This window comes from Dermacentor andersoni, chromosome 6 (assembly GCF_023375885.2).
Source record: "Dermacentor andersoni chromosome 6, qqDerAnde1_hic_scaffold, whole genome shotgun sequence".
In the NCBI taxonomy this organism is placed as follows: domain Eukaryota; kingdom Metazoa; phylum Arthropoda; class Arachnida; order Ixodida; family Ixodidae; genus Dermacentor; species Dermacentor andersoni.
The window spans coordinates 72371360-72492545 of record NC_092819.1 but is presented as its reverse complement, the minus strand read 5'-3'; the positions used below and the strand labels follow the sequence as shown (position 1 = coordinate 72492545).

Here is a 121186-nt window from a genome sequence, read left to right as displayed (position 1 = left end):
CAAGTCGTTTTCACCTCTTTCTTTTTATTTTTCCTCGTGCCCGTGCCCCACATTACCCGTGCCACGCGAGCTCCTCCAAACCTCTTTTTTGTAGGTGTCTGTGCGCAGCACAGCTTTCCAGACGATGCGACCACAATATTTGAAACAGGAATTTCAACACTCCTGTCGTGAGATGTGCTTAGGACGTATTTCCAGAGGGTGCCAATGCTGCACTGGCCGCTAGATTACGTGACCGCTTCACTAGCTCAAGCTACAGAAACAACGAGGAAGCCGGCGACAGGCAATGTTTTTATTGTTTTTCCCAGCTTCAAGCGAACTCTAGGCACATTTTCATCTTTCAGTAGCGGGTTTATTATGGGCGTGTATGAGCAAAACTAGAAGCGCTTTATACCACAGCTTCCAGAAGGTTACTTGAATTTCTTGCCATTGACTCCACATTTCAAGCAGCTCAGTAAGCGTCGTGGGGTCAACCTCGATCGCTTTTAAATTGGCAAGGATAGTGAGCCTCCAACCATGTAAGAAATGAGCGGGAGTTGACATTTCTGGTTGATCCGCTGAAGCATAAGGATATGTTCAGGAGCGGCTGTTTATGGTGGCATCGATTTCCGTTAAAACAGTGGATACCTGCTTGTAATGGATGAACGATGTGCCAAGGACCTTTCTGCTTTCTGATACTCTCCTTGACAGATCGAACCACGCACTCTAAGAACACCCCCCCCCCCAGGAGCGCATTCTGTCTAAAAGTCCTACGAGAGACCACACAAACAAAAATAGTCTCGAAGTGAAATTCCCCGTAAGAGTTCATTAACGCACGAAGCTCTTGCGAAGCACGCCTACAACAAAGCATTGCGAGAGTAAACAACACGAGGGTAGCGGCAGCGAGAAGTGAATAAGCGAAAAGCTTCTAGAAAGCCTTCAGTGCAAGCACGTGTATCAAGCTCCAGATGTGTGGCTCGTACTATGGCACACGTAAGGGTGAGAACATGGGCTTTCACAACAGGTTTACCGTTAACACATATGAGCCCCGCAAAATCCGCTCCTACTGTGACAAAAGACTGAGAAATTTGCACTTGCTCCGTGCGCATTGCTGCAAATGGGAGACAGGCGGGTTTTCCGCGTCAACGAGCGCACCACGAGCACTTCGCGATCACTTTCTTCACATGCTTGTTGGCAGCCACAATCCAGAACTTTTTTTCCCGTAGCTTTGCCTATGCAACTGTAATTGCAGCATGGAAGAAACGCTAGTGGACACAGTGCGCGATCAGTTGCTTCTCTCAATGTTCGCTAGGCAGCGTTACAGGGTTCTTGAGGCGAAGCTGAGTACATGCGTTCTGTAGTCGTGTTCTTATGGGTAGAAATTCGTCATCCTCCCCAAGAAATGGGTGGAAGTGTTTCCTCCGCGATGATGTTTCAATGGTGCGCGCAGCTTTCAATGACGCCATTTCTGTTGAGAAAGCTTGGTTTTGGGTGTAAAAGAGCCTGTGTAGAAGGGCACGGGCAATTTTTTTCACCGAGTAGCAAATTTTTCTTCAGACCTCTTGGTCATCTGGAATTATCGGCAAACCATTTGGATAGAGGCAGTCACCAGAAGGACGCGAATGCAGGATTAATATCTTTTCAAGTAGAGCAGTGCAAGGTAGGGCTGTCTTGACGCATGTAGCGCGACGATATTGGGCACACATTGCTTCATCACAAGTTGCGGGCACTTCCCTACAGCTATAGCCTGAGGCCATTCGGTCCGCGTCACAAGCCATTTAATGAAAGGTGCTTGGTTCATTCCAGGCTGACAGCACCAAACGTAATGGTGAATTCCTTTACCCCAAAAAGAGCACAGCGTCGTCGTCGGGTTTGAACATGCCTTGAGACAGACACACAATGCGTGAGCTCGTCTTCGGGTTTTTTTCTTCCTCATCGTACCCATGCACCGCATTCCCCGTGGCACACGAGCTTCTCCGAATCTCTTCCTCGTTGGCGCCTGTGCACACAGCCATTAAATAGTTAAAGCAGGCATACCAACAAGCCCCTACAACGGTGCCCTGCGTTAAGAGAGAAATACACTCACAGGTAAGCGCAACGAGGGTCGGCTCTGCAACACTGTTGTTCAGAAAACGCCACGGCAAAGTTGTATGCGGGGGCACCCGTGTCGATGGAATTTATATTGGCCAGGATGGCGGCTTGCGACACACCATCGAATGTTTTGCTAAAATCAAGCCCTAAGACGACGCTAGGGGCCTGCGCACAGCAGGGGTCCAGGATATCATTCTGCAATTGGAGCACAATGTCCTGCATAGACAGGTGGTGCCTGAAGCCAAACGATATGTCGGGAAATAGGTTATTGTCTTCCGCGTGGGTACTAAGGCAATTAAGGACCACGTGTTCCATGTACTTTCCAAGTCAACAGGTCAGATTCATTAGGTGAAGGTTTGCCTGCCATCGAGGTGAAAGTCACGCGAGTGTGCTTCCATTTGTTATGCAGGGCGTCTGATGAGAAATATTGATTCATCAGATTAATAATGGCTGCAAATAAAGGCGGCAAAAATCTCATATCATCCGACAAAATCCTCTGGTTTCTACAGCAGTTATCATGATGGCACATAATTTAGGAGCGGAAGTAAAAAAAAAGTTCTTTCAGGAAGAAATTATAATGCGAATAATTCTGCGAATATCAAATTTTACGATGAGAGCCGGCGCAAGTTTTATCAAGCATCAAAATAAATGCGAAGTATGCACTACGATTATGAATGAATGGATATGTGTTGTTTAGTTGCGCAAGGGCCAGTTATGGCCAAAGAGCGCCATGCCAGTGTTACCGATTTGCAGTGGAGTGACGAGTTCTTATGAAGTTGATGTGACGTAGCTGTAATGGGGCCTATAAATAATCTCTGTAAAGTGCGAAAAGTCTAGGTGTATTAAGATGATGGCGATGACTAATGACGTGTACCATGAGCCTTAACGTGCGCTGCCAAAAAATGATATTGGCACGCAGTAGTGACGGTGAATACAGATTTAAAACTGTGAATTACGAAACTGACATTATATTGGGCGAACTTGTGCGCACAAAAGTAAATTACTCGCAAAGTACAGTAATAGCGGCGAACACGATCGGCTATCGTCGAAATCAGACCCACCGGTCAAGCGCGTCGGCTGTTATACAAGAGCCATCGAAGGTTCCAGAGCAATCGCTGGTGCCCATGTGTCTTTCCGAAAGTTGCACACAATTCGCGCTGCACATGGAATCATATAACACAAGCTTCGATGACCACAGAACCATCGATAACATTTGAGAAACTTCTGACACATGCCGGCGAGTCCCGCGCAGAGCGATAACATTCGTTAGATGGTGAAAAGCGTTAGACGCGAATAGTCGACGCGTCAATATGGTATGAGAATATATGGAAATTGGCTATAGCCCTACTGCCTCACCAGAGCCCTCGAAACACAAGGGCATGGAGACATGTGCTCTACAGCACAACTTTCGCAGTTCCAACCTCTGAAGAGAGGAAGCGCTGCGAATGTATGGGACTAATGACATGTAAGACATATTTCTGGAAACCTAGCACTCTTTGTATCAAAAAACGGTTCTGGACCGAGAAACCTGACAGGATAAAGAGGGGTGTGCTGCCAGTATGCTAGGGGAAAATGTCTCTTTCTCTCACGTTCGGCCTCCCGACACACCAGGAGCACATGGAGGACGCTGAACCTCTCCCCGCATCTACCATAAGTTGGAGGTTCATTTGCCGAAAGTAGAAAGTTATCGGTGCCAAATTTGTGGCCTATTCTGAGACGACAGAATCTGACGTCTGTTCAGTGAGAATTTGCTGCGGAGGGCAAGAAACCTAACGGTTATTTGGTCACGTACAGCTTATTGCATGTTCCCGCGTTTCACATGCATTTCCAGTGGTGTCGCAGTTTCTTGGGTAAGAAAGGCCTGAGATCTGTGACAGGGATAGCAGCGGTAAGATTAACAGCTTGCGATGCAATTCACGTAGTCACATGGTCTGCCAGAACATTACCCGCGATGCGCCTATGGCCAGGAAGCAAGCGTATAATGGCATGCTGGTTAAATATATACGTTATAACAGGACAGAATAAAGCTCAATGAGTACGGGATTTTTATGCTTACAGAGTGACATGAAGGCCTTCACGACACTTAGGGAGTCTGTATATATAACGGCTTTTTGGCGTTGTAATTTCTTTTGTATGTTTCAAAGCCGACAATAATGCATAGGCCTCAGCCGTAAAGGTACTTGTTTCCGGGTGTAGAACATTCGATTCCGACAAGGATGGTCCCATGGCTGTGTAGGACACCCTGCCATGTGACTTCGATGCGTCTGTGTAGATATCTGTGCAGGACTGCTTGTTTTATAGTTCTAGGAAATGCATTCGCACTTCGAGCTCTGGAGCGTGCTTTATTACTTTTAAAAAAGATAAATCACATTTCATGAGCTGCCACTCACAAGGCGGTATCAGCTTAGCTGGAGGTATTAAGCGATATTTGAGGAGTGGAACATCCATTTCAACGATAAGCTGTCTCACACGCAGTGAAAAAGGCAGTCTCAGAGGGGGACGATTACTAAAGAGTGTAGCACATGTCATATCATTAACAGTATTAGCACACGGGTGTTCATGATTAGCGTGAACCTTATGAAAATATGTTAGGGTGATGTATGTTATCTGCAGATGGATGACCACTTATTTGATTTTGCGTATAAACTTTTCATAGGACTTGATCTGAAAGCGCCAATGATCAGGCGGATACCTAGATGGTGGACAGGATCTGTCTTGTTTAGCGCGCTCGGGGTGGCAAAGTGATAAATCACGGCACCTTCCACTCCTGATCGAATGAGGCTCTTGTAAAAAATTTCAGGAAGTTGATTGTTTTTAAGCATTTCACCTTGAGGTGTTTTATGTACGGGATAAAAGTTCGTTTACAGTCAAGAACCATACCTAAAGATTCGTGCTCTTTATTCACATGTATTTATTCCTCATACATTTAAATAGGGATCTGCAATGAGCCTTTTTTTTGAGAAATGCGCACAAGAACTTTTGTCAGCGTTCACTTTAAAACCGTTGTTGTCTGCCAACTTGGATACTTTCTTCAAGTCCTGTTTTACTAGTCTCTCAGACACTGCAAGGTTGCAGGATTTGAAACCGATTTGTGTGTTCTCTTCGTATACGGAATGAAAAAAAAATTGCTGGCGCTAATAACGCACGAAGCGTGTTTATCTTAGCGATAAAGAGCGTGCAGCTAAGCATGCTTCCTTGGAGTACGCCAGTTTCTTGTACAAATTGTCACAATAGGTCCCCGATCTCCCCACGGACGACACGATTAGACAAATAGCTTTCTACTATGTTAAGCATATTTCCACGGATTGCCTTTCCCGGGAAGTCTCGCACGATCCCGTAATACCACGTTGTCTCATGCGCCTTTTTCATATCGAGGAATATTGATAAGAAAAGCTGTTTATCTACAAATGTATCGCGGATCTTCGCCTCAATGCGCACACGATGATCAGTTGTGGACTGCCCTTCTCAAAAGCCACACGATAGGGATCAAGGATATTGTTCAGTTCAAAAAAATGGTTGAATCGGCGATTAATCATTTTTTGTCAAAAAGCTTACTCAGGCAGCTTGCGAGAGCTATCGCGCAATAATTTGCCACCAAGGAAGGTATTTACCTAGCTTCAAAACAGGAATAAAAACAGTTTCCTTCATGGGAATGTAGAGGTATCCAGCAGCCCAGATAGAGTTCAAAAGTCGCAGATGTGTCATCTCTCATTTGGTGTGTAGGTTTTTAATCATGTCATACATAATTCTGTCAGCTTCCGGTGCAGAGCTTTTACATGCGTTCAAGGCAGCTCTGAGTCGACAATAATGAAAGGACAGTGAGGGACATGCGAGGGACTTGCGATGGAGTCATGTTGTGTTATTAGGGTTAGTGTTACTGGGAAGTGGTCACTACCAAATGAATTTTTGATTACATACAATTCTAAATCAAGTAATAGAGAGGGAGGGCGGATCTACAGGTATATTACAGAATATAAATTAAGATAAAGCTTGTAATACGCTGGTTCCTTCTCAATAAAGAGGCAGGCACTGGAGGTGAGAAGAAAATGTTAAATGAACCGACCTCTCATGCCGCATCGCGAGTCTCCGCACATCGTGTTGTGCGCGTTAAGGTCTCCCGCGAGTATGTAGGGATCAGGAAGTTGCTCAATGAAATTATAGAAATGAATTTTTCTGAGATGATAGTTAGGGATTATGTATATAGAACACACGATGACCAATTTCTTAAAAATGACTGCAAGAAATTATACTGCCTCGAGGGACGTCTGAAGACTTGACGGCAAATATTGCTACACAGCCGGAGGCGTTAGCCTGGATATAGCCTTTTCGGAAGATGGAGTAATTGCGAAGAAAGTTAGTGTTTGTAGGTTTCAAATGCATCTCGAACATCCAGTAACTTTGGTTTATGTTTGGGCAAGAGTTCTCTAATATCGTTCGAGGTTATGAAGAAGTCCTCTAATATTCCATTGTATTGTTTGTGTCTCCTGTGATAAATGTGTTTTGTTCTGTGTGTTTAAGAGACGAAGATTAGCTTATGGCTCCGTTCTAGGCGCCGTGACGCGAGAGAGAGAGAGAGAGAGGAAAGCACTTTATTTTCACCCGTAGGAGAGTATGGGTGGTCGGTGTGAGACGCAGCTTCCCCTTTAACCGTCTACCTCCCCCCTAGACGTCGGCCGGAATCAGCTGGCTTCCCGTGGTGGCCTGGGCTTGACCAAACACTTGTTTTTGAGCTGGTTCTTCCTGGCTATGGAGGGAGGATTTGCATGACTGTTTGTTCCCATCTAGACCGTTTAGAGCTGGGCAAGCCCAGGGCATGTGATTTAGGGACGCTATGCCTTTTCAGTTTTTGCATTTGGAAGAGTGTGCCTCACAATGCCATTTGTCTAGGATATACGGGTTTGGGAAGGTACCCGTCTGCAGTTTTCACCAGATTAGTTCGTCTTTCTTTGTGAGAGATCTATGGGGGGGGAGGGGGGGAGGGTTCTCCTGCCCATTCTATAGTGTTCTAGAATTTCTCGGTATGTGGTTAAGTCTCCATTTTTGGACAGGGAGTAGTCTGCCTGCGCTGGGGGCCGGTGTGTGAGTCCTCGGGCGACCTCGTTGGCGACCTCTTTCCTTGTGAGGCCACTATGGGTGGGCGTCCACATTATTCTAATTAGGTAGTTGGCTTCGTTCTCCTTGCCTCCTTGCAGAATTTTGCCGGCCTCTTTGGACACGTTATCAGTGTCATAGGCTTTGATTGCAGTTTCAGAATCGGTGAGTATTATTCGGGTGTATGGGTTTGGGATTGCCAGGGCAATCACCGCCATCTCTGCCTGGCCTGGCGAAGAGTGTCTTACGCTACAACTCGAGATTAGCTCGCCTTTGTCGCTCACTACTACTGCAGCGTAGTGCCCTTCTGGGCACTCTGCTGCATCGGTGTACACTACCCCTTGTTTGGGAGGAGGGAGCTTGGGAGGGTTTGGACTCTGCCTCTCGTGCGTTCCTCGTTGCGTACGGGGTGCATGTTTCTTGGGATGGGGGTTATTCTTAACCTGTTGGCAATTTCTATGGGGATGACGGTTATCCCCTCTCGCGATTCTGGGCACTGGTAGCCCAGTTTCCTAAGGATGCATCTGCCCATTTTACTGCCAGTTAGTCTGACATATTGTGCCGTAAGTTTCGCGTCGCACATTTCCTCTAAGGTGTTTGACACTCCTAGTTTTACGATCGTCTCGGTTGATGTGCACCGTGCTAAACCTTGGGCGGTTTTCACATCTTTCCTGATGAGAATGTCTACCTTGACTCTTTCTGCTTTAGTTGTCTTTAAGTGCGGTATAGCGCAGGTGATTCGGCTAACGATGAAAGAGTGGACAAGCCTAAGTAAGTTCGCCTCCTTCATCCCCGCGTTTTTGTTTGTTATACCATTGAGAAGCCTGCAAGTTTGGTTGGTCGTGGCTTCTAGTCTGTTTATCGTTTGGGTGTTATTCCCATTTTCTTGTATCCACATACCCAGTATGCTGAACTTGTCCACTCTTGGGACCGGGGTGTTGTTGACCAGGAATTGCATGTTGACCTGCTGCTTGCTCATGATTAGCATCTCCGATTTTTGCGGTGAGCATTTTAGCCCTATGGGTCACAGATAGCTTTCCGTTTCCCCAGATTGCCCTTTGTAGGGTTTCTATTTGGTCATCGCTCCCGTCTCTGCCGACCCAAAGGGTGAGGTCGTCAGTGTAGAGAGTGTGGCAGAGGCCCTCTAGCTTTCTGAGAGTTTCTGGCAGCCCGATCAGTGCAATGTTAAAAAGGCTAGGCGATAGCACCGATCCCTGCGATGTTCCCTTGTTGACTAGCTTAATGTGTTCCCTTATTGTGTCCCCGATTTCTATGTTCACATATCGGTCCGTAAGGAAGCTATTGATATACTTGTATAGCTTTCTTCCTACATTTAGGTGATGGAGGTGTGACAGGATCGCTTGGTGCTTGACGTTGTCAAACGCTTTGCTGGCGTCTAGTTCCACTATCACTCTGGAGTCACTAGTCTTCCTTTCCAATACTTGTTCGTTGAGTTGTGGCATGACGTCGTTTGTGGGTAGTTGTTGTCTGATTCCAACCATGCCGTCTAGGCAGAGTTCCTTACTTTCCAAGTATCCGTTGAGCCTGTTCGGTATGACGCGTTCCATCAGCTTGCCTACAGAGAAGGTTAACGGTATTGGCCTCAGGTTTTCTAGTTTGAGTTCTTTCCCTGGTTTGGGGATGAGGACTAGATTTGCTTTCTTCCACTCCCTAGGTATGTCCCCCCGATCGCAAGACTTTTGCATGAATGCGGTTAGTTGCTGGAGGGAGTTTTCATGGAGGTTTCAAAGCATATTGTTGTTGACTTCATCTGGGCCAGCCGTGGTTTTTCCTCTGAGCTTGTTTAAGGAAGCTTGGACCTCTCTTATTGGGATTGGTTGGACTAGCTCCTTGTTGTTTTCGCTGCTATAGTGGGGTAATGTTTCGGTGTTTGTTTCCCCTATGTACCTCTCTTTTATCTGGTTGATCATATCCTCCTCCGACCCCTGCAAATTGTGTGTTTGTCTTTGCATTTTTCTCCTGGTCTCAGCTTTGGTGTTGTCTGTGTCCAGGAGGTGTCTCAATAGTTTCCAGGTGGTCACGGAGCTTAATTGCTCGTCTAGTCTATAGCAGATGTCATTCCAGTGTTGTCCGTTTACTGTTTGGGCATTGCTCTCAATTTCCTTGCTGAGAGCTGCTCTTCTCCTTCTCAGGTTACGGTTGCCGCTTTTTTTGTCTCAGTTGTCTCATGTGGCTATCAACCCAGTCTTGTTCCTCATCTCATTCTATTTCCTGCTCAGCCTCTTTGCACGCCTGCTTGCTGCGACTGGTCCATTAAGCTATGTCGGCGATCTCCCCGCAACTCCCTCCGTTGTCGCGGAAGGAATGCCAATTGATGTATTTGAGTGTTTCCCTCTGACGTTTGATTTTGACCCCGTTTGGGACGACGATCTCTACGATTCTGTGATCACTGCCTGGATTCTCTCTCGTGTTGTGTCATCTAGTGTAAACGTCCGCTCCGATCAAGGCCAGGTCGGGGGTGGTGTCGTATGACACGCTGTTCCCCTGCCTTGTCGGTGCGAGTGGATTGTTCAGGAGTGCTAAATGGCACTATATCATGGCGTCCCATAATTCCCTCCCCTTTATCTGGGACTGGCTTTAGCCCCATGCTTGCTATGGCGTATTAAAATCCCCTAATATTACAAGACGCTTCTCCCTTGTGCCAGTGCTTGCGCTTTGGCAAAGAGCTCACTGAAGCTACAGCCTTTCCTTAGGTTAGGAGAGCTGTGGACGTTCAGGACTAGCAGGCTGCGTTCTTTCCTTCTTTGCGGTTTAATCTGCGTTAACACGAAGTCAATCTGCGTGCATCCTACCTCATGCTGCATAACGGTAGTATTTCTCTTCACCAGGACAGCAGTCTGAGTGTTTGGCGACGGGCCTGGGGACATTTTGTATCCGCTCAGTTTATCGTTTTTTTCCACACTATTGCATCGCAATGATGTCGCGACCATCGCGTCTCGAAAGGCAGGCTTGGAGAACGTTTCCTTTTTTTTTGTGAAGCACCTACAGTTCCAATGTCATATTTTGAGTGTCAGAGCTCAAGCCTGCAGGAAGAGCAAGCTGACGCAATCGCAAGCGAGACAAGGTCGTTATTGTCACCGGCCTCAAAGAACTTTGAGAAGCTCTTATGTGTAGACAGAGAGTCACTGGCAGCGGAGCAAAAGAAGGATGACAGCTTAGTTAAATTCTACCACACAGCTAAAGAAGGCATTGCTAGGCACAACGCGACGATACAAGAGAGAGGAGGATTGTTGTATCGGCACTACAAAGATCAGAATAGTAGGATTCTAGATCAATTAGTCGTACCTACTAAGTACAGGGAGGACCTTTTCAGTCTCTGTCATGGAAATGGGTGGTCCGGCCACCTAGGCATAAATAAATCAAAGGAAAGATTGCTTATGGAATATTACTGGCCTGGCTGTTTCAAAGACGTAGAAAACTTTGCAAGATAATGCGACGCCTGCCAGCGCTCGGGTCAACCAGGAGAGACATTTAAAGCTCCACTAAAGATAGTGCCCTTAATAACAAAACCTTTCAGACGACTTGTGATAGACACGGTAGTGCCTCTACCAAAAACAAAATCGGGTTACAGGTATTTGTTTACAATGCTGTGCCCGGCTACAAAGTTTCTAGAAGCAATCCCTCTGAAAGAGCTCAGCTCCACCAAAGTAGTAGACGCACTTTTGACAGTGGTTGCACGAGTAGGGTTTCCAGCCGAAATTCAGGCGGATCAAGGGTCAGTATTCACAAGCGCACTGACTTCCACATTCTTGCAAAAGTGCTGGGTAAACTTAACACACAGTTCCATCTATCACCCTCAGTCAACAGTGCAGTGAGGTGGCATTCAGTGCTTAAGCGAAGGAGGACTGGAGCACAAGGAAGGACTGGGTGAAGCAGTCCTTCCCTTCATCAACGTCCTCAGCGTGGATAAGTTGGATGAAGGCATGGGCCAGCTACCTTCTAATTCATGCCGGACTCGAATCTTGACAACGGGTTACCAGCAATTGGATTGAGCCCCTAATCCTAACAGCCGGCTCACTGCACGTGAGCTGGGCAGCCGCTGGAAGCCGTTGTGTCACTTCCCCCTGTCGCGTCACATCGGTATAAGTGTTGTTTGGCAGGTAGGATACCCGCTGCTTGCCTCCTTGAAACATATTTTCCTTTTAATTGTTACATTTTCCATTTCCTTTTTCCAGGATGGGCAGGTATGCAGCGTGCTCCCCATCACAGTTTATACAGTGGAGAGAGTTTTCACAAGATTCAGAAGTGTGCCCCTGAGCGCTGCATTTCGAACAAGTTTGGCGGCCTCGAGAGGTCTGTGAACTGTCTCCGAAACGCGGGCATTTTAAATACCGGAGGGGATTTGGCATGTAGGGCCTTTCATGAAGCTTAACCTACCTGGCCTCGATGGACTCGGGCCCAGAACACGGCAGCCGAAAGTAAGTATCAAATGCTTGGTCTAGATTTCCTTTTCACGCCTCATTTTAATTATTTTGAGATTGATAACATTCTGCTCTTTGAGCCCTCGAAGAGTTGAAACTAAATCCGTTCGAGCAAATCGTCCGAGACAATGCCGCTGGTAGTGCTCATAGTATTGTGTAAGGGTAATGTTACTAGGATCTCCCCATATTATACTAATGTCGGCAGTTTCTCATATTGCTTCTGATCGCGGAGCTCCTAGAGGAGTTCACCCCTTGCCATCCTTTATGCCTTGTAACCTGGTCCAAGAGTCTCAGTTAGCGTCATAGAAACTAGAAAAGGGGAGATTGTTGGCAATTGTTGATCAGGTTTTTCAGAGGGAATGAGGAATGACGTGCAATCGTGGGAAGTTTGGTATTTGAAGTCCAAAGAACTGCAACACATTTTCAGGGCGCCCACTTTTTCGAGGGTGATCACCGAGTTGAGGTAACGAACTAGCCATAAGGGTACGTGGAGACTTGTGCAGCAACGTCTACCACCCATCGTGCAGTTATACAAGGGGACGCTGCAGGACCCGTGAAACAGGTTCTGCAAACGCCAGCTGTACGTTACTACTATAACCGTATATGACATAACCTAGGTAGACTTTTACACAGTGTTAACCATCGCTGCCAAGAAAATCGGAAGTAATTCAGAAGGGAGGAGATGACAGGGAAAACTAAAAGTGAGAGAGAAAGACGAAGATTGGAGAGAAGGATTGGAAAAAGCAACTACCGATTTCCCTCGGATGGGTCAGTCCAGAAGTGCCGTCTACGTCTAGGCCTAGGCCTAGACGTAGAGTTTAGGCCAAATGGGTGTGCTGCCTCCGCCGAGGGCCTTAAAGGTCCAAACACTCAGCATCCGCTAAACCCCCAGAATTCTCTTTTCCCGGGACACGGCTACCCCGCGCACTGTTAAATGTGGGAGGGTCCAACCCTCCTGCGCTCAGGTACGTGGTGTCGCCACACACCAAAGACCGGCTCACGCAGGTGCCCCTGCTGGGTGCATTATTAATAAAGAGTATACATCGACTGCTAATGTAGTTCGCGAAATAATTTCTTATAGGCATCGCAAGAACAGCTCTTTCCAAAGTCATATATAGGTGCATTTCATCGGTAAGAAATCTAAGTTAATTTTCGATAGAGTGCAGCAAAGCTTATATTCCTATTGCTTTTTTTTTAATTTTGTGATATGATGGTTAATTACCGTTCTCGCTCGAGTGCACAATATATCGAACACAGTCAGGTGCAGGCAAGCACGTTGAGTGCGTCACCTTTGTGCTTTTTTTTTTCCTTGGTCGTAAATTTAGGTGTGGTCAAAATCAGTTGAAAACAAATACTTAATACGAAAATTAAAGTTGAAACTGAAATAAGCTGAAAGTGAAATAAAGCGCCCTCACCCTATTGCGGGGACAGCCTGGAACAAGATTTGTTAAAATATTTGCTATCTAGAGAGAGAGATAGATAGCAAAGAGAAGAAACTCAGGGGGGTGGACCAGACGAGCGTCCGGTTTGCTACCCTACACTGGGGGAAGGGAAAGGGGGAACAGAAATGAAAGCGGGATAGAGGGAACACTGTCTGTGTACGCAGCAAAGTGCTTGGAAATCAGTCAAGTCAAAGCAAGTGCTCCGTCGATACATTAGGCTGCCGTCAATCTTGGTGGTTCATAGCTGGTGATGCACGTTGAAGTTACCAGTGCAGACCAAAGATCCGGTGGACGTCAGCAGTACGTTGCAGTGCGTGGCAGTATATTTTTAAGCTAAACCCCAACCGTTCTAACTTCAGTGTGAATATAATGATGCGTGTGAGCCATGATGCTTACTCAAGATTTGCAAGTACTGAATTGGGAGGATCCAGCACTTGAATTGTACTTGGCGCTGATGGAGTGTGTAGGTTATTTAAGAGCATTTCAAGGGTATTCATCAGAGACCGGAGCATCATAACGATTTGCCGGTCTTTGGGCAATTTGTCAGGAATCCACGCTGTTCGCTCTACAGCCGTGCGCAGCTGTATCACTTGACGGGGCTCCGGCTCCAGCTGTGGCATCGGCTGTACCACCGACTGGGGCATCGGCGGCGGCATCAGCTATGGCTTCGGTTGTGACTTCCGCTGTTCTGGCTTTGGCTGTTGCTTTAGTAGTGAGGGCCAAGTTGTATTGGTCTCCGCCATGGCCTAGTCAGATTTTAATTGAATTGCCCCAGGCCTAGGGGGCAGAGGAGGAGGTGTTGTCGGATGGGGCGTACTCTTGATAGAGGTTCCAGCGTTCTTTGAAATCCCGCGGCGTCGGGAGCATCGCTTTCTAACGGCCGCAACAGCTTCTCGACGAGACGAATGGTCTCTCGCCATCTGCTTCAAGATCGCATTTTCCTTCTTCATTTTAGTGCAGTCCTTCGAGGAAGCATCATGGGAACCAAGGCAATTGGTATATTTGAGAACCGTGGCTGCACAAGAGTCTGCAGCGTGGGGCTCGCTGCAGCGTGAGCAAACTCTCGTGTTCTCGCACACGGCACTCACGTGTCCCAGCCTCATACAATTGCGGCATTGCAGTGGCCTTGGGATGAATGCTCGCACAAGGTGTCTAAAGTGGCCCACCTTGACGTGCGAAGGGAGAGTCTCGCCCTTGAATATAATTTTCACACAGCGGGATGTGCCGAGGCGATACAGATGTGTTATGGTGACGCCATCAACGGCAGGCTTCCCTAGAACCGGCAAGTCGGCGCTGGAGATGGAGACGTCCACGTCGTAGATGACACCAGTAGTTGAACCACTGTCCTGGGGCATGTACGAGCGAAGCTTAACGCCACCTACTTCTGTAACGTTAGTCAAATTTCTGAGCGCAGTCTCATGTGTGACGTCGATAGCCAACATATTTTTTCGTGTGTTGACTCTAACGTCTGCTATCTGATTTGGCGCCACCGCTTCAAGTTGCACCGATACGGACTGTCTGCAGAGTCGCCTCAGGTTGTCGGTAGCGAGTTCTGGTACAAATAGAATCGTACTGAGTGCGGTATTGTGAGTTGGTACTACCGTTGGCGGGCTCGAAGACATGGATGCCCTGGTGGTGTGTCTTCGTTTCGCCTTAAGGCTCCGCACAAGCTCGAAGGCGTCATCAGAGAATTCCTCACTGCTGAGCGAGTAGAGGCCGGTGTCATCGCCGTCGGTGTCGCTCTGGAGACCGGTCCGCTTCCTAGACGCAGCCGCAGCTGAAGTCGCTATTCCCGGCAGAGGCACGGGGACGTCAACTTAAATCCGCTCTACGAACCATGCCGGCTCTCCAAAGATGTACGCAGAAATAAGGAAAAAAAACAGCTGAGCTAGAGAAATAGCGTTCTGGCTCGTAGACACTTCGTCTTCGTCCCTATTTCTATCTTGAACTTTCATCTATCTATCTAAAACTTTCCGCATTTGTCACGAGGTTCCCAAGTAGGCGTTTTGTGTTTACCAGTTAAGAAAGATTGCACATGGTTCAAAGAAAAGTAAGCAACCACATTTGCCTCACTTATGAATGGCACTAACTACTCTGACCAATTACTAGCCACCTGCCTAACTGAGCGTCAACTTAAAATTAATTCATTGTTCTTATCTTTAATCAGTTTATTCCCGCTGCACACATAATGTAAATGAAATGAACTAGCGTAGATTTTTAGTGCTTAAGTGCACCCCTTGCCACGTTGCTCATCATCTCTACAGCTGGTTTTCAAAATCTACTTCGTTACTTTTCCATTGCATTCTTGTGAGCACATCAGCAGCGACGCTGACATGTCTCTTGATCCGCACTTTGGAACGAACTGTGGTGTCGTGACGCACGAAGAACAGGCTCGTAAATTATCATACCGAGGTCGGCAGTCTCACAATGACAATGAGAAGGACGAAGTTTAATCGAGTCGAAGATGCCTGCTTTGACGTCGTTGTACTCGTGTACAACCACGTCAAATCGACCTTATATCCGCCGAAGATCAGAGTATTATGTAGGGCAAAGCGTGGAAGCTACGCAATGTAAAGCTCCAGATGATCGAATGACGTTGTCGTTTTCCCTGTCGTCAAAATTCTTGGCTCCTTTACAAGCTTTTCGTCATTGTTTCTTTCGTTAACATTCCATTTTTTCCACCATATAATGTTTTGAAGGCGTCGTTAGTTGTCAGTTACGACTACATTATCACGCCGCCATCAATTTCGACGTATTCGCCAGCCGTTGCGCATACTGATGTGTTAAAACAAATAGCCTACACAATCAGCGAATCCTGGACCAGTGCAGCAAGACTCGCCGACATCTGAACGCTCATCAAGTGCGTTGCTGGCGCAACCGTTAGCGATAGCGCTGAGCGCAGCTGAGTAGCGTTTGCGGAGGGCAACGCCCGTACATCTACGTGGCATTCGCCGCAAAGCAACGAACGAATGTTGTGGCACATCCTCAAGGACGAAGTTGTATATAATTTCATGGAGCTGCTGAGAGAGAGGTAAGCAGACAACCAAGTACAAATTAAATGGGGTGGCCGAAAATGTAATGGGGTGCTAGAAATTCGAAAACGACTGAAGCAAGGATGTCCTCAGTCTCCATTGTTGTCCACACCTAATGTTAAGGACATAGAAAAACTACTGGAAAACTGTGAATTAGTGTTCAATTGGTGCAAAAGAAGTTCTCTGGACTGACGCATGTGGACAACAAAGGGCTACTAGCGGACAAAGCAAGAGTCACAGAAAGTTGCGAATATGTGTGGCAAGGCCGCGACAAACCTAGGCCTCAAAATCTTAGCACAGATAAGTCCTGAATTTTAATATTTAATTAAGAGACGAGTAATTATGTGATATCCATTCAACAGCAGGTTATACCCATAATCAAGCAATATATATACTTCGGTGTATGCATAAACTTAAGAAAGACTTACTCAAGCTCACACCAAGAAAATATGATCTAAAGGGGAAGTGGAATGCAGCCGTAATGAAAGATAGAATACTTTAGGGCCAGAATAAAATTGAGGTCGGGTGTGGAATATTGAAAGGAGTCATGATGTCAGCGCTACCGTTTTTAAATCTCATTCTATGTTTAAAAAGCATAAATTGTCGGTAATAAAGTTAACCAAAGATCGGCATCCCGGTTGGCTTTCGGAGCCCTCGGTGAAACCACGAATGAGTCAGTGCAAGGTGACATGGGATGGGCCACATTTGAAGTCAGATAAGCGCAAAGTAAAATTTGTTTTAAAGAAAGAGCCGGCAACATGAGTTTAAAAAATTGGAGGACGCTTAAGCTTCGCCTTCAAGAGTGGAACGCGACAGCGTTCCCGTCGACGCGCCAAGGGGTGTAAGACAATGCGCTACGGCGCAGCGATCACATACGAGGCGCCCCGCATCGGACTTTGCACCCACCAATCACGCGGTGAGCGTCGAGCAACACAGCGTTCGGCGCGGCAACGAAACGTGCGCCTGAGCAAGCGGAACGAACCAAAGAACTCGGCGTCTTGGAACGTCTCGGAAAGTCGGCACGGACAACCGGGCGGCGACGCGCCTCCCACCGGTCCCCGCACAGCCCCAATGCGCGCGTGGCGTGCCACCTGTCGCGGCAGCGCCATACAGTGAGAGGAGGGGGTCTTCTGTGTTTGCCGCAAGATAGCTCTGCGTGTGCGGAAAGCGCCGAAGAAATGCACCGGAAACGTACTTCGCTACGCGTTTAACTGCGACTTCTGTAATTTACATGCTCATAATTACCAATATACACAGCAGTATAACTTTCTACGGCACGTTTGTAAGTCAACACCACATTCACTAGAGGCGATTTTGTCCGACTGTGAACGATCGAGCTCATGGCTGAGCGGTAGCGTCTCCGCCTCACACTCCGGAGACCCTGGTTGAATTCCCACCCAGCCCATCTTGCAAGTTGTTTTTATTTATGAATTGCCTTCCGGGATTTCTCGCTCACGGCCAACGCCACCGACACCAACAACACCGGCTTTTCTGCGCCACGAGCTCCTTAACCTGTCGCTTTAATAAATGGGCTGCTTAAGTTCGCAAGTACCTCTACCTGAAAAGCATGGGCACAGTATGGAGGAACTGGTCAATAAAACTAACAACCCAGTACAGCGTAACTGAAAGTGTAAGCAGACAACCGCAAGTCATCAAAAAGAAAGTAAGCGAAACAAACATGGGTGAATTGGATGTAATAAACAGAAAGAAAGCTCTTGGCAAATTTAGAAGCATGGGAATAAATAAATTAAACGTGAAAACCTGTACGATAACACAATCGATTCGTTTAATGTACAGTAATATTGTTACGGCGCAACCCACATTGGCGCCAGTTAGAAGACGAATTCACGTGCAAAGATCGAATTGGTCTCGACAGCCATCTTTTTTATGTATCACTGCCTTTCTTGTAAACATTGTACATGCATCTTTACAAATGACTTTCGCAGCGTAACAAATTGGTGCAGGTGTGGGGTACCCACGAGCGAGAATAAGGGAGCTCGCCCGTGGTCATCACTCGGACTGGACAGCATGATGTACGAAAAGAGACGTGAAACGGCCTAGCCCACACAAACGCCTACAACACTAACGGTTGTGCTGGCTCAGCAACGGGATCCAGGAACGTTCTGCACCACCGACCACCTGGACGTGAAATATTGGATCACCACGTATAAGCGTGTAAGTACCCACAACAAACGGGATCCCACAATTATGTTGGCTAACTTTTTGTTCCACCTACAAGGCATGACGAAGGTGTGCTGTGACAGCCACGCGGAAGAGCTTAAAGAGTGGGACACGTGCAAGCAGAAACTGGCAGACTTGTACGGTAGTCCCGGCGGGCGAAAGAGCGCCGCTAACAGACAACTAGCGATCCGCACCGAAACGTCCACAGAATCATACGTATCTGATATTCAGGACGCCCTGGCTGCGAGCCATAAGGCTGACAGCAATAAGGCTGAGTCAGACGAGGTTGGCCATGCGTTGAAGGGGATCGCTGGCGATGGTTTCAACCTGCTGTTAGTGAAACCGCACAGTACATCATAAAAGAGTGTCAACGCTTTGAGCAAGAGCCAGAGCTGCCGCATTGCAGCACCTTTCGCAATATGCCGACCACAGCTTCGACATCCTGTTTTGACCTCTCGTGGCGACAAGCATGATATACAGCGAGCATCATAATCAGACCACCTGACACAGATAGTGCGGCGTGCACTTGAAGAGATGCCTCCTGCAGCCATTTTTTCGTGCCGCAGTAGCCGAACAAACGACCTGCGGTTCCATTTCGGCTGGCGACGTCCGTGAAGAACTAGCTAATCCTGGAGTTTTGTTCTGCGTGTGCGTTGCCGCTTCACAGCTGTATCATGCTCCTTGGGCCTCCACTGGTCAGCGGTATCCTGCACACTACCGACACGCAACAGAATGGCGACCCCCAGACAATCGGCCAATTGTTTTGCCTGCCAACATATCGGTCACGTTAGTCACAACTGGAAGAGCCGTACCATCTGCTACCTTCTACGGCCGCCATTCCTCATTATTATCAGCCTGAACAGAGCGAGCTTCGTTACCAGCCTCCATTTTGACCGCAACAGCCAAAATATGACACTCGTGCTCCTTGGAACAGTCCCTCATGATTATACCGACGTCACCAGTTCCATCTGCCACTAGCTCGTCGACTATCGTCCCAACGGCCACGGGTTCCTCACCCACCCTCCCTGATTCAGTTCCGACGGCCATCTCCTGAAAATAAAAAGGGATGCAGCTCCCGGAGGTGACACTACATTGACAACTCCTCCACGAAACCATCTGATCACTGAGCAAAACCAGCCGACCACATAGTACTCGATGCCGGTTGTAGTCGGTGGCGTCGATGCCCCAGCACTCATTGGTACGGCCGCGCTCATATCCGTTATGGGTGGCAAATTGCGCTGACGCCTCAACCAAGTTCTCACACCCGTTGCATCTTGCACCGTCCGTGTCCCTGACGGAGGAGCGCCTACCATGCTTGGTATTTCTACTGATCTCATTGGCATCCCGAGGCGCCTAACCACTGCTTTTTGTTTTCCCGTTCCGGAACATAGTCCTTACGATGTTATAGGCAACATAGACTCTTTGTGATCCCATTCAGGCTACTTTCACTGCGCGTCTAGTTGCATTCAGCTTGAACCGCCCCTCGGCTGACATAGTCCACCAGTCACACAAGCATGGTTATACGCTTCCGTAGACATCCGCCTGTCGCCTCAAGCCATGTGATTCTCATGTCGTTTGCATCTGCTCGTGGTGGCGTCTATGTGCTATGTGCCAACAATACCACACTGCTTCAAAGGAATCTGGCCAATCCCAATACCGTGGACACTGTTACAGGCAATCTGATTTCGCTCCCTCTACGTAATTTTATCTGCTCGTTTCAAATTGTTCCCAGCGACATGTCTTTGGGCGAAGTCTTTCCTGTCAAAGATTGTGACATATCGGCGTTTGATATCCTTCAAACTCGACAGGAACCTCCGATTCACCGACTCTAGTCACAGACTATGATAGCCAGATGATTTCAGCTGACCTCCTTCCTGCATATGCTGTTGATATCTGCCGTCTATCAAAAACTTAGCGGGAATTTTTTTTAACGTCACGACCGCGCTTTTCATGAGACATTGGCGGCCAGCCATTGTATATATACGGGACAGAACAATTCAATACGGCACCGGCAATACCGTGTTCCACATGCTGAATGACAAGCGATACAACGAGAAGTCGATAAGATGTTGCCTAAAGGCGTTATGGAGCCATCTTTCAGTCCATGGACGTCCCCTGCTGTCCTTGTCAAGAAGACGGACGGTAGTTGGCACTTTTCTGTCAATTACTGGCACCTAAACAAAATCACGCACAAGGATGTCTACCCCTGCCGCCCATTCATGACGCTTTGGATTGCTTTCAGCGAGCTAAGTGCTTTCCGTCCAAAGATCTTCGATCAGGCTAGTGGAAAATCTGGGTAGATGACATGAAGCGTAAGAAAACTGTCTCCGTAACACTTGATGGCCTCTATCAATTCAAGATTATGCTGTTCGGTCTTTGTAGTGCCCATCAACCTTCGAAAGAGTGATGTACTCCTTACTTGGGGGCTATAAGGTGTTCACATTTTTGTGTTATCTAGACGATGTCATATTCTTTTCACCAACTTTCATGAGTCATCTGAAGCGTCTATCGGCTATGCTTGCTGTTTTCCGACAGCCCGGCCAGCAGTTGAACTGATCCATGTGCCCCTTTGGACGTGGTCTAATTACAGTTCATGGTCATCTCGTCAATGCCGTTGGCGTTCAGCGCGACGCATGCACGATTCGCACTGTCCAGAACTTTCTTTTACCGTCTTCCACCACAGGCATCAGTTTTGCCGGACTATGGTCATATTTATGTCGTTCCATCAAGCGTTTCGCCAACACCACTCGCCCACTCACCGACTTACATAAGAAGGACGTTGTTTTCACATGAGGCCTTGCTCAAATCAAAGCCTTCTAAACCCTCGTAAGCTTAAAATGGCTTCCCCATTATTTGTTCATTACGATCGATATGCCGCCATTGATCTTCAGACAGATACCAGTGGCGATAGGACTGTGCCTGTACTAGTTTAGTGGCAGTCTGACGCACAGCGCATAATTGCATACGCCACCTGTCTCCTCTCACACGCGGGAGCAATTTTTCAACTACAGAACAGGAATTCCTGGAGTAATTTTGCGATAAGGCTTCATTTTCGGAGGAACTGGGCTTCTCAAATTGGGGTGAACAACAGAGGTAATCTCACGTGCGACCACGAGGCAATTATTGGGAGTGACAGGCTCTCTTTATTTACAATGAGCGAGCGCGAACGCTTCAGAATGCCTTTAAAAGGAAACGTGTTTTTTCTGATAAGCGAAGTTGCAAGATCTGCACCGTGTGTCCCAATTCACGTTCTTTCTCACGTGCCAGTAGCGATGTTCTTAAGTAATACATAAAACTCTGATCTGACGTTCTTCTACAATTCAGTGATTGAATTGCGGAACCCGAGCATTTAACTACATAAAATCATCTTTATGAAACCATAAAGCAACCATTGGAATGGAGAACATGTGCTTCCATAAACTTCTAATGCCCAACAAAGGCCCTCCGCTAGGAGCGGTCGTCTGACGACTCCTCTTTATTATGCGAATGAACTGGCTAGCAAAGAAGCTGGAGAAACTCTCAGAGCTCCAATTGGCACCATTTGCCGATGACAACACCCTACGGGTTAATAAAGGCTCCTTAGGGAATAAGGAGAACATCTTGCAAGAAGTGATTAATATTTTGAACTAGTTGCCAAAGTGAATGACATGGAATGTGCCCTGGATAAATGAGAGTCGATTCGCATCCATTGACTGGATAATAAAAATAAACCAGCCATGCAAATATGTATAGGTGCTCAAGTGCTGCCGGAGAGACACACGATCAGAATTTTCGGCTTATGACTTCAAAGCAACTGGAGTGGTAGTTGCAGAATGAAAACTTTTAAATCTAGTATGAAAAATGTACCCCGAATGATTTATACAGTAACACGGAAGGGCCAGAGGCTCTGTTAAGATGAATATATATGGTTGGTACAAGATTTCATCCTAAGTAGAGTCACATATGGACTGCTATATCAGGAGCTGGCTCCTACGGAAATTCAAGATATTGACGTAATCATACGAGGAACATGCAAAGTGGTCCTTTGTATAGCGACGAATGAACAAAAGGAGAAGGCCCAAGCACTAGGTATGTATAACACTTTTGAAGAGCTGAAGGCAGCGACGATTCTATCGCAAAAGGTACAACATTGCCCGACAAAGGTAGGCTGAGTGACCCAAGTTGTCTTGGTGTACCCCATCAGATAACAATACTGCTTGGAGCACGCAACTACAATCGCTGGTAAAACACACAGCGCATAACCATCTGCCCCACTCCGCGGATCATGATAAAATTTCACCACCGTGCAAGAAAACAAGTTACAGCTCAATAGCTTCAAAAACGATTTGCTCATAGTCAAGAGGTGGTCTACACCGACGCAGCCAAATCAAGCGAGATCTGACTATTAGTAGCCCTTCGACGCATCAAACATACCACTGAAGCTGCAGTACTCTCGGTTAAAAAATACCTGCCTTTAACGGCGGAAACAGCGGCTATTGCGCTAGCTATTAGAGACAAAGAGGCAGGAAACACCACTGTCTTAATCCTGTCTGATTTGCAAGAGCCCTGTAGAATGTTTCTACATGGTAGACTATCGAAAGGTTTGACAAGAATACTCATTGACAAGCTGAAGCGACCATGTCATAATAAGATGCCTAGGCCTGGCACGTACCCAAGAGGGGCCCAGGGGGGGTCCGCCCCACCCCTCGAAATTAAGCGGCATACCCCCTTCGCCCCCGCCCACGCCACCACTCCTAACACACATTCCTGAAGCGCTGCTAAATCAAACTTGAGACTTGACAGCTATTCGGTGGTCAACATTTTGCTGCCTTTGTTGTATGAATGGCTGTAGTTATAGGCATCTCCTGGAGTGTTAAAGCCAGTTTTCTCATTGATTCGGCACCCACGCTATTAACTCAAGATACGTTCCGTTGTCACCATCTCTTGCAACGGTCACGCGCATTGCTGTAGCTTTTTTCGGCTAATCCAATGACCAGGAAAGAGATTTAGTTCATAGTCAGCTGGTCTGAATTCGGCCTGGAAAAACGCCAGTTGCGCTTAACTTTTACTTTTGGTTAATTATTTCCTCGAGTAACGGCTCGCCGTGACGCTGGCAGATCCTCGGATCCAGATACTCATGAAACGGGTTATATAAGGTGGAAAATAAAATAGTGCGAAACTGCGTCCATCACCAAACGCTGCTACAACCGTGAAATCCATCAGTAATATGAATGTCACCCATTACCTCGTCTGGTTTTTCTCTAATTGTAGATCACTTTGCGGGCGAAATTGGCAACTCTAAACTAGAGTCGAAAGGGGTTGAGAAATCGAGCGGCCTACTAAGAGAGGAAGCCGAGGCAACCGCCAAACAGGAACGAAAAGCTATAATCCAGAAATGTAACCGTCGTTTGTGAAAATATAGATGGATCAACACCTTTTTATTTAAAGGGAGGCAAAGAAAATGCCGCCGGAGTGGAGAATGATTTCGTGTGTTTTGAATGACGCTTCTACAGTTACCAGTCGAGCCGCCAGACATAGCATTTTCTCTTCTGTGTTTATGTGGGTCTTTTTGTAACCTTCCGTGGTGGGCGCGATACGTTTACAACCGTAGCGCCCTGCACTCTACGCGGTAGTACTGGAGTGGCGGCCACGCATCGTTACGAACTTCCCAAATAACAACACGAGTCGTTTTTGGCATTGGGTAGAGCAGTAAACGAGGAATCCAATGAACTGTGATGGTTCCATAACTATATATTTACGTATAATTCTTCCAGAGCTAACTCAAGAAAGCTACCAGAAATCTTTATCTTACACTTTCGCTTGTTGACTTCTTCTTGGCAGTGTTCTTTCTGCATTCCTTCCCTGCGCGAGTCCATTTGACGTGGTTCCTTGATTGTCAAGTAAAGTATAGGTGTATCTGACAGGCCTACCTGTGAAATACACCCTATTTCATTTCGCTCTTGCGGGTTTACGCGTCTTTATGGGGAACAGCGGACATTATTTACATTTGTGCTAGTAAAGGTACCCCCCTCATTTTCATAGAAAGGTGACCTTCCCCGTTTGCATAGAATGTAGACCTTGGGTTGGGCCCTCCCCCCCCCCCCCCGAGCAATAATGCTGAGTACCTGCCTGGCCCAGGCCTTCAGGGTATCTCGGATAATGAGCAAGCGCACACTTATCTCGTGCTTTAATGAACCAAGTAAATAACGACGAGGATCAGGAACACGAACCACACGCTGTTCGCATTATACTAGAGCATGAACGTAAGACACGACGACGGTTTGCACCATCGCATAAACTGCTGAAACAGCAAGAGGCACGTGACCTTAGACAACTGCAGATGAATATACAGCACCATTTGGGTAGGTTCGATCTCATAAATCCGAATGAATATACAAAGGAATGTATGTGGTTCCAGTCTAGGCCGACGCTACGGCATAGTATCGAAATTCCAAAATAACCAGTTGGAGGCACAATCCCCCCTCTTATACGCTCAGCCGTGCTCGTCCGAGCTGACCTGAAGACCCAAACGGGCTTACTAGATCAAGCTGGGAAAGCAGCGGTAGCTACCAGAGACCTGGAATGCAGGACCCACCCTTGACAGTCTGCCCTAATGATATTTATTCGATTCAATTATTTATCCATCCATTCATTCATGTTTCCACTAGCTACACTAGTCTGCATATCCTATTCTCGTCGAGCTGGCACAATTTCTGCACTTGAGCACCGAGCGAATATGTATACTTCGCAGCAGTACATTACAGTTTTCACAATGTGACTCCTCAGCGCCGAATGGTGCATGCCACTCAAACTGTCAAGCCAATGTTCTTCACTTGCGACAAAGATACTGTACTTTTGCCAAAGCGTCTTATACGCAAAATTCTCAGCAATTTTCACCGCACACAGTTGATAAGAATTGGCATAACACGTCTCCACGGATTCATTAACAGGCGCCCGCGTTTTTGTTCTGCCCCGGAAGCGATGAATCTAACGTGGAAGGCACTGTACAATGGCAGTTTTGCAGAGCCGCGTATTCAGCACAACAGTTCCGTCAGGCGGTGCACGAAAGGACTGCATTAACGTTTACTTTCATATCTGCTTCATCATAACGACCCAAGCTTAGACAGGAAGAGGTTACTGAAGTAACGTGTGCATTTACGGCAACGTCGCGCTTTATATGCTTGCAATGCAATTCTGGGGCGCACTTGCAGGCTGGGAGACCTATATAGATTTGCCGGCCTGTTTAAACGGAACGTTTCAATTCTTCACTACACTTACTACGTACTCTCTTTTTTATTTCAAAACCATGTCCCAAAGCCTGATTGAGGTTCCTTTCTTTTTGGGGTCGATGTTCTTTAGCGATTTTTCTCTTCATGTATAAATTTGCACTAGTACATAAAAAAAAGGAAACGCGTAAACTATTGCAGAATCCTACGCAGTGGTTGCAACTGTTCATTTAACCCACCATGGTGACGTAGTGACTTTGGCGTTGCGCCGCTAAGCCCGAACGCGTGCTATCCAATCCTAGCCACTGCGGACAGGTCTTGATGGAGGGCCATTGCGAAATGCCCGTGATTCGTATATTAGGCGCACGCAAAGGACACCAGGTGGTCAAAATTGTTCCGGAGTTCTTGCACTACGGTGTGTCTCATAATCATATCGCATTTTTGCACGTAAAAATTGTTTTACGTGTAAATGTATTTGATTTTAAATTTATTTTATATTTAACTATTCCTCCAACGACTGCTACAAAGTCCGTTATTTTATTTGAAATGCCTGCCACTCCTCCAGTACATTGCTGTAGAGGCAATTGCATGTATTTCTTAAATCAAGTTACGCTTTGATTGGTGCCAAAGAAGCGTAGAACATCTCGACATTTCTTTTTCAATACTTTTTGCAGTAGCACGTAAGAAAACATTTTTGATGTGTAGCCACAGTGACGAACGAGTAACACTGCGAGGATAAATGAATGCAGAATATTTCAGTTTATTTGTCGCACTTGTGCTCACACAGCAAAGCAAACTTAAAGAAGACAACGATTTGCGACAGCAACTGTCGCCCAATCTGATCTCACGCCTGAGTTGCAGACCGGGAGCTTTAACATAACTCGGGACGCGTTATTAAGCGATCGCTGATGCACACATGGATTCTAAAATTTGCAGCATTAAGTGCATCAAATATGCACTCTCATTAACCACTCATGCCTTGTTATCGAATCGACGACCCTGTTCAGAATTTCACAGCGAAGTTTGTTCTCAGCGCTTAGGGCCAAAGCATAACACAGTAATGCGCGTCACTATAATTGCGTCATTAACTATGTTAGCTTCATTACTGCTAGCATGGTCTAGACAGCCATGAAAATCTCGGAATTTCCGGAAACCTATTTTCAGCGATGTTGCACTCCAGTACACCAACACACTATTGTGTCATTGGATTGTATTTTCGAATAATCCAATTTGTATTTTTTTCATGACAATAGGAAACATTGTAAGTGAGATTTTTATATACAAACCGAGGTTACGCACTGTTTTCTACCGAACATGCTGTCAGTGTCAAATTCTGATAAGGAGAAATAGCGTTCTTTGAGAGAACTTGAAATATATAAGCCAAATAAGCACGCATCGAAACAAAATAGGAAAGTAAGCCTTTATTTGGGAAACTAAAAACTGATCATTCCTTATGATCTCTTCCTATAGCTACTTCTGCTTCAATTATTGTAGCGATGTTTGTACTCAGAATGACCTTTGTAATTACGCGCTTCATTGAAATTTCTTACACCAATATTAAACTCAAGACGATCGTCAGTTCAATTTTGAACTTGCTTCTTCTCACATGTACTTCGAAGTGTCTTCTATCTGTACAATATGAACAAAATGCACTTTCAGAATTTAAACACGAAGAAAATAATTGTTAAACTGTGGCTCTGTAACGTACAACTATTCAAATGTGATTTTATTCCAATTTCTTGACGTCAAATTTAGGTAACCGCCGACGAAAGAATTGGGCGGCGACTCGCAGCGTTGTATTAACGACCTTATCAAGCGCTTTCTCCGTGTAGAGGAGCTTACCTTTATTTGCTTTTAAAGCAAATAGGATGGCCTACTTTGAAAAGCGTTTTTTTTATTTAATTGGCCGATGAGAGACGAGGAAAACGTAAAAATGGATTCATTCGTTGGGGCGGAGCTAGCGCTGTGAAAGCAGATGGCAGGGCGTGGAGGGTGGTGCCGGAGCTTGGGATTCACCCACCTGCCCTTTCTTAGCTTGCGCTGGCAGCTCTAAAATCCAAGCGGCGCACAGCGAAAGGTTAAAAGTGCCGCTAAAACGAATTCTCACCGAGGAAATGTTGCCATGGCGGTGTTAAACACCTGCCAAAATGACTCTAACTGCCACGTGTTATTTTATTATTATTATTATACGCGAAGAAAACCATTCTACCTGACAGCTCCGAGTTTCCAGGGCCAGAGCGATCGTTGGACAGACGTCTTATATTCCTTTTCGAACAGGCCGATCGCTGGCTATTCCAAAACGGTTTAGTTTGTTCGGCACATAATGAGTCTTTAATGCTTACACGTGGCATTGTCAGTTTTCGCGGTTTTGTGACGTCGCATTTCAGAAAGGCGAAGTGGACGTAGCCAGAAAGTTTTCACCAATAACGCCGGGCTAATGGAAAAAAAGACGTTGAATTACAAATGAATATTTTTCTCCTGTTTGGTCTAACCATGCCTCATCAGTGTGCACACCTCATATCAGACGGGGAGTTTTAATGGCTCCGTGACGTCGTGTGACAGACAGAAAGAGAGGCGAAGTGGGAGAAGCCCGTAAATTATTTGATCAATCGTGGAGGACCGCTTGGAAAACTGGAATAGACACAGTTTGGAGTAGCCTTATGTTATAGCGCCACTGTTCTGGCAAGGTGACGTATAATAACAATATCTTCATTGGGTGTTTTAGAAGGAACATTGGATTAATGTTTCTTGCAATTTTCATCAGATAATTGGGCTTAGGCTCGAAGGCTCACAACTATTGCACATAATGAGATGAATACTGTATCAGAGTCTTTTAGCCGAACATGCACTACGCTGGGATTTTTCACAAGCTCAAGAATGTAAGTAATGCGCTTTTTTTACATGAAGAACAATGATATCGAAGCAACACTAAAAGAATTTTCCCTCATCCACGAAGTGCACCTATATTTCGTGTGAGCGTACTTTCTGTCATTTCGCCCATCATTGTCTCTCACATTGTTCTCCTGTTTATAGAATTGTTTGTTCTCATTGCTCTTCCGATTCTGACTTCACTTAGGGATGGTAGTGGGCATGATGGGAAGCTCGTCTTGCTACCAGTCAAGCTGAATGTCTTTGGGTGGCCCCTTGGCACGTCTACCCCGAATGTATTAACTTGCGCGTTCGGCCGGGGTTTACATCTAGCGACTTCGGAAACGGTACACTCACGCTGTTTTAGACGGCACTTCCAATGACTCTCGCTCTTCTAGCTGGCCATTCATATGAAAGATCATGAAAAGGACCCGCTGCGTTCATACTACATAACAGAAATTAAGCACCGACTCTGGGCCGTCCAGCAGGTCCACGACGCCGCCAGGAAACTCAACCTCCTGGTTCCGTCGTGGGAGACGCCCACTCCATGAGAGCCCAAAGCTCTCGTGTCCTGCAGGACCTGAATAAAGTTGATTTCCTTCCTTCCTTCCGACGTTCTTTTTTTTTTTCAAGCGCTGATACAGAAAGATTACGTGGCACTGCGAGCGCTGAAGCGAGCCGCTCCGCGCCGCCCTACGCTCGCGACTTCGCACCGCACCACCTGTGCTGATGTCATCCGCAGCGCCGCTCAACTATTCTTGTCTATGTCATCAATCATCCGCCGCGAGATCTGTGCCGTTGGCCTCATCCTTGGTGCTGGGCCAACGTGTGTCGCCGAGCTCTGTATACCCGCATCGCGAATCAATATACATTCACGCGTAAAAAGCCGCAGAATACACCTCAGAATTATAGTCGACGGTGATGCATTAGTACTTTGTCCTTATTGGGACAAACCTAATGCCGCCGGACGAACGTTTTTTGCGTGAGACGTGTCCTGCAGCGGGACTACTTTTTCGTGCTTCCCTGAGAGCATTAAGATGCGCTTCCATAAGAACACCACGAGGCCTTCCCAAGAACACCAGCAAGCCTGCGCGTGGCATCTCAAATGCATGACGTGCTGGTGCGCGCGAACGCTCAGAAACGCGTCATGCGGCAACCAGCATTCTCTCTCGCGGTTCAATCTGAACACATTGCGCCATGTAGTGGCGCTAACAAGATGTTCCGGTGTGGCTTCTGAGACAAAAACTTCTGCACACCGGTGTCTGCGAGGCCTGATCATTCTTCCCTCGCTTGGTGCACGCTCAGTGGTAAATACTCAGTTACCCAAGTTGACGAAAGGTTCACAGAAAGCGCCACATACCCAGTGCATTTTTGTCGCAGCCTCCTAATGTATCGAGTTGCCATCCTTCAGAAAGCCTTGTGACGTGGGTTTGATTCAGCTCAACATCGAAAACATTTAGGGCATATTTTTGGCCATTGTAGAGTGGCACAAGTCCACCTGCAGACAGTTAGCAAACTAAGTTGGCTTCAAATAAGTTCTTTGAAGAGCGGCAAAACAACGACTGGCACATACCCGTGATCCAAGCTGGCATCGAAGAGTTTCGTTGGACCAGCATCGACCGAATGGCACATAGCCAGTGCTCAAAGTTGGCGTCAAGAAGTTTCTTCGAACATAGGGACCTGCCTAGCCCTGCATATTCATACGCATCAGAGGCTGCGTTTGCCAACTGTTTCATAGCATCGCCAATTCAATGCAACAAGTATCTTATCCAAAGTCTGTCAAGCGTAGAACTTCTAGTAGTAAAGGAAGCGATATCCTTCCAGTTATTCGCCTAGCTTCACTTAATTTTTCTCCTCTGTTTTACTTCCTGCATACCTGGAACGCACCTTAGTTTATTAACGTTCGACATCACGTAAAGAAATGTACATTTGTCGCTTCAAGTTAAAATTGTTTAGACGCGCCACAAACAAGGTAGTGTTCCATTTTTTCATATAACAGCTACTCTGTGGATATCCAGGCAGTACAACTTTCTGAAAGTCTAATGCTAACTGCAGCAACTAATACAGGTAAACCAAGGGAGGCACAGCTAATGAATTTTGAGTGAAAACTGTGCAGCTGAATGGCCTGAACAACTTCAGTCATGATTGATTAACCCCTCATGCACCTGAAAACGCCACATTTTAATTCGAATTTTGTTCCACAGGGTACACGGGAACGCAAAGCACAGGAAACAAGCAAGCATAAATAATCAATGTAGCTGGCACCTGCGCCTGCTGCGCCCAACCCGCCCGTCAGAAGACAATTCATTCCCGGCTCCGCCGAATGAACGCACCTCCGGTCTTAACTTCTCCACACCCGGTCTAATAGAAGGCTGTAGTCGATTGCATTTAGTAGTCACAACACCTCCGCGTGAGACTCGAAGACGCCCTGGCATTACGTGTACCAAGTCGTCCACGTAATGTTCCTGAAGACGGTCAACGCCCTAGCGAACTTGAAAACATTTCTTAGTCGCTCTCCACTTTATTGTTGCGGTTTATTTTTTCCCCTGACGTTTTGTTTCTAGATACTTAGGGCCATGACTAGTAACTGTCGTTGTCGATTTGGCAAGAAGGCAGCGAGTACCAAGTGGACAATTCCGGAACACACCCAGTGGGCATAAGTTGCCCCCTACTCTAGAAGAGAACAGCCAACACACACACACACACACACACACACACACACACACACACACACACACACACACACACACACACACACACACACACACACACACACACACGCACACACACACACACACACACACACACACACATATATATATATATATATATATATATATATATATATATATATATATATATATATATATATATATATATATATATATATATATGGAGAGAGAGAGAGAGACAGAGAGAGAGAGAGATATTGTGTGCGTGTGTATGCATTTACACATATATATTGTTACCGAAGGATGAAAGAGAGGAAGAAGATCGCGGGACGCTGGCTGCTGCGTGCTATTGGTGGTCAGAAATCTTATCTAGGGTGACTCACATTGTATATATATTGTAAATACATTCTTCTATACTCCCAACATCCCGTAACCACGGGGTACCACGCCTGCAAACAGAGCTCCGCAGTGGACGCGCATCACCGTCCGCGCCATGACCGACACTGAGCACTCGGGATCAACGTCGTTCCCGCCTCCCACGTCACCGTCGTATACTACGTCGCTGTCACCTTCGGTTGTCGTTGTGCAAGCCAGGGATCCTGGAACTTTCTGCGGGACCGATGGCGCCGATGATGAAGAGTGTGTGGCCACGTACGAACGCGTTAGTGGAATCAACAGATGGGACCCAACGCTTCTGCTAGCTAACCTGTTGTTCTACCTAAGAGGCACGGCAAAGATGTGGTACGAAAACCACGAAGAGTAGCTAACCCGCTGGGAACAATGCAAAGAGAAATTGACAGAGTTGTGTGGCAAAGCTGCCGGCCGTAAAATTGCCTCGAAGCACGAACTGGCGTTTCGCGCCTAATCCCCCACGGAGTCCTATGTCTCGTACATCCAGGACGTGCTGGCACTTTGTCGTAAAGCCGATCACGACATGACAGAAGCTGAGAAGGTCGGGCACGCGCTCAAGGGCATTGCTGACGACGCGTTAATTCTGCTCATGTGCAAAGAGTCTCGACAATTCGAGCAGGCCAAAAGCCGACGCGTCTTATAACCATTCGCCCGACTTCCCAATACTGCCGCAACATCGACGTGTGAAGATCAACCCACGCAGCAGCATATGTCGCCATCAGAGGACGTGGTGCGAATCGTTAGACGTGAACTAGATGCCATGGCGCCCGCAGCTGTCTGTTCGCGTAGCCCTGATGCTACCACATTTTCAGTTCCCCTGGTAGAAGCCATCGCTCACCAGGAACTTTAAAACATTCATTTACATTCTGTCTGTGCTGTCGCCAATCGCAGTGCTAACGAACGCCCTCCGACTATTTTCGCTTTACCCCGACGCTACTCTCCACGTTATTGCAACCCGACTGAGTGGAAAACTGCGGATGACCAGCCGATATTTTTCACCTGTCGCCGCGTTGGTCATGTCGCCCGATACAGTCCCAACTCGCGGCCCTCAAAATCTCGCACGCCGACCAGTCTTAGCCGTTTGATGGAAATGCCAGCAATGTTTCTCCCACCACGTAGTCTAACAGGGCCGACAAATCTGCTGGGAACACGGAGTATAGTCGCTCACCATCACCGTGCAGACGCCAGTCTCGACCAACGCAAGCACGTCCCCCATCTTGCTTTCGCCGCAGCCACGTCGCCTTTAATCCTCTGCGGCCGTTGGCCGCGCCCTTTCAGAAAACTAAGAAATGCAGCCCTCAAAGGAGTTTGAAGTTTGAAGTTTATTTTCTTTCTTCATTACAGAAAGAGGAAACAAAAGCTAAAGGCCATTTGGCCTGACAGGGGCTCTTGCTCCTAAGCGCGTTCGGCTTACATGATGATCCAATGTACCAAAGAAGAAAATATAACAAGAAACAAGCAAGTACGATGTAGAAAATACAAATAAACAAGATAATGTGTGCGTTATACAATGACTATGTGAAAAAGACATTTACGCTTCAATTTTTGTTTGTGCATTCACATTACAGCGCAGATTAAGAAATACATATATAGTGCATAAAAAAATTTAGTGCGATAGCATTTTATGTATAAATAATTTGACTGTGTATGAGAAGGTTTTTTATAGATTGCTTAAAATTGGGCGCACAGAAATCAATTTTTTGCTCAACGATGTTTAGTAGCCTTGGTATTTGATAGTTTATATCCTGACGTCCGTAGTTAGTACGCGTGAGTGGTATTTTCTTGATTTGATAACGTAATTGGTATCGAGGAGAAGTGGGTATGCTGACAACATGGAGCCTGTGTTTTTCTTTATATGTAAGAGTAATCTATAATAAAATACTTGATTTGCTCGGATCAGTAAATGTTTTCCGAAGTGATTGTGTGTGGGTAAGTCACGCGGCGTACCATGGTTGTTTTCACAAATTCGGACTACTCGTTTTTGCAAGCTTAATAACTTATCATAGTGTTTTGCTGTAGTTGTTCCCCAGATCAAGACACAATAAGTTAGCTTCGAGTAAAAAAGTGCGCAGTATATTGCTTTCTTTAGCCATAAAGGTTCTAGATCACCTATTTTATACATACAGCCTACTACTTTGCTAAAATCATTGCTAAGCTTATTGACATGATTCTCCCAGGAGAGGTTCCCTTGGAACCATACTTCTAAAAACTTTTTCGTTGTTACTTGTTCTAGCCTCTTTGCATGAAATAGAATAGTTATATTAACAGGCAATGACTTGTTTATCGGTTTAAATATTATATGTTTGGTTTTGTTGACATTCAATTTTAGTTTGTTGATGTACAGCCATTCAGATAATAAATTTAAATAATCATTTATTTCTTTTTGTATGCATTGCAAGGAAGAATTTTCACAGAACAGATTAATATCGTCTGCGTACATGATGATATTGGGTGAGGAAGAAATGTTAGGAAGGTCATTGAAATAAAGATTAAATAATATAGGGCCAAGTATGGATCCCTGTTGCTGTACCACGTATACCGTATTCATAAAGCTTGCACAGAAGTATAAGATGATTTACACTGTCAAACGCCTTACGCAGGTCCATAGATAAGCCTACCGTGTATAGACGGTTTTCCGTATTGTGCAGTATTTGATGTTCTATATTTAGGACCGCATCCTCACATGATTTATTTTTTTTGAATTCATACTGCGCCGTACTAATAATAGCATATTTTCTTAAGAAACCCTCTAGTCGAGTGTTTAGAACAGTTTCACAAAGTTTTGAAAAAAGTGGTAGTATTGATATAGGTCGGAAGTTGTTTACACTATGGTCAGCACCACCTTTATGAACTGGGCAGAGTCTGGCTATCTTAAGCTTGCTAGGAAAAATTCCGGACTCAAGCATTTTATTAATAATATGAGCTAACACATTAGAGATGATGTCAGAACATATTTTATAGGAGATGCCATGATACCATCGAAACCTGCAGCACTGCTTGATCTAAAGTTTTTGATCACGCTTTCTACTTCGCTTGGTGTCACCGGAAATGACATTAAAGAATTTTGCAGAGACGGTTTCACAACAGTATGCCCTATCTCTTCTGGATCTGCTGCAGAAATGTTGCTGCAGCATTGAACAAAGTGAGTGTTTAGGATTAAGACGGCTTCTTCACCTGCAAGAGTGCCATTAACCGAAACTATTTGTAGGTCTCGAGGGCTAGCCTTTCCTCCTGATATTTTCTTAATTTCCAGTCAAACTTTTCTTGGATTGGTATGTATGTGCGAGAACACCTTCTCATAATATTTTTCTTTTGCGTTTTTTATTTCTGAATTTACTTGGTTGCGGTACTAACTCATTCATGTCTCTTGTTCTAAGGAATGTATGGTACATCTTATTTTGACTTTTGATTTTTGTAAAAAGCACTACATCTATCCATGGCTTTCTAATTTTATGGGGTCGTTTTGTAGCACTATGTTGGGGGAAGGCTATGTCGTAGCAAGTGATTAGTTTATCGAAACACGAATTGTACGCCTTATTTGGGTCACTTTCAGTTAATTCAGATTCCCAGTTTTTTTCCCGAATAAGAGAGCGAAAATAGGCTAGCGTCGTTGTATCTATGAGACGGTAGGAATATACAGGCGCAGTATGCTTGTATTTCTGCGAACAAGGCAGAAAACAAAAAATTGGAAGATGATCGCTTATATCAGAGGACATGACCCCAGCAATCACAGTGGAATCATGTACATTAGCGATACAGACATCTAATAAGGTTTGGCTGTGTGCTGTAACTCGTGTTGGCAAGGTTATAATATTCGAGCATGCGTAAGACGGAGGTGCTGCATTGCCGACTACCGCAGCAACTCCTCTCTCTGTGCCCACAAGAAGTGCAATTGACGTTAAAATAGACGGCGTACCTCTCCAAGCAATCGTCGACACTGGAGTACACGTCTCTGTGATGAGTGCTAGCCTACGTAGACGCTTAAAGCAGGTCCTCACCCCAGCAGCTGCCCGAGTGCTTCGTGCGGCCGACGGCGGCGTAGTGGTTGTTCTTGGAATGTGTACTGCGCGTTCAAGTATAGCTGGCCGCTCTACTTCTGTTCTCTTTGCTGTGATCGACAACTGCCCTCACGATGTTATCCTTGAATTGGACTTTTTATTCATGCATTCTGCTCTCATCGACTGCGCGACCGGCGTTTTTCAGTTAGAACTGCCTCAACTCGCCGATGCTCCAAGCACCGTCTCACCGCACTTGTGCTCGCTTCACGATGTGCGTCAGTCACACGAGGCGGTTACTTGCGTCACTTCGACCGCCCAGCCACCGGTTCCTGAAGGTGACTGTGTGCGTCGCCCCATCATTGACGTGCTTTTTAACCGGAATGTAGCTGTTCCGCATACGCTGACTACGGTTACTAATAACGACGTCGTTCTGCCGCTTCTGAACTTCAGCCTGTGCCCTCAAGTGATTCCGGCCGGCATGTCCTCGGACAGCCTTTGTAGTGGATCCGAATTTGACACTGAGGGTCTGTATGCCGACAGTGTTTTATTAGTGTCAATTGCAGCTCACACCTCTGGTTTCTTAACGGATGACTTCGCGAAAATGATTGCGCCTGACCTCACCTCTGCACAGGCCACGGACAGACGTCACCTGCTTGCATCGTATAGTGACATCTTTGATTTCGGGTACAGGCCTTTAGGACAAACGTCTGTTGTTCACCACCGTGTAAAGAGTGGAGACACGAATCCTATTCGTCAGCGTCCCTATCGCTTATCGCATGCTGAAAGTCAGATCATCCAATCAGAAGTGGACAAAATGCTCCGCAAAGAGGTCATCGGGCCATCAGTAAGCCCTTGGGTTTCGCCGGTCGTCCATGTAAAAAAAAAAAAAAGAGGTGTTTCCTGGCATTTTTGCGTCCACTACCGCGACTTAAACAAGATCACGCGAAAAGACGTCTACCCACTACCACGCATCGATGACGCCTTGAACTGCTTGCACGGAGCTAAATACTTCTCGTCCATCGATCTTCGATCCGGCTACTGTTGATGAAATGGCTACTAGTTGATGAAATGGACCGCGAGAAGACAGCCTTCATCACGCCGAATGGCTTGTATCAGTTCAAAGTTATGCCCTTTTGCCTATGCAATGCTCTTGCGTCATTTAAGCGTAGACGTACACGGGTGAACTGCCTGAAATACAAGGAATTATCTACGAGAATATGCCTATGGTTACTGTCACATATAAAGGTGTTCTCAAGTTTATTTCCAATCGGAACAACAAATCTGCTGGCGGCCCTGAAGGCATTCCGTCACAGGTATTAAAATCCTGCTCACAAGCTATTGCGTATTTTTAGTAGCTCTGTTTATTAAATCGTTAAATACCATTTCATTACCCGCAGAATGGAAGGTAGCCCACATCGTTCTTATTCATAAAAACGGTCCCAAAGGTGTACTAGAAAACTACAGGCCTATTTTTCTAACATGTGTATGTCGTTAAACAATAGAACACATATACAGTGCTGTGATGGAACACCTTCAAAGCAATAATTTCTTTTCGAATGTTCAACATGGCTTCATGCTTGGCTTGTCATGTACGACTCAACTGGTAAAGTTCTCCCATGATCTCTTTTATTCTTTTGACCTTGGATTTCATGTAGACTGCATATTTTTGGATTTGCGGAAAGCTTTTGACATTGTTTCTCATACATTGCTTTTACATAAATTACTTTGTATCGGTATACACCCTGCAATAGTAGATTGGATTAGAAATTGCCTATCTGCGCGAACACAGCATGTTTTAATAAACGGCACTAAATCAACACCTGCCACGGTAACGTCTGACGTGCCCGAAGGGTCTGTTTTGGGGCCTTTGTTATTTTTTAGTCTTTATATATGACATTGTCTACAATTTAGAATGCAAAGTAAGGTTATATGCTGATGATTGTGCCATATACAGGAATGCAGAAAATTATTGTGATGTTAGTAATTTGCAGAATGATCTAAACAAAATTCATGCTTCGTGCATTAAGTGGGACATGTCTTTGAACAGTGCTAAATATGAACTTGTGTCGTTCACCCGTAAACGCTTTCCTGTGAAATCAGTGTATAAATTGGGCGGACTACTTTTTGAAAAATTCCAACACTAGAAATACCTCGGGGTCTATCTTTCAGAAAATTTAATATGGAACAGACACTGAATACTTAACCTTAAAATCATTTTGCATGCTAAACCTTGTTAGACGTAATTTTTACAAAGCCCCTCAGATACTAAAATAACTGCTTTACATAACAAATGGTCGTCCGGTACTCTAATACGCTTGCCAGGTGTGGGACCCTTAAAGCTCTAAACTTATAGAAAAGCTTGAACGCGTCCAAAACCGCGCCGCAAGATTTGTTTCTGGTAATTGTAACTTCCGTAGCAGTATTACATTAGTTAAAGAGGACCTTGGTTGTAAAACACTAGCACACCGCCGATTAACTGCAAAATGAGAACTTTTTTTCCGAATTTAAACTGATCTCACAGGAATAAATAAGAACTTGTACATTTTTCCTCCCCACTTTATCTCTAAACGATGTGATCACGAGCTCAAAGTTGTTGAAATGCGCTGTCGTACGGTTGTCTAGCGTAATTCATTTTTCCACTTGCTTCCGCATACTGGAATAGGCTTCCCAAAAGCACCGGTGAACGTAAAACGTGTTCAGAGTTTCAGTCTTCATTGTCGCGCAGTCCGCCGTAGTATAATATTATCTCGTTTACTTTATATCATTTGGCTGGCATTGCGCTTCATGCGATAGTCTACCCTTTCCATTTCTGTGTTGCAATTTTGCACCGCAGTTCACTGAAGACCGCTTTGCCGTCGAGATGACTCATCGATGTTAAGTATTTTGTTACTCTCAGCGCCTGAACATAGCTTTTTAAAGTTTTCGTCACATCTTTATTTTCTTCCAATTGCCCCCTCCCCCTGCAATAATGCCCTTGTGGTGCTGCAGGTACATGTATAAATAAATAAAAAAAAATGATGGACTCTCTTCTGCGAGCCTACAAATGGGCTACTGGTATTTGGTACCTTGACGATGCTATTGTTTTTTCTCCCACGTTCGGCAGCCCGCTTACCCGACTCTCTGCAATTCTTGCGGTCTTCCAAAAAGCCGGCCTTCAACTGAACTCCACGAAGTGTCAATTCGGGCACCGTCAGATTACCGTGTGGGGACACCTCGTTGACGCAACCGGTGTCTAAGCAGATCCGGAAAAACTTCGCGCCGTACGCAGTATCCCTGTGCCACGTTCTGCTTGTGACGTGCGTTGCTCCGTCGGCCTGTGTTCTTACTTTCACCGTTTCGTCAAAAGCTTTGCCGACGTTGCTTGGCCTTTGACAAATCTTCTAAAACAGTACACGCCATTATCATGGGGCCCGCAGCAGGCTGACGCGTTCGCCGCTATCATCGGGTTTCTGACCCGATATTTGGCCACTTTGATCCATCTGCCCCGACCGAAGTCCACACTGACGAAAGTGGCCATGGAATTGCCGCTGTTCTCGCCCAGCAACAGAATAGTAGGGAGTGCCTGATAGCTTACGCCAGCCGCCTGCTGTCACCTGCCGAGAGAAATAACTCCATCACCGAGAGGGAGTGCTTGGCTTTAGCTTGGGATGTCGCCAAGTTCTGGCCATATTTGTACGGCCGCACGTTTTCGGTCGTCACGGACCATAACGCACTCTGCTGGCTGTCTTCCCTCTGGGACCTCACTGGACGGCTCGGTCGTTGGGCTCTGCGGCTCCTGGAATTTTCATTCAGTGTTCATTACAAGACTGGACGCCTCCACAAAGACGCTGACTGCCTCTCTCGTCACCCCGTGGATCCCCCTGATCCTGCTGCGCCTGATCCGGTGACCTGCGTGATGTCTTGAACGGACATGACCGACATGAACGCTGAACAACTACGCGACGAATCCTCACAGTCCATCATCGCCGGAGTGCAATCTGGCAGCACTAACGCCACGTTCCGCATGTTCCTTCTGCACGAAGAGGTATTCTTTCTTCCATCGGATCCACAGGTGGTCCATGAGCTTCTGGCGGTATCGCAACTTCTTGCTGAGGTCACGTCGCGCAGCCTGTGCACTTCGAGCTTCGTCATCACTGTTGGTTGGCTCTGGTGAGGCAAGAAATGAGCTCCCGACCAGAAAATGAGCAGGACATAGTGGAGAGGGCTCTCTAGCGTCCGTATACGTATAGGTTAGGGGTCTTGAATTTTTAACCGCCGATACCTCCAGCAGTACAATCTCAGTTTGTTCGCTGTTGAGCTTGCTCTTTCCCAGCCCATTGCGTAAAGATGACTGATCTGATAAGTCTCTCCCGCCAGCCTCACCACCAAGGCGCACCTGGCATAATAAGTTTCCATTCTATGCCTTGCTGGTGAAGCAGCGCACTGACACGAACACAGTGAAGACAAACAGGAAAAGACGACACTCCTGCTTGTCTTCACTTTGTCCATGTCAGTGCGCTGCTTCACCAGCAAGGTATGATGACCACTCACCGACTAGCCCAACTTTCCACTTTACTGAACTCCGTTCTATGCGATGCTTCAAAAGCAAAGATACAAATGGAGAGATCTTCATGGTGTTCCAAATGTCCCATAGGTATCGCGATGATCTCTTAAATGCGAGAGCATTATCGGAGTATAGTGTTGCGGGCACTCCTCTACGAGCCAAAAACCTACGGAATGCTAGTAAGCAGGAGCTTGTAGAGATTCCACTCGTCAATTCAAGGTGAACAGCTTTCGTGGTCGCACATGTGAACAACAGAATATAATCTTTGTATGTAACTCCATCAGTCTCATGTGGCTTTACATATAGTGGGCCTGCAAAGTCTAATCCCACAACTTCAAACTGCCGTGATGTGAGAAGCCTGTCTTCAGTCATTGGCGCAAATTGCACCTTTACAGGTTTGCCGTTCTATTTTTTGCAAAGAAAGCAAGCATTGATGATCCCTAAACTTCTTGTCGAGCGCGTCAAACCCAGTAACGCTGTCGAACCTGCATCATAGTGCTTACCACACCGCATGTAAAATTCTGCAGTGAGCCTCAGTAACAACTAAGGCCATGAAGGGATGCCTTTGCTGTAGGATAACCGGGTGCTTTTCGTAATATGTAGCGTTCATTCTTTCAAGTCGGCCACCAAGTCGAAGCTGCCCACTGTGATCAAGATAAGGGTGGAGATCGCGCAGTACGGAGTGTTCCTGGACAGTCTCTAAGCCGAAGGTGTTCAATGTCCTTCATGAATACACTGAGCTGGACACGACAGATCCAGAACATTTCAGCCTTGTTTAGCTCCTTTGTCGAAGTAGTTCCACCGAGCGACGTTTGAATACGACGACATCGATCCATAAATCGAAATACCCAGGCGGTGACGCGCAGGAGCTTCTGTAGGCTGCCAAACTTCCTTAAGTCAATCGGGGCGTCCACTATTATCGGCGCTTGAAGAAGTACATGTTGCGTGCCACACTCTGACTCTTCGTAGATCGGTGTGCTCATGTCCGAGCCTGTAGGCCAGGTTGAGATTGGCTGGGATAACCATTTAGGTCCCCTCCACCAGCTGCGACATATACGTAGAATCTTTAAACATACTCCCCTAGTCAATAAATTAGACGGGTTGTCTTCTCTTGGACAGTAACGCCATAGCAGTGGGTGAGCAATTGCTGCGATTTCAGTCACTCTGTGCTTTAAAAACTTACCCCACTTGTTATGGTGACCCCGGATCAAGCTCAGTGGGATCGTTGTCTGTCCACATGACGTAGGGAAAATGCGTTGAATCCCGCGATGAGCGGATGCATTTTAATAATCTGGCTCCTACTACCGCAGCCATAAGCTCGAGCTTCGGCAGTGTTAAAATCTTGGTAGGTGCTACTCGAGACTTCGCTACTATTAGTGATGTAGCTGTATTTCCGCCGTCATCAACTGTTCACAAATAGGCACATGCTTCATAAGCCTTCAGGCTGGCGTCGACGAATATATGCAGCTCGGCCTTCTCGACCACTCCATATAGCTGGATCCAAGCTGGATTGCGTCTGCGCACCATGCTGTCCACGTCGTCTTGATCTCCTCTGGTAACTGGGCATCCCAAGACTGGCCTAAAACCCACAATCGTTGAAACAAAAGCTTTGCAGTGACGGTGAAAGGCGAGAGAATAACAAGAGGGTCGAAAATTCGGGAAGCAGCCTTGAGAAGTGTACGTATTGTGTCCGCCTGCGCAGAGGCTAAGTATTCAGCTATAGATTTGGAAGAAAATTTGAAGTATTCAGTTTCGGTATCCCATTGCATTCCCAAAACTGCAGTTCATTCCCTTGATGTACCTTCCACTTGCTCCTTCTGGTTGTCGAAAATGTTCTGTAGTTGCTGGTTATTGGTCTTCCATTTTCTGAGAGTCAAGCCTGCATCTCGCAAAATAAACTTCGATCGGTCATAGATGCTCAGACCATCTTCAAATGTCTCGGCACCCACCAGTAAACCGTCTACATAAAAGGACTTTTTCAAAATAGAAGCAAGCGCTTGGTCCTCACAAGTGCTGTCCAAGTGGTAATGAACACTCGCCATGAGCAAGAAAGGGCTTGATGTTGATTGAAACGGTACCCGGGTCATGCGCCATTCGATAATGATACTGTTTTGGGTGACCGGAATGCCATCAAACCAGAGAAACTGGAATGCATCTCGGTTGGTCTCCTGTATCTCAACTTGTAAGAATGCCTTCTCGATATCCGTGTTGATGGCGACCGGAAACCACCGAAAGCAAAGCAGTACTTGTAGTAACTCTGGGGTGAGGTTCACCCCTTTATCCAGGCAGTCGTTGAGTGATGGAAAGCCTTGAGCGTGTGACGATGCGTCAAACACGACCCGGAGCTTGGTGGACAGCCATTCCTCTCGTATAACTTGCCGATGTGGCATATAATAGGTGGCCCGATCGATAGGAATACTCTTAGGTACCACTTCAGCTTGTCCTAGCTCCAGGTATTGTCGGATTACTGCGTTGTATCGCTCCAATAACCCTTCATTCATTGATAGCCTTTCTGCCAGTTTTTGTAGACGTGCGAGCGTGGTATCACGGCTGCTACCAAGTAGTTCTTTCTGATCTTTCCAAGGCAACGCCACGGTGTATCTGCCATTTTTCTTAGGAATTGTTCCTCGGAACCGTGCAATGGACTCAGAAAACGGAGGTTCGCCAGAATCTGTAATGTCCATTGCTTCGAGCTGCCAGAACGACTGTAGAATCTGCGAGGTTGTGTCATCGTCAGTAATCGTTTCTACTCGCACAACGCAGACCATAACGTTAGCGTCGCAGTCAAGAAAGACTTTTTGGCGATTCAGTCTTTGCAGTGTGTATTCGAATGCCGTGTTTATTGCGACCAGTCCTGGAATTTCTATGCTCCTTGCAACTTCTCCCGTCATGATTTCCCAAAGATGGTCAGCTCCAAACAACAAGTTGAGGCCGTTCTCAGTATCTGCTTCAAGAAAATTCTTGTCGGCAGCATGAAAATTCTGTAGAATATCTATCAGCATTGAAGAGAAACTGAGAGTGGGTACTTTTAGTGCAGTCAGACAGCGGATATTTAGTTGTGCGGCATCATACAGCTGCCTCAGGCCGCGTACGTCGCTTCTGGACTTTACATGAGGTAGATAGCGAAGCGCTGTCAACTTGTTGATTGGAGCTGACTATCTTTGGGAAATCATGACGGGAGAAGTGGCAAGGAGCATAGAAATTCCGGGACTGGTCGCAATCAATACGGCATTCGGATGGACACTGCTAGGACGGAATCGCCAGAGGTAGTATCTTTCTTTCTGTAGTTCGGGTCACACATACTCGAGGCGTGTCTTCCATGACAAGCTGAGCACTTGAGTTTGACATTGGAAGACCATGCCTGGTGACCTCATCATGTACATATATAACAGCGGTTATCCTTAGCTAGCTTCTTTTTTGTGAAAACAAGAGATAGGTTGGCGTCGCAGGCGCGTGTACCGCGCCTCTTAGATCGACAGAAGAAACACTCATTCCAGCTGTATGATGCACTGTGCAGTATGGAAGCGGTGCTGCTCCCTCGGGTTCTCTCAGCACGGTCATCGAGAGATCGTTGTGAGGATGCGTTGCACTGCTCTCGGCTTTCTAACTCAACACGTGTAAACATGAGCAGCTCTTTTAACTCCGCTTCCGATGTTGCAGCTGCCATTGCTGGTTCCGAGAGGTTCGTATCAGGCCCATGTTGACGTAAAGTCTCACTTGGCTTTTCTCGCGTATATGCAAGAACGACCTCGTATGGCAATCTCTTCTGTGAATATCTATCAGCATTGCAGAGAAACTAAGAGTGGGTACTTTTAGGGCAGTCAGACATCGGATATTTAGTTGCGCGGCATCATACAGCTGCCTGAGGCCGCGTACGTCGCTTCGGGACTTTACATGAGGTAGATGGCGAAGCGCTGTCAGGTGGTGCTGCACTATCCTTTGACGATCGCCAAAACGTTCTTTGAGAAGTTCTACCGCATCTGAGTAGCAAGTTTCAGAAGTCGGTAAACCGGCAATGGCCGCTGCCGCTTCCCCGGCAAGATAATGCCGTAAATATAAAAACTTCGTCGTCCTCGATATAGCGTTGTTGAGATGAACAGTCTGCTCGAACTGCTTCCAGAAAGGTGCCCATTTGTGAATGTCGCCTTTAAATGTTGGCATATCAAGATTCGGTAGCCTTGGGCCAATTCTGGGCATAGCGTCAGAAACTATCGGGGTTGCATTCTGAGGAGCACACTCCGCTGTACTGTCCACGCGTGCCAAAGCGTCGATCTTGCACCGAATCTCGGCAAGCATGCTGATAGCTTGTTCGTTATATTCTACAGCAGTTACGTATTCTCCATCGAGCTCATCGTCGGCAATGTGCTCTTCGAGTGCATCATTAAGTTTAGAGAGCTAGTTGCTAGCAGATAAACGGTTAAAAATACCTGAAAGCTTGAGCTTGTCCACGGTAGGATTTGTAAGTAGCAACTGTGCTTCCTGCAGAATCTTCGTATTCTGTGCTCGTCGAGCCGACCACTTGGTCTTGAGGCGATCCATCCGATTAGCTCTTGATGTCTGGTCTCAATGCCGATCATGAACGATGCGTTAACGAGTCATTCCGCGCCGCTCGCAGTGCGAAGCGGTGGAGTAGAAGGCCCTTGGAGACATGCGATGAAGGTAACGAGTCCGCACTGAGCTTTTCGGCACCAAAATTGTATAAAACTAACGAGACGCGAAGAAACCAGATGAAGAGCTACTCATTGTTCCAACTTCTCTTTCTCTCTGCAGGGCCCGCCTGCTCCGTTTATTCGTCTTTTTCTACAAGTGTTATTCAAAACTATAACGTCAGAAAGACTGAAGAAGCCCTAAAAAAGGGACACAGCCTGAATTCAGTGAGAAACTAACTTGGCATAGGACAAACCAAGATGTTTGCACTGAAAGATAAGTAGCCTAATATCATGAGCAATATATTATATAACCTATTCGTATTATACTTAGCTGTACAATACCCAAATGAGTTACGATACCTCCATTAGAAACAGTAATGACAGGATACAGAAACTCATCCTATAACTAGCAATGAGGTCACAAGGGCCTTGCAAGACATGAAATGAGGAAGAGCGGCAGGAGAAGATAGAAAGGCAGTCGATATAATCAAAAATGGATGGGACAGAATGCTTGAAAAACTGATGGCTCTTTATACGAAATGTATATCGACTGCAAGGGTCCCAGAAAACTGGAAGAAAGCAAACAATATACTAATGCACAGAAAGGGAGACGATAAAGAATTGAAAAATTAAGGTCCATTAGCTTACTCCCAGTATTATATAAAGTATTTACCAAAATACTCCTCCAATTCAATATGGGCAACACTGGACTTTATTCAACGAAGAGAACAGGCTGACTTCAGGAAGGGATACTCTACAATGGATCACATCCATGTCATTATTCAGGTTACCGAGAAATCTGCATAATACAATAAGCTTTCTATATATGGCTTTCATAGATTACGAAAAGGGATTTTATTCAGTAGAGATAACAGCAGTCATAGAGGCATTACGTAATCAAGGAGTACACAACACTTATGTAAATACATTGGAAAATATCTACAGAGGTTCTACAGCTACCTTAATTCTACACAAGAAAAGCAGGGAGATACCTATAAAGAAAGGGGACAGACAGGGCAACACAATATCTTCAACTACTCATTAAGTGCTTGGAAGAAGTATGCAAGTTATTAAACTGAGTAGCCTTATTATAAAATATAAAGACGCCAAATAAACGGGCACACACAAGAAAAGAGAATGGGGCAGGGCGCCACTCGCAACTGAGAAGGCTTAGGCGTTAGGATCGACGGTGAATGCCTCAGTAACTTTGCGGTGGCCGATGACATTGTTCTGTTCAGCAACAATGCAGACGAGTTACAACAAATGATTGAGGACCTTAACAGAGAGAGCGTGAGTGTGGAGTTGAAGATGAATATGCAGAAGACAAAGATAATGATGAATAGCCGGGCAGAGGAACAAGAGTTCAGGATCGCCAGTCAGCCTCTGAAGTCTGAAGGAGTACGTTTACCTAGGTCAATCAATCGCAGCGAACCCTGATCATGATAAAAAATTTCATAGAAGAATAAAAATAGATTGGATCGCATACGGCAGACATTGTCAGCTCCTGTCTGGAAGCTTGCCATCATAATTGAAAAGGAAGCTGTACAATCAGCGCATTTTACCAGCCCTGACATAAGGGGCAGAGACTTGGAGACTGCCAAAGAGGCTGGGGAACACGTTAAGAAGCGCGCAAAGAGCGATATAATGAAGATTGCAAGGCGTAACGTTAAGAGACAGAAAGAGAGCGGTTTGGATCAGAGAGGGAACGGGTATAAACGATATTCTAATTCACATGAAGAGAAAAAATGGAGCTGGGCAGGTCATGCAATGCGCCGCTTAAATAACCGCTGGACCATTAGGGTTACAGAATGGGTACCAAGAGAAGGGAAACGCAGTCGAGGACGGCAGACGACTAGGTGGAGCGATGAAATGAGGAAATTCGCTGGCGCTAATTGGAATCGGTTGGTGCAGGACAGGGGTATTTGGAGATCGCAGGGAGTAGCCTTCCTCCTGCAGTTGACATAAAACAACAAGCTGTTAACTATATATATATATATATATATATATATATATATATATATATATATATATATATATATATATATATATACATATATATGGAGGTCAAAGTGCTGGAGTGCCATCCCACAATGCCATCTGTGCGACCTGCCCGAGAATGCGGAACCCGCAGCGTTCGCATGGCTGCGTTGGCTGACTGTCGTTAAGTGAAACCACTCCTGGCTGCCCTTGTAGGCATATGCGACTTGAGTTAAATTCTACTTATCTTTTAAAGGAGCTCTGAACAACTCCTCGGGCTTGGTGTAAAAAAGCACAGTCTGCGGTTGGTATACGCGGCTGTGAACTCTTCAGCCAAATTTTTGGAGTCGTGCGCGGGGCGGGAATGTTGTGAGCAGAGCGCAGAGTAACCTTTCTCTCAAACGCTCTCTTTTCAGCTGAAGCCTGCTCCTGACTCTTTTCTGGATGCTTTCTTTAGTAATTTATCAGATTCCCTAGTACAGCTGCTGTTGGCCACTAGGGGACATCAATCAAGTAGGGTGTTTGGATTAGTGCGCTTTTTCTCGCTGTGACTGGGTATATTTAATTATGCAGTTTATTAAAAACAAGCTGAAGTAAACGATAATCTCCTTTCGAATTTCGATAACAATTACGTACTTCCAGAACAAGCGGACTATCCTGTGCTTAGGCTCAGTCGCGGCCGCCCGCGCAGGAATGAAACTATGGCCACCCTGCTTATATATGTCGTAGACGTCAGGTTTCGCTAATTTTGACTAGTTTTCACCACTAAACTAGCCTAATAGCACGCGAAACATAAGGGGAGACCACATGGACGCTTGCCAGCGCACGCTCACTCCTGGCCACTTTTTGTTAGACGCCTTGACAGACTTCCCTTCCTAATGAGTTATTGCTAGCGCTTCAAAATGAGCACGTTGGATGTGGTTACTGTACGTCAGTCAAGCTGGTGAAGGAGTAGCACAGGCCGAGTGGAACATATAAGCGCGAGGGTGCACTCTAGCCCTGTCGTGCACAAACCAAGCGCGGCACTTGCATGCAGCTGTGGTCTGCTACGTAGTGTAGATGCGGCAGCCACCGCGAGGTTCCGCGACGAGTCCACTGGCTGTACTGGCTGAGCACACTGTGGCTCGCTGAGGACAGCCGCGTTTGGTGCGTCATAGATGCCAAAATAGGAAACAGGTGCGTCTACGTGAACATTCAAAATCACATTTGAACTGCGCGCCACGGTGACGTTCAGAAGGCGAAGGGTTGGGGGCACACCCCGCTCCGCCGTAGCCTTCCCGGTGTAAGTAAATCATTAAAGGGAGAGGGGAATCACCGCGAAGAGTATGTTTGATTGGCATTAATTCCGCTCCTGCTGAATGCATTGAAGAACATTTTCCAACAAAGCATTTTTGAGACTTTATAATTTCAAATGCATTTCTCGGCTCTAATAAATAAACGAATAAATAAATGAACAAATAAATAAAAGTGGGCCAGGGTCCTTTTAAAACACCTTTCTCTGCCTTCCTGGGAAAAGCCGTTTGCAACTCCTCTATAAGGTATAGTGTTTCCATAGTGGTAGCCCATGCTGCATTAGTCAATTACAGCGGTGCACATACAATTGACCTAGTAACAAAGCGCCAAAACATTGCTTGGCAGCACCACGGCCTAATAGCACGACAGCTGCGTAGCAGCACTGACTTCTTTGTCTGGGTATGTAGTTCATTCGAATGCTTTATGTGACCTGATGGTCGCGTTAGTGCTTCTTTTGCGTATTGTTCGAGGGTTGGGAGTAAGGTGTGCGTGTGGGGGGGGGGTTAAAGTTGAAATGAATAGATTAAATGAAAAAAAGAGCCCCAGGGGGTTAAATTTGATCCAGAGTGCACCAATATGGTGTTCCTCCTAACTCACTCTGCAATTTAGAAATCTTAAACGGCATAAGCGACGTCTGTACTTAATTTTCTAACGCAGTTATTTCGGCCCTCCTTAGGGATCAATGCTGCTTGCAATAAAGAATCACCGCGCAATTCTGTATAGAGCAGTCTAGGCAAGATACGGCACTGACCGTGTTTCATATCTTCATTCGCGATGGAGGTCTTGGTTGATGTAATATATTATGGTACGATGGTTCTCATCCAACTACCCGCCGCTGTCGATGCACACACAACGAAAAGGGCGAAGATATCCCCCCAAAATGTATCATCGCGTTGTTTGACTTTGCCGTTACCAGGGGAAGTAATAAACCGTGATTTACACTGTATAGCTCACGTGTTCGGTGGTGTTTGCGTGCAGCGCTGGGCGGGAACCTTGCGGCCATGTTCAGCTGCAGCTTCTCCAGCTACCTGAACTGACTGACAGTGCTGGGATGGGTGCACGCGGGGGAGCCCATCTGCGTGGGTCCGCTGCAGATGTACTACCAAGGGGGCGAGATGGCCAACGTTGCCTGCGTGCTCGTCGGTGTCGTCGTGCCCGGCCAGACACTGTTCGTCGTGCTTGCCAGGGTTCTGCGATTTGGAAGGATCTCCATGACTATTACCTTCTTCATAGGCTGCATTCGCGCGTCACTCGCGCAGGTGCGTCTTGTAAGATGGTGTGCGTGCAAGTATTGGACGCCTTTGTATTTACAGATCGTTTCTCTTCGCAAAGTGCCATTGACACGCGTACTTGACCATCTTTTTCAAGTGACCGCTTTTCACCGTCTAGCAAATGTTAACGCTCAGCCCGGGAGGCACCCGCATGTATTAGAAGTTTCTCGAATGTTATCGATGTTTCTACCCGTTTTCTGTTGTTCCGAAGCCTTTGTAATCTCATTGCTTGTGCGACGCGAGTTGTGTAGAATTTTCTGGCAGACACGCGGGCATCAGCGTTTACTCTGGAATCTTCGAGGACTCATACATAAAAGCCGGCGCAATTGACCAGCATATTAGATTTCAACGGTCACCGACTGTGTTCGCCGCAATAGTTGTGCTTAAGTGTAGCCTGTTTTGTGGCAACAGGTTTGCCCAATAAAAGTTGGTTTCGTTATTCACAGTATTACTAGTGTATTCTTTGCCGTCACTACTACGACGACCCCAATGTCAGCCCCAGCGTCCCCCACAGTGTCCAAGAGCCTCGGAAGCCACCGATCTTCACTGGATGACAATTGAAGACCCGAAAACCTGGCTTCAGAGCTGGACATTCGAGAATCGCGACATTCAACAATTCAAACTGCGAGGAAAAGCTGCACCATGTTTATTTCTCATTGAAGGACTCCGCTCAGACATGGTTTGAGAATAGGGAGTCAACCTTAACGTCATGGGACCTGTTCCGCAGCAGCGTTCTGCGGGCCTTTACGATCGGTCCTACAGGAAGAGCTGCAGAAGTTGTGCCCAAGGCTGCAGCCCCAGGTGGCCTGGTTTGCTGACATAGTTAACGAAGAGTTTCAGTGGTCAGTAGAGGTACCAGAAGTCCCGGCATCGCCGCAACCCTAATCGGAAGCGATGACCTATGCCGTCGTCGCCCGCCGTAAGGGTCCCCCTCCGCGACCGCGCCAAAGCACTGTAACACCATAACACCATAAGGCACGTCGATCGCATACTACGAGGAAATTATGGAAACCAGCAATGCTTTTGTCCACTCCGATTCTGCCGCATCTACCTCAACAACCCCAGTTCCCGAACCAGACTTCGATGCAAATTTCGGTCTCCCCATAAATAAGCAGCAATAGCTCAGAAGTCTTCTCCAAAGATACAAAGACTGCTTTTAAAGCGAAAGTTTCACTTGCCGCGAACTTGCGATTTCTCCGTGGCGGTGCTCTGAGGAGGCACATGACGTCACAACGCGCGCCTCTCCGCGGATATTACTATCTCTCTCGCTCCCTAGTCACTACTGCGCATGTGCCGATAGTCGCACCTAGCCACAGGTGTACCGCCGCTGCGCAGCGCCACGCCTTTCAGCCGCCGCCGTTTGGTACGACGTCACACCGCATTCCTCGTCGTTGCGCTCGCCTCCTCTTGTTTCGCCAGCTGTGTCGCATGCCTGATAACATGTCGGAGGATTGAAAAGGAGAGCTTGCGTTCGCCGCAACCACAGTTGAAGCGGCAGCATGGACGGCGACAATTCTGATAAGCAGGAGGAGGCCTGGAATCGATATTGGAACGAAATGAAGAGGAAACGAATCGCCCAGGAAACAGGCGAACAGCGCGCCAAACGACTGGCTAAACGCCGCAACAAAGCTAGAGCAGACTAACCCGGACTTCCAATCAAGATTAACCAAGGCTAACCATGCTGTGCCTCAGCTTTCGCCACGCATATCCTGGCATAGCCACTGCCAATTTTCGACGTCGTCGAGAATGCGACAAACACCAGTTGCAAAGCATTGCATTGAAACCTAAGAGTGCGCTCGACATCTCCACCAGAGCACTTGCCGAGTTTCGATGCGAGAACGTGTAGCTATAAGGCAAGTCAACGAATTGCAACGTGACATCATTCAGCCGCCCGAAAGCCCGTGGGCGTCTCCCGTTGTCTTGGTAAAGAAAAAGAACGGAAGCCTGCCTTTCTGCGTCGATTATAGTCGACTGAATGGGATAACGAAGAAGAACGTATACCACCTCCCACGGATAGACGACGCGTTAAATCGGCTCTGCAACGCTAAATACTTTTCGTCGATGGATCTCAAGACTGGCTACTGTCAAATAGAAGTCGACGAGAGGGATCGAGAAAAGACCGCCATCATCACGCCAGAGGGCCTCTATGAGTTCAAGGTCAAGCTATTCAGACTGTGCTCGCCGCCTGCAATGTTGCAGTGCGTGATGGGAACGGTGTTATCAGCGTCAAAGTAGCAGGCCTGTCTTGTTTACTTGGATGACGTTGTCGTGTTCGCCGGAAATTTCAACGATCACCTTAGGTGGCTTGCAACAGTACTAGAAGCCATCAAGTCATCAGGGCTCACTCTGGAGCCACAAAAGTGCAGATTCGCTTACGATGACCTTCAGTTCCTGGGCCACGTCATCAGCAAATCTGGAGTCCCCCCGACCCGCAGAAGAAAGCCGCCATCGCAAAGCTCCAGCAGCCCATCGACAAGAAGGCAGTGCATCAATTCCTTTGCATGTGTGCCTACTACAGGCGCTTTGTCAAGCACTTTTCGCGCATCACTGAATCGTTGACACAGCTAACTAAATGTGATGTCGAGTTCAAGCGGGGAAACGCCACAGGCCGACGCATTTCAAGAATTTAAACGACGCACACAGTCGCCACCGGTACTTGCGCACTTCGACAAGGACTCCGACACAGAAATCCACATTGACGCCAGTAGCCAAGGCATCGGTGCCGTCCTAGTCCAGAGGAAAGACGGACTTGAACGGGTGATAGCTTACGCTAGCTGGTCACTGTCAAAAGCGGAAGGCAATTATTCTACATCCGAAAAGGAATGCCTCGCCATCCTTTGGGTTAAAGCGAAATTCCGCCCATACCTCTATGTCAGGCCATTCAAGGTCGTCAGCGACCGTCACGCGTTTTGTTCGCTAGCGCACTTAAAGGACCCTTCAGGACATCTGACGCGGTAAAGCATCAGACTACAAGAATATGACATCACTGTAATCTACAAGTCAGGTCAAAAACACTGCCTGACTGCCTGTCTCGCGCTCCCGAGTACCCACCGGTCCAAGATGGCCAAGACGAGGGCACCTTTTTACCTATTGGACCATCAACGTCCTACAGATGTACAGAAGAAATCCGAAAGGGGGCATTCGAATGTCCCGAGGACATATATGAGAAACCTGTGGATTATTCTTGGATGTACATGGGACCATCCCATGCACGCGAATTGCCCTCCATAGAAATGTCCCACGAACGCCACAAGGGGATATCCGGATGTCCAAGAGATGTTTAAACATGGATCATTTTTATTGCCTAATCCCGACTTAGTTCTGTAGACATTTTTGTTAGGGTGTAAGACGCTTCTGGGACATAATTTGTTACCAATCATCCAAAGAACGTTTGTGGGAGATATAGTTGTGGACTTAGGATATACACAAGCCGCCCATATTGATTATGAATTACCATAATTGGGACTTTCCTCAGAATGTTCCATAGCAGTGCAGCAAGCCTGCTGCATTTTACATATCATTAACAAAGTAAACTTCGCCTGGTTTTGTGTTGGCTAGTGGGGCAAGGTTGAAAATGAACTGCATGGCTCTTGAAGATTCATCCCAGCGGTCCAATAAGGAGACCAAACATTTTTGTCATGCGAAAGAAGAAGTACCAAGAGAGAGGTAACAAATACAACCCACCGCATCTCAAAGCACGCTCAAAGGCTGCAGTGCAGCTAAGTACTTTGCACATGATTTTCCTGCTACACTAAACTAATACATTACATGCAACTTCATTAAAATGCATTAATTCAAAACAAAAAGACATCTTAGCTATACATATTTGAGATAAAAGGAACAAAGCTACAGAACTAAGTTCTGTAGTCTGCTGAATCATTTGACAATCTCATTAAAAGTACAGCATTTATTTCAATAAAACAGTTGCAGGAATATCATGAGTTCAACTCTCAAATGCACTCGGCAGTTTTCAGTAAAGCCCAGCAATGCAAACAACTAAAGCTCAACGCGACTGGAGCTTCTGGGGCGTTGCAAAAAACGTTTCCCTCTGCGTCCACTCCCCTACTTGTAATGCGGCATACGCGGCGACTGTGCCCACGCGATGCCTCATGCTACGTCACACAGACTGCAGCACGAGTCTTTCGAGGGATGGCACTTGCCTCCAATGCTAACTGTGCGGCCGTGGCCATCTGTCGGCCGTCGTGACGTTGCAGATGCTGTTAATGTCGCACCATCGTAATTCTGTTTTTTACTTCCGTCAATGCAGGTTGTGGTATTGCTGTACCTGGCACGCCTGGTGGTGTACCGTCTCTGGGGCTGGAATATTGACCCTCATAACGCGGCTGTCCCGTTCCTGACTGGCTGTGGTGACTTCCTGGGCACAGGGTTCCTGACGCTTGCCTACGCGGTGCTCCATTACATGGGCGACGAATCCGCCGTTCAGGAAGAAGAGCTACGTTCCCTCAGCCAAGCGTCTGCTCTTCTCACACCGCAGCCGTCCTCGTCTTCCCTAAGCTACGGCAACGCCACCATGGCCTAAACAATGTCCTGGAATGAGGGCGAGGTGCCGGAGAACGAAAACCTTTATCGCCAAAAATGGGATCTCAACGTTACTCGAACGCTTTGTACGGTGTTCACGGATTAACATTTTTGTATTTTGCGCCTATAATATCTATGCCGTTCTCCCTTAATCTTCATTGAGTAAATGACAAACGAGTATTAAAGGCACACAGAAAAATACGTTCTTGAAGATATTATGAAGACATCCTTGTCAAGAAGATCGTCTTGCTGAATTTGAATCACATGAAAATACAGTATGTGTCTGAATGACTTCCGCACCTTTACGACTCAAACCTAAATGTCGAAATACTATTAATCTAGAAAGCATTCATTTTCATTCTTTCACGAGCTAATACAATTTGACAGCAGTGTGATATTTAACAATCTCAACCTTAGGATAACAGTAGCCTTCTTAAATACACGGAAGCAAATTTCTAGCTATTGTAAAACTACCATATATTAGGCCATCAGTTTTTGCGAATCTTGGCCATCAGGCCACGATAGAAGTGTGAACAATTATTTAAGAAGCTGGTAGTATTACATCTTTAGAAAGCACAGCTACGACATTAGCCAACAGTATTGAGTAAAGTATTAATACCTTGAAAAATGTGACTCCCGTAAGAAAAAGTTGCGATGAGTATTAGAACAGGAACTACTCCTTCGCCTGAGCAGGAATTGGCCTCTCTAGTGCAGCATTCGGCCACTCCGTCCCTGATGATTCCTACAATTAACCCATGACCCCCTGCCTCCAGTAGCTAAGGATCACCTGACAAAGGTGGCGCTCAGACCTGTAACGATGCAGAAAGTGCTAAGAATCTCTGGACCCGGACAGACCACCAATGGAAAGTGACCCTGGCAACCGTAAATATCTGAACGCTGTCGAGTGAGGCTAGCTTAACAGGTCTTCTTGAGAAACTATCAGAGATTGTTTCGGATATCATTGGCCTTAGTCAGATTAGACGAAGTGGTGAGGCTTATACAGTGCTGGCAAACGGCCGTGTCCACTGCTATAGAGGTCTCCCAGATAAGAAGCAATGCGAGGTAGGATTCGTAATCCATAAGGACAAAGCGGGCAATATTGACGAATTCTACAGCATTAATAAGAGTGTAGCAGTATTCGTAATCAAACATAATAAGAGGTATAGATTAAAGGTAGTACAAGCCCACGCTCCAACATCCGGTCACCATAATGAAGCAGTAGATCAGTTTTATGAAGATGTTGAATTAGCGATGAGAAAAGTTCAAGTGACTTCAATGCAAAAGTAGATAAAAGGCAGGTTACAGAAGTACCAATTAGCAACTATGGCGTCGATTCCAGGAGCACTAGAGGAGAGATGCTGGGAGAATTCGCAGAAAGGACTGACATGCGAATAATGAACACCTTTTCAGGAAACGTAGCAAAAGAAAGTGGACCTCAAAAAGCCCTAATGGTGAAACAAGAAACGAAATTGATTTCATACTCTCCGTCGATCCCAGTATAGTGCAGGATGTAAAAGTGTTAGGTGAAGTAAAGTGTACCCGCCGTGGTTGCTCAGTGGCTATGGTGTTAGGCTGCTGAGCACGAGGTCGCGGAATTGAATCCCGGCCACGGCTGCCGCATTTCTATGGGGGCGAAAAGCGAAAACACCTGTGTACTTAGATTTAGGTGCACGTTAAAGAACCCCAGGCGGTCGAAATTTCCGGAGTCCCCCACTACGGCGTGCCTCATAATCAGAAAGTGGTTTTGGCACGTAAAACTCTATAATCTAATCAAGGTAAAGCGCAGTGACGATAGGTTACTGAGAGCTAGGATTCACCTCAATTTAAAGAGAGAAGGAGTATAATTGCTCAAGAAGAAACAGGCCAACCTAGAGGCAGTAAGGGTAAAAGCAGACAAACTCAGACTGGTACTTGCGAAGAAATATGCAGCCTCATCACACAGAGATGAAGATGACATAGAGGCAACGAAGGAAACTATCTAGGCAGGCTACAGAGGTAGTAATAGAAGTGCCAGGCAAGGCACCAAGGGTACCAGTAGGCAAACTCGCCCAAGTAACGAAGGATCTAATAAAGAAACGACAAATAACGAAAGTGTTCAACTAAAGAGATAAGATAAAATACGCGGTACGGTCAAAGCTGATCAACAAGAAAATAAGCGATATTCGAAATTATAACGTGACAAAGACTGAAGAAGCCGCAAAAAATTGACGCAGCCTGAAATCAGTGAGAAAGAAGCTTGGCATAGGACAAACCAAGATCTATTAAGTGAAAGATAAGCAGAGTATTATCATCAGCAATCTCGAAGGAATAATAAAAGAAGCGGAAAAATTCTTTACTGTCCTGTACAGTACCCAGAGGACTCAGAAGTACTCCATTTGAAACAATAAGGAACAGGATACAGAAACTCCTCCTATAACTAGAGATGAGGTCAGAACAGCCTTGCAATACATAAAACGGGGAAAAGTGGCGGGAGAAGATGGAATAACAGCCAATTTATTCAAAGATGGAGGAGACCTAGTTCTAGAAGAAACTGGCGACTCTCTATACGAAATGTCTATTGTCTGCAAGGGTCCCAGAAAAGTGGAAGAATGCAAACATTATACTACTTCGCAAAAAGTGAGATGTTAAAGAATTGAAAAATTATAGGCTCATTAGCTGACTCGGAGTATTAAATAAAATATTTACCAAAATAATCTCCAATAGAATAAAGGCAACACTGGATTTTAGTCAAGCAAGGGAGCAGTCTGGCTTCAGGAAGGGATACTCTACAATGAATCACATCTATGTTATTAATCAGGTTATCGGGAAATCCGCAGAGTACAATAAACCTCTCTATATGGCTTTCATCGATTACGACGAAGCATTTCATTCAGTAGAGATACCAGTAGTTATAGAGGTATTGCGTAATCAAGGAGTACAGACCGCTTCCGTACCCTGGAAAATACCTTGGAAATACCCTGGAAAATATCTACAGAGATTCTACAGCCAACTTGATTCTACCCAAGAAACATAGGAAGATGCCTATAAAGAAAGGGGTCGGACTATGAGACACAATCTCTCCAATGCTATTCCCTGTGTTCTTGGAAGAAGTATTGAAGCTATTAAACTGGGAAAGTTTAGCAGTAAGAATCGACGGCGAATACCTCAACAATCTTCGGTTTGCCGATGACATTGTTCTATTCAGGAACACTCCATGCGAGTTACAACAAATGATTGAGGACCTTAGCAGGGAGAGTAAGAGTGTGGTTGAAGATTAATATCCATAATACAAAGATAATGATAAATAACCGGGCAAGGGAAAAACAGTTCAGGATCGCAACCTAGGTCGTTTACCTAGAACGTTTACCGAGGTCGACTAATCACAGGGGACCCTGACCATAAGAAGAAAATTCACAGAAGAATAAAAATAGGTTGGATCGCATACGACAGACATCGTGAGCTCCTGACTTGAAGCTTGCCGATATCATTGAAAAGGAAGGTATGCAATCAGTGCATTTTACCGGTGCTGACATATGGGACAGAGACTTGGAGAAAAAGAGAGAGAGAGCAAGGACAGGAAAGGCAGGGAGAGCCACCAAACGGGCACCGGTCTTCTACCCTACATAGGGGTGGTTGAAAGGGGAATAGAAAGAGAAAGAAAGGAAGAGAGTAAGCACTGAGTACGTGTAGGAGGGACACCATACACAAGGGCACTATAAACGGTCTCTTAAACCGGTGCACTTCAAGTACTGCACTAGTGCACGAATCGCTTTTCGAGCCAGTGACGGGTGTGGCCACGCTCCAAGTATCTTCGACTTCTCTCTGCCCGCAGAGAGAGGCGTAGTACATCTTAGCGAGTGCAGGTACAGAATAGGTGCTTGATGGTTTCCTCGCACCGACAGGAGTCCCACAACGGGCTCCCGGCCATTCCCAAACGATAGGAGTAGGAGTTCGTGAACGCCACTCCCAGCCACAGGCGGCACAGCAAGGTTCTTTCGCCGCGGTAAAGGCTAGATGGCAGTTGTAGCCGTAGCGTGGAGTCCAGTTTATGTAATCGGCAATTGAAGGCACTTGAAATTCAGAGATCTTGTGACTTTTTGGGTGCAAGTAGGCGAGGTTCCCTGGTCGCGTGCGACCTCGCCAAAGGTGTTGGACGCGTCTCGGTAGCTTCGTAGGCAGACCGGGCAGACTTGTCAGCAAGGTTGTTGCCAGCGATGCCACAGTGAGCAGGAATCCATTGAAAGATTATGTTGTGCCCTTTTTCCAGAGCATGGTGGTGCACTTCCCTGATGTCAGATATCATCTGTTCGTAAGTTCTGTGATGTAACGCAGACATGATACTGTGTAAAGCTGCTTTAGAATCACGAACTACAACCCATTTCTGTGTTGGCTCTTCGGTGGCGTACTTCCTAGCGGGTTAGAGAGCTGCAAGTTCTGCCGACGTAGATGTAGTCATGTGTGACAATTTGAATATAACTGTAGCCTGCTGACCTGGAACGACGAACAAGGCAGTTGATCTGGTGGGAGAGGTAGAACCATCGGTATATATATGTATGTGATCGTGATACGTCCGGTGTAGTAACAGGAGCGTAAGTTGCTTCAGAGCGGGCGATGGAAAATTGGCCTTCTTTGTAATGCCAGGAATAGCAAAATTCGCTTGAGGCTATCGCAGGCACCGCAGGGGAGATGAAGGCGCTAGCTGACGACAGGGCGCGGCAGGACACCTTTACCGTGTGTCGCACCCTTTATCGGTCGAAGAAGACTGTCGTTCACAGAGTGCCGCACGGAACTACTGAAACAGAGCATAAATAGGTGTAATTCGAAGGTGACTACAATCACGTATCTGAAAGTTTCTCAAGTGTATTTTTATGCTGACTGCACAAAGTTTTCGGATAGACTGCCTATTTCATCGAACGAGCCAATCGGATGATGTACGAACGTACGCACGCTCGCGCTTTTCGGCTTGGGAGCCAAGAGTAAACGCCTGGAGCGTTGCCACGTGCTTGAGACGCCACCCAAGCTTTAGAAAGCGAAAGTTTACCTCAAGAGTGGTCTACATTGTTTTATGAAGTTCTAGTTCTGTTACAGTTGTGCCACCCAATTTATGTGTCCGTTGCAGTAATTTAACTTAAGCACACAAAAATGCGCAGTGTTCCTTTTCGGCATCGGCAAAGCTGGAGCCACCACAAACATGTTCTTCCCCATACAGCACGAACGCGACCTCGTAGGCGAGTAGTCGAAACGGACACATGCATGTTCCCACGAAAAGACGAATCGAGCGCTGGTGCCGAGGAAGAACTGGTCGCCCGAGAGTTTCAGTTGTAGATGCCGCAGGGATAGAACGCAAACTAAAGTCCTTAGATAAAAAAATACTTATCAAGGGAACCTAACCCAAATTTCAATGAATGGTGCGTAATGTTAGAACATCGTATGAGGAACACGAGTGTAACGCTACTGCTTCGCCTTCGAGCAAAATATCAATTTATTTTAGAATAAACACGCGTGCTTTGAGTGAACCCGCAAGAAAGCGAAGAAGAGTGCACGAGCAGCAAGCGCCAACTCGAGAACGCGCACTAGAAGAAGAAGACAGCTCCTCCGTTCAGTTGCAGGGAACAATTCTCAGCCAAACAAACGCCGGCGCCGTAGCACGAAGCGCCCGAAGTCAAGACAGCCTGTGCTGCTGCTCTAAAACTGTAAGAAATACCGTTTCATTTTGGTACCAGTAATATCAATATACTTAGTATGAAGCCGCTTTTGAGCACAGAGCCATGACAGGTATAACCGGTATTCTATTCATATCTCCACTTGGCAATACTCCTCGACGTCAGAAAGTGGATAACGTTTTTTCGCGCCTGTGTCTGTTATCAGGGTAGCCAGTGAAATTTCCGTGCAGAATTTGTTAGTGCAGTTACCTCCAGTTGGCCGTCTAATATCCCGTTTCCTAACTGTCAGTAGAATAGAAACGTGTCCCCAGACAAGTTATGCCGGCAGCTTGCAGAAATTTTCTAGGCTTGCGCACACGTCCTCACTTCTGTCGCACCGCGAGAGGAGTGAGCACTTCCCGAAGCCGTCAGTGTGCATAAGCTATCATTGTTTACTATACTTTGTCGGCAACTTACGACACATCGAAATGGCGACGGGCACACCAAAGCTGGAACGCAGAATGATTCGTCGGTCGAAATTTAGCCGAGTCTTCAGCCCACGCACAGCCCTCGTCCATGTTTTAATCTCCCCACTAGCCTTTTGGCGGAGATATTGCACTGCCTTTTCTGCCATGACATCAGCTGCTCTTGCTAAAGCCTTCGCTTGCCTGTACTATGTTTATTTTTGCATGCTAAGTGATATCCAACAGGGCCAAACAACACTAGCGCTCTGTAGTACACTTCTTGCTGGCTTGTCGGTTAATACTGTACTACGGACCACAAAAACTATGGCCATTTAGCGCAAATCGACCTAAAAAATAAGGGAAGTAGGGACAAGATGAGATGAGGAGGAGGAATAAACATTTATTGATAAGGCAAAACAATGCAAGGGAGCGGTGCAGGATGGATCGTTATTCCAAGACTCCAGTGGCCACAGCGACCCGCCCAGCTCGGGGCCTCCTTGGGAGCTCTGGGAGCTCTGGGACTATGGAACTATGGCACTATGGGAGCTCTGGGAGGCCAACCTCGCTCTTGCTCACCTCGACAAGATGAGAGCCTTTAGCTTTTAATATCGTCTATAGGTTCCATAGATGGGATCGCTTCATTTTTGTTGCACAGTCTCCGGGATCAGCAGCTTGCTATTATGCCGGTGTGACGCCGTTACTTGTGATCGTGATGGGAGCCGAACCTGGATCGCATTTCTTGATCGCGATCAGCAATCATGACTGCTACGAGGCCCAACGATCCGGATTAAATTTCGATGACACACGAGCAGCAGTGGTCGTTAGGAGACTGAAGCACGTATCAAATTTGTCTAATATGCTGCAAAATTTGATGTATAAGACTCCTTTTCGTAAAGAAAATATTTACTTTGTCATTAGGTGTAAGCACATTACCGTGCACTGATCGTCTCCAACTTTCAGATCTACATGGTCTATAGCACCGTGGTCGTCAATCTGTGATCGCGATCAAGAGGGGCCCTCACGATGCATGTATCGCAATTTACTACATCGGGATCGAGCAAGATCGTGATCGAAATTGATCGTATAGCAGCATTTGATCCTGATCGAGCTCAATTGGGATCGGCTCCATCACGATCAAAGGTGTCCGTGTGACGCAGACATCACTATCTTGCTCAGCGACAAACCAACAAGCATACTCAGCCCAGCTCACAAAGGAAAGCGAAGAAAGTTTCGCTGTCAGAAAGGCATTTATGCGTTTGAAACGGTCTATTTCATGAATCGAGGGTATATATATATATATATATATATATATATATATATATATATATATATATATATATATATATATATATATATAATGTTATTATTACTATTGTAATAAATTACGTGGTACACATGGTACATGTGCCGCGCCGCATACGGATACCACTCCCTCGGTCCCTTTTTTTATTCCACGACAATTATGTTGCTAGCGCTTCTGGTAAAAGTGGCGAAATGTCGACGTTTCTTTTTACGTTGCTCTTGGTAAATTAGCAGAGAATCTCCTCCGGGCCCCGGCTGACGGACGTATTCTTGGGCGAAAAGTAACAACCGCGATGATGACATCCTGCCGCAGTGCCAGCGCTCCTGCGGTGTCATGACATCACTCGAGGGCGGCCCTCGTACACGTGGTGACGACAACCTCGGCTCGACGGGGTCGGTCAGCGACGACGGACATCCGCCACTCTTTCCTCCGTCATCGTCGACGACTCCGGAGAGACGCGCGTCCGAGCTGCACCCGCCCCTGTCGGTAGACGCGTGCGTCGGCGCTGCCCTCATTGGAAGCCCCAGCTTGACCGCCGCCGTGGTGGCTGGAAGCGCCATGGACCCGTTGATGAGCGCTCACCTGACCTCGACGGCGATGCAGGTGTTCGTGCCCTTTATCCTGGCCGGCATCGGCTCCACCATCGCTGGCATCCTGCTCGACGTGGTCAAGGTCCGAGTTATTATTAATGCTCTTACAAATGCGATAGTGTTTCTTTCGCCTATTGTACAAACTCGATATGCCGCATGGTTGCTGAATTATTACACTCGCGGACAACTTTCTGTGGCAGTGAGGGGAAAGATACGAAGGCAAAGCGCGCACATGTGATAGCGCTTCTGAAAAGAGTGCGGCGTTTTAATCGACGTAAATTTAGGCTGGCGAACAGAAAACATAAACATCTTATTAGTAACAGGTAAATAAGACAGAATACAACCCCGAGTGTAAAAGCTTACTTATTTTGCGGCTTTTGCATTCCGCATCGGGCAAACTCGAAACCTTTCCACGTGGAACTGCGTCGATTCGGCGTCTCTTTTGAGCAACTAAAAGCACTGTCAACGCTGCCAGACTACTTGGCGCCGTAACACATGTTCAGCAGCAACGCGCCCGTAGCGTTCCCCTCAATTCCACAGAATGTTGTTCGCGAGTATAGAACCAGTGGTGCATAGTTAAAAACGCGCAGCGCGCTCACGGACGCCCCATACGTCGCTCGCTCCCTCGTGTCGCATTAACAACTTGAGCTATCTGGAGGAATCCCTGCAGGAGCCAAAATTATTTATATAAAAAGTAGGGACTGCAGCGTGCTCTCGGTGGTAAGAGCTTCTTCCCCTTTCACCGAGTGAGAGTCAGAGAAAAAAAAAACCTTCCAAAATGTATACGCGTCTGAGAAAAAGCATTCGTCCAATATAAAACAACCTGTGCGAGGTAGCTCTCATACTTTTAGACAGTCCTAGAGCTCTCACTTTCTGCAGTCAGTGAGCTTCCTGAGACTTCGGTAATGCTTTTCTGTATACGTTGAAATTCCATGGCTATCCCCAGGCATTTTCAAACGCTTCACCATGTTCCACGATTACATGACTTTGAAGTGTTTTAACATCCACTATAGATATCACGGAGTACAATTTATACTGGCTTTTCGAAAACATAAGCATGCGGGAACAGCCACTTGCAAACGCTTTACGTGCCTTCGCTGCATCAATTTTTCTAAAATTTCAGTGATGTCGCATAGGATAGTTCAGATTGACAAACATGTATGTGCGTATGTGTGTGTATATACACCGGGTGTTTCAGCGAACACTTTCAAAATTTTTAAAGGTTGACTGTAGCAGATTGCTCCATTCTAGTTTATGAGCCGGTCTACTCGACGCGGCGGACACTACTTGCGCACAACATTTAAACGCAAAATTGCCATATAACAAGAATTTACTAATTACATTCTAAGCTAATTAACTGATGACCCATATTTCAGTTTACAAATTGTAGCCGTGCAGTTCACAAGGCGGATTCACCTGGAACGAATTCTCAGTATGACACGAGTTTCGAGATATTCCCAAGCATTGCGGAAGAATGCATTGGCGTTCCAGTTACTTGAGTGTTTCAATGTATAAAACGACGTTTCTTTCACAAATTAGGGAGCTGACGCTGTCCACTGATATCAATATTATTAAAATGAAAAGGTTATATCAATGTGGCGGTAATGTCATCAATGCCGTGAAAAGTAATTTTCAGGCGCGAATTTCAGGTACCAATACACATTTAGGACTTCTGTGAATTGTGTTACAATTGTCAGCAACCGTTACTTGCATTCCCGGGATGTCCCTTATTTTCATTCGTTTGAACGGATTATTCAGTTGTGTTACTCAATCACCCATCATTACCAATAAGTTTAGCTGGTGAACTTCACTATCTAGGAATAGACTGGCGGGCATTCTCTACTATGTGCGGTAGAAGATGAAATACACGCAAAAAATTTTGTCACATAATTTATTTGTTTAAATTGGCTCTGATAACTTCCTTAGCTAAACGTGGAAGTTCTGTTCTTGATTTAGTTCTTACTGAAAAACTTAGAAAATATGTGCGTTCATTTGTTTTAATGTATTTGTTAGCACACTGTCTTCCCCTTCGAAGTTACGCTTGTGGCGGAAAAGCAACAAAAGCAAACTAATAAAACTACGACTACAATTGGGCAGATGTTTAGCAGCTTCTTTCTGACCTGTCATCCTTCCCAGGTAAATTTTTAGCCTACTTTCGTTATCGCATCACTAACAGCAATTGGCGCATCGTTCAAGAGAGGCTTATGCGACTAAAACATGAGTACGGTCCCAAATACATAAACGCGTCATCAACCCCTGACACATGGTTCAGATCCTGCGTAAAGCGATGACTAAACAAGCAGAAACGCTTGTACTCGAATGCAACGACTGTGTTGGCTACTGGAAGCATTGTAAGAGGGCTGTAGCAGACGACATACTCTAGTTAGTACTCGCGCCGACGTCAAGCGAACGGGGCTCGCAGCGCCCCTGTAGGTCGCACTTGGCAGTAATGGCACATAGCCTTGCGACCGGGTCTTCTTCCACCGGACTCCACCTCCGAATCTTAATTGTACAGGGCAGAGGCGACTGAAAGGCTGGCGTGCAAACAGAGAGAGACAAGTAGAACGCCAAGGATAACACAAATGTCTGCGTTAAACTGAAAGGCAAAAGGCCTAAATGCGCAAGCCCAGCAGAAGGCAACGTCATTCCGTCATAGGACACGCACGAGCACTCGCAAAAGTTAACTGTTTAGGCATGACAATGTTGTACGAGAAAATCATGGGCCAACTTCAATACCTGCTACAGCTATTGCTGATGGCTATGCCAAGCCTCAACCATAAGGCATGCGATATGTCACACTAGCCACTTTGCAACCAACTTGTTCAGATTTCAGTTGTTCTGTGCAGGAATGGCCAGTGTATGTCAGAATACACCAGATATTTGTGCTCATTCCACCGTTGCTGGGACTCAACGGGAACCTGGAGCAGACTCTGGTCGCCAGGCTCAGCACTCAGGTGCGATGGGTCTTCATCTTTTGCACCTGTATTGATGAATTATCTGTAATTGTATTTGGCTTCTGTATGCACTTTACCTAATGGCACTTTTTTTTTCCTATGTACATTCCTTGTTCCATCACGATCATACTTCGAACACGATATCAGTTAGACTGAAGCAGTATGTCCTGAATACATGCTTTCTCTCCAACAACTAAGTCGCCTGTGAAATTTAAGTATAATAAATTATTTTTTATTTATATGCAGACTGGCTAAGCTACCAATACCAAGTCCGTGAGAAGCGCGCACTTAGCTGGTAGAAAATGTAGTAATTTAAGTTGTTATATTTATAGAGAAAGCCTGCGCACATAAAAGAACGAGTTCATTGTTTAAAATAAGTCTTGATGTTAACTTCCTTTGTTCGCACAACGCTGCTGAGTTGAGTCGCGGAAAATAGCGTGAATACCAGGACAAGGCGCGAAGAAGGCGCAGAGAAAATCGACAGTGTATTGCGAATGCCTTTTTGTAATTTCCAGGGCTGCTTTCTTTAGTGGAGTGGGAAAACAGATTTCCTTAAACAGTGTCTTGAATTCGGGGAGAAAGCTACGCGTGTTGTATTTGTGCCGTTGACTTCCATAGCGCGATTTTCTGTTTTCACTCTGACAAGTGAACTTGTCAAATGTCATAGTCTAATTTGGGTCGTGAAATATGTGGTCCTGTTTGACAAATGGATCAATTATTTGTATAAATACAAGATAGTGACAGATGCACACAAGAAGTGATCGTGAGCACTACTGCAGAATAATAATAAATGATGTTTTGCTACTTTTCACTAATGCGAATTTAAGCAACATTTTAATAGCAGGCAGTCCCTATGACACGCAGTGATCTTGTGTTTAACATATTATTGGACGCCATAATCTTAAGAAAATTAGGGATAAGGCTCTTCCCATTTAACGATTGTCCAGCTTATGATAAAATTCGCAGGGAAAAGAAAACATGTATTAGGGGCATTTCGTTACTTAACAAAGACGGTCATAACTCGTGTCATTAGTCGCTCAAAATAGAGGAAAGAGCAGATTCACACGGTAATTGAAAACATTTTTTTCAGCATCTGTACAGAAATTGAAAACTTTTTCCTAGTGTTAATAATATGTATGCTTAGGTGCAACTCGCTACAACTACACGTTCCAATATAGATAGCCGAAAAGGGCCGCGATCCTACATTCAGTGGCTACCTTGTCTGCTGCTGAGTAAGTGGTTGATGGTTCGATGTCGGATTGAGGCGGCCTTCGGGGGAGAACGCAACTCCGCCCGTGTACTCAGGGTAAGGTTCGTGTTAAGCAAGTGCAAGTGGTTGAAATTAATCAGGAGTCCACAGCTGCGGCATCTCAAAAACGCGTCAGTAGATTTGGGGCCTAGCATCCCACAGTTTTTTTTATTTAGCAGAAAGATATCTTAAAGTACAGTTTAGGAATTTTGAGGTATTATATGCCTGAAAATAGATTTTATGAACTAGTCCCTATGAACTTTGGGAGGTCACCGTGCTGTTCCCTAAATTGCACCTGGACCTTGCCATGCGCCAGTTTCAACTTGTTACCGGCAGGAGTATATTTTTAATATTCTACGCCATGTTTGTTACTTTAAACAATCGCCCTTAAAAGACGTATGTGCTTATGCCAAGAAAACCTTGCATTTGTCGCAACTGGCTGTTGTAAATATATGTACGGCCGCGAGGCACATTCAAACACACACAAAGCAGCATAAATATTATAAACAGCCTTTAATTTTCTTGCAGGCAAATTTGGGCAATCTCAGCAGGGTTCGCGAACAACTACCCATGATATTTGCAAATATCGCCCTTTTACAGGTAAGGTCCCTGAATTCACTCATTGCATTTGTGTTATATTATTTGAGAGCATTATGGAAAAACTACAATGACGATAATCGAATTGAGCATATGAGTCCTTATCTACAGGTATAAATGGGTTGTACCAACCCATTTCTTCAACCTAGCCTACGCTACCGTGATTCTTTCCCAGCCTGATTGTCAGGTTGTTTCTGGCAGAGAACTCAAGGCAGCATCAAGGCGCCCGATCGAGGCGAAGGCAAGGAAGGGGAGTTTAGAAAGTCAAGCATACAGATAAACCACAGAATCACTATAATTTCTTTCTTGCTGCATTGAAGTTTTGATATAATTAGCCGTGCAAATGCTTCCTCGCAGACATCTGTTTTATCATGTACTTAGTTAAATTACCCGCACTTCTCAAATGCCAGCCACTATATGCGAATTGTTTTTTTTTATAGGTCCTTTCGTTTGAAATCTATATAGATGTATTAGGTTTCTTTTTAAATCTAGGGTAACATAATCAAGAAATTGTTTTGGGGTCAACAACTGAATAATTTGCTCTCAGAATTTTTAGCCTTCGTTTTCTTGTAATGATATGTGTAATGTATATAAAAGCTTTGTGTTTCTTCATTGATGACGCATTACGTAGTTGCACTAGCTGAAAACCTTTCTTATTATCCAACCTGACACTTGCCTTCCCCTCGCTAACGGGCATGGCTCAATGATTGTCAAAACCAGTGAATTTGTACCACAGGAATACCACGACACTTTAGGAGGAGGGAAGAAAACTAGACCATTTTGAACAACAGCAATCCACTATTTCAAGCTCACCAAATATTCCAACTTGAACTCTTCCCATACAGCCTGCAAACACTTTGCAGCTTTTCTCCTGCAACCTTACTCAATACGTTTGTTTTTCTGTCTCCGCGGCTGGACCGTAAAGTTAACTTTGACGCTTCCCTCACTTACGCTGCGTCGCAAAATATCTCGCCTGTGCTTTTTTCACAAGCTTTAATATATATTATCTGCCTTACTAAAAAGCTTCTCCCCAAGTCCATACTTCGCATCACCTCTTCATGTTTTGAGTATACAGTGCCAGAGTTGCTGAATTGACACTTTGAGCTGGTTCTTTTTTACTTGTAACCAAAACAGACGGCAATTATCTGCTGTAATACTTTGTAATTGAGCCCTACCTACAGGCCGCCATTGGAATCTGAACCTGGCAACGTTTAGCGTTAGATCGTTATCTAGCGAGGCGAGTCTAGCAGTGTTATTGGTGGAATTAGAGGGTAGTAAATGGGATATAATAGGGCTGAGTGAGGTTAGGAGGACAAAAGAAGCATATACAGTGCTAAAAAGCGGGCACGTCCTGTGCTACCGGGGCTTAGCGGAGAGATGAGAACTAGGAGTCGGATTCCTGATTAATAAGGATATAGCTGGTAACAAACATGAATTCTATAGCATTAACGAGAGGGTGGCATGTCTTGTTGTGAAACTTAATAAAAGGTACAAATTGGAGGTCGTACAGCTCTACTCCACTACATCCAGTCATGATGCCCAGGAAGTCGAAAGCTTCTATGAGGACGTGGAATCGGCGATGCGTAAAGTCAAAACAAAATACACTATACTGATGGGCGACTTCAATGCCAAGGTACGCAAGAACCGAGCTGGAGACAAGTCAGTGGGGGAGTATGGCATAGGCTCTAGGAATAGCAGGGGATTATTATTAGTAGAGTTTGTACAACAGAATAATATGCGGATAATGAATTCCTTATTCCGGAAACGGGATAGCCGAAAGTGGACGTGGAGGAGCCCGAATGGCGAGACTAGAAATGAAATAGACTTCATACTCTGCGCTAACCCTGGCATCATACAAGATGTGGACGTGCTCGGCAAGGTGCGCTACAGTGACCATAGGATGGTAAGAATTCGAATTAGCCTAGACGAGGGGGGAACGGAAGAAACTGGTACATAAGAAGCCAATCAATGAGTAAGCGGTAAGAGGGAAACTAGATGAATTCCGGATCAAGCTACAGAACAGGTATTCAGCTTTGACCCAGGAAGAGCACCTTAGTGTTGAAGCAATGAACGACAATCTTATGGGCATCATTAAAGAGTGCGCAATATAAGTCGGTGGTAACTCCGTTAGACAGGATACCAGTAAGCTATCGCAGGAGACGAAAGATCTGATCAAGAAACGCCAATGTATGAAAGCCTCTAACCCTACAGCAAGAATAGAGCTAGCAGAACTTTCTAAGTTATTCAACAAGCGTAAGACTGCTGACCTAAGGAACTATAATATGGATATAATGGAACATGCTCTCAGGAATGGAGGAAGCCTAAAAGCAGTGAAGAAGAAACTAGGAATAGGCAGGAATCAGGTGTACGCTTTAAGAGACAAAGGCGGCAATATCAATACTAATATGGATGAGATAGTTCAAGTGGCTGAGGAGTTCTATAGAGATTTATACAGTACCAGTGGCAGCCATGACGATAATGGAAGAGAGAATATTCTAGAGGAATTTCAAATCCCACAAGTAACGCCGGAAGGAGTAAAGAAAGCCTTGGGAGCTATGCAAAGGGGGAAGGCAGCTGGGGAGGATCAGGTAGCAGCACATTTCTTGAAGGATGGTGGGCAGATGGTTCTAGAAAAACTGGCCACCCTGTATACGCAATGCCTCATGACTTCGAGCGTTCCCGAATCTTGGAAGAACGCTAACATAATCCTAATCCACAAGAAAGAGGACGCCAACGACTTGGAAAGTTATACACCAATCAGCTTACTGTCCGTTGCCTACAAACTATTTAATAGGGTAATCGCAAATAGAATCACGAACACCTTAGACTTCTCTCAACCAAAGGACCAAGCAGGATTCCGTAAAGGCTACTCAACAATAGACCATATATACACTATCAATCAGATGATAGAGAAATGTGCGGAATATAACCAACCCTAGCTTTCATAGCTTTCATTGATTACGAGAAAGCGTTTGATTCACTCGAAACCTCAGCAGTCTTGGAATCATTACGAAATCAGGGTGTAGACGAGCCGTATGTAAAAATACTGAAAGATATCTATAGCGGCTCCACAGCCACCATAGTCCTCCATGAAGAAAGCAACAAAATCCCAATAAAGAAAGGCGTCAGGCAGGGAGATACGATCTCTGCAATGCCATTCACAGCGTATTTACAGGAGGTATTCAGAGACCTGGAGTGGCAGGAATTGGGGATAAGAGTTAATGGAGAATACCTTAGTAACTTGCGATTCGCTGATGATATTGCCTTGCTTAGTTACTCAAGGGACCAATTGGAATGCATGCTCACTGAACTGGAGAGGCAGAGCAGAAGGGTGGGTCTAAAATTAATCTGCAGAAAACTAAAGTAATGTTTAACAGTCTCGGAAGAGAACAGCAGTTTACGATAGGTAGCGAGGCACTCGAAGGGGTAAGGGAATACATCTACTTAGGGCAGGTAGTGACCGCGGATCCGGATCATACTAAAACCGGACTTAAATAATCAGAAGAATGGGCTGGGGTGCGTTTGGCAGGCATTCTCAGATCATGAACAGCAGGTTGCCATTATCCCGCAAGAGAAAAGTGTATAACAGCTGTGTCTTGCCAGTACTCACGTACGGGCGGAAACATGGAGGCTTACGAAAAGGGTTCTACTTAAATTGAGGACGACGCAACGGGCTATGGAAAGAAGAATTATGTGTGTAACGTTAAGGGATAAGAAAAGAGCAGATTGGGTGAGGGAACAAACACCAATTCATGACATCATAGTTGAAATGAAGAAAAAGAAATGGGCATGGGTAGGACATGTAATGAGGAGGGAAGATAACCGATGGTCATTAAGGGTTACGGACTGGATTCGAAGGGAAGGGCGATGGTACAGTTGTTGACTGCGATGGTAGAGGAGGATCGGCTGAATTGTCGTCTACTGCAATAGATGCTACCGAGTGATCCTCGAATGAGGAAAGCTGGGCCAGAGACATCTCGCGGGGCAGCACTTGTGTCGTCAAGCCAAAATTGACCGCTGGCAGGCAGACGCAATTCGCCGTAATAGACAAAACGGTATGAGGTACTGTGATCCCGTGTGTAAGTAGGACGTCTTGCATAGGATCCGTGATGTAGTGACCGTCGGGCACTGGTGGGGATGACACTGAGTCAACGTAAGTCAGTGCCGCAGATGGCAAGCGAACGAAGTCGGCGGAAGTCAGGCGACTGGGATGTGATTCAGCGGGATCCAGAACAGGCAGGTCAAGGCGGAGAGTACTGGCGGAACAACCGATGAGAGCAGAATGTGCGGAGAGGAAGTCTAAGCCGAGGATGATGTCGCGGGGACAGTGGGCAATGACTGTGAATAGCACGATAGTGGAGCGATCGGCGAAGGAGACGCGGAGGGCACACATAGCAATTACGGGGGCTGTTGCGCCATCGGCGACACGGACAACAGGCGTCGTGGCGGGCGTGGTTATTTTCTATAGGCGGTTACGAAGGTCAGCGCTCATTACCGACAAATGCGCCTCAGTGTCTATAAGAGCAGAAACAGAAACACCGTCCACTTGCACGTCAAGAAGGTTCAGAGGAGTGGGCAATGTCAGTAGAGGATTTCGCGGCGAAGGGAGCAATGCAGCGTCACCTCGAGGCGTTGCATCGTCTAGTTTTCCGGCGGGGAGCGGCGTCCGAAGGGAGTCGGCTAAAAGGAGCGATGGGGCTGGGGAGAGCGAGATTGTCGTCGTTGGGGCGAAGGTGAACGAGAATAGGGGCGGTTCGGCGCAGGAGAATCAGTGGCGGCATTATCGGAGCGTGCGGCATAGGGACGAGAAGGGCCAACTGAGGGGCGAATGTAGGTAGTATAAGTAGACCGCGTCTGGGAACTCCAGCGACTGGGACAGTGCCGAGAAATGTGCCCGATTCGATGGCTCCGTGACGAGGTACAGCGAACGTCCACCTCCACCAGATATGTTACGTAGGAAGACGCCGACAAAAAGCTATATACAAGTGTATTTAGAAGGGAATACGCCGCACTTGGCCACGAGGCATACAGCCCGCTCTAGCCTCCCAACGTCGTCGTCTTTTCACTGCTCGCCTCTTCGTGATTGGAAATACTGTTCCGTAGCACTGTTTTTATTTTTTGCTTGATGGCGCTGCGCCTTTAATGAACCCTTCCTCGTTTGAACTTGGATTGGGTTATTAGATTACGGGGTTTTACGTACCGAAGCCTCGATCTGGTTATGAGCCACACGGTAGTATGGGGGACTCCGAAAATTTGGACCACCAGGGGTGTTTAAGGTGCACTTAAATCTAAGTGCACATCGTGCTTTCGCATTTCGCCCCTATCAAAATGCGGTTGCCGTGGCCGGGATTGGGTCCCGCGTCCTCGTGCTTTGCAGTACAACCCCGTAGCCGCGAAAAGACCACGGCGGAACGTTTAAACTTGGTCGTCTCTTTAGGATGCCCCCCTTTTAAACAAGAGGAAAGATGCGAAAAGCTAAGTCAGAGAATGCGAAACGAAGCTGTGGAGAGAGAGAGAGAGAGAGAGAGAGAAAGCAAAGGCAGGGAGTTAACCAGAGGCGAATTTCCGGTTTTCTAGCCTGCACTGGACTGGGGCATTTAGGATTTGTACAGACGACAAAGGCCAAGAGGAGAAAGAAAAAAAAATAAGAAATAACGAAGAAAAACGTAAACAGGTAACAGAAAAGACGTTCCAATCACAGCCGTTCACGCAGGCCGGTCGATCTCAAGAAGCGCAGTAGCGCTTTCACGACCTTCTGATGCGATGTCAGGTCGCGTAGATATCAAATTCTTTCTTCCGACAGCGGATGGCCGTCGAACTGGTTCAACACGACGGAAACCGATTGTTTCTACACACTGTACTGTGGGCATTGGCTGAGAACATCACGAATTGCGAACATGGCGAAGCTGCGAAAAGCTCATTGTGTTTAGACGCTTTGAACAAAGGGCACCGTATTAAAAAGCAGGTGACGGCTCCTGCAAAAAAGCGTCACGCAGTCTCCTATGCATTGCACGGAATCGGCTGTTGCTCTACCTATCGATGGCACTGAAACGCGACTTGCAGAGTGTACACTCGGCTCAGCTATCTGCATGTTGGCTGTACAACCTGGCGTCTGTGAGCAATAAAGGCTTTTGACGGGGCATTAAACCTCGTTTTGATGTCCCTTAATATCACTTAGCGGTAATGGGAAATGCCTGAACTTCGAAGGCCTGATGCAACTAATGCAGATTCACTTTACCCCATCTGTGTCATTCATTGTGATCAATTTTGAAACCGTCATGTTTCTTTTTTTTTTTTTGCTTTCGTTAGTTGCTAGTGGTGCTAGCGAGTGCAAGTTCTCTTTTTCTTCTTTTGCATGAAATGAGCAAATATATGTTCATGTTGCTTCACTGAAGTTTACTCTTCTTTGAAAATGATTTCAACGTCGCACGTGGTTTACAAGAAATACTTAATGGTATGCTTTGCATTTGCTTTCACACTGTTAATCATGTGTCAACGTACTCATTTGATTAATTAAAAAAGCGCTACATTGGCCATTCAGACGCGGGGTACTACAACAGGAGATAGAACATGCCGTCTAATTCTGTATTTAGGTGCGAGGGTGACACTAGTAAAAACGGTGGAGACATTAGAAAATAACATAAAATATAAAAGCAATATGCTCTTGACTGACCAGGCAGGGCAAATTTCTAGCTATGGTGTCTTCTGATATCTCACTTGCGAGCTCCCGTGAAATCATTGAAACGCTATGCTTGTTTAACGATGGAACACCTGAAGTCCATGTTGTGCAGACAGTAGTAAGACGAAAGAATAAAAACAATCAACCCTTAATTATTGCCGGAGTCCTATATGTGCTATTTGTCTTAAAAGCTCATCGTGCTGGTTTGCAAGCTTTACCGTGGTTGGCTTCTCAGGTGGTCGCGCCTGAGCGAACCATGCATTCGCAGTCGCGACGGCGTTCCCTCAACCTACTATAAAAATACACGGCATGTAAACGAAGCAAGTGTGTACATTAAGAACGCTGGTTCACGGGCTAACAAATGAAGCTATTAGCGGTCGGGGCGTTGTAATGAAAGCGGCATATCGGCCATGAGCTCCACTTCGCAGGCAAGCTTGCTGATGCTCATCAGCGCCCAAACACTTGGTGCTTAAGGAGACCATGTGGCCCTAGACAGCCGCAAAGTTGCACACATGTCCACTATTGTACACCTTGCGCGCACTGACACCGCAGAAGTAACTATCCAGGACGTGCACAAGTGGGAAATCGCGCGCGCACACTTCAGTCACGCCTGCAATGAAAGCAGGAGTCTCCGGCGCGAGGCCCGCCAGCGGTTCCAACTGCCGCCGTTACGCGGACAGTGGCGCCACTACAGGCGCTGAGCGTGGCGTGTAGTCTAGACTATTACGTCATAATAGTGTATACACTTCTATTACGGGCCCACTCATAGTAGTGAGGGAGTTATATGAAACTTTTTTGCGATTAAGTTTGGCATAAATGGGTAATCCTCTCATGCTTCTAACTTCCATGTGTATAAGATACTGTGACCCGTTACGAACATACCTGCCTATGCACGCACCTTATGTAATATACTGAAAATGGACCTTTTAAAGGTTTAATAAATTGCGATGATAGCCATGATCATGAATAATATAGTGATGATGATGATGAAGATGATGGCTGAAAACAATACTCTCCCCAGAAATCTCGATCATTCTATAATTTTATGGTTAATTTTAAAGCATCACAAATATACGAATCTAATTTGTGGTAATATTACATGAGGCTTAGCTGCGTCTTGTAGTGTCACAATGGCGCATTTAATCTTTCGGAAGCAACCACCATAGTAGTTCTTTAATCGGATTCTATGTGATGAAGTATTATGAAATATCAGAATACGGTGCAACTACGAGTATGCGTCGATCACTATTGAATTCAGACCATTTTGTGCACGAATGTTCCAAAATAAAGAAAGGTTGAACAGGATACGACACCTCATGAGCAGCTGGCCATCAAATTACGAATCTGACCCACAAACACGCACAGCTCTCGCCACCTCTCGGCAACGGAACAAAACACCTTAAATAGCGGTGGCACTAGGTTTGCCTCCGTGATTGCGGCAGTCGGCGCGAAATTTTATTTCCTATTCTCTCTGCGAGATCGCTTCGCATGTTCAGAACTCGGCAACCCTGGTCAAGCAGCTGTCATGCCGACGCCGCTGTATTGGCTACACACGACGAAAGCGCCCGCGTAAACCATGTCCAGGGATGCTACGACAGCTCCATTCTTACAGCGAAGCTGTTTGTTCTGATTGGAGCAGTTGTAAGTTTGAAACAAAGAGCGCTCGCCAAACGGATGCCCAGAGGGTATGGTCCTTAAAGATAAAACGCAGATCGGCGACCAACATTGCATTGACGAAAGTTCTTTCAACCCAGGAATAAACAGAGGGGTAAATTTTTGCGAATTCATAGTAATTCCACCGAACAAACCCAAGGCACATGCGAAATTTGGCGGTTGGAGAAGTATACACAGCGGGTATATTCTGGAAACCCTAGAGAACACAGGGGCAGATGTTATGATTGAATAAAAATTGGACCTCACCTCGGCTCTCCATACTCCTTCTTTTCATATCATACTGCAGGCCTCAACTCTGGCATCCCTGATGGCTCGAGGTTAGCATTCAAACAGTTTATTCACCCCTTGGGGGCTCTAATTATGTCGTCCTACGAGACGTGTCATTCATGGTATGATGGATTTTACAAGTCAAAAGTAGCGACCTTGCCTTGCACTGGCTAAGACTCCCAACGTTAGGTCCGGAGCCGCCCTTCTGAGTTGGGTTAAAATAGAGGGATATTAACATTGAAAGACAGGGCTAAGGCAAAAAATTGCCTATGTACCGAGTGACCTGCATCATGCGCATATTGTAGATCAATTGAATCATTTACCCGGCTTATCAGACGCTGTCATTTTCTTAGTGAAAAAAAAATCGTATTATATCTTAGCTTTCAACCATCATCCGTGCACATGGGACGATGCGTGAATGTCCACGAAATTAGTGCGAGCAGAATATAGCTGTACCATGTATATCTGTACCTATAAGCAAGCCAACCAGCAGCAAGTAGCACTTTTCCCCGCTTTCGTTTCACTTTTTGCCGATTAGGTATACGAGTTTTGTGAAAAATGTTACCCTTCTTCTTTAAGCTACATAAAAAAAGGCTGAGATAATGCCCTACACATTCCTCGAGGTCATGTGGTTGTAACAAACGAGCCCTATTCTATTACACCGATAACTTTTTTTTTTCAGTTGCACAGAGTTGGCGAGCCTTGATATGAACAGCCTTGATCAATGTTTTCGGGTAGCATACGAGTATTTATTGCCCAGTTTCGTGGTCCTCGAATGAGGGACTACTTAGCGCCTGTTGTTTATAGCAGATTGCCCTCCATCTGCCTATGTTGTCTTGAGCCGCGCTTGCTGACACTTTCAGAGCTAGATTCCTTGTGTGCCTGTTAATTTCTAAGAAAGTGCATGTGAGCCGGGGCTGCCGGTATAACTGCGAATCAGCCTCGTTGGAAGAGATTCATTATTTAACAACTTTTTGCGCGCAACCAGACAGGGACAAAGAAGAGGGGCAACACAAGGACGAGCGCTTTTTAACAACTGGTTTTATTTTATAAGAACTTCCTAATTAAATACCCACAGATTCCGCTGTCTTCGCCAAATTAGGGCGATAATTAGTCGAATAGGACTAGCAGAATTGCTGCCCCAAATACATCCATATCAGCTTTCCCGAAGCGTTCGCCACTATTCGACTGCATACGGTATTCGCCACCCGTCTATAAAGAAGCAGGTCCCAGAATGACTTGCCGCATGTCGGTTCTCGGACACAATTTGCAGAAGTTGTCGGCGAAGAATGCCTTAGTATACGATAATGCTTCACTGTGGTACCGCAGAATAGCCACGGCTAATGAACGCGCTACGGACGCACGTGTTTGTCAGCTTTAAATGCAAAACAGAATACTCTCTCCCTCCATAAAAAAAGGTTGATACGTGATCCTTTTTAAAGCCTTAGTTTTAGTGCACGCAACTGTGCGGCTTCAACAGGAGCTCAATTAGGCAGTAACAGCAGGAATTGGTCGAGAATGTGTTCCATACAGTTTGAACTCTACTAAATGCAAGTGCCTCAACGCGTTCAATTATTTATACGCAGTGCCAGTCGACAGTGGCGACCTTGGTGGCATGCACGCTGGCCATCTTCAAGAGTGTGGCGATCGACAACTACTGGGACCCTTCCCACGTCGCGATCCTCTTCGCTGGAGCGCTGGCCGCTGTCAACACCGCGAGTCTTTTGCTCAGTTGGGTACTTGTGCTGCGGCACAACGTTCCATTACCATTTCAGAGATGTGTATGAACAGATATCTAGTACAAAACCATCAAAATGTCACAGGCGGTTCGAAGTAAAAAGAATAAAGGACCTTTCTGGACAGGCTATTTTTCTGTTTACTTCGGCAGTCCTCGTCCAATCAGCCTGATTATCATTAGGAAGACAGCGCGTGCTAGAGCATGAAGCAGTTCCTTTATTTTATGTCAAAATTCTGGGCATATCACGCTGCATATACTCAACAGGCAAAGTATAATCTGCCTGAAGTTTTACTTCCATATGAAGGAGATACCTAAATATATGTGTAAGATTTGAGAGAAAGCTATAGCTCGAGTGCTCCTATGTGAATACCTGGAAAAATAGAAACCGTTTTCTTCAACAACCGCTGCACCAAATTTGATAAGGTTAATTGTATTTAAGAAAAAAAACCTTTAAAATCTAGTGACTGTTGAAAGTGGATTGTTGATTGAAGTCGCCGATATATTAATAAAATGTTTTCGAATATCGCAAGCTTTAAGAAAGCGAAACTATGAAGTTTACAACACTAACTTTGCAATAAAAAATGACATAACAATGCTGTAAATTGCATCTAACAACTTACCTAAAGCGGAGAAATTCACGTATTTGAGTATCGCTCTCCAGCATACATTTCATAAGTGAATATTATTTTTGCTAAATCCTTGTAGACATTGTGATAAATTCACGTAAGCTGTGAATGTATAACTCAAATTGGTTCAATCTAAGTGTTCTAGCAAATGCAGTTTATGGAACCGCAATACCTATTTTTGACGCAGAGGGACAAATTTGTGAACTTGGTGGTTTCATTTTTTTATACCTAAAATTTTTAAAATCCTTGTATAAAATATCATGCCCTAAATCAACATTTCGCTTATAACAGCCACTAGAGTTGAGTTTCATCTCTAAAATAAGCAGGTTTCATTGAAATCGTTGAAGGGTTGTCTCAGAAAAGCATTTATAAGTTTGACATATATTTGAATAGGTGGCATCGGAGCTGGACAAATCGTAAAGGTTCTTCTTAATCCTATAACTGTAAGCTTGATGCCGTCGGTGACGAAACAAAAACATCTTCATCAACAAAACACATTGACATATTAGTCTGTTTACCTTTACTTTTTTCACATGCGTAACTATGATCTTCACGAAAAGGTCGACCTTGAAAACCAGCAGATGCTTGCGTGATAAAGCCTGCAGGCTTCGTCGTTCTCATCATCGCGCACCTGGTGCTTTTATACTTGCCACATTTCAAGTTGTTTCCTTCGTTTAAGCAACTTGTTATTTTGTCTTTGAATACAAGGGAGCCTCAAGAACACACATTGACCTTCTGAAAGTGAGTCCACTGTTAGATATCCTGTAGGCGGTGCACGGTGAGACATAACAAAATTGTTGAGCTACCAGATAAAGGGGGCCTGAAAAGATTTTGGCGATTTTGTACAATTACGCCGACAGAGGTCGGCGTAATTTTCAGCCACCTCTACCCATATGACGTAAATCACCCAATTCACGGCAGTAGGGCGATCTATCCGACTGGCTGCACAGGGCGCGTCATCGATGATTTTTCCTCCTTTACGGTGAACGAATGATGTTTGTATTATATGGAATGTTAGTTGGAATGTTGTTTCTATAAAAAGAAAGTAACACAAAGGGAATCCAAAGGATAAATTTCTCACTATACCTAAGCACTTCCGGCACACAGCAAGCGTCGTCTGCTTGTGTTACAATGTGCCACATTTTGACGAGAGCTCCGCGGTCAGCGTAGGTCTCAATCTTTTCGCGAGCACTACGATTCGACTTCGTTGCGTTGTGGACTGCAAACGTGTCGACTGGCAATATGTCACGCTGCGACAGCAGGCCCCTCTGCAACGCAGCAGACGAGCGGACTGGCTGTAGCGCATCGGACTGCCGCATTCCGATCGGCGCCAGAATTTGCGCGTTTGCGACCGTACCTTTACACCGGAAGATTGCTAACGCAAGAGCGTTTCGCGAGTCCGGTATTAAGGTAAACGCAAGCGCAAGGCGACAGGGCCTGGCCGTTTGACCATCGTTTCACGGGATGAACTGAAGTGCAAATGTGAATGCTCTACACTGTGCAGCCACCTGGTGGCACAGAGCTCAACCACACACAGTAGCAGCAACGAAATGTACTCCTTTTTGTTGCTGGAGTAAATTTTTCGCTGGAGTGTAATCGTTAACTCGTTGTTTCTGTAAATGCTTAAAATGTTTTACACTTGGTTAGAACAATATTAGCGCCTTGTTTGGCTGGTTAAGCTCTGCGCCAACAGGTGGCTGGACTGTGCAGACCGATCAGGGCGCTCATCGTACGTCTACGCTAAAGTAAACTCATCAGCTTGAATTTACGCCTCCAGCCATCCGTCGTAACGCCCAGCTCAGATGTGGTTACCGGAATACCAGACACTGTCGGCGCTGCGACAGAATGCTCGCAGCGCACGCTGTTTCGATAGCTCTCGCTTGGGGTCGACTGTCAAGCATCTGACGGAGAGTTTGGAGAGGCTTCGCGAGCTCGTTCCTAGAGAACCGGAAGCCCACGACACGACGTGCCATCATGACGCAGAGCCAGTGAAGGCGGAGCTTAGCCCCGATCACTCGACGAACAAGTCAAGAAGAAAATGCGTGACTATGGAGGAGGGTAACTTGTAATCGTCCGTAGCTCTCCTAATATGAGACGTTTCACACAAATTGTGGTGCGAACGATTAACTTTAGCTGTACCCTACGCGTCTACAAAATTTGTTCGAACCGTTTCAGGGGCCTTTGAATGGTTGAGGCTCTCCTTAGCTGCTGCTTCCCTGCTTACATGTGCATCAGTTGTACTAGCTTCCATGACCTTTGCTGATTCCGGGCAAACATTTAGTGATTGTTGAACTACGGAAACTGCAGAAGTGTCAACAATCATTTCAAACGACGTTTTGTGCGAAATAAAATAAATTGTCTAGGGCAGCGGATACACACATTGTCATGATAACGTCGGTTTCCGATGTTCTATTACCTGCAGTAACATTTCGTCTAGGTAGCAGTGAACAAAGTGGTATTCTACGTCATATCAAAAAGCCAGTGAATTGCAGCACAAAAATTGACTCTTTCCGAGCCTCTTAGAGCTTCATTGAAGTGGCAGTAATGTATCTGATCAAAATGTCGATCTTAACACTAAAATGTCAAAGCAGCCACTAGTCAGCTAAAATGTCCGTTGGGCCTCTTTGTTTGCGGGTCTATTCCGTGCCTGAATCATAATTCCTGTAGGCTAAGCAAAGAGACACTTCTTTGACGACACACGCTAAAATTTTGAATTGCTCCCATATACTGACAAGACACGGGGCACGACAAAGGGGGAAGACGCCTTTGACAAAATTATGAACATCGAGCAAGCCTTCATTTTCTTAACAAAATGCCACAGAAATCCTAAATTAAAGGCCCGAACAGGTCACGGCAGGTTTCGTTGGCTAATTTCGTTTTGTGAAACTTGATAGCTCTGTTTTGCGAAAATTTGCAACTTTACACAATTTTTATTAAAAATTGACTACTTAAAGGGACACTAAACTGAAAAATGATTTCTTCTGCATTAGTAAATTACCGTTCTACAACACCAAAAACACCACTCTTACAACGATAAGACGTTTGGTAAGGCAGAAAAAGCGCAAAAACGAAATACGGGTGGCGACGCCTACATGAGTTCCCGCACCTGGGGGCTGTGACGTCAAAGATTTTGATGGCATCTTCTAGGGCCTACTAATTATATATAGCGGTATAGATTGACTACATTGTGTTCGAAAGGAACCATATATTAAACATGTCAAGTTTCGGGAACCTTTATTCAGCGAACGCGGCCCAAATGTGAAAACATTCTTCGGGATCCCTGACGTCACGCTGACGTACCGGCGCTGGGGTTGAGGCACGAAATTCAAATACTGATACTTGGACCTTCATTTTCTCATCTAATAATCAAACAATCTTTTTGAAATGACTGCCTGCAGGGTTCTCAAACAATGCTCCATTAGACTAAACTGATTTATTGTTTTGCTTTAGTGTCCCTTTAAGTCGAAAATTCGTAAGTAACAGTCACTAGACTTGTAAGCTTTTCTTTTAAATGCAACACCTCGTCGAATTGGGTGTGGTGGTTGACGAGAAAAACGATTTCTCCTTTTACATGTATTTATAAAGGAGCTACCGAGCTACAGCTTCCTCTTAAGAGAGACGCCATATATAAAAAACGCTACCTATACTGAAATGTCTATGTGTGAAAACTTGGCAACATACACTGTTGGTCGAGTTGATACAGATCTGGGCGGGGGAAAACGAAAACAAGAAAATTGCAGGAATAAAGGATGACAGAATACATTGTTGCCTGTTCATGTTTTGCGTTTCTTAAAGTCATTATCATTGTACTTCAACCTGTGCAACCTGGTAACGCAGAAAGAAAATGGCCACCACGCTCCTCCGATTGTCACTCACAGCTCATTTATCGCCGTGACTGACCTTCGGCGTGCCGAATATGTGGGATGCCGTGATATTGCCACGGTGTACAAGATCACAGCCGTGAGAAGGCGCCATTACCACATAATGGATGGCGAGAAACACCGCATTGAGAATCCGTGAACTACTCGCGAAGGTAATTTTTTAATTAGGAGCGAACACTAAAGAAAAATTGTTTGCATGATGGAATATAGAGAATCAAAATATACATGTAAATTGTTCCTAGCCTTCTCTAAGCAAATTCATAGGCAGCGCCTTCTTTGCCTACTGAACACACCATCGATACAGGGTATGTGGCATGTGACGCCGCTTGCAAGGGCACAAGTTTTATAAGAAAACAATCTATATTTACCAAAACCTGCCAAGCTGTGCACATTCGCTGTTTTGCCTGAAAGGCAAGCATTTATTGTGATTTCAAATTATGAGAAAGCAACACGAAATAAGGTTAGCAGTTTTATCGGCCATATAAGTGGCTATAAAAATTCGCTTGCTAAATAAATGAACAAGCTGGGCGTTATGCGCTCACAGGCAAACATCACACCTCTCACTCGATGAGCGCGGACATTCGCCGCCAGAGCGCTGGCGTGGTGAAGAGCGGCAGCAGCGGCGAGCGAATTCCTTTTCAGTCTGCCTCACTCTTCAACGCGATCGGGGCGCGCGAATACACATTGAGCATAACCCCACAGAACACCTATACAAACTTAGAGAAGGGAAACTGTACCTTCCACAGTGCTACGGAAATAAGCGTAGCGGTGGCGTCGTGAACTAAAGTATGTGACCACAGGTGGCGCTGTACAACAGGAAACGGAAACGGGGTTTTGCACACGCTTCACCAGGTTTGCACACGCTTTACCAGGTTTTCTGTGGCTTTACTGGGTTTCTGGCTGCTGCGCCTCGATCGTGCTCCCGCCAGTTTAGTTGCTGTGTAGCAAACGTAGCGCTTACATATTAATGTAGGCGCTACGTTTGCCACACAGCAACCAAACTGGCGGGAGCACGATCGAGGCGCAGCAGAATACATGTAGCGCTGAGTCATATCGAGTTAAGGCACACTCTGAACTGACTTTTAAGGGCATCCCGAGTAGTGCCGCCGCGCTCCAGCTGTTGCATTTCGTGTAGGGCTACTGACAGAATGCGGTTTCCAGATGGCACGATGGCCTCGACTGGAATAAAGGCACACGACACCAAAGATTGAGTAAGCCTGAAAATATTTTATTTGCATTTTACAAGTACAACAAAAAGCACACGTCTACGCATCCACACAAACGCGGTTACATAGTCAAGAACATAGTCAAGAGATGGCTCATTAATAAGGGTAGCACAAACGCACAAGAAAGAAGACCTAAGCTACAAAACGTACGGTCGGCTGCTAAGTATAATAATTTCCCTGTCACCGCGTGTCACTTTTATACAGCATCTTTACAGCACTACCAGGCCGGGTAGTTTGGCGGAAAGAACGCAACAGCTTATACGGCCGTCAGCTGCCTCTTCCTTACGGGTGTCATAATTATCCTAATCTCCGCATCAACGTCGTGCAAGTTCGCATACAGGTATCTGTATCTGAACCATATGTGCCAGCTTAATACACGTGTAGTGAAATTATGATAACCACTGCGTCTTATCAAACGTATTGGTTTTGCAAATGAGCATTACAGCTGACGGAACGACATACTGTAAGTGAAGCACAAGAGAACAAGGACAAAACACTTGAAGAAATGAAGAATTAGTAGGCATACAGCAAACACGCGATGACGGAGAACACACAATGATGCATCGGGTGTTCTGCGACATCGGTTTGCGTACTTACGGTGTTACGGAGGTCAACGGCATAAAAACGTACCTTCAAGCGTACTCCCTCAACCTCCGCCGCATTCTATATTATAGTCAACGCCTAAACAAAATGAGGCACTATTCTTTGACAAGAGTAGACCTTTTTACAGCAAGTCTATGTAATGACTCGCAGACGAAACCAGCATGCTTTCGAAAATGTTTTACCGCCGTAGTATTTGAACGCCAACGGCCAGGAAACACATCGATACCAATAGGCTGTCGGCTGTCGGTGGTTAATAGAGCACAAAAACCTTGACGCTATGACTAAAAAGCAGCTTCAACAATCAAATTAAAAGAAAATCAACTGCCTATTTGCCTGAGGTAAAAAAGCATCCTTAGACACCTCGATTGTTCATGTCAATGGTTTGTGTAAATTAAAAAATTCAGCATGTTCAGCGCCCCTAGCAGAGAAAGCACGAATTAAACTATTCGACCAAATTACAGTAGCTCAACTTGCGCGCTTACGCTGAAACGCGCCTCGATTGATTTTTCGCCCTCTGTGGCCATTTGTTGAACTTGAGAGTGTGCGGGGCCTGATAACCCCACGGTTTACCTCGCAAGGGGCGCGAGGCTGTTCTGAGCCGCGCCATGCGATGCCGCGGCCCAAGTAGTAGATATGCGCGCTAGCCTGTACCGCTACCCTATCCCTTGCGCGCGTAAGAAGACGCTGCTACATCAAGCGACTATCCTCCTTCCCTCACCCTCGAATGCTTTCTATCGCTCCTACACCATACCACGTGCGGACGCGACCTTACGGCGCCTGTTAGTTAGGCGGAAAGTAATGGTGACGGCGGAAATTTGCCTCAAGTGCTCACACAGTTTCTATCAGAACAAAAACACGACCAGGTTTATTCGGTACAATAAAAGCTAGTTGTCTATTTTAACGGGAGGGAAACTACATGTTGGAGATCATGCGACACTTCAAGAAGCTATCTATTCAATAAACGAGGTATTTGTTTTCTTTCAGTGCTTTTTCTTCGGGACACAGGCTTTGCTTTAGGGAAATTATGACACTCACAAACACCATACGATACGAGATGAGGCAACTCGAGCATACTTGGTCCAACAAAGCATACTTACCGAAATGAATTTTTCTAGAATATCATGCTTATGTAATTTACTATGCGCACTCCAAACACAATACAAAATGATATCATTATTCGTTGGTTAATATTGAGCTAACCTAAACGTCACGTACTTGAGTGCCTAGCCCGTAACTCCCAGCCAGTGAGAAAAGTGACGCACCATGTCTTCAAATCCAACATTTTCAAGCGTTATTTTTCTCGCGGCAGTCAAGTTAATATCTCATTAGTTCGCGTAGAAAGAAGTCGAACGTGGTCGGCACTGTGCCAGCGTGGCTGCCGATTCATGATGCTCTTTCATCGCAGGCCTCGTGATGTCCGCCGTCGTTGTGGTGTCCACCAAGTGCGATAAGAACCCGGACAACATCGCACCGGCCATTGCCGCCTCCTTTGGCGACTTGACCACGCTCTTCTTGCTCTCCGGTTACTCATCCTTCCTGCTGTACAGGCCATGTAGGTGTATACCACCATGTTTATTATTATTTATTTACAGGAAAGGCTGTTCAATTAATTTTCGCAGCGGTGTGCAAGCGCTACACCCCGTTTTCAAACACCTCTTGAGCGCAAGCACATGTGCAAGCTCCGTGTGCGTGAGTGCATGTGCAAGTGTGTGGAGGTGCATGGGCGTGAACGCGCGTGGGTGCTGATAGTGACAGACCAGGCATCGCGGTAAGCTGGCCACGAACAGCGTTCTTTAAAACTTGTGCAGATCTAACTCACGCTTTGGTATGCATAAGGAGCGAGGCTTTCACAATGCATATAACTAAACGCTATCGAACTGTTGCTATTATAGGACGTATTTTGCAGCGTTGATATTACGTGTCTACCCGGCAAATGAGCCCGACGCGGAAACTTTATCATGAACACGAGTGTACTACATCGTGATGTCATCCTCACGGTCTTTTGCACACACTTTTTTTAGTATTCTTGGGGGCGCGTTAACGTACATGGTGAACTTGCTTATTCCGGATAGCCAAAAACCTTCTTCCTTTCGGGAGCTAAGAGTTGTTTTACTGTTAAAAGAAGGCACGGGTCTCATAGATGCCTTATAATCGTGCGGAGTGTCGGGGCGTTCCGCTTTCGCAACTCACACTTACACGGAATTTGTTCGCCCATGCAAAAAAGAGAAGCGGATCGGCGGCTAGTACATTTGCCTAGATGAAGCGAAAACTCTGATGCAAACGTTTTCCTTGATGCAGTCTCTCTCAGAAATGGGTTTGTTTTACTGTTGAAGGAAGGCATGGGTCTCAGAGATGCATTATAATCGTGCGGAGTGTAGGGGCGTTCCGCTTTCGCGACTCACACGGAATTTGTTCGCCCTTGCTAAAAAGAAAAGCGGATCGGCTGGAAGTACATTTGCCTAGACGAAGCCAAAGTTCTGAAGCGAACGTTTTGTTTGATTGAGTCTCTTTAACAAATCAGTTAGTTTCAGTTATCTAAACCTCCACAAGAGATTACATGACGGCCAACAAAAAGAGCGCAGTGAAGCTTTCTCGGATCTTTTCCGCCTGACTTCATATCGCCGAGACATGTCATAATAACATCGAATTGCTATTTAAGGACAGCAAAAGTTACCTTTCTTTCTATAATCCTACAAAAGAGAGTCAAAGTAAACGGCGAATTTAGAGGCAGATGAGAAGGCTTCATGCGCACTGCCTTTCGACGTGCCCAGTGTTTGAAGTCGCGTGTACTATTGTGTGTTGTAACCGCGGTACTGTTCAAAAATGACAAAGTGTGTGACAACACGATCTCCTCGCTTTGGGCAAGATGTGCGCGCTCTAGATTGCTGGCACACGTCATCAGGCCAGCGTTGTGAGGGCTCGGTCCCCCGGTTATCGACTGAACTCGGTTCATGAGTGTCTTTGAATGCATGACATCACGCTCGTCTATTTATTTATCGAATGCTTACTCAATCAATGATCGTTATCAAACTACGAACTCGATTTTAATGGTGTGAGACTTAGTTCTCTCTCTGAATGTTTTGCCATCCGGGCAAAACTGTGACCTTACTTGTTTCTGTTTTATTTTCGGCATATTGTCACCGTCCTATACTCCCGCTGCAGCCCAGATTCGAAGTCACAAGCACGAACTAAGCACCCGAATGGCATAAACATTGATCCGCCAGAGTGTGCCCGCTATCCAGTACGAAGAGAGAATCATTGCTTGTCTGCATTTGTCAGTAAATAGCGGAAGGCAGTTCTATTTTTCGTGGAGAAGCCTAAAAAATTTGGCGAAACAAATTTTTACGTTCTATTGTTGTTGCTTTGTTCGGATGCAGTGGCGGTGTCTCTTGTAACGTTGTAGCTGCTGCTGTCACTGTTTCATTGTCCGTAGAGTGGTGGATTTGAAATGCAGGATATGAAAGCCTCGAAACCGTATCTTCCTTGACCCTGTAATGCCCATTGGGCTTTATGTGTCTGCGTCATTCTCGGCTGCAGGAACACATATAACTGGATGATGTAATAAAATTATGGTAATGTGTACTCTGGCTTTCCATCTCTATTTTTCCTTCAAGTTAATTTGATTCAGAGGAACGTTTGCATGGTGGTTGGAGACTGTGAATGGGGTTTCATTATATCTTGTACACAAAATAAGACGATGTTAAAGGAAACAAAGATGAACTCAATAGCACATAAGAACTGGGGCATCTCTTGTGATACGATACCCGTTGCCAAACATGCAACCTCCTGCGTCACATTATCCCCTCTTCTCATTTGTCTCTGGCTGTGCTTAGGTCAGAATATATTAGTTGTTTTATCTTTTTCCCAAACTTTCTTGATAGAACAATAGATCTAACAGTTCCAGTGCTACCTTTTTTATACCCGGAGAACCCACCTGCTCCGATGCCAACGAATTCTTTTTTCATTTAAGCTCTTCAGAAATGATTCGGATTGAAGGAACTAAACCTGCGCCACAGATTCTATGAGAGCCAGCAAAAACAAACATTTAGTTTGTGAGAACATCTGTACTTGCTTGGAAAAAACTACTGGCACGTCACCATCTCTCCCAGTTCAAGTCACTCAGTTAGCCAGGCAGTAGTGGAATTCGGGGTCTTCGTACATAGCAGCTGGTCTATATTTGAAAAAGGTACTTTGCCATGCATGCATTTTAATGTGAAAATATTACATGCCCCCTTACGCGCAAACTCGGCGCTGCAGTCGGCGGCATCATCGAATGATAGTACCAAAAATGTCCGATGCCAAAGAGTAAAACCACATCAAAAGATATTCTAACTGACGTCAAATTTCCAATGGAGAATGCTGCAAACAAAGTAAACAATGCATTTTAAAAGAATATCAGTGTGTGGGAGTCGAGCCCAGGCCTCCGGGATGGGAGACGAGCACGCTTTCTCGACACCATGCCAGCTCCATGGTTTTGGCTAACTGAATGTGTGCCTAGTGCGTGCGTCGTCGGGCACGTGACGGCACAGCCAATGGGTAGGAGGTGGCGCCACGTCACCAGTGTATAAAAGGAGTGTTTAAAATAAAATGCTTTAATCTCCAATTGAATGCCGCTGAGCGAGTTGTGAACTCCTCGCGGACAACCGAGCTCGTTGCGACCCTTGTCTCGTTTTAATTTGCTCTTAGCGAGGCGCGGAACGCAGGCGATCGCTTGTGCACAGAAAGAACGCGCAGAAAAAAAAAAAGACATTTCACCAGCGCGGCTAAAATGCTTTCGCTTTCCCACACGTCAGCAGCCTTAAATGTCTCGGCTTAATTTTTCTATACTGCATCTATTCATGCGTCAATAGATGCGATTGACGGCTGCGCACACGTTTCCACAAACCGTATTCTTTTGTGATGTTTATATTCTACCGGACCAGCCGTGGTTCCTCAGTGGCTATGGTGTTGGACTTCTGTGCACGAGGTCGCGGGATCGAATTCCGGCCGCTGCGGCCGCATTTCGATGCGGGCGAAAACACCCGTGTACTTAGATTTAGGTGCGCGTTAAAGAATCTCAGGTGGTCGAAATTTCGGGAGTCTTCCACTACGATGTGCCTCATAATCAGAAAGTGGTTTTGGCACGTTTAACCCCATAATTCAATTCTTAAGTTCTTTTTTTAATATTCTACCGGCCAACTGCTGAATTATTTGTTAACTTTTCAATTTGGACTCGTTTTATGATTTTACGAATGCTGGGCAAGATTATACGAAAATTATTTCTGTTCGTGAAAATGTTGCATTCGTATGTCACCAAACCCTTTATTGGAAGTTTTCCGATGCATGGTAAAAGAATGCAAGAAGGTACTTGCTTAAAACAAGTTTATACATACATGCTCGAGAAGCAGTCGCAGAACATATCACTGTGATATAAAAGCGATGTGTTGCTTGTCACCGTTTGCTACCTCACGCTTAATGTTTCTTGAGCGTACCAGAGAAAGGTAAATTCACTTTAAGAAAGTGCGCAAGTATCCCGAAAAATGGGTGTGCAGTGTGAAGGCTTTTAAATAAATTGCTTCTATTTCCCCGTCTCCCCATCGGTTAGCGAAATATTACGAATTTTAAAGCTCGCAGGATGGCAGGTGTGGTTCATACGATCGAATTTCTGAGTGCTTCAAGGCTTCCCTCTGACATAGAAGGGCATTTCACGTGCCAGCCGCTACACAATTGTTTGTTCTGGAAGGCTCACCACGTATCTTTCGTCGACTGAAATGCACATTGCTTCGTCGCGGCTGAGATAGCACGTATTGTTCATAGTCTTAAGTGGTGGCTCGAAATCGGCTGTCACGCGTCTTGCGATATGTGCGGTTCAAGTGACGGGTATACTGACGTATATCTTCTGTTTGACAGCATCAGAGGTACATAGCGGACAGGAAAACGGTAACGAAGAAAATCGGAAGAATGTGTCATAGATGCCAAGAAATAGTCCAAGTGAAGAAAAGTGCCAAGAAAATTCAAGTGAAGTCATGATTAGGATTGCCTACGGTTGCTAGCCTCTTCATGTTTCGACACTGCGGTTTGCCTAGTTTTCTTGACACTATCCTCATGCGCGCTTGTGGCAATCAAAAGTGAATCTCAGCCACAATAAGGGCACTCTCGCTAAAAAAAAAATATACTTGCTTTCTTCAGGGTTTTTCACGTTCTCATAACCGGGTCTACCTGTTCTTATTCCGTTATTGCACTTGTGAGAGCTACATCATCCAGCCATCTCACCCTGTTTTACTACAAAGTTGCTTCGGCAGTCCACTCTCTAACAGGCAGTCTGCACTTTAGCTTTTCTTAAGTGCGCACAGATAGCTGAAGGTATTCGTAGAAAATATACTGATATTTGGTTGTTTACACGCGCATACCGCTCATCAGCTAATTTCACAATTTCTCTAAGGTAAGAACGGATAAAAACAGTGAACAGATAGGGAGGCAGAAACGTTGACAAATTATATATTGAGACATTACTGGGTGCATGACGCCAGCCCTCAAAACGCGCCACATTCAGCATGCTTGACGGCCTCGTGCAGATTTGGCGCCATTGGTGATCGTGCTGTGCGTGGGCGTGTTGCCAGTGTGGATAATTTTGGCTCGGCGCAACAGCGTGTCCCGAGTGGTGCTGCGCGTCGGCTGGCTGCCAATCATCGTCGCCCTCACGGTCTCCAGGTGGGCCTATGCAGAACCAGTTACTCTCGCTGAAATCATGGCGTTCCTCAATGCTAAGGTGATCGAATACGCGCCACGGCGGCCGCATTTCGGTGCGGGCGAAACGCGAAAACAGCCGTGTACATAAATTTGGGGCCACGTTAAGGAACCCCAGGTGGTCGAAATTTCCAGGTGCCCCACTACGGCATGCCTCATAATCAAATCGTGGTTTGGCACATAAAAGTACACAATTTACTCTTAAGGTGATGTTCAAAACTAGGAACGAGGAAGAAAAGGGACCGAAGGTAAATATATTTAAAATACCACACATTACTATTTTTTTCCGCAGAGCATCGCTGAACATATAAGCTTATATAGAAACGTATATTTAGCAGGATAACCTGACGATAACTGCGGCGAAGTGCATGAGTCGCATAGATGGCGAGGGGAAATAAACGACTAGGCCAATGCTGTTCCGCGCGGCATTTATATCAATCTCCCAAAGTGCCACTTCGTTGTTTGCCATTATGAACCCGTATACGTACTTGCAGCTTCGGTGGATACATCCTGGATTACGCCGTTATAACGTATCCGCCAATCGCTCTGCACCTGTCATCGGTCAATGGTGAGATATGCACTTTATTACTCCTTATTATGTCAGTTTGTTGACGTAGACACGTTTGCATTTGAAGTCTAAGTGCGTTTTCTTTTTCGTTTAGTGAACGCCGGTGAAAACGTAATTCAGTTAGTTAGCTAGTCGAGGTCGAAATTTATGTCCTTGGTACCAAGCAGCAGTATTTTATTGCAAAGCCATACTTCCGTATGCGCGTCTTTTTATACTCGCTCATTTAACTCTGCTCCGATTATGTGTTTGTCCTGATTCTTCGTTGCTATGAAAATATATTGTAGAGCTTTTATTTTATTATTGTTTCTCGCGGGGTTGCTCACTCCAGTAATCACGATATATCAACACGTCAAAAATAAATGCACAGTACATCAAAGTAAGGCAAAGAAGCGCTTCCTTACACGACAGAAGATTTACTTCAATTTGAGAACTTAGTCTGTATGTGTCTTTAATATCGTTAGTCCTATAGACGAGTTATTTTTCGCTAATAAAGGACCCGCTCGTTGAAATTCAGACTCTTCTCGCAATATACGCGAACACTTTTCACACTGCGGCGCATTTATGTCCCTTGTATTTCTTACGTCGCCGAAAGCATCTATATCGACCTCACGATATAATATTCTGTTGTCCAAGAATTCAAACCCAATTCGGGGATTCTAGGACCTTTGCTACCGCGTTGGAAGATTCCAATTGTGAACGGGCTGTTCCCCGAAAATTCATTTTTTGGAAGTCTTAACTACAGGTACATGTATATAGCAAACATTCTGGTGGAATGATCTCGAATACCCCATGTCCACTGTCCTATGTTTTTCCCACCACTTTACTGATGGTGCAAGCGGGCATGCATCAATTTGTTCAAGAAACAGACAACAAAGCCAAATAGGACTATAGTTAGAGGCCTTTATAACGAAATACTGCACCTTGACGAATTTTCGCTATATAAGTCACTTCATTTTAAACGCGCACATCGTGCACCGCATACAGAAGAGCAAGGTGAGCCCGTTCATCAGAGGAAAACCATCATTTGACACGAGTTCTAAATGTACCTATATATATTGAAGTAAGGCACCAATTATTTGTGCACACTTTGTTTGACGGAAAGTGTGACTGTAGCCGACCTTATTGGGCCGAGGTGCACGACATGGTCCATAGAATAACGCGGCGGCGACGCAAGGGGCCCTGCAACGTAAAACTATTCCAAACCTTTCTATTCCAATTCTGCAATCATCCCACCGAGTTTGGTCAACAACTTTGTTTCGGCCACCCCCACTCACCTGTCTGTCACGCGACGTCACGAAAACCGCGATAGCTCCCCATCTGATATTACGTGTATACACTGATTATGCATAATTTGATCGAACAAAACAAAAATAGTTATTTCTGATTCAACGCCTTTTTGTCATTAGCCCACGGCTATTGGTAAAAAGTTTTCAGGCTGCACCCACTTCACCTGCATCTCGGGTGACGTCACGAAACAGCAAAAACTTACCGCGTCAAAGTGACGCGTACGCGTTAAAGATGCATTAATATGCCGAACAAAAGTGAATTTTCTTCTGAATAGCCGCAGGCTGCCCCGTTCCGAAATGAATAAAAGATGGCTGCCGACGATAGCTCAGGCACTGGCTACTCGCTCCTGCCGTACAGCATGGGTTTATTTGCGTGTAATAAAGCTTTTGCTTGGCCGTATAACGTTTTCGAAAACTTTGGGCACGTTTACGACCTCGTACTGCCAACTCTTCTTTGCTGAGGATTGGTTTTAGCGCCAATCTTAAGCTTCCGTTCCATGCCGCCGCGATTGTCGACGAGCCACCGCAAGCTAAGTAAGAGAAAGCGTACCAATCGCAGACGCCGGCACCACCCTCCTCATCCGGTTATGAATATTCAGTGCAGTGGCTCGGCCCCATCGAATCCATCTCCACTTGAGCATGCTCCTCGCCTCTTGTGAGCCAATTAGATAAGACAAGCCGCTCAGTGCAGGCAATGTTATTCGTTTTTCAAGCAAACCTCCTATGAACGAGGGGAGCATTTGATTGGTTTGTTGAGACAACCATGCGGGTGACCGCCCGATGCTTGCGTCGGCGGTTACGCAAAATTCACGTCAGGAGATTGGAATAAAAACATATTGGAATAGTTTTACGTTATAGGGCCCAAGAATAAGCTGCAGACCGTCGAATGCCGCTATGGCCCACGGCTATACCTTGCCATGAAAATTCTTGGTTTGCTTATAGGCTAGCCTCGTCATCATTGTTGCCTTCTTCCGAACACTGTCAATTCTTAAACATTTAACGCCTCCACGTGTACATGTCCATACTTTTATTGGATAGTTTTGCCATTTTGCGATGATTTTAGGCCCATTTACTGCCATGTTACATACGCCATGTTACATAGCACCATCTCACAGCATTAAACATCCCCACATCATCATTATCATCATCATTGTTGCCTTCGTTGACATTCGCGTGCTTTCCACCTAAAAGGCTTTGAAGAAATTGTCAATAGTCAGTATGAATAATATTTTTACGTAATAGACAGGGCATATTTGGCCTGCATCGCAGTGACTCCTGTTTTACAACAAGCAGCGCATGTGTTCAGTCATTCCTGCAGCAATGCCGAAGGACCGTAACACTAGCTAATATCGGCAAGCTCCTCAAGTGCGTCCACAACGCTGCCATTACCGTCAATGCAGAGCGCAGCTCAATTACCTTTGCAGAGGACAGAGGTGGCACTGGTATTTGGCGTTCATTCTAAAGCAACAATTCAGCCGTCGGAAATGCCTAAATTCCTTCGTTGCGCGGTCAAATTTGTTGTAGTGGTCTTCGTTGTAGAGGCATTCAGAATCAGAATGTTCATTAAATTTATTTAGTACGAAAGATAGGGGAATTCAGTACATGTGAAAGGTTTCCCCTAATCTTAATGAACCCTTCGTTATAGGTCATCTTGTAGTCGAGGCTTTCGTTGTAGAGGCGTTTCACCGTGCTTACTACAACGGGTTACGAACGTCCAAACTCAATTCTGCCCCTTCGTCCTCTAAGTAACCTAACGCCTTGGTGTGTGCAAGTGCACGCTAGAACTACGCTCCGCCACACGTCTTCAAACGTGAGCCTCTATGTTGTGCATTCTCTTGCGCTGGCAGTGATTGTCTCCCGGCGACATCCCACCATGCCATCTGTGCGATGTGCTCGAAAATATCTGCACCCGACGCATTCCTAAGACTGCTTCGGTTGATTTTCATTAAGTGAAACAACTTCTGACCGCCTTTTTAGGCATATACAAGTTGTGACGCATTTTATTTACCATTTGAAGTGACCCCGGATCACCGCTCGGTCATGGCGAAGAAACACATTCCGCGGATAGCGTATACCGTGCTGTGAAAATCTCTCCCAAATTTTGCGGTCGCGTGTTGCGCGTTGAGCTCGCAAACGGAGCGCAAAGTCACCTTTCTTTAAAACACCGTCTCTTCAACAGAAGCCTGCCCTTCACTCTTTTCTGGACGCTTTATTTTGTAATACATCACATTCCCATACGCGGCTGCTATTGGCCAATAGCTAACATCATTCAAGAAGAGTGTTTGAATTAATGCGCTTCTTGTTACTTTTAGAGTGTACATTTATCGACGCTGTTTAATGAACAGGGGAACATATGCTTTCGAATTTCGATAATACGAATTTCGATAATATACTTCCGGAAGAAACTGACCATCGTCTGCCGACGCTCGGCCGCCCGTACAGGAATCAAACTATATATGGCCACCCTGTTTATCGGTGCCGCATATAGCCATCTGGCTTCGCTAATTTCGACTGATTTTGAACCCTCAAGTAACCTCGAACCACGCAAAACTTAAGGTGAGACGACGCACACCCTTGCCAGCGCTCGCTCATTCCTAGCCGCCCCTGGTTAGACGCCTTGGCATACTTCACTTTCTAATCAGCTATTCAGCTACTAGCCATCGGTCCAGCTGGTGCAGCACAAAGCCGGTCCGCACCATGTAACACAGCCCTACAGGAGCATGCGAGTAGGAGCTCGCACTCTAGCCTTATCCTGCACAAAACAAACACTGCAGTTGCATGTAGCTGCTGTCTGCTACGCATAGCGTAGATACCGCGGCCGCCTCGGGGTGCGGCGACGAGGTTCAGCGCGTTCGCCGCGTTCGCTACTTCGTAGGAGCCAAAATTGGAAATAGTGGCGTGTACGTGAACATCCAAAATGAAATTTGAACTGCGCGCCACGGTGACGTTCGGTAAGCGGAGCGTTGTTGGCATACTCCGCTCCGTCGTAGCTTTGCAGTGCAAATGACTGAAGGAGTGGAAGCACCGCGATTGTTATGTTTGATTGCGAATAGCTCCTCTTCTGCTGAAAGCATTGAAGAGCTGCTTGTGGCAAGGTGTTTCTGATATAGTCTGTTTTTGAATACATTTGTAGACTTCGATAAAGAGTGGTACAGAACGCCTTTAAAAGACATTTCCCTGCCTTATCGGTAACATCAAGGTAAAGCGTTCCGATGGTGGCAGCGCATAGTGTATTAGGGAATTACAGCGGTCCACATACAACTGACCTTGGAACAAACTACCAAAACAAAGCTTGGCAGCACCTTGCCCATTTGTAACGACAGCTGCTTAGCAGCGCTGACTTTATTTTTTTTTTCTACAGGTGTGGTTCATTTGAATGCTTTATGTGTCGTGATGGTTGCACTGGTGATTCTTCCTTTGCGTATCTTTCGATGGGGAAGGGGGGGGGGGGGAGAAAAATGTAGGTAACTTTGTGGCTATAGCGTTCCACTGCTGTGCACGAGGTCGTGGGTTCGTTTACCGACCGCGGGGGCCGCATAGTCGTGAGGGTGAACTGCACCAGCGCTCGTGTACTTCGATTTAAGTAAATTAAAGATCTCCAGTGGGGTTAAAGTTGATCCAGAGCGTTTCACTATGGCATTCCTCCTTACTCACTGTGCACTTTCTAAATGTTAAATGCCATAAACAATGTCTGTATTTCATTTCCTAATGAAGTTTTTGTGGCCCTTCTTAGGTATCGCCGCTTCTTTTAATAAAAAAATCATCGTGCCATTGTATTACAGCAGTGCGGGCATGTTACGACACTGAGCGTGTTTAGTTTCTTCATTCGCGAAGGAGATCTTAGTTGGGGTAATATATTATTTTACGATGCTGTCATCGTGCCACCCACCGCTGGTGATGCTTACCACAGGAAGAAGGGACAAGATATCGCGCAAAAATTTATTATCGCGCGGTTCGACTTGGCTGTTACCATCGACTGTAATAAAACATGACTTTACTCTCTATAGCTCACGAGTTCGATGGTCTTTGCGTGCAGCACTGGGCGGGAACCTTGCGGCCGTGTTCAGCTGCAGCTTGTCCAGCTACCTGAACCGACTGACGGTGCTGGGACGGTTGCCCGCGGGGGAGCCCCTCTGCGTGGGTCCGCTGCAGATGTACTACCAGGGCGGCGAGATGGCCAACGTTGCCTACGTGCTCGTCGGTGTCGTGGTGCCTGGCCAGACACTGTTCGCCGTGCTCTCCAGGGTTCTACGCTTTGGAAGAATCTCCATGAGTATCACATTCTTCGCAGCATACATTAGCGCATCACTCGCGCAGGTGCGTCTTTTACAACAGTGTGCGTGCACGTGCAGGCCGCCTTCCTATTTACAGATCGTTTCTGTTTGCATATTGCTACGTCGTATATTTGGGAGCGTACAACAGAGTTCAGGGGATCACACATTTTTTTTTTATTTTTCGTTTCAGTCAGAAACTGTCGCATAACATTGTCGTTTGTTTCTAGCTCGTGGCTATTGGGACATTGGGTGTTAGTATGTCGAAATTGTATACTGGCTTTGCTAAATACGATGCAGGGAAAAAACTGCGACGTATTTTTTTTGGCGGCGCTCACGCAAAGCTACCATCCATAAGTAACCGTGACACGGCCAAGCTTTCCTTCTAATTATATATTGGGCATGCACTCATAGGGTGGCGCCATCTTCCGGAAGCACACCGCTCACGTGTACGATAAACACGGCCTGCTCCTCGTATATTTTCGCTGCCGGCGCCCAAACGAAGCACTTGGCTAGTGCCCTAGCTCCTGAACATAGTTGCAAGTGCCTTAAATACACGGAAAATTGGTAATTGCCAAATTAATGGTCCTGAGCATACTCAGGCCTCCTACATGTCTGTTCTTTTTTTACTCTCTTATTATCCTTTCTTTCGGTTTCTCCTGACTTTCAGTTTTTATTTTTTTTTTACATCCGCCTTGTCTTGTTCTCTTTTACTCTCTCATGTTTTCTGTTTCTGCCAAAGTGACTGGAATAGATCATGTAAATTATAGAGGGACAATAAACCAGGGAAAGGCTACCTGATGTTCTTTGTGTTGTTTTATCGATTTTCGGCCCACTGTTTTTGGCTCAAACGCAATATATCTATAACACGTGTATTATACCGTGCCATGCTCGTAATTATGGGTATGAGCATTTGACTTGGTAAAAGCATACAGCGTTGGGCGAACGCATCCAGGAGTGTTCAACATTATTTTCGCTACGCAGATGTGGACGATGTTCGTCGCCTGTAGGGACTGGGGAAGCGCTTCGCATTAATAAATCACTATGGTTTTCTGAATATTCTTGTCATCTATGTTAGCTACGAACCACCACGTAGCCAAATGTTCTGCGGCGTTGCAAAAACTTTCTCTCTGCGCGAACTCCGCTATACTTGTAAGGCGGCCGACGTGACGACTTTGCCCACATTATCCCTCATGCTACGTCACACAGACTGCAGCATGAGTATTTCGAGTGGGGGCGCCTGCCCACAATATTAACCCTGTGGCCGTGACTACCTCTCGGCCATCGTGACGTTGTAGTTACTTGTAGATACTTGTATACTTGTAGGTACTTGTTGTAGATACTTTTCTTTGTGGCTCTGACAATGTCACGCGATCGCGAATCTCCTTTTTGCCTTGGTCACTGCAGGTAGTGGTATTGCTGTACCTGGCACGTCTCGTCGTGTACCGTCTGTGGGGCTGGAGCATTGACCCGGATAACGCGGCTATCCCGTGCCTGACTGGCTGTGGTGACTTCCTGGGCACCGGATTCCTTACACTCGCCTACGCGGCACTCCATTATGTGGGCGACGAATCAGCCGTTCAGGAAGAAGAGTTACGTTCCCTCAGCGAAACGTCTGCTCTTCTCACACCAGGGCCGTACTCGTCTTCCCCAAACTACGGCAATACCACCATTAGCTAAGCAATGTCCTGTAATGAGGGCAAGGCATCCGGGAAACAAAAGCTTGCAGCCAAAAAGTGATCTCAACGTACTTTGAACGCTTTCTTCTGTGATCACGGATGACATCTTTGTCTTTTGCGCCTATAATACATATACATTTCTTTCTTAGTGTTTATTGAGATAATTACCAACGAGTATTAAACGAACACGCAAAAAATGCGTCCTTGCACAGATTCTGATGATTATCCTTCTCATGAAAATTGTCTAACTCAACTTGAATCAGATAGAAATAACGTATGTGACTTATGAGTTACGTGCGTCACACGTCAAAACGTAAATCTGTATATACTATATATGTAGAAAACACTCATTTTTTATTGTTTTTGTGAGCTAATGCAATCTGCCAGCTTCATGACGTTGAACAACCGCTACCTCGGGGTATAGGAGCATTATGAAAGGTACGAAAGGCAATTTCTGGCTATTGTAAAAGGACGATGTATTAGTTGATCAACTTTTGCGAATCTTGGCCATCAGGTCCCGAAGGAATTTTGAAAAATTTAAGGAACAGGAAATATTACAGTTTTAGAAAGTACGGCGACGACATTAGCCGACAATATTGAGGAAGGTATCAATACGTTGGAAAAGGTGACTTTAGTAGGACAAAGTCGCCGTGAGTAATTGAGCTGAATTAAAGAACTGTCACCAGTATGCGCAAATCTATTTGTGAGTAAGTAAAGATTATAGATTTCTATATTTATTTACTGATGTTTGAATCTCAAAAGTATTTATTGAAATTATTACGTATTGCGCGAAGTCCCTAGCTACCTTTTTGTGGAGTTTTTTTTTTGTATGAAGTATCCACGGGAGAAGTAAATTTTAGCTTTGCTGGATTGATAGTATGTTGCTTATATGCACCTTTTTGAAATACTGACTCCAGATTCACTAATTAATACTTGATTATTTTGCGTGATGGATAATTTGTGCTTTCAGATAACTGTCGTGTATGGTGCAAACTTTTTTTCATGAACCTATTTTCCTTATTTATTTTATTTACGCTAGAAAAACTTTTCTCTTGTGTTTTTATCACTTCTTTCACATAATTATGGGTTTTACGTCTACTGTACAGTTGCGGGTCTCTTCATGAACTGAATTTACCTATTCAGGTGCTCTGTGGCAAAAACTCCTTCTGCGCAGTCGCCACGCTAGAATAAAAATCCATGGCGGCCACATTTCGATGGGGGCGAAATGCGAAAACACCCGTGTAGATTTAGATGCACGTTAAAGAACCCCAAGGGGTGGGAATTTCCCGAGTCATCCACTACGGCGTGCCTCATAATCAGAAAGTGGTTTTGGCACGTAAAGCCCCATAATTTAATTTTTAGAATAAATATTTCATTTTAGGAACACCAGAAGCTCCAGATAACGTTTCCTTCTTTTGCGCTAGCAATTATATGGACACTCCAGGCGCATTTTTGCAGTCACCCATTGGCTTCGCCGTCATTATGATCTGCCGTATAAATTCCAAGGGCACCCACCGTGGTTGCTCAGTGGCTATGGTGTCGTGGGACGAGGTCGCGGGATCGAATCCCGGCCAAGGCGGCCGCATTTCGATGGGGGCGAAATGCGAAAACACCCGTGTACTTAGATTTAGGTGCACGTTAAAGAACCCCAGGTAGTCGAAATTTCCGGAGTCCTCCACTACGGCATACCTCATAATCAGAAAGTGGTTTTGGCACGTAAAACCCCATAATTTAAATAAATTCCAAAGGCGATTACACCGTCGCCGCCTACCGTGCGCTGTACTTTCGAATGAGAGCGTGCGAGGGTGAGCCAACGATCGCGGTTCAACCTCGCGTGCGCACGGGAGGAAAGCTGGGAGGAAGCGCGCCGCCGTCCGTTGGGTGCAAGGAGCCGGGGAGGGGGAGGTAGGCGGGCACCGTGTTTTGGCAGCAGCTGCATTGGCGCGGTCGCGCGGGCTTTATGTTGACAGCGAACTGCCTTTGGAGCCGATTCTAGGTGACCTTTGCGTGTGCTGTGTTCTCACCGCGCAATATGCGTTGAGGCGATAGACAGCATGAGGGTCACTTCGCTCGCTGCTGCTGCCGTGCTTCCTCACGCGGGAATTTCGACAGCGAGTGTCCGCGGTCATGGAGTGTGATGTGTGCATATTTGCTTGTGTGCGCTGACACCAGGCTTGCTATTTAGTTAGTGGGCGAGTGTTTACAGATTTATACGACAGATAGAGCTACTAACTATCCTTACTTATCATGGCTGTCTACTATTTCGCTATCGTAAGCGATAGTTCGCCTTCGTGCCTTAACCTAAGCGCCACTAGAGCTGCGTCTACTTAGTTACTGTGCAATATAGGGAGCTGTGGTCATTCCAGTGAAACACGCAGAGGGTGCCTTTCTTTTTTACTAAGCGACAATGAGTGATGCAGTAAGGTCTTTACCACAGGTTTTTTTACCACTACGTTTACAGCTACGCTGGTCATCTACCTTCGTAGGGCAGAATGGCCTGTTGTCTTGAGGCTGTTCTTTACGCTTTCTTTCTTAACATATGCGCCACTACGGCTGCGTCCACTTAGTTGCCGTGCAAAGTTGTGAGCTGCGGTTATTCAAGCGGAACACAGACGATGCCTTTCATTCGGCGTTTCCAATGTCACCAAGGTGATGTCACTCCAACAATCAAAGCGTCGTCAACAAGCTTGGCCCCTATGTTGAGCCAGCCGATGACTTGGTATGTGTAATGTTTTGTTCATTCTGATCGTCCTTAGCGCGCGGATATAGTCCGGCGTAACGCGGACGTCCACAGCGTGCGGCGCAGTTACGACCAGACTTTCGCACAGCGATTACAAGAGGAAGGCCTGGCCTTAGTGACTACGAGAGCTGTAAGCGGGGCGGTGCGGCAGCCATCGATATGGTGCTAAGTACGTCGATTTGCCTGAACGTCGTCCTTCTGGCTGCTTGGTGAACTCTGTGATTTTTAGCGAAGTAATCATAGATACATTATTAAAATTGTCCAACGGCGGGATTCGAGCACAGGAACTGTAACACGAGAGCCCGATATTAAAACCATTGTACCACGAACACTTGCATCAAGGGGTGGCACGGAACGGCATTTTGAATGTCTCGTGGACAAGCCAGTGCATTGGGACATTTGGCGCGTTTCGATTTGGTAACCGCAATAGGCTAAACCGCTTCTTCACTTAGAAAAGTATAGGTTGCTCGGAAATTTGGAATAAAGGCAGCTAAAGCGTGGTAAACAAAGTCACAAGAACTTCTGAATCCACAAGCACGAAGATAAGAGAAATCCAAATCCATGTACTATATTCGTGAGAACTTTTTGTTGCAATGAAGAGGGCGGGGGAGGGGGGTGGTGCACTTCTGCATAAGTGTTGCGGCGACAAGCAGTACGGAAGCTCTTGACAGCGCTTTTGGTTTATTGAAACAGACGCAGCTTCCACGTGACCGCTTCGCAGCGTAGCGGAACTACGCCGCGCGTGGTGCGCGTATGTGCTACGCTGCAGTGCAACATCCAAAGAAAATATGCCTGGTAGCGAAGTTTCCACGAAGCCCACAAGTTCAAAACATACCAGTTCATTGGCGGTCCGGAGCTGCCCTATATGGCATAGTGTGCTGTGGCAACACTTCCAGTGGAACAAACTATTGTGGCTCCATATTCATTACAAACTGAAGTGACGTCATTTGTGTTGTCAAAGGCGCGAAATTAGCTTTCCTTGCCTGATATTACAGCTATTTTCCCAGTGTCCCGCCATTCGACTAGGTGGCCATTTCGACGGTGGCCAACTCCGACGCGGCCTATTCAAATACATGTAAAACGCAAAAACGTTTTTCTGAGGCAACCACTGGACCGAGTTTAATTAAATTTGTTGCATTTGAGAGAGAAAGCTAAATTCTAGTGATTGTTGGAAGCGGAATCTTGATTTAGGGCTTGAATTTTGTTAAGATTTTCTAAAATTCGAAAGTTTGAAAACTATGCAAGCACGAAGTTTGAAAATAATAGCTCTGAATCAAGAACAGATATCGCGGTTCTGTAAATGGACAAATTGGATATGTCAGTTTATATGTTACGTGAATTCGTCACGATGTGTGCAAGGGTTCTGCAAAAGCTGTATTTCCATATTACAAATTTTTTTGACATTGATGTGTAACATATCAATGTTGCCCGCCTTAGAGATACTATTAGATGCGATTCACATAATTGTGATATCACTTTCATTGCTCAGTTAGAGTGTGAACTTGATAGCTTGGTTTTCTGAAAGTTTTTTTATATTTGATACTTTTTGACAACATTTACAACCGAAATCAAAACTTCAAGACCAACAGTCACAAGATCTTAAGTTTTTCTTTTAAATGCAAGAAACCTAGCCAATTTATTTTGATTTTCAGTCATATCAACACCCGATTCGTGGCCTATCCCCTATAGTGGATTTGTGCCATTATTTGAGGCTTCATAATCATCATCATCACCACCACCACCAAGTTTGGTGCGGTGGCTGCAGAGACAGAGGAATTCTCCTTTTAGATGTATTTAGATAGGAGCACCCGAGCTAAAGCATCCTCTTAAGGCTTACGCGGTGCTAAACGATGAAGCAGAGTGCACTCGCAGTAAAAAAAAAATAAAAAAAAATAAACAATATAAACAAAAGCTGGCGACAGACTAAAATCAGGTTTTTGGAAGATGTATGTACATAGGTTAAAATAAAAAAGAAACTTCTAAAACGTGATTGCTATAGTTGTATTATAAGTAAAACTCAATCTTGACTATATTTATTCAATAGAAAACGAAAATATTTTTATTATAAACGTGTTGGAAGGTAATGCCAGCCAAGACGAATGCCTAGCCAATCCATAACAAGGTGGTGGCGTGCGACGAGGCGGCATTTGATCTTGCTAGAACAGAATATCAGCGAGTTCTGTTCTGATAATATTATTCAAAGCTGTTCAACAACTAACATGAACTGATGTGTCCTTTTTCGATACATTACATTTTGTATCGCTGAAACCGCTGGCGGCGAGGCTGCGTACTTGGCCAGCGAAGTGCGTTCGGTGAACGCACTGCGACCGGAGTGCACTCTTCTGCGAGTACACTCCGCTTGCGACGTTTAGATTTGGGAACGTGCACTTAAAACTGAGTGACACTCTCCATAAATGCACTTAACTTGCCCGCTTGACAGGCATATTAGTCTCTGTGCTAAGTAGTTCTCGCTTGACGATAACATTTATCTAACATCTCCCTGTAGAGATTTGCAATGAAACATGCATTGCTATTCTGTATTACTGTCCTGTATTTTCGTGCGCGCTTGCTGCACAAAGTATTGCAAGAATACACCTCACTACGTGGCAAATTCCAATTGAGAATTAGGGACTATACGTAAGACTTACATAATGTTGCTGATCTTCTTAGCAATGCAAAAACCTACTTTTCCCTGCTTTATCCTGTCAAAAACATTAATTTCTTTCTATGTAAAATTTGCATAGCTCTCGCTATACATTTTCCATATGTGCTTTACTACGTGTCTCAAGCGCATAGCTTTACAGCGAGGGACGTTATGGTCTCACTCCCCTGATTATTTTTATTACTTCCAGTCTGTGCTGATGTCATCACTGAAATCACAAAATACGCGGCACAATGCTCATGGTACCGCGAGGGTTAGAACTTAGGACGCACCAATTGGACCTCCGGTATCATGCCTTCCAGCCAGCTCCGATACAACATGCTGACCCTGGAGATCGCGATCGCTGCAGCAGCTGCCTGGTGTGGCAAATGCCCGCCCAATATCTGTCTACTAAACAGAGCTGGCATCCGCGCTAACGTATCCTAGCACATGACGTTCCCAGTTGCGGAAGCGGCCCTAATTGGGATTTTTATGCTTCTACATGCGGTGACAATGATTGCGCGCGCCAGTGCCGTTTTCGTTGGTCTCCATCTTTCGCCCGGCTTCTGCTCAAGCTTACTGCATGGCGCAAAAGCGTTAATTTAGAGAAGATTAGTGGGGATGTCCGGGTAGATGAGAGGAGGAGGAAAAGACGGAGTCTCGCTACTTCACGAACGAGTGGCGCCACTTCCGCAAAGCAATACCACTAACTCCTACTTGTTGAAATGAAATTGATGGCTGCCTCACACCTACGAATGTTCTCTTCAACAAACAGGGAACTAAACAACATCATGCTGACTGCACAATATCCTCTGCCCACTTCATATTGCAGGAGAAACTTGCTTTATTTTTTGTCTTTGCGCTCCTTCTTGGAGGCGTCCGTACAGCTGCGCTCCCGCTAGCATTGTGCCGCCAGACGAAAGAGCCTTTCCTTACTTGTGGTTGAGTTGGTAGCGCACAGCGAGTGTTTGATCAAACGTTCCCTGGAGGGATTTGCGTTCGGCCTTCCCTAGTGTGCGAATCCCGTGCTGCCGACGTTTGCGCGGTGGCCTGAGTGCTGCATTTGTTACAAGTGTAGAGACCTCCGTATTACGCTTTCCGCAGCTCTTTTGTTTTACTAGCCCGCCATTGACTTTCCTCAGCGCCTACACATCTGCGCTGGTCAAGCTGAATTCTCGAGAGGTGGATTTAGCAGGGGGCCAACTCCGATTTGACTTTTAAAACACATTTAAACGAAGGAGTGCTTTCATAAAGCAACGGCTTGACCGAGGGGAATAAAGTTGTGTTTCACTTGAGAGGGAATCCTAAAATCGACCTAATATCAGAAGCACAAGCTTGAATTAGGGAATAAATTGTTTTTCGAATATTGGTAATACATTGATAATTAATAAAAAATAACATCGCGAAGTTTAAGAATGCGTAGCTACGCACCAAAAAGATACCGCAGTTACGTAAACGAAGTTTGTTAAAAGATATCAAGTGGACAAATGTAATTATCAAGCTTACAGCTTACGTGACATTCTTGCAACGTTTGCCAAGTTTTTGCTGAAGCCCTAACCACAATTTAGTGGCAGATTTCAGACGTGGCATAGAACAAAATGTTTGTCTGGTATAGACTCACCATTAGGGTTAGATTACAGAATCACTACATCATTTTTCTTGCTCACTTAAAAAGTTGCAAGTTCATTACTCCTGTTTTTTTTATACTACAATTGCGGCCTAATTAAGAATACACTTCCTACTAAATTCTAACATTGAATTTAATATAGAGGAAACGTAATCAACATTAGTGCGGTGGTTGCTTAGAAATACAGTTTTTCCTATCCCTTGCATTCAGATAAGAGCTTTACTGTCACATTAGCGTTTAAAAGTACACTCTAAGAATTGTGCGGTAGAAAAGTGGGGTAACTTGACTAAGCGTATACGTGCCGTGTGCAAATTGCAGATGGTAAATGTGTAGTCTTTGGTCGAAAAAAGAGCACCGAGGGAATGAACGGCAACCATTGCTCCACTGCGCGCCACTGTTTAACCCCGTGTCGTTCACTGACGCTGTTGAAACGTTATCTCCAGTATAAATACAGAAAAGGTAAATTATTTGAACTTATTGCATTATCTGTCTATATACATGCCTAGCAGTACTTTGCCTCGTCGTGGAAAAATTGCGAGAAACCTAAAAGGTGAAAGTTAACGCGCCGTGCACTTCATGCGCATAAGTGAACAATACACATTATGGAAGTCATTGATGAGCTGACAGAAGTTCTTGGCCAATGATACCTAAGTTGCTTCCGGTCTAAGGAAATTACGAACTTAAATCAAGCGATGTGCAGCCTAAACGGGTCACGCTAAGCGACAGAGTAGTGTCTTTTGTGCCATTTGCGCTACACGCACCAAACGTATATGTCTCAGGTTAATCCATCCTTACAATAAAGTGGCTTTTTTTTTATCGCAGGGATATATCATTGCAAGTACACGCAACGCTAGGCTCTCCGCATAGCATACACAAAATGCGGAGCACCTGTGTTCAGATGTTCAAGGTGCCTCCAGATTTCGGTCTTCTCAGCCGAGCTGTTGTGCTACAATTGTTAGAGCACCTCAAAACGTACAGAGGTTGGTTAAAATGCTACTCTGCGGCACTTCTTTATTACAGCGAAGCTGTTAGCCTCTAGTTGGTCAGTATTTCGTGGACTCGTGCTCAGCCAATAACAGTACCGTTACCTAGCGGCCACGGTCCCTCATAGACCTCAAACGGCAGCTGGAAAAGGGTTTTGCCTTTGAGTTTCCGCGTAACAGAAAGATGTTTTCTCGTATATTCAAATTACAGTCCCAAGCTATCATGTCTGCAGTTTGTTTTTAAATCCTACTTTATGAATTTTGTGACGCAATTTGCGAAATTGAATTAGTTCAATAAGGCACTTGCGCTTGGCGGAGGTCCCATCAGAACGGGAGTGTATGCTGCACTTCCACACACGTGCGTGCGCGCGGGGCGAGCGCCTACACACAATGTAGCTGTCCTTGATGCGTGGGCGCTCTGTCCATTGTAGCAGTCCGACAGCGTGTGCTGCGGCCGCAATCGACATTATGGCAAACATGTCCAAAAATATTATCGCGACCTGGCGGCCGCGGCCGCTCAGACACACCTCGAACGGCAGCTGGAAAAGGGGGCGTATGGGTTGACGCCACTAGACAGAGCGCACCTGCAGTTGACGGTGTGGCAGATGGCTGGGCAGATGGCGATGTCAGCGGCCTTTCAGAGGAGAAGCCTAGCAATGGATTTCAGTGTCGTTGCGGCTGCGGTAGCCAACGTATAAGTAGATCTGCCGAAGAGCAGCTTGCGCACGAACAACGGCCGAGGGAAAAAAAAAACGGCAGTACGGCCAGTGGTGGAGTGCTGCGAAACTCGAGGAGCTTCGTGAGCAAGAGGCCGACAGTCCAGCATCGTCTAACGTCAGTTCGGGTGGCGGGACTTGTCTAACGCTGGTTGTGCTAGTCTAACGTCGGCAACAGCTTTGCTTTACACCCACTTTCACAGGGTGTAATGGAGGTGCATTTTTATTTCAATCATTATTTTATGGCCGTATAAATTAATATGCTTGATTACCTTTTTGAGGAGCCTCAGAAAGAATGACCATTGCTCCCTTGAAAAGCATCGGAAACAGCGACTGTTAGTAACCGCATTGGCGGTAACAGTTCATCACTCCCCTATACACCCAAAATGAACGAATTATTCTTGCTGGTCGTTTACTTCCGTAAACGAGTAACTTGAATCCTCCGTTTCTTCCTCTTTTTATAAAGTGTAAGCTACTTAATCTCTGTTTAAAAAGGTACACCAATTTGTGTTCAGGATCAGTCGTTATGTCATGTGTGAAAGTAGGAAGATTGTGGACATGTTTCTTTCTCAGTCATGTTTTCAGATCCGCTTAATAGTTCAGTTATATACATATCACTAGTGTTGCTTGCCGCCTGTGAACCATGGACAAAAAATTATTTGGTACTCTGTTGTATACCGGCGCCTGCGCGAACAATCGAATACGAGTCGGATTAAGTGGACGGCCAATTATTCTAGACTACCACTCGTGAGTCTGAGGCATCAGTTAAGGTCACAACAGCATCAACTACAATAATAATTATGACGACTCATTAGGCATGCCTTGCAGTCAATCTGCAGGTGTTCCAGCAATGCAATAAAAGGGAACAGTATACTGCCGGCGAGGACAGGACACCCAGTGAAGCAAGCCTACCTTGCATTAGGCTATGCTTTGTGGCAAGAATTAAGAGAGAGAGAGAGAGAGAGAGAGAAATCGAGGACAAGAAAGGCTGGGAGGTCAACCAGAAGAGCACCAGCTTTGCTCCCCTACACTGGGGGTGGGGGAAAGGGGAATAGAAATAGGAAGAAAGAAGAGAGTAAGCACTGAGTGCGTGTGGGAGGGATACTATAGACAGGGACACTATAGCCGGTGAACTTCAAGGATTGCACTAGTGCACGAATGGCTTTTCGTGCCAGTGACGGGTACGGCCACGGCCGAGTACCTTTGACTTGGGTAACGGTCTCAAGTCCAGTCGGTGTAAAGTTGCCCATAGAGAGCGGCGTTTTGCATCGTAGCGGGGCAGGTAACCAATAGGTGCTCGATGGTTTCCTCGCACCCACAGGAGTCGCACATTGGGCTCTCGGCCATTCCGAAATGATAGGAGTACGCGTTCGTGAACGCGACTCCCAGCCACAAGCGGCACAGCAAGGTTGTTTCGCCGCCGGAAAGGCTAGATGGCAGTCGTAACCGTAGCGTGGGGTCGAGTTTATATAATCGGCAATTAAAGGCACTTTAACTCCAGTGATCTTGTGACTTTCTGCGTGCCAGTAGGCAAAGTTCCCTGGCAGCGTCCCACCTCGCCAAAGGAGTTGGACGCGTCTGGGTGTCTTCGTAGGCAGATCGGGCAGCCTTGTCAGCTAGGTTGCTGCCGACGATGCCACAGTGAGCAGGAATCCATTGAAATATAATGTGGTGCCACCTTTCCAGAGCATGGTGGTGCACTTCGCTGATGTCAGATATCATCTGCTCGTAAGATCTGTGATGTAATGCAGATTGATACTGTGAAGAGCTACCTTAGAATCGCAAAATACGACCCACTTCTCTGTTGGCTCTTCGGTGACGTACGTCATAGCAGCATGGAGAGCTGCAAGTTCTGCCGACGTAGATGTAGTCATGTGTGACAATTTTAATCTAACTGCAACCTGCTTAGCTGGAACGACCAATGCGGCAGTTGAGCTGGTAGGTGAGGTCGAACCATTGGTATATATATGTATGTGGTCATGATATGTCTGGCACCGTAATAGGAGCGTAAGTTGCTTCAGAGCCGGCGATGGATGATTGGACTTTTTTGTAATTCCAGGAATAGCAAAATTGACTTCAGGCTGTCGCATGCACCACAGGAGAGATGAACGCTTCGCCGCCGGTGTAAAAGACGACGGTATGCGCTCTTGATGAGCGCTAATCACTCATGAAAAGCTCGCTTGAGGTCTCTCGGCTGGTACGGAGGCCAAATGATGATCGGGGATCCATGACAGATGGCGAATGTGCGCTCTGAGAGAGTCGACAACTACATGTGTCAGGATTATATGGTCTCCCGCGATGGCAATTGTTGCTGCTGTTGAGGTGCACCGAGGCAGCCCTAAACAAGTGCGTAGGACTTGACCTTGTATGCTCTCCAAAGCGCGAAAGTTCGTCTTGCATGCATTTGACAACACCGGTAGACTGTAACGTAGGGTTTCCAGAAACAGTACTTTGTACCGCTGCATCATAGAATGGACTGGGGTACGCCAGTTATTCCCGCAGAGAAATTTGAAGACCTGGGCAATATCAACTAACTCCTTCTTCATATAGACGCAGTGAGGGCTCCACAAAAGGTTGCCGTCAACGATGTCTCCCAGAAAGCGATGCGTCTTAACATAGGATACAGCTTGACCATTGATTCAAACAGGATACAATGACATTTGTTTGCGCGTAGAGCAAACCAATGCGCACTTTTCAGTAGACACACTGAGGCCTTGTTCCCGGAGATAAGACGCCGTCATGGTTGCCGCCCGCTGAAGCCTGGCTCGTACCTGAGGGCGAGTCACCAAAGAGCCTCAGATGCAAATGTCGTCGGCGTATATTGAGACATCAACTGTATGCGGTAGGTACTCCGCTAGTCCAAGCAGGACGAGGTTGAACAAAATAGGGCTCAACACTCCACCCTGCGGCACACGTTGGGTCGTCTTCGGTCTGTAAGAAAAAGCACCTCTCAGTCAAATAGTCACGAATCCATTGATACACCCGGCCACCAACTCCAACAGCCTGAAGTGAGTTCAGCATGGTCTGATGGGCGACGTTGTCGTGTGCACCTTTTATATCTAGAAAAAGTGCCAATGACAGGCGCTTGAGGCTTTTTTCATTTTGGACCCAGGTTACGATGTCAATGACGTTGTCGATAGACGCGCGACCTCGACGAAAGCCCGTCATGGCGTCCGGATAGATGTTGAATCGCTCTAGGTACCATTCCAACCAAGCAAGACTAATTCTTTCCATCACTTTGCCGATGCAGCTCGAAAGCGCAATCACACGATATGATGATAGCTCAAGCGGAGACTTTCCAGGTTTCAGAATGGGGATCAAGCACCTCGAATTGCATTGTTTAGGAAAGGCGCCGGTTTGCCAAGGCTCATTGCAGTAGTTGAGCAGCTCACCACTTGCGTCATGCCCAAGGTGGCATAGGGCAGCATACGTGATGCCATCAGGTCCTGGTGACGAAGAATGCCTGCAGGTCGCCAACGCAGCATCGAGCTCTTCGAGTGAAAATAGCACGTTCATTTCTGGTACACGTGCCTCAGGGATGTCATTCAGTGCTGCGTCAATAATGATGACCATAGACCCAGCAACCCGTGCACTGAACTCCTGAGCCACTTGAAGTTCCGAGCGGAGTTGGTAGAGGGCCAGAGCAGCAAAGGGATTCCTTTGATGCAAAGATGAGCGAAGACCCCTAATCGTTCTCCACATGTGCGAGAGCGATTTTCGGGGATCAAGAGGCTGACAGAAAGTTTTCCATCGCTTCTCTTCCAATTTATCGATACGACGGAGAACTTTCTTTTGTATGCGTCGTGAAGCCTTCAGATCCAAGACGGACTTCGTGTACGGATACCTCCTCTCCGCCTGTCGGCATGCCGCACGCAGCCTGTCCAGTTCCATGTCCAAGTCTGTTCGCCTTGCTGACCTTGTAAGCGAGAGCAGATAGATGTTTTCAATGCCTCTGTGGTTGCATCTTCGTTAGTGTGTGAAAGGCCTTCCCGACATGCGTCGTCCATATCCTTCTTAAACTTTGACCAATCAAATGTACGCAAGACAGTAGGGGAGCGTTGCTCAACTCCTCTAATCTTTCTGTAGGTCGGAAAATGATCACTTTCATATGTTTCTATGTCCGTAAACCAATGGACGCTCGATGCAAAGCGCCGCGGCACCAAAGTTAAGCGTAAGCAGGTACTATAGGTAGTGCCTCGCAGAAATGTAGGGTTGCCGTCATTCACACAGCAAAAATCATGGTCGGCAGCAAAGGAGGCAAGACTCCTGTCTTTGGAGTCAATTTTGGTGCTTCCCCATAGCTGGTGATGCGCGTTGAAGTCACCTGTGATAACCCAGGGGCCATTGTTCCTTAGTAATATTTTCTTAAGTCGTTCGCCGTCAAAGTGACCCCCTGGGGATATGTAGGCTCCAATTAGTGTAAATTACACATTCTTCTTTTGGACATTTAGACAGAGATATTGGTTGTCGTCATGAGGCTCTATCGCGTTAGCGACATATGTTAAGTCCGTGCGGATGTAGATGATCACTTGCTTGCTCGCACCGCATGTGGACGAGACGAAAGATCCATAACCGGACACTCTGAGTGGAGTTGATGTATTTGGTTCGCAAATGACCAGTATGGGGAAGCGATTTCTAAAAATGAATTGCCGAAAGTCTGCTATTCGGGTCCTTAGACCCCTCGCATTCCACTGAAAGATCGACGCAACTTCAGTGTGGAAGGGGAGTATTGGTAGAGCCATGATGCTTAAACGATGCTAGCAAGCACTGGATTTAGTGCATCCATTATTTGCAGAACACTTCGAGTCTGGTGACTGCAGCTTGTTCAGTGTACTGAGCATTGTATTAATTAGCGCTTCCAGCGTATCAGCCACCTGCCTGTCTTGGTCGCACAAATCACCCACAGTTTCAATCACAATGTTTGCTGTGATTCTGTTGGAAAATTCTGTCGTTTTTGTAGAGCCGGCCAAGATTCTGCAGTTGTGGCCTTCTCAGGGGCCTTCTTCGTGGTCCATTCCACAATGTCTGGCTTGGGTGGTAGGGGAGGAGGTGGTGCTGTAGGAGGGGGCATGCGAGTCGCAGAGGCAACAGCCTTCCTTGAGGAGCACCGGCGACGCTAACGTCGCTTCCTGATTTTATCGGCGGCTTTGCGATGAGATGAATGATCTCTCGCCATCTCTTTCAAGATGGCCATTTCCTTCTTAATATGTGGGAATTTCCTCGATGAAGGTTCATGTGACTCTCCGCAGTTTCAACACTCCAATTCAGTCGCGCCACATGTATCTGCAGCGTGAGGCTGGCCGCAGAGGGGGCATGCTGCCTGATTTTCGCAGACGCTGCTCACGTGTCCCAGTTTCATGCATTTGCGGCACTGAAGAGGTTTTGAATGAAAGGCCGCACTGCATGTCTGAAGTGTCCCAGCTTAATATGCGAGGGTATATTTTTACCCTTGAATGCTATCTTCACGCAGCGTGAACTGCCTAGCTGCTTAACATCAACAATGACCTCATCATTGGCTGGCTTGATAAGAATTGGCAAATCGTTATCAATGGCAACGTCTACATCGTAGAGAACGTCGGTGACTACATCAGATTCCAGAGGGGTGTAAGAGCACACCTGAATATCATCGAGGTCCGTTACCCTGCGTAGAGTTGTCATAGCAGCCGCATGGCGGACATCAACCACCAGTAGATTTTTTCGGTTGTTCACTCGAATGTCCGATACTTCATTTGGCACCAGGGTTTCCACTGACATCGATGCAGATTGCCTGTTAAGTAGCTTCATGTTGATGGTGGGAAGCAGGGGCACAAATATGATGGTATTGGCATCCGGCCTCTGCGCTCGTCTGACTGTTTGCGTGTTTGACGATGAGGACGTCCTGGTGTTCTTTCTCTTCGCTTTGCGGCTCTGCACAAGCTGGAAGTCGTCATCGGAAGTGTCCTCACTGCTGAGAGAGTAAACATGGGTGTCCTCGCTGTCGCTGTGCTGACCGATGCACTTCTTGGAGGCGGCCGCAACTGACGCCGCCGTCGACGGCAGACGTGCGGGGTCGTCCAGTTCCATGACGACCGAGCAGGGAGCAAGGACCAGCGGATGAACTTAGCTTTTCACCGCAATAAACTGGAGCTGGAAAGAACAACGCTGTATCAAAAACACTTCGTCGTCGTCCTCCTTCTCCCAAAAAAACAACAAAAAAACAACAAAAAACAACAACAAAAGGAACTAAAACAACTAAAACAATTTAAAAAATCCCTACACATAAGGGCACACGTTCGAATACCTTGCCATTGTAGTCGAACATTTCATGGAGGCAGTACTTCGTACTTCAATTTATGTGCGCGCTAAAATAGCTAAGGGGTTCTAAATTATTTCTGAGTCTTTCACTAAGTCGTCCTTCAAATGCTGCAGTGCAGTTCGGGATGTTAAGCCCTGTAAATAAATTATTGCACCTAACGTAATCATACACTTTAGGCTGCAGAAGGAAATATGGCACATAAAACGTTTTATTAATTGTTAACGTTTAGGAACATCATATTCCGAAATAGGTTTTATTTTATTCTGGGATGAATTTTTGTTCTGTGCTGACTATACGCTCCTCTCTCTCCCATATCATTTTTTTTTATACCGTTCCCTCGCCACTTCCTCTTTCTTTTTGTTGTCCTTATGTGCTCGTTTCCTGAAAGCACCCTAATGTGTGCTGATACGCATCGGATCGAAGCTGGTCAGGCCCCTCAGGGGCGTGACCTCGCTTCTCCACATCGTTCATATTCTCTTTCTCTTACGCCGACCGTTTCATCCTCGCATACAACTCTCTTCTCGTCTTTACTAGAATAATTAGCGCGGCAACTCCTCGCAATCGGCGCTCCTGCAACAGTGTATTGCCGCGCAAAATATGCCAAGAGAAGTAAGGTGAAAAAAAAGATACCGCTTCGTACGTGGCGATTACATAAATTGGAATCTTGGCATAAGGCGTGTCGAAATTGATCATACAAATGTCTGTTATGAGCGGATAAAAGCGCAGTCTGTAGAGTAGAAGGTTGTTCTGTTTATTGGGTACCCTAGGCTGACCTCTGATTTTGCCCTCTTGTTGCAATGCAGCGATTTGATGGCACGTATCTCTGTCCCAACCGTTTTCATATTGTTCACTGTTGTGTCCGTTGGTGCATCATGTGTCGTTAAGCGGAATAAGAGCGGAGCGAAACGATGTGGAGAGGACTGGCCCTTTCTCAATAAAAGTGTGTTTTAATAGTTTAAAGCCCTCTTAATGAAACTGCTTGAATGGTTTTAATCGGTATTAAATAAATGTCTTTAATAGTTATGGTGTTCTGACTACAGTGAAAATATCGCTACTCCAGAGGCAGCATGTCAATAAACTTGTCTATATATTCGTAGGGTGATGAACACTGAATGAATGCTTGATGTTTAATGGCGCAAGGGCCAGATACGGCCAAAGAGCGCCATGCTACGTGACGAACATATGACCCTGGATATGACGGATGAAACAAAGAACCAGGCCGTGAAACAAATTTGCGACACGCGTAGCTGCGAAAAAGATAAAAAACAAACAAACAGTGAATGGAAAAACAAGATGAGTCGGTTGGAGTTGAAGCAATAACGGAGTAAGGCGTATTATTCAATATAACGTGAGGAGGACCCGAAAATCTGCCCTGATCAAACGAAAGAGCATCACAAAAGGGCGTTAGGAGAAAACTAAGAATAATAACAAGCGCGTAGCGATCAAGTACATTGCTAAGCGACTACAAATATAGAGACTTGAACATATCCGACACGCGCTCTGTACTTCATGGCGAAGCTACAATGTCCACAGTAGCTGCCAACGTCAGCGACACCTGCTGATGTGCTTTTCTGGCTAACATTTTCTTAGGATTGCTACGCATCTGCAAAGTGACTGTTTTCGAGGGAACGGATGAGCCACACTAATCCTGCACTTATACGAAAATGGGCTATTGAAATGTAGGACCTCATAGTAATGACGGCCCATTCGAGTGCGCTAACATCCGCGTGTAAATTTGTTAACCATGTCACCTAACTGATTCCCTCAATGAAAGAGGGAATGCCCACGCATTTTATTACATCCACGCAAGAATTGCATGAAGAAATACTACGATTGCGGCATACCTGATGATGATTAATATTATTATTAGTTATGGAGACATACAAGCACACAAAGGAAACAGGGAGGGAGCAAGCTGACAGCTGCCACCGAGAGGAGCACAACGCCTGCCTACTCTTTTGAGAGGAGGGAATCAAAAAAGAAGAAGAGGAGAAGAAGATAGGAAACAAAGAAATAGGAACGAAAATAGGAAGTAATAGAATGACAGAGACACGGACAAAAGAGAGTAGGAACATGGAAAAAAACGTCTATAGCGTAGAGGCCAAATCAGATTTCTGCATGAATGTTAGCAAGGCTCCATGGGGCTGGTCGCGTTGAGCACCACTCCCTCTCGGAAAGAGGCAATCGTCGAGGGTCGTACACTTGAGTCGAGTCAGTCCATATTCCTTAATTAGCAGTGCACGTTGTGTGACGAATGTGGGACGCTCCAGTATAAGGTGTTGAAGTGTCCCATAGGAGCCACAGGACGTACACGAAGGACTGTCCACACGTCCTTGACGACACAAGGTTTTGCCACCAACGCAGCGCCAACCCTTAATTCCACCAACAATGCTCTAGCACTACGAGGCAAGCCACGACCACGAACACGGGGAGGGAGTGAGCAGTTTGCAACACGGTGGTCTGGGTGCTGCTTTTGCAAGCACGAGCTCAATGGTCAATTCTTTTTATTTATCTGTATAGTTGCTTGGAAGTAAACGGGATGAACCGAATATCCGAAGCATTAAACGAAGTTGAAACTTGGAGTGCAAGGTCTCTTGGTAGCTTTTTAAGCTGTAAAAAAATTTAGAGATGTATATAGAAAAAGTCAAGACCAAGGATCAAGGACCACCTTTCGATATCTTGAGCCTTTAGAAAAATTTCACTCCGTTAAATAAAAACGACTTAAGAACAAATAAAATCAGAGCAGGCGCTAGGAATATATGAAGGATGCCTTTCAAAAGGAAGTAGAATAAGTTTCATGCTTGACCTTTTCGAAAACAAAAATAAGCTTTAGGGTGGGTGAAAAATGATAACGATGGAACGTGTTTGCGCTTCCGGGTTCGTCGCGACGTATATTCGTGATACATTCGTGCATTAAAATTCACACCGCAAATCCCAAGCTCATCCCGTATTACAAATACGAGCGCCAATACAGAAGTCATCGCTCCCGTTTTGACAGAGAAGATGAGCGCGTGTATGGCAGCTGTAAATATGTGCATATTGAATCCGACGCGCCCACACTGAAAGTTCGCAACCAAACCACGCCTTTCGCCAAGCACTCCGGTGGCACCCACCCTATGCACACAGGAGCAGCCTGCTTTAGCAGCCCTCGGAGCTCGAATCTATCGCGGCGTTTATCTACTGCCTCGCTTGTGTAGCCGGGCCCAGTGCCACTTATATAGTCTCCGCGTCACAAAAAGAGGAACCATGCGACAACATTCATAGCAGTGCAATAGTGCGATGAAACGATTCTGGCACGAGAGCAATTCTGAAATGTTGTGACGCAGAACAGCCGCATACGTGTGAATTATGCGTCAAAAGGGGCTACTGGGAGAAGTTCCATTAATATTGTATTATAGAGCACGGACACAAGCAAAGAAACACTTACGTGAAAAAAGAGGGCTGACCCCGTGAAGCACAAATTGACAACTCCTGTTCATTGAAAAAGGAAAAGAGGAAAAGCACACATATTCGCATTCACACGTGACTGTCTTATCTTACGCTGGTCTCTATGAAACACGACCCATCCAGTCCTTTTGTGTGCGTGTGTGTGTTCGCGACCCTGTGATTCCTTCCTGCGCTTTAAAACAAGTTATCATAGACGCGATAATTTGTTTAACACAAATATGCGGCATCGTCGCCATCACTTTTCATAAACTAGTATAAACCGGGACCCTTTTTGACGAGGTCAAAAAGTTATCATTAAAAAGCGTCCAATTTTCGGTCAAAATGTATTAAAAGAGCATGGGCTAATAGATAAATTCGCCGATCCCTGCAGGTGTGTTCTTTTATTTCTGTATAAAAACGACGAGTTCACTTCCAATAGTTTTGCCAGCTGTTTTCTCGCTTCCTAGGGCGCGATCTATTTATATACAATACAAATATAGATGCACGACATGAAGCAGCTATAATCGCGAAGCACAACGTAAAATTTTTATAAAGTAGAATGGTTGGTTGAAGTGCAATTTATTCTTGACTTATTATTTGCTGTATTGCAATATTCCCAAACATAACCCGAAGTTACTGGAGTAATAGCCAGCAGTTTCATAAAAACTGCAGACATAGTTAGGAAATTTATTCAAATCTAGTGCTCATTCCCTAATGGAGTTTCATGGTGCAAGAACAAGTTGTGGCCAAAGAACGTCATCCGTAGTATACAATAAATAGTTAAACAGACTACGAGAAATACACACGTAAAGAGATAATATATTACAAAAAAATGCAAGCCACTACCGTTTTAGGCAACTTACAATCATTGATTCTCATGCCACTGCATTGGCTGTTCTCCTCTAATCTGTCTTTCTTTTGGCCATTAGGCTTCCGCTGCTGTTATAAACCGCTTATATATTTTTTCTCCTATTTCTTGCGCTGACGGCTATGGCATCTCAGTGGCAAAGTCACAAGTTTCAGCACCCGCCGTGGTCGCTCAGTGGCTATGATATTGGGCTGCTGAGCACGCGGTCGCGGGATCGAATCCCGGCCTCTGCGGCCGCGTTTCTATGGGGGAGAAATGCGAAAACACCCGACTGCTTAGATTTAGGTGTACGTTAAAGAACCCCAGGTGGTCGAAATTTCCCGAGTACTCCACAACGGCGTGTCTCATAATCAGAAAGTGGTTTTGGCACGTACAACCCCATAGAAAAAAATTTTTTTTCAGTAATCTGTGTTAGAACAGTCCGGCATTGGCTGCCTTTTTATAGTAGTGTGTGGGAGAGAGAGAGATGTACGCAAGAGAAAAGTTGAGTATTTTGGGTAGCAACCTTTATCGTTATAAAATCAGGGAACAGAAGCTTCGGTTAAAATGCAACACATTAATTTTCTGGCCTCGAAAATCGGTGAGCTGTAGTTCAAATGAATGAGAGACGACTGTTGTGAAATTTGGAGGAGTACTATTGCCCTGACAATGAGATGATTCTCCATTCTTGTTTATCTACATGATGCGAGCAGGAGACAACAGGTGACTGAACGTACAAATATGGCGCAAAGCTAAATAATGAGCCTTAGGCACTGAAAGAAATGTGAAAGAATAAAAAAGTGGAAAAAAGGTTATCACGTTTCTTTCAAGGTTGATCTGCCGCAGCACCATCAATTAGTAACGGTTGTGACTTACCAGGAACGACGACTGAGTTAGACTGCTCGGCACTCCCAAGCAATATCATTTTTACTACGCTTACTCCAGGCTTTTGGGAGCATCTTCTACAAAATTTCTCAGTGATTACCTAAACGATAGCTAATATCATCGTTGCAACAAATATACGTCCTAGAAAGCACATTTTAATCGACCAAACCTTTCTATCCTTTGAATGCCCACTAATCTAACCATTAGGTTAGATTAGGCAAACTATCGCCATCTTGCGGATGTTGTAATGATGATTGCGTGACGTTACGCACACCGGAAAAATTTTCGGTGGCGCCCGCAATGAGGCAGTTTGGTCTTACAAAATAAATACAGCTCACATTAGTGCAACTTAACACGATAAGTTTCACAATAAGGCAAATTGGTAAAAAAAAATACCTTCAATGCATATATGATATAATTAGCATTTAACGATTATTGAGTAGTACACAAAACACAAAGAAAACACACCCGTGACCCAAATTTAATAAAAGAAATGTATTTAAATATAAGTTGTTTCAACCCATCAACGCTGTCGAAAAATATTAATATAGGTATGCACTTTCTTTGACATGATGAAACAAAACAAGACGCCGGCGTCAACCCGCCATGCTTGCTCACTGGCTATGGTGTTGGGCTGCTGAGCACGAGGTCGCGGGATCGAATCCCGGCCACGGCAACCGCATCTCGATGGAGGCGAAAAGCTAAAACACCCGTGTACATAGATTTAAGTGCACGTTAAAAAAAAACCAGGTGGTCAAAATTTCCAGAGTCCTCCACTATGGCGTGCCTCATAATCAGAAAGTGGTTTTGGCATGTAAAACCCCGCAATTTGATTCAATGAACTTCAGCGAGAAGAAAATTTATTAAGGTTAACATTTCGGCTCCCGAAAAGGCAGCCTTGTTCAAAGTTAACAACGCTGCCGTGTCCAAGCCGCAACGGTAGCCTTACCGAATATTTTGTGTCAGTCTTATTTTACTTTATCATGCTCTATCTTGACCCGATGGAATTCCATCACACTGTCAGTTTCAAATATTTTTTTGCGACAATGATAGTATCCATGTTTGTGTAGAAACTTTGTTCTAATGTTATACATAAGATATATCTCCTTATGGCAGAAGGAAAACTACAAGCTTCTTTAATATCAGGTGGATGCTTATTCTCCTACTTCGGTCTCAGAAAATGCGTTATGCATTCTGCGCATAGATTCGTTGAAAGGTGTAAGTGAAAGTTTTGAGCTCGTAGCATGCGTATTTAAATGTTAACAAATTAAATGGGCGGCTATAATGCGCAACAGAGGCTACAACTGAAAATGTTTTCAATGTTTTCTATGTTTTCTATGTTTTCTATAGGATCAAATGAAAATATCTTTAAGTTCTGAAAGAGTGATATACTGGGGCGGTCATGTCTAACGCGGTCAAAAATAGAAATGTGGTTCCTATGTTAATACGCATGTTCCTATTACGCATGTAGCATGCGTAATACAAGCATGTTGTTCTTCTGCATATGGTATTATTTCGTTGTTTGCAGATAAATATTGTGCTGTTTGCCGCGTAGTGGACAGCAGTGACCTTTTATCGTCCTGTGTGCGTTGGTTAAGATATAGTAAACATGAATTACGAGCTTCTCAATTTTTAGCACTTCTCTACTGTGCTCGGAAGGTACGTTCGCTAGCATTGACACTGTAGGGAAGCTGCTATGTTACACGTGGATTAACAAGCAACTTTAGGTTTCCTGCAAGAAATTATTTTACGATCTTCTTGTTTTGGTGCCACCGAACGTGCTTGAAAAAGAAATAACAGTGGCATTTCTAGACAATAATAAGGATTTAGGTGGGAGAAGGGAAAGTGCTGCTAACATACTGAAATCTCCCATGCTTCTTTCACTTCTCCTAAAAGGATAATTCTTCATAGCTGAGTACTATCTTAAGGAAACTGCCTATGAGAGTCACAAAAGGATAGCCATTGTGAAAATAATGCATTGCACACAACATTTGTGCAAACAACAAAACACTGATTTTAAATTTAAGCAGTTCCTAACTATAAAATTATTCGTTGTCGTACTTACTTTCGGTCAGCGTAATTTCTTGCGGCACCAGAGCTAGTTCTTTAGAAATAAATACAGACGGTCGAAATTCTCTTTTATGTTCCTTGTTTTTTGCAGGAGCATCACTTTATGGTTCAGTTTTTCATTACGGAAAAGTCACCAGCTTATGTACAAAACATTTGGTTTGGTAGTAATGCTTGATCCGTGCCTAAATTCGAATGGGCACCACTTTTTTATGTCGAGGAGCGTGATAGGAACAGAACTGCCACGATAAGGTTAAATTTCGGGCGGAGTTCCTCATTTAATATTGCGCGATCAGCAAGTACGCAGTATAGCGACTAAGTATAAGTAACGGCCGTGCTATGCAATGGAAGACATGCATCGGTGTGTTGAATGCGGCTTCAACAGTGCACTTCCTGTACCTTGCTCTCAAAATACTTTTTATGTAAACAATAGAGCCTGAAACACTAAGTAGCAAACGTGTGTAACCTTAAAACGTATTTTATTGGAGAGAGATGCGTGCATAATTTTCAGCGAACCGTTTTGTATAATGTATCGATGCTATGAAACCGCGACTAGCCAATGGACACAGGTCCACATGCGCCCAACCCCACTTATTGTGCACGGCCTTTCTCTTTTCATATCATTTCGTTTCAAAACGATAACTCCTGAAAAATGGCCACGAACCGTTAAGACTTCGTTCGAGTACTTATCGGTCTCATTTACAGCACTTAAACTGAGGACAAACGCCTAAGTTTAAACGTAATTGCCTGAAGGGCATTGCCATCTCGAATAAGCCCAGAAAGCTGAGGCAACCTGCCACATCAAGAAAAAATTTGAACAATACCATCATTTTAATTTACGGGCACGAAGAGTGCGTTGCCTTGAAAGAATAGGGTTCAGTTAAGTATGCTTAGTTTAATCCTTGATTTTTTACTATTTGTGTTGTCGAGCTATCCAAAACTGAAACATTGCTCGGCAGTGTGTGTCAAGACTGCTACTATCGTGATTGTGTTAAGCTTCCGGTGCTTAAGACAACTCTAAGATATCAAACGCCGCTTACGAAATATACAATATGTTAGGTTTTCGGATATAAACCTCATAAATTAAATGCCTGCGAATACAACTGGCACTAAAAATAACATATACAACATATACATATACAAAAAAAAAAAGAAAAACAACTAATGGAGATAGCCACTTCCTTAAACTCCCGCTTTAGAAGGGCAAGAAAATGAAATTTTTTCTTCATTTTGTTCAATTGCATAGCTTACATATAATTTGCCAATGTCAACTTAT

General features: G+C 45.6%; 2 protein-coding genes across 3 annotated transcripts; one reads left to right on the top strand and one right to left on the bottom strand.

The window, feature by feature from the left end:
• Nucleotides 1-39358: 39358 nt before the first annotated feature.
• On the bottom strand, nt 39359-42453 carry LOC126522958 (uncharacterized). Its single transcript, XM_050171803.1, has 2 exons — nt 41754-42453; nt 39359-39555 (listed from the first exon to the last, which is right to left on the bottom strand). The coding sequence occupies exons 1-2, from the start codon at nt 42451-42453 to the stop codon at nt 39359-39361; spliced, it is 897 nt and encodes a 298-aa protein (XP_050027760.1).
• Nucleotides 42454-61243: 18790 nt separating this feature from the next.
• On the top strand, nt 61244-97971 carry LOC126522375 (solute carrier family 41 member 1-like). Of its 2 annotated transcripts, none has more exons than XM_050171113.3 (9): nt 61244-61741; nt 64506-64613; nt 66391-66462; nt 76666-76810; nt 84559-84705; nt 89708-89843; nt 90374-90447; nt 95770-96050; nt 97412-97971. In XM_050171113.3, the coding sequence occupies exons 1-9, from the start codon at nt 61403-61405 to the stop codon at nt 97682-97684; spliced, it is 1575 nt and encodes a 524-aa protein (XP_050027070.1). In that variant the 5' UTR covers nt 61244-61402; the 3' UTR covers nt 97685-97971. The 2 variants fall into 2 exon arrangements, with proteins under 2 accessions (XP_050027070.1, XP_054922359.1); XM_055066384.2 differs by having other exon boundaries at nt 95770-96006; nt 97412-97557.
• Nucleotides 97972-121186: the final 23215 nt, after the last annotated feature.

What these genes read in the sequence shown, in the direction of transcription:
- LOC126522375 (XM_050171113.3), top strand. Translation starts at nt 61,403, where the DNA reads ATGACATCACTCGAGGGCGGCCCTCGTACACGTGGTGACGACAACCTC. An exon ending in TCGCCAGGCTCAGCACTCAG is followed by an intron (nt 64,614 to 66,390) that starts GTGCGATGGGTC and finishes ATTTTCTTGCAG; the next exon opens with GCAAATTTGGGCAATCTCAG. An exon ending in CTTCCTGCTGTACAGGCCAT is followed by an intron (nt 84,706 to 89,707) that starts GTAGGTGTATAC and finishes GGCCTCGTGCAG; the next exon opens with ATTTGGCGCCATTGGTGATC.
- LOC126522958 (XM_050171803.1), bottom strand. Translation starts at nt 42,453, where the DNA reads ATGAATGAAGGGTTATTGGAGCGATACAACGCAGTAATCCGACAATAC. An exon ending in CCAGAAGGAGCAAGTGGAAG is followed by an intron (nt 39,556 to 41,753) that starts GTACATCAAGGG and finishes TTGCCTCACCAG; the next exon opens with AGCCAACCAACAGTGATGAC.